Source organism: Cryptomeria japonica, chromosome 9 (assembly GCF_030272615.1).
Source record: "Cryptomeria japonica chromosome 9, Sugi_1.0, whole genome shotgun sequence".
Classification (NCBI taxonomy): Eukaryota; Viridiplantae; Streptophyta; class Pinopsida; order Cupressales; family Cupressaceae; genus Cryptomeria; species Cryptomeria japonica.
The window spans coordinates 379681983-379826161 of NC_081413.1; positions in this window are offsets into that span (position 1 = coordinate 379681983).

Sequence of the window (144179 nt, forward strand, 5' to 3'; positions counted from 1 at the left end):
CATAAGACTCTAGAATAAATCCATCTTTGGGAATATCTTTGAGGCTAAAGGTAAAGTCCAGGAAGACCTTAAAAAAATATAGGCCCAAATTCAGAAGGATGGTTTCAGTACTGTGTCCATTGTTGATGAAAATGAGACTCTCAAAAAATACCATGATATCATTGCTAAAGAGGAAACTTTCTGGAAGCAGAGATCAAGATTCATTTGGCTTAAGGAAGGAGATAGGAATACTAGATTCTTTCATATGTCAACGATCAAGCATAAAGCAGCTAATAGGATAACCAAACTAATGGTGGATAATGGGGAGTTGGTAAAGGAGGAAGAAATAAGGAATGAAGCTAAAAGGTATTTCTCAGAACTGCTCAAGAGGGATCATAGATTGGATGCTGAAGCTCAAACTTCTTTCCTTCATAACATCCCTTGTCTCATTGATGATCAAATGAATGTCTCCCTCTCTTCCATTCCTTCGATCTTGGAAATCAAAAATGTTGTTTTTTCCTTCAATGGTAACAAAGCACCTAGCCCAGATGGTTTCCCTGTGTTCTTTTTTCAAGATTTTTTGGGATATTGTCAGGAAAGATGTTTCCAATGGGGTCAAAGAATTTTTTGGGGCTAGAAAACTTTTGAAAGAAATCAAAGGTACTTTCATTGCCCTCATCCCCAAAACCCAAGGTGCTGACTCTATGGACAAGTTTAGACCTATTAGTCTTTGCAATTCTTTTTATAAGATTATCTCCAAGGTTCTTACTACTAGAATTCTATCTGTCCTTCCTGCTTTGATTAATAACTAGCAAAATAGTTTTGTCCCTAGAAGACAAATTCTTGACTCTATTATAACTGTCCATGAGAATATTCATTCTCTTGTTAGAGATAAGAAGTAGGGTCTCATCCTCAAGCTTGATCTCTCCAAAGTCTATGACAGGGTTGACTGGCCTTTTCTTGTGAAGGTTCTTATGGATTTTGGTTTCTCCACTAGAGTTATTGACCTCCTCAGCCAGCTTATCACCTCTACTTCTTTTGTTGTTCTTGTCAATGGCTCCCCATCCCCCTTCTTCCAAGATTCTAGAGGACTAAGGCAAGGAGATCCCATATCCCCCATCCTCTTCAACATTATGGTAGAATGTTTTGGAAGGTCAATGGAAAATATGGTTTTGCAAGACTCCTTTAAGGGACTCCAACCTTCTTCTGCTGACCTCATTTGTTCCCACTAATAGTTTGTCGATGACACTATTATCATGGGGGAATCTAGTATCTCTAAAGCTAAAATCTTGAAGAGTACTCTTTGTAAGTTTGCCTCGGCTTCTAGTCAACTTATTAACTGGGTCAAAGGAAAAGTTTTTTTCATCAATACTCCTGAGAGAAGACAACAAAGAATTAGCAGAATCTTGGATTGTAGGATTGCTGATCTTCCTGCAACCTATCTTGGTCTCCCCATGGGCATTGCACCTCCTGATCCTTTTTGGAGCTCTCTAGTGGATAAATTTCATAAAAAACTAGTTGGTTGGAAAGGAGCCCTTTTAAGTCAGACTGGAAAGCTCCAACTATTGAAAGCTTCTCTTCAAAGTATACCAATTTATGTCGTAAGTCTTTTCAGAATTCCAGTTAAGTATGCTGACGCAATCGAGAAAATTCAAAGAAAATTCCTATGGTCTAGGGTTGAGGACAAGAAAAGAATGTCTCTGGTGGTTTGGGATCAGGTTTGTAGACCAAAAAGTAAAGGAGGTCTGGGCCTGAGGAGAATTCGAACCTTAAATGAAGCTCTCCTATCTAAACAGGTTTGGAGAATTTTCCATTTAGACACTGAATGGTGTAAAATCTGGCGAAGTAAGTACTCTCTTCTATCCTCCTCTCTTTCTTCTTTTATCAATTCGAAATTCAGTATTAATGGATCCAACATATGGAATCATGCCTCTAAGTGCAAAGAAAACATTACTAAAGGAGCGATTTGGAAAGTAGGAAATGGTAGGAAAGTTAAATTCTGGGAGGACCCCTGGCTTTTTGATAAACCCTTGACTGAAATCAATGAATGGGCCCTCCATGCTCCCTCTTGTATTAGAACTTTTGGCTCCTTAGTTACTGAGTACTGGTCTGGTAACAAATGGTAGAACATTGAAAGTATCCACCCTAGCCTTTCTGAGCTCAATATCCATCTGTCTTTGGCCTGATTGAATAAAGAGGAAGACTCCCTTATTTGGAAACATGAACCCAAAGGTACTTTGACTATTTCCTCTATGTATTGTGTCCTTTCCCCCACCCCTCCTCGTAATCCTTACTAGTCTAAAGCTTGGACTAAGGGTCTTACCCCCAAAATCAATTTTTTCTACTGGACCATCCTTCAAAATAAGATCTTGACCCTAGACAACCTAAAGGGAAGAGGCTTTGCCTTCCCTAATAAATGTGCTTTGTGTCTTTAGAAGGAAGAGTCTGTGGACCACCTGGCCATCCATTGTTCCTATTCTACCTCAGTCTGGGAAAGATTTATTAAAAGTAGTATTGATTGGGTGTTTCCTAACACTATTAGTGAACTATTTTCCTCTTGGAATTTTCAATGGACTAACTCCTTTTTGAGATCTCTGTGGCAGCTATCTCTTCCTCACATTCTGTGGGGACTATGGAAAGAAAGAAACAATCGTATCTTCAGGGACTTATCCCTCAATCAGGATATTGTGTTCCAGAAAATCCAATGGGCAATTGTGGAAAATATTGGGATCATTGAGGGTCCCTGTTTCTCAAACAACCCCCTGGAATAAAAAATTTTAAGCTCATGGAATTTTAAGATTGTTGACAGTTCTGACCCCAACCAAAAAAAAAGACTCGAAGCTAGATGGAAAACCCCCCCTTATGGTTGGTTCAAAGTTAATTTTGATGGTGCTGCAAAAGGTAACCCGAGCCCTGCAGGTTGTGGAGCTATTCTTAGAGATGATAAAGGAATTTGCAAGAAAATGGTTGTTGTCCCAATTGGAAGCCAAACAAACCATAAAGCTGATGCAATGGTAGCTCTCCAAGGTATTCTCCTTGCTAAAAAATGGGATTTCCCCTACCTATGGATTGAAGGGGATTCAAACAATATCATTAAATGTCTTAAGGGGACCTCAAATCCCTCATGGTCGATCAACAATATCATTAAAGTCGCTAAAGACCTTATCAACACTTTTAAAAAATGTTACATAGCCCACATCTATCGTGAGGCCAATGGCTCTGCTGACTGGGCTGGCAACGTGGTAGTTAATAAAGATGAAATGATTACGTGGACGGAAGAACAAGGACTCCCTGAAAATGTCAAACTAATCAATTTTAAGGACCAATATAGAAGCACTCCAAAGATTTTTGATGGACAAAATAATAATGAAAAGGACTAATTGGAGTACTTCGAGTTATTATAATAATGAGAGCCTCATTTATTATAATACTTATTTCATCACTTCCCATGCTTTCTGGGTAAATTTGATAGTTTCGATAAGCTTTTTGGCTAAATCATTCTACAAGTTTCAAAATTTGGCTCTGAACAGCGAAAAAATGGGTGGTAACAAGCAGCAATATGAACCAAGCAGCTACAAAGAATGGAAACAAAAGGATGAGGTCTAGAGTATCCTGCAGAAGGGTGGTTTTTCAAAATTCATGAAGAGACTCCACAGACAGGATGGCATGGTTACCATTTTTTTCTGCAAAAAATGGAGAAAGGGTATGCTGAAAATGGGGGACCAGACTGTTGAAATTGATGAAGACCTTATTGCCCAAGCCACGGGCCTCAAAAAGGAAGGATGCAACTTCTATAGAGACAGGAAAGTCAGTAAGGAGGACATTGATAGATATCCGAAAACCAAGAAGGAGAAAAAATGCCTAGTGAAGTTAAGTAAAACTTACTACCCACCTAGGGATTTTGCTAAACCCTAGCGGGAGGTCCTCTTTGTTTTAATGCACTACATTACATTAGATGGTAGGTTTACAAAATTTTATGGTTACCATTTCATCTTGTTGAATCATTTTAGGCGTGATGAGAAGGTTAATTTTCCTTATTTTCTGCTTTTCTCGATGAATGCCACTATTAAGGCCTACAAAGAGAACCCTATGGGGGACACTGCCATGCATGAAGGCTTAATGGTCCTTATTTACGACCATCTCAAGGCCAATCAAATTTCCCACATGAAGCCCTCTATAGAGTTTGAGGAGGATGGGTCTGACTCTGCCTTTTCAGTGGATGAGGAGTCTAACAGTGACCCATCGAGTGATTCTGAGGAGACCATGGACGTTTCGGATTATGAAATTGGAAAGAAGAGGAAACACATTAAAACTAGACCTTGTTCTTCTAAGGGTAAAAAACCTAAAGGCAAAATCCTATAGATTAGCCTTTCCTCAGAGGAGGAGGTCTCTGAAGACTCAGAGAAGGAGAACCCTCAAGGGTCGTTGAAAAAGAAAACTAAAATTCACACCCAGACTAGAAATAAGCACAAGAGGAAGGAGGAAAATGTAAAGGAGCTTGAGGTTTATAAGTAGGAAAGGACCTCAGAAGCCAAACAAAACCCGAAGAAGGTGACCATGGGTGAGGCTCTTAGGGTTGAAGACACAACTACTATTCAAGATACCCCAAAAAAGGAACAGGATATCCATAGTAAGGTTGATCCTCCCCCTAACCCTCGTCCAAAGGGTATGCAAGGTTTCATGGATACTATGGAGTGGCTTATAACTGGTTACAAGAAAGCTGTGGATGACAACCAAAAACTCAGTAATAGAATTCAAAGTTTGTAAACCATCAACACTGGGGAAGGGAAGACCATGGCTGGTTACATAGAGGACCTGAAAAATACCATTGCAAAAGCTGAAAATATAAGAGACTCCTTCAACCCCAGATTTGAGAAAATAGAGAAAGATTTGTTGGAAAGGAAAAATATTGTTGATGCTAATGATCAAACTATCTCGAATACTACTAGTAAAGTCAGCAAATAGAGGAGTGCCTGAAGAGTATTGTTGAACAGAGTTTAAGCATCCTTAAGATTTCTGCTAGTAACACTAATATTCTCATCAGCAAACTGGACGAAGAGAAGGAGATCCTAGATATTGACCTAGACACTAAAGGTACAGGGAATGCTCAAAGACCCAAAAATCGAACTAGAGGCAAAAAGAAAGAAAAGAAACCTAACAAGGACTTGGAAGATCTCAAAGTTGTTGGGGCCACCTATGACCAGCTGGTGAAGAAGGTAGAGGACCTGCTGAAGACTATAGTTGTGTAGCGCTTTCCTTGTTTCTTTGTTGTTTTATCTTTGTTGTCTTTTTGGTTAGCTGGATTTTTTGCCAGTCGTTTTGTAAGTGGTTCTTAAGCTCTAGACATTTTATTGTCTTATCTTAATCTCCTTTGTTAAAGGTTTTGGGTCTTGAAAACCTATTTTTCTAAATTAATCAGAACATAAAGAGGCATTTGCTTGTGAATATAAATACATGAGAGGAATACATCCTCCAATTTGTACACATCACATCTACACTAATGATATAAAGTCCGTGAGACAAGGATTGAAGGCCAAATCAATCCATCTTTGAGGGATTTTGTTAAAATTGAAATAGAAAAACCACTACAAGTAGGGTTTATCTACCCAATTTATGATAGTCAATGGGTTTCACTATTGGTTATTGAGCCTAAAAATAATGGGTAGTAGTTTGTTTGTGTTTATTATAGGGAGTTGAACAAGGCCACTAAAAAGGATGGTTTTAGTGGCTATAATCAAATACAAGTGGCTCCTGAGGATCAAGATAAGATAACATTTCCATGTCCTTGGGGAACATTTGCATATAGAGTCCTACCATTTGGACTATGTAGTGCACCTACCACTTTTCAAAGAGTTGTTTTAGCCATTTTTGTTAACTTAACTACTTCATGTGTAGAATTTTATATGGATGTTTTCATGGAGCATAAGAAAACATATGATGAGGCATTAGAAACTTGAAGCAAATTTTTACAAAGATGCAAAGATAATTGGTTATCTCTTAATCCTAAAAAATGTTCTCTCATAATGATGGAAGGGATTGTGTTAGGACACCATATCTCCAAGGAAGGCATTAAAGTAGATCCAAAAGAGGTGGAAGTCATCCAACAAATTGAGGTTCCAAAAACTCAAACTAATGTTAGAATTTTTCTTGGACATGTAGGTTACTATAGAAGATTCATTAAGGGATTCCATAGAATTGTTGAACCATTATTTACAATGCTAAAAAAGGATTTAGAATTTTTGTGGACAAATGATTGTCAAAAATCATTTGAAACTATAAAACATGCTTTGACTACCTCACTAATAATCAAGGGACCTGTTTGGGCAGAACCATTTCATATACATGTAGATGCATCCAATTTTGCTATTGAAACGATCTTGGGACAAAAAGATGAGAATGGAGCAATGCATGCTATATAACATTAGTAAGAATTTGAGTCCAATTGAGAGAAATTATATAACAACTGAAAAGGAATTTTTAGCTATTATGTATGCAATAAACAAATTTAGGCATTATATTATTGGATATAAAAAAATTATTCACATAAATCATGCAACCATTCATTGTTTGATAAATAAAGCTATTGTAGGAGGTTGAATAATAATATGGTTGTTAGTTTTGCAAGAATTTGATATAACTATTGTGAATAAACCAGGGAAGGATAATGTTGTAGTTGATTTCCTCTCAAGAATGGTTTTGTAGGGAAATAATGAACCAACGAATGATACTTTTCTAGATGAACACTTGTTTTCTATTTCGGTATAGTCACCTTGGTTTGTTGATATTGCAAATTATCTTGTAATAAGGAAGTGCCCAAATCATTTCAATCCTAAGCAAAATAAAAGATTAATTTGTGAAAGCTCTAGATTTTAATGGATTGATGGTCTTTTGTTTAAAATGTACCCTGATCATGTTTTTCATCGATGTGTACAAGAAATTGATGTTTATGACATTGTTCACACATGTCATAATGAACCCAAATGAGGACATTATTTAGTTATCAGAACAATCTATAAGATCCTAGGAGCAGGCTACTTTTGGCCTTCCATGACTAGAGATGTTTCATTTTATGTAAAGCATTGTGATGAATGCCAATGCATGGGGAGACTGACAACAACAATGGAGATTCCACTTCAACCGCTGATAGTCTTGAAACCAAATGTTTGAAAAATGGGGAATTGACTTTGTGGGACCTATTGATCCTCCTTCCAGAGGATATCACTACATTTTGGTTTTTTACAGATTATGTGACAAAGTGGATTGTAGTGAAGGCATTGCCAGTAGCAAGAGAAGATAAAGTTGTTGACTTTCTATATAAGCACATTCTGTAGAGATTTGGCACACCTGGGGAGATAGTATCTAATCAAGAACTGTAGTTCATGTCTTCTATGATGGAGGCTTTCATGCACAAGTACAAAATGACACACCGAAAGTCTTGACCATATCACCCATAGGAAAATGGTCAAGTTAAAGTCACCAACTATGAATTGGAAAATATAATAACAAAGATGGTCTCACTAAGGAAATCAAATTGGTCAGATAGATTGGATGAGATAGTATGGGCATATAATACAACCCGGAAAACTACCACAAGATTTTCTCCATATGAATTGGTGCATGTGAAAACTCCTGTTATGCCAATTGAATTTGAATTAAGAACATTGAGAACAACATGGGAATTTGGATTTGATCTGTCCAAAGTAGAGAAGGCCAAAATTTTGTAGTTAAATAGATTGGATGAAATAATAATGGAAGCTCTGCAACATACAAAATTAATTCAAAGTCAGAGGAAGTTATGGCATGACAAACATATTGTCTGTAGAGAGTTCAAAAAGGGAGACTGGGCACTATTATTTATTTATTGGTTCCAATAATTTTAAGGGAAATTTCATACAAGATGGTCGGGCCCTTACAAAATTAGTCAAGTTTATGATAATGATGCAATTCAGTTAGTTCCTATTGATGGTGAAAGAAGAGCTATGCTATTTAATTGTCATCATCTCAAGTTATATCACAAACCAACATCTAAAGAAGAATTTATTTCTAAACTATAATCTAGGATTGAACACTTCATCATGGAGGATATTTCTTCTATGATGAGATCCATTTCTAAATGATTCTAGTAAAAAGACAAAATAAAGGAGATAAATTGAAAACCAAAAATGATGGTTTATCACCCCAAAGAAAAAAAAAAAGACATAGAGAAAGATTGAAAACCAGAAATGGCAGTCTACCTCAAGGGTGAATTGAAAACTAGAAATGGTGATTCATACCTAAGGGAAAAGTTGAAAACCAAAAATGGTGGCTTTTCCTGGATCAACTACAGTTTTCTTTTGATGACTCCTAATGGCTCTTAATTTTCCAAAAATAAGTCTTTTGCTAGAACATTGCTCCCTTTTCTCTTGATAGTTCTTGATGTTGAAATTTTTGAAGAATGTTTAATTATTTAATGTTTACTTGGTCCATGCAGAAAAAAGTTGGATTAACTCCTTATCAACTTGTCAGTTTTACTGATAAATTGATATTCTTGATGACTCTTGATCAATATGATGTTTTTATTTAGTAGAAAAATAATCAATTATGCATGATGGCTCCTGATCAGTATGCATTAAATGTTAAAAGGTAAACATTTATCATAGGTATTATTTTTAAAATATTACTTTCTAATTTTGAGGATATAAAAGTAGGAAATAGTAGATTTTGATTATATGAAGTTTCCGCTAGCATTTTAACCATATTAATATTAATAGTTAAAAAGTATTAGATGGAGAGATAAGGGATGAGTTGGAATGACATCATTTATCATTTAAAATTCTACAAAGTAATGATTATGGTGATTAACATACATATTAGAGCTACTGCCAACTCAAAAAATCTTGAAGTAAAGTACAACATAATGGTGGGCGGATCGTGCAAAATAAGTATGAAATTAATGAAAAATGTGTGTAATTAATACACATCTTGAACATATCTTTTATCTTTCACAAAATATTTTTCATTCTATGTTTTGTGAGATGAAGCTAATTTGCAGAGGTTGAAGCAAAAAAATTTCAGTAAAGAAAAAATGGGAAACAAAAGAATTACTGAGCTAGAAAATTTTAGTTTAGACCCAAAAAACTGAAAGATTGTTAGAGCAAGTGGGTTGGTTGACTTTTGTTAAAATTTATGAAGGGTTTACACCAAAAATTGTACAGGAATATGTGGAAAATGTTCATGTTAATGTTACCAGAGTAGGAGGGGAGATAATTGAAGTAACATCCAAACTTATAAGTGAACTCTCAAGAATTCTTGCTGAAGAGGAATTGATAAACAAAGGCCATACTAGTTTTGATTAAGTGATCAATTTATTCCATGAAGGAATAAGAAGTGGTCTGAGTTGCGTATACACAAAGGTACTACTTAAGGGGTGAATAGAAGCATCTTGGAGGAGCCATGTAAAACAACAGTACTCTGGCTTATGAAAATTTTCACCTACAAAGGGCAATATGGTACGGTGTTAGGCCCAAGAATGCAACTCCTAATCCATTTGAGGTATGCAAACACTAGGCTAGAAGGTTGAGTTAATCTTCCTTCTTTCATGTTTTCACATATTTCTTCTATGATAGCTAGGGTAAAAGAAAAAGATGGTCACATAAAATACCCTGGTTTAATTCATCTTATTATAAAACATCATTTATTAAAGAAGGAATTAGGGAAAGAACAATAGTTGAAAATTTTGTTCTCACCTATTAGAAAGGTAAAGAAGGGGCCCATGTTGAAAAGATTGAAAATAGAAAAAATAACCCTCAAGTAAGAAAACAAAAAGAGAAGATAAGGGGACATAAATCATGAAAGAGGGTCCATCAAAGAAAAATTGAAAAATAGAAAGTGAAGAGTCCCAATCCTCTAGAGTTACTTGTAGCTCTACCAAAAAAATTAGTAGGGAAGAAACTAGAGAAGAATCTAACACTCCTTCTGACACCCATAGGGTTCCTCATGACCCCTCCATTGCATAACCTAATGAGCTTGATTCTCGTTCAAAACCCTCCCGCCATACTTTTTGTTGATAATGTTTCCCCTGTGTCAACTCAACCTAATTAGCTAAGTGTTGATAATGTTCCATTAAAAGAATAAGAGATTGAGAAATTTTCTAAACCATCCTCGTCCAAAATAATTACTATTGATAATGAATCTTCAGATGACGCTGAAATTCAGCAGTCTCCTCATTCTTCCACACCCTTGGGAGCCAATACTGAAATGTTGGAAGCCTCTAAAGATTTTGAGGTTATTCAAACCCATTTATCTCCTCCCCATGATTTTGAAACCCAACTACCACCTTCTCCACCTAAATTTGTTAGAAGGGAAGGAGAAGAGATACTGGTTGAAGAAGAAATTCCCCATGGTATAAATAAAGGAAGAGTAGAAGAAGATGAAGAATTGGTCAAAACAATGATGGTGTCCCGTGTTGAAACAGAGCTTTCTGAATCTCATAAGAAAATGAATTTCTTGGAAGAAATTCTGAATCGAAAAGATGAAGAAATAAGAAGTATCACTTTGAAAATGGAGGAAACACATAAAGTTGTAGCTAGAAGAGAGCAAAATTGAAAAAAAAAATAGAAGAAATAGAGGAAGCATTGAATTAGGCCACTACTCAAGTACTGCAAGGTAATGAGGAGATAAGAAATTTAAAAGAATAGTTGGCAATAAAAGAACATCAAATAAGGGATTAAAAACTACCAGCTTCTGCCCAAGGGACCTCACTTCCTCTGGAGATTTCTCGACTCTTCAAAAAACTTAAACAAGAAAATTATGAGAGGAATCAAAAGCTACTAGCTCCTACTCAGGGAAAGTCAACCTCTTTTGCAATTCCTTGGGAACTTTCTCTGCTCATTGAAAAACTTAAAACAATAAAATGTTGAGTTGATAAATCAATTGGAAGAAATAAAGGACCACAAAAATAAGGCAATTCAACGAGTAGAGCAAGTTGCAGAGCTTTCATCAGCTTTACTAGTAATGAGAAAACCTTCTAGGTTGTACTCTCTATCTCTTCGTGAAATATTCCTTCAATGGAAAATCAATTAGTTGGTTTTAGACAAGAAGGTGGATTATGAGGATGATGATGATTTTCTTGGGGATTTCTATAGAATTCGCCCTCTTTATTAGAATCTAATATGTAAATTATTCCTACATGGATTTATTTTGGGTCATTATTACCAGTCTTTTCTAAACATTTATGTTGGGGATGTTCAAGTTAGAGAATTTGTGTCTCTGTTGTAGAATCAGGTAGAATGGGAGGACAGGTTGAACCAGTACAGAGGTCAATAAAACAAATTAGGCCTCCCAATTAGAGATGAGACACCAAACTCCTCAACTTTTAGGTCAAAGTTAATCTCCATTGCACAACTTTAGTAGGTACAACCCACTTATAGTAGGAATTTGACTGCTAGTATAAGAGCATTCTGAGATGTTCAAAATCAACTACCCTATCATGCATTGCAGGCATCCAGAACCAGGTATAATACAATTCTAGTTCCATTAAGAAGGAGGGAACCTATTTCCCCTATAAACATTACCTAGAGTCTTAATAGGGTAAGGTCAGTCATATGGATTATGGAGGAGTGGGATATAAAATGGGTTGGAATGAAATTTAGACCTCCATTGATCCTCATGCATGTGCTACACTTGGATGCACCAAAAATTTTATAGGGCCAGATTTAAAATAATGGACAGAGGATGTAGAGAAATGGAATGGATTTAAAATAATGAACAGAGGATGTAGAGAAATGGAATGGATATGTATCCCCTCAGAAATATTAGCAGTACAATTGCAATCATCTAGATCTAATCTTATGGATTGAAAGGAAAAACATAAATATACCAGATCAACCATGTGGACATGGTTCAAGATAGGAGGGGGAGAAATGATGAGTACATCATCATGAAACTTTTAATCATACTTTATATATAATCTTTTAATGTTTTATGGACTAATATGCCTAGCGACATACTTAAATGCATGCATGTTTACTCTTTTCTGCTATTATATGCTGCTTGTTAGGGAAACTATTAGAAATAAGTATCTTTTGATTAATTGTTTTACTTTATGCTTGTATGCATGAATGAATGGTTAAATGATTGGAATAGTATCAATATGTTTTGTTTTATCTTCATAAATGCATTCTTGAATGTGTTTTAAGTTAACAAGCAGGCTAGTCCAGTTCGGTTGCCATGAAGTTGATGATAACCTTTGATCGTTCCAGATAGAAGATCCCATTGATCTTCTATCCATGTATTTTCTCAGTTGTCTTTGAGAACTTTAACTTCTCTATGGATTTATTTAATTTTATGTTGGCTTCTTCAGTTTAGTTTTGTAATCATTATTTTTCTTTAAGTGGGTAACCTTAGTTTGAATTTGAATAAAGGATATGTATAAATATCCCCTCACTTTCTTCAAGAAAGATAGTTAGAAATAGACAACAATTTGATAAGATAGCTAGCAGTAGAGTCTCATATTTTTGTAACCTATTTTACTTCCTTTTGAAAATATATTTCAATGAAATTTAAAATTTGATCTAAGAATTCATGTGTTTCGGATCTCACTAGAGGAAGAGTAGGGCCCACTCGATCGAAGGAAGGTGATCCTTGCATTATTTCTTTTTCATTTTTAGTTCTATGCATTAAAGTTGATTTCATTATGTTCAGTTTACATGATGGAAAATTATGAGTAACTAAATCTGATTACAGAAGTTTTAGTTATCCATTCCTCATGCAGATGATGTTTTGGTAGGTGAATGTTAAGAAGTTTTAGTTTTAATCTTTGTTTAATTCCTTTTCAATAAATGCATTATGTTTTCGCAATAGTTATTTAGATGATGAATTTGGAATTAAGAAAAGAGAAAAAACATTGTAAAATTATCTCATGGAATTTAGTTGCTTTCATGTTTGTTAGATTAGATTTCATTTCCGGGTGAACTCACAATACTGGTTCCCACTTTTTGACCAACTTTGACACTTAGATGAACATTTTGCAAAAAACCTTCACTTTCCAACACCTATAACTTTTAAATCAATGAGAATTTGAAGATGATGTAAACTAGTGATTTGTAACATCCTTTTTGTAGATTCTAAATATATTTTTTTCAAATTTTTTTGAATAAAATTTTATTGATTTTTCCATCTCCCTCAAAAGTAGTTTTTTACAGGAAACAACATTTTTTAAGAGTGATGTGGATCCCGAAACGTATAAATTTTTTTCTATAAATGATAAAAACTTATCTCTTTTAAATTTTGGTTTGTAACATCAATACCCAGGGCATGCAGTTGGTTTGATAGTGATATGTTGAATATTTTTTATTTTATTAAGTTTTGAAGTCCGACTAATTATAATTTAGATATAGGTGTACGTTTGAACACATAACTTGCTCTATATATATCAAAATTAAGTTTTATTTTTTTTGTTAGAAAGAAGACATCAATACCTAGGGCATAGATATTTTGCAGAATTTTTTTGAATTAGTTTGCTATTTTTCCCAATGCATTGAACAAAGAAGTTCATGTTCGGTGAAAAACCTACATTCATAAAAAATAAAATAAAAATATATTAATAAACTTAAATATATTAAAAATTATACTATTTGGAAAGCTTATAATACAGACTAAATTCTCAAAAAATCAAAACTTCTAAATGAATTTGTTTGACCCCTCAAAAGCTAATGTAAAATTAGTTTTTTATCAGCATTTGATAGATGCAAAGGAGACTCCATTGCAAGTATGATTTAGAAGTAGAGAGGTTCTATCCAAGAAATTTTGATTTAAGAGCCTTTGATCTAACTCTCTTCAATTAATTACTTCAAATGGGACCTCTTAAAGCTTAAATAATTATATTTTCCAAAAAATGTATGATTTCAGCAAAAATCAGGATGTACCAAAAAGTGGGAACCAGCTTTGTGAGTTCACCCTTCCTGCACTCATAATATAGGTTTCATTTCTTGCAAACATAAAATAGCTTCATTTCTCAACCTTTAATGATAGATTTTAATTCATAGGAAATTAGAAGTTATTCAAGTTTTTCATTAGATAATTCCATGGTTAAATCTTAACTTTGTTCAATTCGAACTCTTGATGTCAAATCTAAATCCTTCCTAGGATAGTTCAATTTTGTTAATTTATGTTTGAAAAGTGTCTTTTAGACTTAAAACTTAGATGCAAGAGAGAGCTCCCAACATCTCCTGATAGCTCTTGAAGGAGAATGATCCAACCAAAGTCACTATTTTACAATGCAAAACCCCCAAAACTAAATATCCCCTTATCACAGATAGCTTTTAGACACACTACGGTTTGATAATAAAAAGAATTTAAATGGTGCAAGTTGTGACATCAATGACCTTGGCCACCAATATTGAGTTAAATTATGCTTCTTTGAGATAGGAAATTTGGTCTTAAAAGAGAATTAAAGGAATCTAGTAGAGAGAGAGGCCAGTTAAATTTGAACCTAACAGGTTGGGTCCATGTATCATTACAATAGCTTACGGAAATGACACTTATCAATTGCCTACCACAAAAGGTGAATCATTACCTAATCCTATAGATAGTATATACATCAATAATTTTTACACTTGAGTCTCACTAAATCCTAGGAAAGAATTTTAAAAAGTGAAAAATGTCAAAAAGGATAAAAAAATTATAAAAATAAAAAAAACTAGTCACCTAGATGAAAACCTGGTAAATAGGTGTCTTGTGTGATATAAAAAAAAAGGAAATAGAAAAAACAAGTAAAGACATAATTCACCCTATTGTGAAAACCTAGCAAATAGGTACCATGTGTAAAGGGTTACAACTTCACCATATATTAGCATTCTACCAACCCAACTATCAAACCATTTGCCATTCTCCATAATAAACCTTGTTGACATACCTCTCATGGTTTGAGCTTCAATGGTATTCAATGTCATTATCTGCTATTTATAATAAGTCAACCTATCACTCCATTCATGCACTACATGGTCCTAGGCCTAACTAGGGGCAAAATCCTAAATCATTATCTAAAGAAAAATCATAAAAATCAAATGAATTCCTGAAAAAATAATTAAAAAAATCATAAAAATCAAATGAAGGCCTGAAAAATACTAAAAAGCATAAAATATCGCAAAGAAAGACCTTAAAAACAAATAATAGATCAAGAAAATTTAAAGCAATAAACTATCCCTCGCCAAGATAAACAATCAGACATGTAGCAAGTCAAAACATCAAGTCAACCAAATCAAGCAACGATAGGAAACCAATCAATCAAGTCTGCAATCAAATAGATATCATATCAATCAAATAAATCCCTATCTATCACCTATCCTCTATCAATTGGTATTACACAAGGAAGGGTACACTTGAAAAGACATATCAATTTTATACAAGGTGTAGACACCTAAAATTTCCTTAGCCTTATTAAATAAATATTTAATTTATTTAATTATTTTACCCCAAGCCTTCTATTAATTAAAATTTTATTTATTTATTTAAATTATCCATTCACTAAAATAAAATAAATATTTTATTTATTTAATTGGTCCCACCTCTTCTATTAATTAAATAAATTTGTATTTATTTGATTAATTCATTAGCTTTTTCCCTCCATGACACTTGTCATTTATTCTCTTAATATACCTTTAACCACCTCTCTAATATTTTCCTATTTCCTATACCTACCCTCTAATCTGAGCTGACCCTTTATCCCTCCACCTCTCAATCCTAGCCCTCCATTTCTAGTGCGCTCTCTATTAAAAAGACCTCTTCCTCTCTCCTTCCATAGGGAATTCAAGCATAAGCACCTACACTCTATCGAATTGCATACACAACCACAATTTGTTCTCTATTAAGATCTTGTACAAAAAAAATCTAAGAGAAACCACAATACATCAAACAAGACCAATGGAGATGGGAAAAAAATCGAGATCAAACCCTAAGAACATGTGAAGGTATAATCTTTCTATTTTGTTGTTTGCATGATTTTTGGTTCTTCATTGGTGTATGTTGGATTCATTGTAGAACTAGGTTTATGTGGTTAAATCAATTAGGTTTTACAATATTTCAGTTTCCAATACCATATATATTTTAGCATACTCAATGGGACACTAGTCCCTATTTTCTAACACTTTAGTGTTGTTTAAGTGATTGTAGGTTTGTTGATCCAAAATTTGCAATGATTTTTAGATTTTGTCGCATCTGCGGTTTGATCATCATGTTTGTGGGTTTGTCTAATTTGTTAGTATTCTAATGCATTTTTGTAGGTTTTTGGCACGTCTACGATCTGCTTTGTCATGTTTAAGGGTTTTTTTAAATTAAGTTTTTTTTTGCAAGTTCTATTTCTAGCGCATTTGTGGTCATTTTTGATGCGTTTTTGCATGTTTTATGTGCATCTATGGCACTTTCTACCATATTTTTGGTCATTCTTAGTGCATTTTTTGTTAGATCCTAGCACATATCTAGGGTTTCTTATTGTCATTCTATGGGTCTCTAGTTTTTAGGACATTTTGTCTTAGTGTGTGTGTAATCGGTTCTACCATGTTTTTGTCAGATTTTTTCATGTCTGCAATTGTTTTAGTCGCATTTTTGGTTTAGTCAATTTTTTGAGTTGCAGGTTGTTGGCACATTTTTGTCAGGTTTGTCGTGTGTATGGCTTTTCCTATCGCATTTAGGGTTTAGTTATTTCTATGTTTTTTCTAGCTTCTGATTTGTCTGTGTTTTGTAGGTTTTTCATTGATGAAGGAGAATGTTGTACTGGCTATCAGTTGTCATTGATATCAACATACTTCTGTTGACTTGTTCTCTTGTTGCTCTGGTATTCTAGTATAGAAACCTAAATTTGACTAATTTAATTAATCAAATTTATTTATCTTGAGCACCTTTAAGTAAATAATTACGCATTATTTAATTAATTTGTGTTCCCTTCTTCTAGCTAATTAATCTTATTAATTGCACTATAGTCCCCCTTTAATTAATTATTTGACAATCATAAATCAATTAATTAGTTGAATTTGAACCCTTCTTCTATTAAATAAGTCAAATGCAATTTGATTTATTTAATCTATGTTGACTTTTTCCTCTCAAATCCTCTCATAAAATTAATTAATTAAATTAATTAATTCTTTTTCCCCACGTGTCTCCTAACTTTAACCCCTATCTAACCCTTCCCTTAGCCTAACCCACCTAGCTAACCAAGGGATCTAGTTAACCTTATCCCTTATCTCTCACCATATGTGTGCACATTCCTAAAATATCTCAAAATTCCTTAAAATATCCCAAATTTCCTAATTTGGGGAATGACTTTGAATTTGGGAAACATTTTCTAAAATTTGGAAAAATGTCCCAAATTTCCTCAAACATGGGAATGACATGATTTTTCAATATCTTTTGGAATAGATCCTTCCAATTTGGGTGGCTTACTCCCAACTAGCCATGCATTCTCAGGGACACATGTCATTCCTCCCGATGACACATGTCCTTCTTAATGACACGTGTCATTCTTCCTCATGACACTTGTCCTTCTTAGGGACACATGTCTCATTCTCATTGCCATGCCCTTCCATCTTCCATTCAATCCTATTTAAACCCTCCATTTTCCTTCACAAACCATCCACTTTCATTTTTCATACACTAATAATGCGCAAATGCTGACTCACTTTTTTGCATAAACATATCCATTTAGCATACAATTTTGTATCACATCTTGCATTCACTATCATGGAGCAAAATCAAGTATTTGTCATATAGCAAGCACACATCAAATTAGGGGACTGTCAAATCGAAGGAGGAAAATGGAGTTTGCATTTTCTTTGTTCTCAAACATCCTAGTCTTGAGTGTGGTTGAGATATGTGTTTTTCATTTGTTTAGTTTATCTTTTCAATAGTTTATATTCACATTTTTCAACATACATTTTTGGCACGCCCAGTGGGACTCACTTCATGAGTCCAATCTAATGTTTTATGTTGTTTTAGTGTGTGTTTTGATAGATTTTTCATACTTGCAAGCAAAAATGCGACAATATAGGTGGATTTCTACCTCGACGAAGGTCTATTTTAACAAAATTTTGGTTTACAAAATGGCACAATTGACTGGAAAAATAACGAGAATGTGTTCTCACCATCTTGGGTAGGTATAATTTTCAAATTTTATGTGTCGGGTTTTTCTTTGTTTGCAATTTAATTTTACCACTAAAATAGTGGGAATGTGGGTAGAAATAGTGGGATTACATTTGTAAAAAAATTCCTCTTTAGAAACAGTGAGATTGCATTTGTAAAATAATTCCTCTTTAGAAATAATGAGATTTCATTTGTAAAAATATTTTCCTCTTTAGAAATAGTGGGATTGTATTTGTAAAATAAAATTCCTCTTTAAAAACAACATGATTGCATTTGTAAAAAAACATCCTCTTTAAAAATAACGAGATTGCATTTGTAAAAAATTTCCTCTTTAGAAACAATGGGATTGCATTTGTAAAAAAAATTGCCTCTTTAGAAATAGTGGGATTGCATTTATTAAAAAAAAACTCCTCTTTAGAAACAATGGGATTGCATTTGTAAAAAAAATTTCCTCTTTAGAAACAACGAAATTGCATTTATAAAAAAAATCCTCTTTAGAAACAACAGAATTGCATTTGTAAAAAAATTTCCTCTTTAGAAACACAGAGATTGCATTTGAAAAAAAATTCCTCTTTAGAAACAACGGGATTGCATTTGAAAAAAAAATTCCTCCATAGAAATAGTGGGATTGCATTTTTTCTCTTTAGAAATTGCGGGAATGCACTATAAAAACTACGAGAATGAACTGTAAAAACCATGGGAATGGTGGTAGAAAAGGCGAGAATGACTTAAGAAATAGCGGGATTGCTTTTTTTTTCTGGGTTTATTGTGTTCTGAAAAAATATTTTACCAATTAAATAGCGGGATTTCTTCTAAAGTGGTGGGATTTCTCTGTGAAATGGCGGGATCCCTCTGTTTCTTATTTTTTGTCATTTTCCCAAATTAAAATTTTAACAGTTTGTTTCTAACCTGCTAATGTGTGTTGTTTGATTGTATTTTTGCTAACATTTGTGCAGGTATATCATTTGTTGAAGACCCCAATGATTGAAACACTAACTTGTTTGTTGCAGGACCGCCAAAGAGGGGTGTAGTTGCCAAAAATGTTTTCGGTTAAAATGAATCTTGTGATTTCTTGTAGTTAGAAAAAATTTCAATTTCATAAAAGAATAAACCTTTGTCTTTTGTGTTTGGCACACTTATGCATGTAGAGTGGTCCTACTGTTAACACAAACTATCCTCTCCCTTGTCTCTCGTGGTCCTTAGTGCAAGAGAAAAGTGTTAATGCCACTTGATCTTTACTCTTTAGGTAGAAGGGCCTGCCTCCCGAGTAGGCTATAGGGGTAGGTGAGAGGGAATGACCCAAGTGGTACTCTTTCGGTCTGCTATATAAATATTTATGATTTTTGTGAAAACCATAATCAATTGGTGTTATTGTGTTATACCAATGGTTTTGCTCAGTATCTACATGCAAATACCTTCATGATCTTGACAAAAGTCAAAATCCCCTGGTGCTTGTTCGATAGACACGTAAAAACCTATGTTCTACAAGTTGGGATATCTCTTAAATGAGCTAGCCATCACATGTATAACCACCAACGTACCCCAAATGTTCCTCCACTATGAACAAATTTTTTGTAGCAGCCCCAATCCTTCTATTTGTTGACTTAGGCGTTGTGATACATGCATGTTAAAGAAACCCCCCATGTAACCTTCAACTTGAGATAGTAAATTTATCAAGATCTTCGGGTCCTTAGAAATTCAAAGCTTAGTATGCCCTAGAAGTGTATGTCATGGAGTGGATCCAGTGCTACCAAGATTCTATCTATCCAATTGAATGTGATATTTTGGGCAAAAGGACTCAACAAGTATTGTCCTTTGCTAGCTTAGGAAGTACATGATTGTTAATGCATTTATCATACTTGCATGCTTGGCATGTTTTTTTTGTGACAATATTTTTCCAAAGAACAAGTCAAAAATGAGTCATTTGAAGTCCAAAATTGTTGTCCATCAAAGTTCCAAACTTCCATCTTCATGATCCTTAACCTAGTCCTAGAGTAGTCACTATTATTATCCAAATTTGCATCATCATAATCATCATTTTTCATCCACTGTCATTACCACCAGACTCACGTCGTCATTACCTTCTTCCTAAGTCAGTCAATCCAAACATCAAACTTCATCGTCTTTCCAAATTCTTCAAAGTCAGTCCTTATCCTAGTTTGATCTTGTCATTATCCTATTTTGAGATTTAGTCTATCAAGCATTTTCATCTTTCATCTATCCAACTCATCAACTAATCATCATGCTACAATTTTATTATGATGTTGTTGTCACTCAAATTGCACTCGTAATGCACAAGTTGAAAGCTCAAGCAACTTGGTGACACATGGGATAATTCTCAGGCCTGTGGGTTGCCTATAGTGAGAATTAACCTCTAGATGAAGGGCTGGTTCCCTGTGAATAACTCTAAATCTTTACCAAGAAAAGGGATAGGAAAACTTAAAATGAAACTAGAAAGACTTTTCAAATGCTAAACCAAAGTGAAGCATCAATAAGATATCTCAAAATTACAGAAATACACTCCTAAAAGCACCAATCTACACAAATAGACTTCTAGTTCATAGCACATAAATATTTCATGCAAAGGATTTAAACTTCAAGAAATTGAAAGGAAACAAAACTTTCAGAATCAACCAAATGAACCAACTTATCACAATGCACAACCTATGACTTACAAATGAGACAGAAAATTTAAAGGTTATCTAGGCAATAACACAATAAACTTGCTCTCAATCACAAATAAAAAAATGAACTCCAAAATATAAGGCATAAGTTGATAATTTTTATTCAAAATTCTGTCATAAAACTCCATATGACCTACAAGAATGAATTCTCTGCTAAAACTAGCAAGAGAACGATCAAGAACTAGTGAAGAAAGATAATTTTTTTTCACTTTATACAAAAACCTTCCAAAAGGTAGAGGAAAGATAACTCCAGAATGACTGAAGATGAACTCCCACTTGAAAATATCTTTTCTGAAAACTGATCCTCACGTAGAAATAAAGGCCACCAAAATAGGCTCCAAAAAATGCAAAAAGAACTCATGCAAACTTTCTCTCAAGCTGGGTAATTCATTTCAAATTCTTAGTCAGCTAAAGCTTAACCCATGTGGCGCTCAAAATCAAGCCTTATCACCTCAAGATCATGAGAAAAAATCATGCAGACTTTCTCTCAAGCTCAAATCAGACCTCAAACTACCTGATGACTTATCTTCTCATTTCATGCCGAGTTCACTTGGACGCTACTGGTTACTGGCCATTTGACTTAACCACTTGCATTAACTGCCAGGACATGACAGATTAACATTCAACCACCGAGATTGCTGACAACTTGTCGCTATGTCGTAGGGATTAACATTCAGGTGCCTTTTCATTGCGGTATAGCGATAGCCCTCAGATCATCAGGAACCTATTCGGTCTTTAAACCTATGCTTTTTCTTTTAAAATGGGCCCACTTTTGAGTCACTCGTCTGCATACCCTTGCTACATGTTACAATCTAACAAGTCTGTGGCCACCACCTGGGCTCCACCTAAACTACCACATCATCAGTCGGTCAGTCGCAGCGATAACTGGACATGCAACTTTTCCTTGCGCCTTAGCGACAGTCGCCGGATCTTGGTGATCACTGTTGATCTTCCTTGATCTGCTTGACCTTAACTTCTCTGAGCAGCTCTCTCTTATGCTACAGTGTCAATACATGTCAACCACTGGTTCACTCATGAGATCTGCCTGTCTCACCACTTGGACCTGCCACTGGACTTGGTCTACCTTGGTTCTTCATCTACTCTTTATCACGTGGCACATCTTGACTCGTTCCGAGCCCACCTGGACGACCACCTCAACTTCCACATCGCCAGTCGCTAAGTCGCAGGGGATAACCAATGAGCATCTTCATCTTGCAGTATAGCGATGATTGTTGATCTGCCCTCAAACTGCTCGACCCTTAGCACCTAAGCCGCTCACCTTTTCTGCATGTGCTTAGTCGCCAAGTCACGGGGGTAACTGGTGAGATTATTTCTATCACGGTATAGCGACCACCATTAGATCTCTCCCATCACCATTAGATCTTCCTTGATCTGCATGCCCATTAACCCTGACTAGTCTACTCCCTTCTACTGCGTGTCAGCATGTGGTACCCTCTAGTTCGCTCATGAGATCCGCCTGGACCGCCACGTCGCTTTTGGTTCTGTTGGATATCATTCTTTCGGCCAAACTACTCCATCGACCAGCCGTTTACAAGTCTCATCGAACCTACAGTTTCATTGATGCCTTTATCTTATCAGCAGGACCAGTTCTGATTTCTTCGATATACCCTATGTCAATGGAACTAAGCCTTCGGTGAAACCTTTTAGAGATTCATCGTGGCCACGGTCTACTCGATATCGATGGAAAAAATGCTTTCGGTGAAACCTTTGGTGACATGCCACCCGTTCCATCGCATCATCATCGTTGAACCTTCCATATCTTCATCCATTCATGCCACGCCACTAGCCACTAGACCGCCACCTCACTAGTTGCTAAGTCGCGATGATATCTGACGAGCATCTAACCATCATGACAACCGTTGGATCACTGTGATCTACGTCTGATCTGTGCGACTTGCTCGACCTTTACGATCCTCCCGCTAGCCGGTCACAAAATTTGGATGCCTTGAGATGCGCGCGCATGTGGAGGGGCCACCACTTCCTTAATCGTCCACTTGCCAAAAGCCCGTAAGCTTTGGCACTATAGTTACATGTGTTCTTATATTTAAATGTGATAAACTCCCTCTACACTGCCAATGTGGGATAAATGCTTTACACATCCCCAACTATTGCCTATGTCCTACACCTGAGTGTTTGTCTTGAAACCTTTTGAGGCTTGGCTTTGTTAATATTTCATCATGCAGTAGGGAGGATTTGGCAAGGGTTATGTTGGTTTCATGCTTGGCAATAATGCATTTGTTTGAAAGTTTTGATAAGCCACACCATTTCATCTACAATGGAGCATAAACATCTCTGTGATCTACAACATCCTGAGCTCAACCCTCGTGGGAGCCATATTTTAACCCACGTGTTGTCTTACTCTTCCTGTATCTGTACATGAAGAAAACAAGTTAGACAAAAATAGTACATTTCTAATTTCTCATTCATGATTTGACCTTTTCAAAATGAATTATTGAAAGGCTTCATTAGGGCACTAAATTTGGCATGTGCAAAAATTGGTAACATTTTTGGTGACCTCTCAGGGGTGTTTGCCTACTAAACACTATAGACTAGTCATGGCTTATCCATTGGGCATATGGAGTCATCTCAGCCCTCTCTCCAAATGGAACTTCTTGAAATTCAGCTGCTCCATAGCATGACAACAAAACAAAAATAGGAAAACTAGGAAAAATTATCGATGGAAATGATGCTTTCGGTGAAACGTTTAGTGACATGCCACCTGTCCTGTCATGTCATCACCACTGGACCTTCCATATCTTTGTCCATCCATGCCACATCACCAGCCACTGGACCGCCACCTCACTAGTCACTAAGTTGCCATGATATCTGGCAAGTATCTAACCATCATGACATAGCAACTGCCATTGGATCACCGCGATCTGCATCCAATCTACATGACTTGCTCGACCTTTAGCCTCTTCCCGCTAGCCGATCACAAAATTTGGATGCCTTGAGATGCGTGCACATGTAGGGGGCCCACCACTTCCTTAATCAGCCACTTGCCAAAAGCCCGTAAGCTTTGACACTATAGTTACATGTGTTCTTATATTTAAATGCGATAAACTCCCTCTGCACTGCCAATGTGGGATAAATGCTTTACGCATCCCCAGCTATTGCCTGTGTTCTACACCTGACCTTTGTCTTGAAACCTTCTATGCCTTGGCTTTATTGCTATTTCATCATGCAGTAGGGAGGATTTGGCAATATTTATGTTGGTTTAACGCTTGATAATAATGCATTTGTTTGAAAGTTTTGATAAGCCACACCATTTCATCTACAATGGAGCATAAATATCTCTGTGATCTATAGCATCTTGAGCTCAACCCTCATGGGAGCCACATTTTAACCCACATGCTATCTTACTCTTCTTGTATATGCACATGAAGTAAACAAGTTAGACAAAAACAGTGCATTTCTGATTTCTCATTCATGATTTGACATTTTCAAAATGAATGAATGAAAGGCTTCATTAGGGCACTAAATTTGGCATGTGCAAAATTTGGTAACATTTTTAGCGACCTGTCAAGGGTGTTTTCCTACTAAACACTATAGACCAGTCATGGCTTATCCATTGGTCTTATGGAGTCATCTCAGCCCTCTCTCCAAATGGAACTTCTTGAAATTCAGCCGCTCTGTAGCATGACAGCAAAACAAAAAGAGGGAAAGTAGGAAAAAACAAGTGGTGCTACCTAAAATAAAAACCACAAAACTATGCATGAGCACTTATTGAAACTCAGAATAGCAAAAACAAAAAACAAAATGTGCATCAACACTTATTAACCTAAATGAAATATCAAAGGCAAGCTTTGAGACGAATCCCATTAACTGGGATTGGAAGGGCTTCACCATTCAACTTTGAAAGATGAAAAGCATTATGTTGCTTTTTCTCAGTAATGATGTACGGACCATCCCATATGGCATCAAATTTAGTATGCTTTCCAAGCTTACTCTTTAATTCATCCCCCTTCAAAACCAAATCTCCCTCATTGAAAACTTTTAGAGTTGCCTTCTTGTTGAAAGTATTCTTCATCTAAGCTTGATGATTTTCAATAGTCAACAATGCTTGCTTTCTTACCTCCTCCAACTCCATTAGTTCTGCCAACCTAACTTGCATGGGTTCTTATTGCAACATTTCTAGCTCTCTAATCAGAGTTAGTGTAGGCATTTCAACTAAAATTGGGAGTCTTTCCTCTTTACCATAAATGAGGACATAGGGAGATATACCTGTAGCTCTCTTAGGGGTGATTTTATCAGCCCATAATGCATGCTTTAGCTGAGTGTGCCAAGTTCTCTGATTATCTTCTATTGTCCTCTTGATTATCCTAATCAAGTTCTTATTAGTAGACCCAGCTTTTCCATTACCCTTAGGGTAATAATTGGATGAAGTACTCAAAAAATGTTGTTCTGGACAGCTCAATCAGTAATCTTAAATCCTACAAAATCTAATGCATTGTCTGAAATAATAGAATCAGGAATACCAAACCTTGCTACTAAGTCTTGATAAAAGTTTAGGACTGCACTTTCATTTGCCTCCTTCAAGGGTACAACTTTAGTCCACTTGGTAAAGTAATTAGTGGTTGTCAAGATCCATTTATGCCCAAAACTTGAAGGTGGATTGATGACTCTGAAAAAATCAAGACCTCACTTCATGAATGGTTGTTCAATTTGAATAGGTTGCAGGGGTAAAGCTGCCATCTTCTATTTGCCTACAAATACTACACAATTCTTACATTTCCTTACCTAAGTATATGCATCTTTATGCAAATCAAGCCAAAAATATCCTGCCCTCATGATCTTTAATGCTGTATTCTATGGTGCAAAGTGACCACTAGCTGGTCCACTATGGAATTCTTCTAATATTCTGTCAGTTTCATCTAAATTTAGGCATCTTAAGAATACACCATTAAAATCTTTTCTAAACAAAATTTCATCCAAAATTATATAAGGGGTAGCTTGAAGTCTATAGTATCTTCATTTAGAATGCCTGTAGGACACTCACTAGTCTGAAGAAAATGCATCATTTCTTGCACCCAACTTGTAGGAGGTGTTGCTACAACAATTGGCTCATTATCTTCATGAACTAGGACAACTTCTTGATTCTCTTGTTCATTGTTTTATGTGTGATCAACAAGTTATTCACATAGTCCCTTACCTCTAATTAGCTTCGTTACCTTGATATTGACATCATACTCCATCACTTTAGTGATTCAACCAATTCTTTTGTCATTAAGATCTCTATTCAACAAAAAATCTTTAAACTAGGATGAGCAACCATTAGGTGAATTTTGTTATTTGAAAGCATGTGTCTAAATTTCTTTAGACTTCTAATGACTACTAATGCGTGTTTATCAACAAAAGAATAATTTTGTTTGTACCCTTCTAGCCCTTGGCTGAAGAATGCTATTGGCTGCTCCAATCCCTCATCATTCTATTGAATCAACATAGCTAAAATAGTATCAAAAGTACCAAAAGCATATAATATAAAATCCTTTGTAAAGTTTGGATTAATCAAAGTAGGAATTAATGCTATGGTAGTCTTAATTTCTTCAAAATTATTCTTAGCTTCTTTGGACCAATTGAAAGTAAGATTTTTCTTAAGCATTCTAGCAATGGCTTCATAAGAAATGCTATATTGGGGATGAATCTCCTTACAAAATTGATTCTGCCTATAAAGCTTTGAAGGCCTTTCTTATGTGCAGGTAAAGGCAAAGCTAAAATAACACTTACTCTCTCTGAATCTATGGTTATTCCATGTTTGGAGATAATATAGCCCAACAACTTACCCTTATGTACAGCAAAAATGCACTTTTTGGGATTTAAAGATACTCCATATTCTCTACACCTTTCAAAAATCTTCCTTAAATGAGAAAAGTGCTCTTTCACATGCTTTGAAAAAAAGGTTACGTCATCAAGATAAACCAAAACAAATTTATTTATCAGACCTTGGAAGGCCATATCCATTGCCCTCTGAAAGGTTGCTCTTGCATTAGACAAACCAAAAGTCATTTTCCTATATGCCATTGTTCCCCATTTTGTAGTAAAGGCAGTTTTAAATTGGTCATCCTCTTTTACCAGAACCTGATTATAACCAGAATAACCATCAAGTAGTGAAAATCTATCTGAACCTGAAACTACTTGTAAGATTTGCTCCATTGAGGGCAGCGGGTAATGATCTTTTAGAGAAGCTCTATTAAGATCTCTAAAGTCTACACAAAGTCTAAGCTCACCATTCTTCTTTCTTACGGGAACCAAATTTGAAACCGAAGATGTATGTTTTATAGGAAAGATGATATTACCTTAGACCAGCTTGTTTAGTTCTGTCTTCATGAGATGCTTGAGTTTTGGATTAAGGGGCCTTTGCTTTTGTCTCACAGGCTTGGCATCAACTTCCAACTCTATTGTGTGTTGGGCTAATGCGGGGTTAAATCCCTTCAAATCTTCATACTGCCATGCAAACACATCATTGAACTCTTGACAAAGCAAAAAACAAATTCTTGTTTCTCTTCAGTCGCACATACCTTTCCAAGCTTTATAACTTATCTTTGAAGATCTCAATAGGTTCGTAGTGCTCCTCTTTAACCAGCATGCTACTTTTTTCCTTTCTAACTTGATCATCAGTGTTAAAGATTGACTGAAGGGTTACCAATCCCTTTGGTAGCTTATTACTTTTCAATTGAAGAATCTGATTTTCATATTGCTTTACAAATTTATGCTGATTACCAGCTACAAATTCAGCCTCTTCAATAAGAAAATTAATAATTTGTTCATCTGAATCAAAGACTTGCCAATTGACACTATTATCTGGAATTGAAGGCCTAACAAATACTTTGACATATTGTTGTTTTTCATTATTTCTTACCTCATCTGGTATGTCAAATTGAGCACCCAAGGTAGCCAACTTATCTACTTCCTTATTCTGATTTCTAGGCACGGACAACAGATTGAAAGCATCAAATTCTTCAATTAAGTCCCATATCCCATGCTTATACATTTTAAGGACATCATTTTTAGTCACATTGACACCTCTTACTTGATTTACCACTAGCTCACTATCCCCAAATACTTGCAAACACTTTACATTTCTTTTTCTAGCCCATTCCAATCCATGTGCAAGTGACTCATATTCAGCTGTATTATTAGTACAGCTAAAAGAAAATCTAAAGGCTGAAAAGTATTTCTTACCTTCAAGAGAGATTAACATAACACCACCTCCGGAACCAACTTTGCTCCTCGAGCCATCAAAATAGAGTTTCCACAATTCATTGTTATCTTGTTCACCTTGTTGATTGGACAATTGATTGTCATCCTTTTCAAGATTAGGGACAACGAAACCTTCTTCATGGATCATGTAGACACCTAGTTCTAATTCTTCCATATCCTTGAATGGATCTTCTTCATCATTCTCTACTGCCCATTCATCTAATACTACATCAGGTATCCCTTCTATTGGGGTGTTTGGATCTGGGATATTAGGTTGTTCATTAGATTCTTGTATAGACAAATTTGCATTAACAACACTTGGGATGTATGGTTCTATATGATCATTAGCTAACAATTCTGATTTTATGGTCACTTTGGTACCATATCTTGTTCTGAAAAACATGTGTGACCAATCAGAAGACAAATACCCACCCAACTTGGCTATGAAATCTCTGGAAAAGCATAAAGCAAAGTAAGGTGGAAGATCTATGATGTAGACATCTTGTAGGATTGAGAAGTTTGGGCATGCATGCAATATGAGATCCAAATTTTTAATCACACCTATTGTGTTTACTACTGTCCCATCTAGATAGACTACTCCTTTTGAAAGAGGATCATATGTCAAACCTAGCTTATCAACTATCTTCTTTCATATGACAAAACTACTTGCACCTGAATCAATCATACAATTATGCACTAGGTGTTGACCTATGATTAAAGTCAGATAAAAAGGAAGGGGTTTAACCTTCTGAGTTTGTTTTTTTCCCTTCTTTTCTTGAGGGGAATTGGATAAGACTACTTTGGGTTGCTCATTAGGAAGCTCTTGTGACAAAGAGATGTTAGACAAGGCATTTTTAAGCAAATCCATTTTCCCTGGAAGAGCTAAGGAATCCCACATTGAGACACTGACATACACCTTTTTCAATTGATCCAAAATATTAAATGAACTTGTACTAACTTTTTGTTGTCCTCTTTTAACAACAACATCCTCTTGAACTTGTGTTGTATGTAATTGACCTCTTGGCTGATCCTTGTTGACCACTAGTTGCCCTTTTGGTAGGATTTGTGTATTTGGAGTGGGTTGAGGTCCAGGTGGTGCTTGTTGGCTTATAGAAGCCTGATTGATGCCTTTATTAGCTTGTTGTCCTATATCAATGGCTCTCTTTTTGGACCATGTATTGGCTGCAATAGAAGTGTAGGACTGATTCTGATCTTGTGGCTGATTTACTCCACAAAATTCTTCACCTTGCCAATTGACCAAGGTGACATTCAGGCCTTGTTTAGAATGAGAAACTTGTTGATCATGAGTTCCATGAGTATTATCTTCTAAGACAATGACATTATTTTGAACCATGAGTGCTTGATGTAGCATACCATTTGAACAAGTGGTCTGATTATGAGGTTGGTTGCAAGGATAACACCTATCATAATCTGATGTCATGTTGTTTTGAGCTGGGATGATATCTCTAGATGTGCTGTTAGTGTTAGGATTGTAAGGTATATTCGATCTTTGGTTATAATTTTGTGTTTGACCCTGAGGGTCAGCTTGATAAGGAGGCATGTTTTGCTAGTTGTTCTGATAAGGGGCTTGATAAGGCTTGGTGTTCTGGGAAACTTGCTTCTCAGTATTGGTCATTTTGTTACCAAAGCCTTGGAACATGGTTTTCATTTCATTTTTAAACTCCTAAAACTCTTGATTTGGGAGTGTGACAATATTTGCTTGGGTTGCAACTTGATAATCTAGTGCTGGTAAAGGTGGGACAACGACTAGAGGAGGCTCTAAAAGAGGTACAATAAGCTGTATTTATGGAAATATGGGCATTGGGGGCCTAGGGGCTAGTTTACCAGCATGAATTTGGCAGTTTTTTGCTCTAATAGCAACATCAAATGCATTTAGTAGAGTATTTGCACCCATAGACTGAATCACGACTAAAATGTCACTATTAAGAGCCTTAATATAAGATAGAAATGCATGTGCAGGAGTCGGCGTTACCGTGATAGGGATTCTGCTCCAAGTCTTCTGGAAATGAAAATTGAAGTCAGTCATTTGCTCTTGAGGGGATCTCTTTATGGTACTCAGTAGTTCTAATAGTGACAAATGGTCAGATTTGTCCTCAAACTATGAATTTAATCTATCACCCAGCTGATCCCAAGTATCAATTGAGTTTACAAGTAATCCTCTGAATCACTGAAGTGCTTTCCCTTTAAATGAGGCAGCCAAGAGTCCGATTGCAACATTCTCTTGTGTGATATGATGCACACCACACAACAAAGCTATATCCCTTATATGTTCAATGAGAGTAGTCTGATCTTCTCCTATGAAAAAAGGTAGGCTTTTCAATGCTGCTATAGGAATATCATCATAATGAGTAAGATTCAAAGAACTGTCTTGATTGAAAGGTACAAAAGGCTGAGCTCTTGGCAGAGCCATTGGGATAATAGGTGGATTTACTTGTGCTATCTAGGTAATAGATAGTTGAATTAGAGTAGTTGCAAAAAGAGGATTTATGCGGGTGGCAAAATTAGGCTGAGAATTAGGAAGAGGTGAAGAATTAGACAGAAGATCAGAATCTGGAGTTTCTTGAAAAACTTCAACTGACAAACTTTCTAGAAACTCAAATACTGAATTTGTTGTTTTCTCTATCTTTTTTGTTGTCCTCGACCTTATCTGTGATGGTGGTAGCTCCATATGCTCAACCGGATCCTCGCTCTGTCTGGTTTGATACTTTTTTATATGCTATAAAATGTCACTGAATCTGCAAAGAAACCAAGAAAATGAGTCGCTAGGTATAAAAATTGTTGCCTCTGAAGGCTGGAATTGTTGCTCCTCACACCAAAAGCAGTAAGAGTGAATATTTGTTGAACTGAGATAGCTCAAATGTGTCCCACCGGGAGTGCCAAAAACTATTGTCACTCAAATTGCACCTGTAATGCACAAGTTGAAAGCTCAAGCAACTTGGTGACACATGGGATAATTCTCATGCCTATGGGTTGCCTATAGTGATTATTAACCTCTAGATGAAGGGCTAGTTCCTTGTGAATAACTCTAAATGCACAACCTGTAACTTACAAATGAAACAAAAAATTTAAAGGTTATCTAGGCAATAACACAATAAACTTGCTCTCAATCACAAATAAAAAAATGAACTCCAAAATATAAGGCATAAGTTGATAATTTTTATTCAGAATTCTGTCATAAAACTCCATATGACCTACAAGAATGAATGTTCTGCTAAAACTAGCAAGAGAACAATCAAGAACTAGTGAAGAAAGATAAAACTTTTTCACTTTATACAAAAACCTTTCAAAAGGTAGAGGAAAGATAACTCCAGAATGATTGAAGATGAACTCCCACTTGAAAATATCTTTTCTGAAAACTGATCCTCATGTAGAAATAAAAGCCACCAAAATAGGCTCCAAAACATGCAAAAAGAACTCATGCAAACTTTCTCTCAAGCTGGGTAATTCATTTCAAATTCTTAGTCAAATAAAGGTTGACCCATGTGGCGCTCAAAATCAAGCCTTATCACCTCAAGATCATGAGAAAAACTCATACAGACTTGCTCTCAAGCTCAAATTGGACCTCAAAATACCTGATGACTTCTCTTCTCGTTTCGCGCTGAGTTCACCTAGATGCTACCGGTTACTGGCCATTTGACTTAACCGCCTACATTAACTGCCACCACATGACAAATTAACATTCAACTGTCGGGAGTCCTGACGACTTGTCACTATGTCGCAGGGATTAACATTCAAGCACCTTTTTGTTACAGTATAGCGATAGCCCTCAGATCATTAGGATCTTGTTCCGTCTTTAAACCTCTGCTTTTTCTTTCAAAATGGGCCCACTTTTGAGTCACTCATCTGCAAACCCTTGCCACGTGTTACAATCTGACTTGTCTGTGGCCACCACCTAAGCCGCCATGTCATCAGTCACTAAGTCACAGTGATAACTGGGCATGCAACTTTTCCTTGCGCCTTAGCGACAGCTATTGGATCTTGGTGATCACCGTTGATCTTCCTTGATCTACTCGACCTTAACCTCTCTGAGCGGCTCTCTCTTATGCCATGATGTCACCACCTCAACTTCCACATTGCCAGCCACTAAGTCGTAGGTGATAACCAACGAGCATCTTCATCTTGTGGTATAGTGACGACCGTTGATCTGCCCTCAAACTGCTCGATCCTTAGCACCTGAGCCGCTCACCTTTTCGGCATGTGCTTAGTCACCAAGTTGTGGGGATAACTGGTGAGCTTCTTTCTATCGTGGTATAGCAACCGTTATTAGATCTCTCACATCACCGTTCGATCTTCCTTGATCTACATGCCTGTTAACCCCAGCTGATTTGCTCCCTTCTGTTGCATGTCAGTATGTGGCACCCCCTGGTTCGCTCATGAGATCCACTTGGACCACCACGTCACCTTTGGTTCTGTTGGATATCATTCTTTCAGCCAAACTAATCCATCGGCAAGTCATTTACAAGTCTCATCGAACCTTTAGTTTTATCGATGCCTTTATCTTATCGGTGGGACCAGTTCTAATTTCTTTGATATACCCTATGTTGATGGAACTGAGCCTTCGATGAAACCTTTTAGAGATTCATCGCGTCCAAGGTTTGTTTGATATTGATGGAAACAATGCTTTTGGTGAAACCTTTGGTGACATGCCACCTGTTCTGCTGCATCATCACCACTGGACCTTCCATATCTTTGTCCATTTGTGCCACATCACCAACCACTAGACCGCCATCTCACCAGTTGCTAAGTCGTGATGATAAATGGCGAGCATCTAACCATCGCGACATAGCGACAACCATTGGATCACCATGATCTACATCCGATTTGCACGACTTGCTCGACCTTTAGCCTCTTCCCGCTAGCCGGTCCCAAAATTTGGATGCCTTGAGATGTGTACACATGCGGAGGGCCCACCACTTCCTTAATCAACCACTTGCCAAAAGCTAGTAAGCTTTGACACTATAGTTACATGTGTTCTTATATTTAAATGCGATAAACTCCCTCTACACTGCCAATGTGGGATAAATGCTTTACACATCCCCAGCTATTGCCTGTGTTCTACACCTAAGCCTTTGTCTTGAAACCTTCTGAGCCTTGGCTTTGTCGCTATTTCATCACGCAGCAAGGAGGATTTGCCAAGAATTATGTTGGTTTCACACCTGGTAATAATGCATTTGTTTGAAAGTTTTGATAAGCCATGCCATTTCATCTGTAATGGAGCATAAATATCTCTATGATCTACAACATGCTGAGCTCAACCCTCCTGGGAGCCACATTTTAACCCACATGCTGTCTTACTCTTCCTGTATCTACACATGAAGCAAACAAGTTAGACAAAAATAGTGCATTTCTAATTTCTTGTTCATGATTTGACCTTTTCAAAATCAATGAATGAAAGGCTTCATTAGGGCACTAAATTTGGCATGTGCAAAATTTGGTAACAAATGTTTTACCATCCTTCATTTTCTTCCACTTCATCCCATTCTAATGATGATGAGAGTCTCATTGATCAAGATGAATATGAAATTGAAAACCCATGATACCCTCATCCTTAGCAAGCTTTTGCCAAGTGTCAGATACCAATATCCAACGTTTCATCCGGCTAGCCTACTATTCCTCCATATGCATCCACTCATAATCCTTATTATGCCTAACAAGGGAAATCCATTATATCTTCCACCCACAAATCCCTCATATATCACATCCACATATCCCTCATATGCAACACCCATGTCTCCATCTTCTCCCATGAGTTTATCCCAACCTCCATCTTTTCACAACAACACCACTACTTACATCCATAATCCAAATCCACCATCTCATTTTCCCTTAATCCATTACACAATTCACAATTCTAATCTCCATCCTATCTCAATCCTTCATCTAATAATAATCCTCCATCCTACCTCAAGCCTCCATCCATACCATCCACTTCATCCTATCTCCACACACCATCCTACCTAAATCCTCCATCTAATCCTAATCCTCCATCCTACCTCAATCCACCATCTAATCGTAATCCCCCATCTTACCTCAATCCTCTACCTAGTCCTAATCCCCCATCCTACCTCAATCCTCCATCCAATCTTAATCCTCCATCCTACCTCAATCCTCAATCTAATCCTAATCCCTCATCCTACCTCAATCCTCCATCTAATCCTAATCTCCCATCCTACATCAATCCTCCATCCACTTTTAATCCCCCATCCTACCTCAAGCCTCTATCCAATCGTAATCCTCCATTCTACCTCAAGTCTCCATCCAATCCTAATCTTCCATCCGCTTTTGATCCCCCATCTTACCTCAAGCCTCCATCCATACCATCCACTTCATCCTACCTTAATCCACCATCCTCCACTCCATCGTGCACCAAAACAACTTTGTCCACCCCATCCTACCTTAATACACCATCCTCCACTCCATCATGCATCAAAACAACTTTGTCCACCACATCCTACCTTAATCCATAATCCTTCACTCCATCATACACCAAAGAACCTTCATCCACCCCATCCTACCTTAATCCACCTTCTTTCACTCCATCTTATCTCAACCCACTCTCCATTCCCTCCTCCATTTCTACAACTTCCCTTCCACCTCCCACACTTATTATTCCTCACTCACCTCCTAACACCATCAAAACCATCTCATCCATTCAGACCATCCAATTACAATCCCCATCTCCTATTGCTACCATCATTCAAAATCAATCTCATGAATCTCCCATCCTTACTTCCACTCCATCTACCCAAATCAAAGAGCCTCCCATCCTTCCTTCCACTCCATCTACCCCAATCAAAGAGCCTCCCATCTTTCCTTCCACTCCATCTACCCTAGTTGAAGAACCTCCCATCCTTCCCTCACTTCATCTATCTGATGAATACTAAGAGGGGGGGGGGGTGAATTAGTATGCCAAAAATCTTTGCAATTAAACACTTTGCTAGACTAACAGTAAACCGGTAAAACAGTTTAGCAAACAAACCGGTTAGCACACATGCAAACTAAATAGCAAATAATGCATTCACCCACAGAAGCACAAACACCATAACAAAATAAATTTTGACGTGGAAACCCAAATGGGAAAAACCACTGTGAGATCAAACTCACAAGTAACTATTTGCAGAATAGGAACCAGACCGGTTAAGGTCATACAATGTTCTTTACCAGAATAGATCTTGTTAGGAATCTCAATCTCTATTAGGAGATAAGTCCGATTAAAGAATACCTTGCTAGAGGATTTTAGATCCACAGATGTGAACCACCTTGTTAGAGGATTTACAAAAGGCTTTTGGGCCTACCAGGTTAAGGGCTACAGACTTGTTGAAGATGTGAGTAATCAACAAGTGAGTGATCTAGCTAATAGCACAGATTGCTTGGTTAGATCCTTGATAGCTTGTTCCTAATGCATTCAAGCATTACTTCAGTCTTCTACACATTCATACTCTCTCTAACTCATCAACCACCTTAAACCCTCACAACAACATCAACAACAACCTAAAACCCTAGACATGATGTCCTTATAAAGGAATCTGATTTCATGTCAGTCCAATAGGATTACAATACAATTTCCTAGGTTCAATGCATCTAGACATATTCAGTAACACAACACAAAAAGCATCGTTAAAGTGTTGGCATCGTCAACCAATCGGTGGATGGTAACTCATCACAAATGCCGGTTGGTAACTCATCACAAAGTATTACCGGTTCATACAAAATACCGGTTCAAGCAAAATACCGGTTGCCAATTTGACAAAATGAAGACTGGAAATATGTGTTCTGTCACTTTGATCCTTCGTACCACTTGAGATCCTTGAACCGCTTGGGGTCAACATACCGCTTCATATCGGTAATCACTTTTTGCAAAACACCAATAGTCTAAGGACTATAATGTATCATACCGGTTGGAACATGTATTGGTTGAGCTTTAACTTATACATGCAAAAGTGATCTCAATGCAAGTGTGTGTCCATCAATGACAATCACAACATAATCATAAAAAATGCCAACAATCTCCCCCTTTGGCATTGATGGTGACACTTAGGAAATTTTGACATCTAAGTGTTTTACAACAATATGCAATAATCAAAATTACTCCCCCTAAGCATATACACTATCCCTTTTGCAGAAAATACAAAGTATACTACTTCTTAATAGAAATAACATGAAAGTATACATCAAAACATTCAAAATTTATACTTCTCCCCCTTTGCCAACAATGACAAAAATAATATTATAGACTAACCCTTGTTTCATTAAAAGAATAAGTGTTTATGATAGTAAAGAATAAAACTTGTCAAAAACGGATTTGAAGTCCTGCAAAAATTGTTTCATAGATCACCAAGACTCAAGTAGGGATGTTGCCACTTCTTTCTCTGTCTGCATCTGGGAGACCTGTTCTTCCATGGCATCTAGTGTGCTCAGCTCCTGAGTCACTGTTAAAGCATCCAGATTGAGATAATGTTTTTCAAGTATCTGCAGGCGTGGGAGTAGAACCAGTTGGAGTTCATGCAAATCTTGAGTCCGGTTGCTTATTTCCAACTCTATTTTGGCATTTTGAATGTGAAACCAGTGAATGGTTTGCCCATAAGTTGTAAAAGAGTCATATGGCAGCTTGAAGGTACTCATATACAACTGCAAGTCAATTTGAAGCTTTTGCTTCTGTGCAAGAACATCATCATAGAAGAGATGGGGTTGGCAAATCTTACTTAGTAGTAGATTTCCCTCATCTAGAGCATTCCTTATATCCTTCTGTGCTTTTTGCAATTCAGACCGGAGCTCATTAAGGTTCTTCACCAGGGCAATGTGTAATGCCCTGCTAGGAAACCCCAAAGGGTTTAAGTTAAAAACACTCAAATGGAGTGTAAATATTTTCTTTTTATAATAATAATTAAGAGCGTTAATAATAAGTCACAACATTAAGATAATTTGGAGTTATCTAAAGCTTAGATAACACAGCGGAAGACTAAACAAACCTAAGGAGTTTCCCAACGTGATTACGTAACCTTACACCTAACTCAACTCACGACAATTGATGCATTTAAGCTGGATATCTTAATTACGAGTTAATACTTAAGACATGGATATGTTATGTTCAATGAATTGACATCTTAGAATTTTAGGAAGCGTTCATCTATTTTCATTGGAGAGGGGGCTAACATGAGGATATTTACTCAATGCAATTTAAAACATAATTAGCTTAAGAATTCACCCATTAAGGTTTAAGTAGGTTTAACTTGACGAGTCCATCCATTTTAGATACAATGCGACTAATATAATGAAGTTCATTCATTTAGGTTTAAAAGTAACCAAACACAAATGAGATCATCCTTTATAGTTATGAGTAAGGCTAATGAGATGAAATTCATTCATTAAGAATTAAGTTGTAAATAATAAAATGAGGTTCCTTCATTTGGTCTTAAACATAACCAACTAATAAGTCATAGTTCATTTATAGAGGATAAAATGTAAATAGCCAAAGAGTTCTTTCATTGAAATTAAAATAATACTAAGAGATGGAGCTCAATTCACAAGGTGAAAATGTACTATAGCCACATGAGTTCATTCCTTTAATTAAAGTATAGTTAGCAAGATGATATTCATTCGTTCAGGATTAAAATTATAAGTACATAGCGACGATCATCCATTAGGATTAAAATATAACTAACTTAATGAGTTCACTCTTTTTAGTTTAAAATAAAGTTAATATGAAGAAATACATTTGCTATGGGTATGATATAAACAACTAAATGAGTACTCCCATTTTAGTTCAAATTATGTTGCAGATCATTTATTAAGGTTGTAATGAGGATAACCAATTTGAGTTCATCCAATTATAAAACTAATTTGGTGACGATTATTTGTTGAGAATAAAACGTAAATAACTAAATGAATTCATCCAATTTAGTGAAATATAGCTAACATGACGATGTTCATTTATTAAGATAATACGGTATGTAGTTGAATGAGGTTCATCCATTTGATTTCAACTTAGTTATTATGACATAATCCCAATATTTGTTACCCATTCAATAAGTTCAAATTTCAAGCTTTATAACCAGTTAACCCAATATCTGTAACCTAGCGAGTTTCTTTCCATGCTTACTTCTTTCTATTAACATTAACAAATTACTTTCCATAACCATATTTACAATCTTTTATGACCTTAATTACTACATTTAACAAGAGGACTATATTCATGCATTCAAGAAATAACTTCATTAAATTCCCATTATACACTTACAAAGTTCGTCCATACATGCTAGCACTAGGTATGAAACATGAGAGACAAAAAAAACATCACATAACACAGATATGATCTCGGAGTTCACCCATAGAGGGCTACATCTCCAGGTTTCAAGTGCAAGACCCCTCTGGCATTTAATATAGTTAGGATTACATAAGTTTCAAGTCTATTACACCTCTGCCGCTTAGGTGAATACAAATCACTATACAACAACCACCTCGGTCGATAATTACATAATGATCCCTTTTGAAGCGTATACGACTAAACACATCAAAAGAAAATACAAGGGTTTCTTAACTGTTGGTACCCTAAATAGAGACTTAACTGACTATGACCAGACACAAGAAACCAGATGATAGGGATCCAACAAACCTATCAAGGACATGCTATTATTATAGACATAGCGATTACAAAAAAAAAATCTTAAACCTTGCACAAGCATTAATGGGTAAACACAATCTTTTCTCATGTTGAATAAAGCATCTAAACAAGTTATTTAATCCTTAGATATGCATCAATGGCAAGTTGGTTTTACAACAATACTCTAGCCCCTTTTTAACAACACAAAAATTACCCAATTACTATAAAGAACATCTACATTAAAAGTAATTAAGGAAATGGAAAAATCATCTCCCAGCTAATTTAAGATTCCATTGCATACATTTTAAAACTAATTTCACCATTCGATTTACTCATTAGCATCTAAAAATGAGTCCCCATATTTACTAACTAAATGAAAATAAAATTAAATACAACATTTCAACAATTGTTAATTCAATGGAAATCATTGCTATATTGAATCCAACGATTAATATATAATTAATAATATATGCTAATTAGATTTTATCTATATTAGCATATATTTTAATTTATATATTTGTCCTCTTTTTTTTAAAATCATAACTTGCTTGAAATATAAATCTCAATTCACTTTAACAATACAAATATATTACTTATAATATATATTTTATTATTATTATAAATTCCTTTTTTTGTTAACATACAAACAAAACATCATATTTAAGTTTTAAAAATATATATAAAAAAAAATAACTAAAAGAAAAAAAAGGGCAGCCAAAACCATAGGGCGATGAAATCCCCAGGGCGGTCATGCCCTAGTCGAAGGAACTGCAGCCTCCACAGAGGACGTAGGCCCTCGGCCTCCACCAACAGTGGTGTCAGGGTTACTGTGGCCGCCGTGGGGTCGCAGGCCCTTCGGCCTCCACATAGTAGTGCCGAGGGTAGCTGTGGCCTCCACGGGGGACGCAGTCCCCTTCGGCCCCCACTGTGTGGAGCCGAGGTGTTGCGGACGACACCGTGGGGAGGGGCGGTTTGAGCTTTGACTCCCCCCCCCGAAAACCCCCAATTTAATTTTTTTTTTTTCATTTTTTTTTATAGTATGTAGTTTGTATTCCTAGTTTCGATTTAACTAATTCTCTCTTCTTCATTTTTTAAATAGGCATGAATGATAATGGCCAAGAACAATACATAAAACACCCATTATCCATTTGTTATAGTCACAGACATTTTTTCTTTTCCAGAATGTTAAGGGTTTAAAAAAAATAGAAGAAATTGATGAATAACCATCCAATCTAAACAAATATTTGGGCATAAGGCAGTTCATTTCTCACACAAAGATCCTACAATAAGCCACTCTTTAACAAATTTCTACTATGAAACTTACTCATGGACAATCAATGGAAGATTTGAAAACCATATTTACAAGAAGAGCATTCAAACCCCTTTTATTTTTAAATAAACATTTTAATCAAACTGGTGAGCAGATTCCTACCTCAATAAGCATTCCTGGAAGAATTTGAAGATGAGCCCCCCCAAATCTGCAGCTGTAGAAATCCATCCTTTTTCCCAAAGCTCCATCCCCATATTTTTTTTCTCTTTTTTTTTTTTTCCAAAAACTCCACACCCCCAAAAATATTTTTCAACCTAGGTTAAATGGGAACCAATTTCGACCTAATTTCTCATTTCGAAATTTAAGCCCTTTTTAAAATAAAAAGAAATGATAATTCTTTTCAACTATTAAATTAATTTAACTTGATTTTCTAATTAATATACTTCTCTCTTATTTAATCTTAGTTTTAATTTCCCAATATAAATTAAGCCAACATTTATATTTCGAACTATTGACAAGGGTAAAGTATTTAAATTAAATTAATTTCCAAAATCAATCTTTTACACTATATCAAACTTTACATATTAAAAATGATTTTCTTTAAATAATAAAATTTACCCTTTCATTCCCAAAATGCGAAAGTGGTTAAATTATTTCTATTTCCAAATGACTTTAAATCTTCTTTTTTAAAAAAATGCATAAACTAATTAAATTCGTTATTTAAAATTAACTATTAAACTAAACTCGCTACAAACATAAATAAAGCGCTCTTTTTGATAAATGACTAACCTCATGAAAGTAACCTATTTATTTTAATTTCTCAACTAATAATGCATAAATGAACACATTAATTCAAATTAAATACTTAAGCTTGCTACAAATATAATTAAGGTGATCTCTTAAATCAACGATTAATCATATAAAAGAAATCTATCTATTTTAATTTCTCAATTACTAATGCATAAATCAACACATCAAATTGAATTAAATACTTAGGATAAAATACTCCATTTACCACACGCAAGGCACACAAACCAAGAAAGTCCACCAATCACACGACACGCAACCCAAATGAAAAAGGGACCCTACGGACCACAGACGACGCTCACTTGATCATGGCTAAGGCAAGACGAGAGTTTTATGACCACCTAATCCGAATTCTAAGGATGAAGGAGGTATACTGCACCCTGCGAATCCCAATGGAGATGAACCTTGCACCTAGGCAGTATAGTACTTGCAATCTTCTACAACCATGAGTCATGGAAGCATACATATATATACATATTCAATGAAGGCGTTAGATCAAGATTTATATGAAGAATTAGGGAACAATTACATTTACACAAGAATCGATGCAATCGCACAATAATAGGTACACACAATATTCATATAGTCTAATCTACAACATTACATAACGGTAAATCCACCATTCAAGAATGCCACATAGGAAGTCAACCAAGGTCAAATGGGTTTTACAAGGCCAACTAGGGAAGGGGCATTACATTCTCCCCCCCTAGGCTCTGACTTACTCCTGGAAGTCGCAAGGCTATGCCAAAATCATACAATACGTATCAGCCCTGAAACTCAATTAACAATTCTCAATTTGCACAAACAAATATTTTGTCAACAATTAAAACATTATTTATAAATCCTCTACAAATGTCATTATCCATTAACATAATGCATCTAAAATCATACACTTCTTAAAATATTCTAGAATTTACACACAATCATAGTAGAGAAACGAGAATTTTTCCTTCCTTTCATTACACCAATTTAATGCATCACAAGATATAGACAACAGTTACCATAATCTCCTATCAAACATGACAAGAAAACATGCCATCAAGATCAAATTCTCTCACCCATACCTCTTTTAACAACAATTTATCGCATAGGACTAGCTTCAAAAATCAATTTCTACAACCAAGTTAACATTTCCATAACTAGGAGCAATCTAGATAACTCAATTGTTTACTCTTTCCAGACATACAAGAACCTTTCCAATGGCTATGTCCCATGACATAGTGACAAGTTAATACCATTTAATCCATGATTACACATAATAACCATCCACATAACTAGTTTGCACAACACAAAAGGCCACATGTGAGCATGTCTAATGCTCGGTCAAAGATAACATGCACGATAAGCATCTCTATGCCTGCTCTCAGAACAAATAACATGATCATCAATATCCAACATCTCACTCAAGGGCTTGATGGTGCTAGGGTACACCATAGCGGTGCTACCTTCCATACAAGACCCTCATGAATATCCCTTGTTGTGTAAGGTGTTTAGCCTCCAAGAGATAGTCACCACTCATAGGTAGTTAGTGGATCCTAGCTGTCTCACAGCCTCACATACCTCCATCCTCAAGGTTCCCTACATCTACTTCCTTGTATACACTCATCCAAGATCGTCTCCTACGTTCTTGGAGAGGAATTCACATTACAACATGAGACCAGCATATGAAAACAATAAGGATAAACCAGTTTAGCCACCAAACTATAGAAGTATAAAGATAATAATCGTCAATTCCAATAGTAAGGCAAGAAAATAATTCCGGAATTGCAACATCAAATCAAGTAAGAACAAGATTGCAAGATCATGGCTAAACCTTCAAGGGCAAAATAAAATAAATTGCTGGCCCACAAGGAAATAAATAAATAAATAATAAAAGAAATTCATAAGTGCACGTTACATCACTACATGACTAGCAGCTAGCCACCAACGAGGAAGGAAGGAACAATCATCTAGCTATCGCAGTAGCTCATCATGTGGCATGGCCTAGTCACACATCCGCATGGCATGGCAGTGTACATCTTGACATCACCCCGCATCACGTCATCACGCGACATGGCTCTACCCTATACCTATCGGCAGGCTGTATGGCAATGTCTACTACATCCCGCATCGTGTCTCAGCACGGCATGGCAATACTCCAAGCGGAAAGGGCACACAATGGATGTATTCCGCATGGCAGTGTACCTCACGGATAAGGCACACGCAGGTCACACCCCGCATAGCGATGTTCCTCTTAGGATACCCGCTGTAAGCCAGAGGTATACATGGCTAAGATCTACCCACAAGTCTACCAACACTCATCAATTGGCAACTCATGTGAAAAATAACATGCCTCTCATGAAGACAAGGCAAAAGATGCTCCAATAAAATCCATCATTATGCTCAAGAACGGTCATCTATATGCTCAAAATAAAGGATAGGAATTAGGCTGGCACACATGAACCTCATAAATCGATTCATCATAAGGGAAAGTATTGAGTACACCTATAATTCAGTTTCATTATATAACTATATTTTTCCTTGAGATAGGGAAGCTAAAGTCGCTTCGCATCGACATTACTCGTACATTGTTCATACTATTCAAGGAATGGTGACTTCTAATACTACCCCTTCACATACTGACTTATCAACAACCCGTGGGTTGGCACTCAGTAAGGGAACAAATATGCAATATCACATAAATAGTGTGGTTTCCCATACTCATAAGCAAACATATCCCCCATGGTTGATTACTTCACCATCCCATGGGCACACATAGCAAGTATGGGTTTCTTACAACACACAAGGAATAGCACCATTACTGGTTTAGTCACATTTACGGGGAATACTTTTCAAAACGCTATCATCTACTTAAGGGAAGTTTTAATTATGCTTTTCACATGAATCACTAAATAAAGTTTACTCTAGATACACGTTCTAAAATTCTTAACAATTCAAATTTACACAAGGAAATAACATCATTCTGATATCTTTCTCAAATTCCACTAAGCATTTTCATTCACATTACTAACTATGCAATTTTCTTTTCCAAAGCGAAAAAATTTCCTCTTTCAATTAGAAGCCAAAAGCAAACATACAATTTCATATGCGTTATAAAAATTCTTCTTAAATCACTGCATTCTTAATAGTATTTCAAAAACAACAAATCCTATAATTTAGGCAAGAGGAGGAAGAGAGTTGGAAAAATCATTTATATCCTACGAATACACAAGATCTACAAGATCACACTATATGCTCAGATATAAGTCTATCATTTTAGCTGCACGGTTTTCATTTCGCTATCTTTTAGGAGGGTGCCAAAACAACCTAACATGACATTTCCAATTATTGTTGTTGCAATATAATGTTCTAGTTTTTCCGAATCAAGAAATCTAGACAAACAATTTTTTTTGGTAATACAAGTCCTCTTGAGAACACTCACTATTCGTAATACAATACAATAATACCTCAAACCTAACATTGAAAATTCAAAATACGACAAGAAGGTAAATGAGGAGCTATCTACTAAATATTTCACATTAATGCATACAAATTAACAAGTCTTTCATTTGCCCTTTCTAAACACAATAAGACAATTATCCATATCCAAAGGCAGGCTAAATGGAGCGTTGCTAAAATAGGTCCTAAATCCAACTAGTTTGAATAATCACATAAACCAATATTTTGAGGAACACATTAATACACCCTTGAAGCTACTATAACATGTTCTCTTTTGGTACTCCTTTCACAACAAGAAATTTTCACAAAATCAACTATGCGCATATTATTGCATCTTACTTAAGATGGAATTTAATTATATTACTCCTACCAAGCACATGGAGAATCCTTAATGCAAACATACACTTTTTCTCTCAATAACCAATATTAACTTTCAAACCAAATCCCTTTCACAATCTAAAAACACATAGCGTTATAAGGCTCACACAAGGGCTCAAGAAATACCATCCTTTCTCTTGCAATAAGAATACTTAAATAAGAGATAATTACCAATATCAGAAACATTTTAATCTCTGGTGAGAGAGAGGAGGAAGGGTGATAGTCATTTAATTTACCACAAACTAAGCATTTAATTATTATTAATATTATTATTATTATTATTATTTTGCCATACTAGTCCTTCAAGTGGATAACACTAAGATAGATCATAACCATGACAAGCACATATCGAACTTTTAGATTCAATACAATACCAACCAACCTAGATGGATTAGTCAAAAGAGTAAAAAAAATCAAAGATGAAAGTACGTACGATTTCCTATCAGAATAAGAGAAGTTGTAGACCAAGACATTAATAAGCAGACAAAGCACCTATAATCATTCCAAAACACCCACATCAAGAAGGTGAAAACAAGGTGTGAACACACGCGTTACACACAAGTATGGTTTTCTCTTTCACACACACACAAGAAGGAGGACAAGCCTACAACATAAGGTAGACACACACACACCAACTAAGGGCATAAGCAAAATGAGAGATCCCAGTGTTGCAATATGGGCTCTGATACCAAGTGTAATGCCCCGCCAGGAAACCCCAAAGGATTTAAGTCAAAAACACTCAAATGGAGTGTAAATATTTTTTTTTTATAATAATAATTAAGAGTGTTAATAATAAGTCACAACATTAAGATAATTTGGAGTTATCTAAAGCTTAGATAACACAACGGAAGACTAAACGAACCTAAGGAGTTTCCCAACGTGATTACGTAACCTTACACCTAACTCAACTCACGACAATTGATTCATTTAAGATGGATATCTTAATTATGAGTTAATGCTTAAGACATGGATATGTTATGTTCAATGAATTGACATCTTAGAATTTTAGGAAGCGTTCATCTATTTTCATTGGAGAGGGGGCTAACATGAGGATATTTACTCAATGCAATTTAAAACATAATTAGCTTAAGAATTCACCCATTAAGGTTTAAGTAGGGTTAACTTGAGGAGTCCATCCATTTTAGATACAATGCGACTAATATAATGAAGTTCATTCATTTAGGTTTAAAAGTAACCAAACACAAATGAGATCATCCTTTATAGTTATAAGTAAGGCTAATGAGATGAAATTCATTCATTAAGAATTAAGTTGTAAATAATAAAATGAGGTTCCTTCATTTGGTCTTAAACATAACCAACTAATAAGTTGTAGTTCATTTATAGAGGATAAAATGAAAATAGCCAAAGAGTTCTTTCATTGAAGTTAAAATAATACTAAGAGATGGAGCTCAATTCACAAGGTGAAAATGTACTATAGCCACATGAGTTCATTCCTTTAATTAAAGTATAGTTAGCAAGATGATATTCATTCGTTCAGGATTAAAATTATAAGTACATAGCAACGATCATCCATTAGGATTAAAATATAACTAACTTAATGAGTTCACTCTTTTTAGTTTAAAATAAAGTTAATATGAAGAAATACATTTGCTATGGGTATGATGTAAACAACTAAATGAGTACTCCCATTTTAGTTCAAATTATGTTGCAGATCATTTATTAAGGTTGTAATGAGGATAACCAATTTGAGTTCATCCAATTATAAAACTAATCCGGTGAGGATTATTTGTTGAGAATAAAACGTAAATAACTAAATGAATTCATCCAATTTAGTGAAATATAGCTAACATGACGATGTTCATTGATTAAGATAATACGATATGTAGTTGAATGAGGTTCATCCATTTGATTTCAACTTAGATATTATGATGTAATCCTAATATTTGTTACCCATTCAATACATTCAAATTTCAAGCTTTATAACTAGTTAACCCAATATATGTAACCTAGCGAGTTTCTTTCCATGCTTACTTCTTTACGTTCACATTAACAAATTACTTTCCATAACCATATTTACAATCTTTTATGACCTTAATTACTACATTTAACAAGAGGACTATATTCATGCATTCAAGATATAACTTCATTAAATTCCCATTATACACTTACAAAGTTCGTCCATACATGCTAGCACTAGGTATGAAACATGAGAGACAAAAAAAAATCACATAACACAGATATGATCTCGGAGTTCACCCCTAGAGCTACATCTCCGAGTCTGCTCAACTGCAAGACCCCTCTGGCATTTAATATAGTTAGGATTACATAAGTTTCAAGTCTATTACACCTCTGCCGTTTAGGTGAACACATCAAAAGAAAATACAAGGGTTTCTTAATTGTCGGTACCCTAAATAGAGACTTCACCAACTATGACCAGACACAAGCAACCAGACGATAGGGATCCAACAAACCTATCAAGGACGTGCTATTATTATAGACATAGCGATTACAAAAAAAAAAATCTTAAACCTTGCACAAGCATTAACGGGTAAACACAGTCTTTTCTCATGTTGATTAAAGCATCTAAACAAGTTATTTAATCCTTAGATATACATCAATGGCAAGTTGGTTTTATAACAATACTCTAGCCCCTTTTTAACAACACAAAAATTACCCAATTACTATAAAGAACATCTACATTAAAAGTAATTAAGGAAATGGGAAAATCATCTCCCAGCTAATTTAAGATTCCATTGCATACATTTTAAAACTAATTTCACCATTCGATTTACTCATTAGCATCTAAAAATGAGTCCCCATATTTACTAACTAAATGAAAATAAAATTAAATACAACATTTCAACAATTGTTAATTCAATGGAAATCATTGCTATATTGAATCCAATGATTAATATATAATTAATAATATATGCTAATTAGATTTTATCTATATTAGCATAGATTTTAATTTATATATTTATCCTCTTTTTTTTAATATTCATAACTTGCTGGAAATATAAATCTCAATTCACTTTAACAATACAAATATATTACTTATAATATATTTTTTATTATTATTATAAATTCCTTTTTTTTTAACATACAAACAAAACATCATATTTAAGTTTTAACAATATATATATATATATATATATATATATATATATATATATATATATAAAATAACTAAAAGAAAAAAAAGGGCGGCCAAAACCCTAGGGCGGTGAAACCCCCAGGGCGGTCGTGCCCTAGCCGGAGGAACTACGGCCTCCACAGAGGACGCAAGCCCTCGGCCTCCACCAACAGTGGTGCCAGGCTTACTGCGGCCGCCGTGGGGTCGCAGGCCCTTCGGCCTCCACATATTGGTGTCGGGGGTAGCTGCGGCCTCCACAGGGGACGTAGTCCCCTTCAGCCCCCACTGTGTGGAGCTGAGGTGCTGCAGACGGCGCCGTGGGGAGGGGCAGGTTAAGCTTCGGCTCCCCCCTCGAAAACCCCCAATTTAATATTTTTTTTTTATAATATGTAGTTTGTATTCCCAGTTTCGATTTAACTAATTCTCTTTTTTTTTTTTAAATAGGCATGAACGATAATGGTCAAGAACAATACATAAAATGCCCATTATCCATTTGTTACAGTCATAGACATTTTTCTTTTCCAGAATGTTAAGGGTTTCAAAAAAAAAGAAGAAATTGATGAATAACCATCCAATCTAAACAAATATTTGGGCATAAGGCAGTTCATTTCTCACACAAAGATCCTACAATAAGCCACTCTTTAACAAATTTCTACTATGAAACTTACTCATGGACAATCGATGGAAGATTTTAAAACCATATTTACAAGAAGAGCATTCAAACCCCTTTTATTTTTAAATAAACATTTTAATCAAATTGGTGAGAAGATTCCTACCTCAATAAGCATTCCTGGAAGAATTTGAAGATGAGCCCCCCAAATCTATAGCTGTAGAAATCCATCCTTTTTCCCAAATCTCCATCCCCATATTTTTTTTCTCTCTTTTTTTTTTTTTTTTCCAAAAACTCCACACCCCCAAAAATATTTTTCAACCTAGGTTAAATGGGAACCAATTTTGACCTAATTTCTCATTTTGAAATTTAAGCCCTTTTTAAAATAAAAAGAAATGATAATTCTTTTCAACTATTAAATTAATTTAACTTGATTTTCTAATTAATATACTTCTCTCTTATTTAATCTTAGTTTTAATTTCCCAATATAAATTAAGCCAACATTTATATTTCGAACTATTGACAAGGGTAAAGTATTTAAATTAAATTAATTTCCAAAATCAATCTTTTACACTATATCAAACTTTACATATTAAAAATGATTTTCTTTAAATAATAAAATTTACCCTTTCATTCCCAAAATGCGAAAGTGGTTAAATTATTTCTATTTCCAAATGACTTTAAATCTTCCTTTTTTTTTTAAAACGCATAAACTAATTAAATTCGTTATTTAAAACTAACTATTAATCTAAACTCGCTACAAACATAAATAAAGCACTCTTTTTGATAAATGACTAACCTCATGAAAGTAACCTATTTATTTTAATTTCTCAACTAATAATGCGTAAATGAACACATTAATTCAAATTAAATACTTAAGCTTGCTACAAATATAATTAGGGTGATCTCTAAAATCAACGATTAATCATATAAAAGAAATCTATCTATTTTAATTTCTCAATTACTAATGCATAAATCAACACATTAAATTGAATTAAATACTTAGGATAAAATACTCCATTTACCACACGCAAGGCACGCAAACCAAGAAAGTCCACCAATCACACGACATGCAACCCAAACGAAAAAGGAACCCTACGGACCACACACGATGCTCACCTGATCATGGCTAAGGCAAGATGAGAGTTTTATGACCACCTAATCCGAATTCTAAGGATGAAGGAGGTATACTCCACCCTGCAAATCCCAATGGAGATGAACCTTGCACCTAGGCGGTATAGTACCTGCAATCTCCTGCAACCATGAGTCACGCAAGCATACATATATATACATATTCAATGAAGGCATTAGCTCGAGATTTATAACAAGAATTAGGGAACAATTACATTTACACAAGAATCGATGCAATTGCACAATAATAGGTACACACAATATTCATATAGTATAATCTACAACATTACATAACAATAAATCCACCATTCAAGAATGCCACATAGGAAGTCAACCAAGGTCAAACGAGTTTTACAAGGCCGACTAGGGTAGGGGCATTACACAATGTTGAGAGCCTTTTGATGCTCTTTCTTGGCATTTGCATCTTCTACCTCTTTTAAGCTCTGCACTTGATCATCCGCTACTGTGCATAGGAGCTTCAATTGGGCCAATGATGAGTCAGTACTGGGGAGGTTTGTGCCAGGTAACAAACCGATAAGAGTGTCCACCGTAGCTTGGATCACATCTTCCTCCTTCTTCCTCCTTAACACCTCAAGGAGCTCTTGAGAAACCTTAATGCTCTGTAGTAGCTCCATTTCGCTTGCAGACTGGAGGTCAATAGGATTGGTGAGGTCAGTTGGTTTGGCTTGACTACCGGTTGCCTTTGGAGTCTCCAGCTACATGCTCTTTGCCGCTTCTGCTTCCTTGTCTTCCTCTGCCTTCTTCTTCTTTGCTTCTTTTCTCTTTTCCTTTCCTTATCCTCCTCTGCCTTCTTCTTTTCTACTTCCTTTCTCTTCTCCTCTACCTTATCTTCCTCTTCCTTCTTCTTTTCTGCTTCCTTTCGCTTCTCCTCTTCCTTTCTCTTCTCCTCTCCTTTCTTTTCTTCTCTTCTTCTTTTCTCTTTTCTTCCTATTTCCGTTTCTCCTCATCTTCTTCCTTCTTCTTCTTGTCCTCTTCCTTTTTCTTCTTCTCCTCTTCATCCTTCTTCTTCTTCTCCTCTTCATCCTTCTTTTTCTTCTCCTCTTTTGCTTTCTTCTTCTTCGCTTGCCTCTTTGCTTCCTCCTTCTTGTCCTCAGTTTCCTTTTGCATTACTTCCTGTTTTGCCTACTTTTCCTATCCTGTTGCTTCCGATGGTGTACCCTGAGCAACATCCTCTCCATCCAGAGCATCGACATCAATAGTGTCTATGGGTTTAGTAACCAGTTTCCTTCATTGTCAAACACTTCATTTGGTTTAGTTATTGCTAGTTCTTGCTCAACCTCCCTATTGGCTTCAGCCACTCGATTCATCTTAAGAGCTTCTAGAGAAAGAGTGTGTGTATTCTTGAGCACTTCTTGACCCTTTCCTTCCAGTAACAAGAGTCTTCTTCTTCTCATGAAGAAGAGGCCTTTGTATTTATTCATAACTTCAAACAGCTCTGAATTTGATACATCAGGAAAATGTTCAACAAAAACTTTCTCTCTCATTTCCTGTTCTTTCTCTATGGCAATGTGCCATTTATTGTCTAAGGAATTATACAAAGAATCCGGTGTCTCAGATCTAATTTCTGAAGGTGACCGGTCATTAACACATAAATACTTAATGATTTCTTTTTCAACTGCTTCTTTTTCATCATCATTGAAATCATGAAAACAATCAATCAAATCATTTAGCACTTTTCTCCTAATGTTTTTGATAGTTCTTTGACAATGTGTCAAAGGTTTGTAGGAGATGTCAATATTTACTGGTGCCGATGATGCTGGTTCATTCTTTGTCTTTTTCTTTGCTTGTCTTGTCTTCTTGGGTTTTTCCTCAGACACAGTTTCTTCTGAGTCCGGTGAGGCATTCCTTGTCTTCCTCTTTCTCTCGAAGACTTTGGCAAGTGCCGCTACCGGTTTCTTCTTTGCAGTTGACCGCTTGGTCACTTTGGGACTGGCTGCAGTAATCGGTGTCGATGTTGAAGGCACTACCTTTCCTTTCTTGTTAGGGGATTCTTCAACCAGTGCAACCCTTTCCAGATAGATGCTAGTTCTTTTTGCCTTGGGATCTAGGGGTGAGGCAATTAGGATAGAGGCATACCCATCCAACATATCATATATCACCTCATAGCCCATAGGCTCCACTTCTTCCTGTCTGGGCTCAACGGCCTCCATTATGCATTGATCCACATTGATGATAAAGAAGATATCATCTTCATACTTCTTGACAATGTCACTGGATATCCTCATCCTTAGGCTCATCTTGCTTCTGAACTCATCAAAGTACCTATTCAGAACATCAGGATAACCGGTTCCAATTGCTTGAAGGCTTTCTTTGATCTTCTTGGTCCACAGACCACTGAATATCTCCCACTCCTGGGAAGTAACCTTGGAAATAAAAGAATAATCTGACCAGTAGCTGACCAAACTTGAACTTTAATTCATTATCCTGTTTGATTGATTTTAGATTCAATAGGAGTTGCCTTTGCATACTGGTGCAAAGGTCAAATGACGCATCTTCCTTGATCATCTGGTAAGCGGCATTTACTGCTGCAGCAGATACAGAGTTAATTCTACTTGCAGAGAATGTCCGGTATCCAATCACCATGCATGCATATTTCACAAGGTCATCCTTGATGGAATTAATAGTCATTCCTCGTGAGTCATTCACTGAACTGGTGAGCTTGGACATTTTCATCTTGCTGACCTTCCTAAGGGTTGGCACTTCCCCTGTATTGCAGAAATTGGTGATGGCATGAATAGCTTGTGGAGTGATATCATGTGTTCTCTCCAGGTACATCTTGTCACCATGAACTCTACTCAAAATGATTCTAATATGATCATCTGTGAAATCCTCAAGGAAGTAAACCGCATTGTGAAGTTTCTTCTTCTCCAAAATGCTATACTCTGGTTTGATCTTTTTATCCTTCCCATAGAATAGACCTAGTTGCGAATGGATCACAAGAGACCCTAGGTCTTTGATTTTGCAGTCTAAATAATCTGAAATCCCTTCCTCTACTATAACCCCAGCCGGTACTTGTGACAAAGCATTATATTTCAATTTTTTTTGAATGAAATCCACAGAATCGATAGTTGCACTAGAACTATCATGAGATGCGGAAGCCATGACAAAATAGAAAACTCAAGAAATACCTTTTGGAAATCAAGAATTTAGGGCTTTGAAAATTCCACTTCGTCGGTTGCAGAATCACCACTTTGCGTTCTTCTCTTGCTCATTTGTAATTTGCTTTTGAATCTCCTTCAAGGTTTCTAAATTTCTCTGAATCACAGTACAAATCACTTTTTCGTCGTTCTGCACTTGAAAACCTTCTTCGCTCAAAAAAATGATAGTGAGAAATGATTTGAAAATTCCTCTTAAACATATTCTTCACCTACTGTAATTAATGCTCCACCATTAGGGCGTAAACCCTAATTTTCCTTTTACCATTTCCAGTCTTCTGCCAAATGATAGGTATCGCATACCGGTTAAGGTCTTTTACCGGTGTAAACCGGGGGTTCAAAATATTTTGCCGTTTGCTCCCCCTAATCTTTTCTGATGCTTAGTTTGCCAGTTCTGATATTTCCACACTAGGTGCAGAAACCGGTTCTTCTTGTAACACCACTAGTTTCTTTTTCTAGGTTTTGTTCATATCTACTTGAACAGTGTCAATATCAATCTTTCCTTCCGGAGTGACCGGTATATCATCAGATATGTTCTTTCTTGATTTGCAGAATCTGGCAATGTGACCTGGTTTATTGCAATGATAGCAGACCATTCCAAGTGCTCTCCAAGGTCCATTATTCATGTTGACATTCTTCCTCCTGCATGTTGCAGTAGTGTGACCATGACCATGATAGACCATATAGTTTTCTCTCCATCCAGTTGCCACTTGATAGCCACCGCTTCTTGATTGATGATTGAAGGCATTAAACTGGTTGAGATTCTGGTTCACAAAAGGTTCAGGACCAACTCCTTGAGTCCTCTGAGGATATCTTCCAGTGTTGTTCATAACAGACCTGCATTCAGATGCTCTATGCCCAAAGTTGTTGCTTGCATAACAGTTACCATTGAATGTATAGGATCTAGGCTTATCACTTAGAAAATAAGGAAAATTATTGTAAGCCTTACTCCTACACACATTGGCAATATGTCCTTCTTTAAGAGAGTTAAAGCAAATAGGTTTAAACTTTTGCTTACCTTTATCCTTTGATGTCGGTTGTTTCTTTGATGCTCCAGCATTTGTACCAGAGGTCTCACCTTCCTTATGACCGGAATAACCAAGTCCACCAGTATTCTTGATAGGTTTGGTAGATTCAAGCTTTTGCTCTAGCTTAACAAAACTCTTGTTGAACTTAGCAAGTATTTCCTTTGACTCAGAGAGTTCTTTGGAAATAGCAGAATTTGTTTCCATCAGATTTGCATTCTCAGAGATGGCAATGTTCAGTTCTCCTTGCATGTTTCCCTTTTCCACTTTGCTCACATGGAGTTGAGCAGTTAGAGCACTGATCTCTTGCTTCAGCTTGGATTTTTCATGATCTTTGTCTTTGACCAGATCTTCATCTTTCCTCTGGTTCTTAAGCTCTTGGCACATTCAGATAGTCAATCCTTCCAATTCTTTTCTTAGGTTGGAATTGGATTCATTCAGCTTTTCTACTTCTTGAATTAGGGCTTCCATGTCTGCTTCATCATAAGAACTATTTTTAGATAGCTCCATCAGCTTTTCAGCATGCTCTCTCCTTTTTGCTTGAGAGGCCTTATATTTGACCATAAGATCATTATAGGCTTGCTCAGACTGAGTGAGCTGATGAGTAAGTTCCCTCAATGTGTATTCCCCCATATCTCTATCCAAGTGGTTAAACTTATAGAAAGGTTGGCTCTAATACCAATTGATGAATACTAAGAGGGGGGGTGAATTAGTATGCCAAAAATATTTGCACTTAAACACTTTGCTAGACTAACAGTAAACGGGTAAAACAGTTTAGTAGACAAACTGGTTAGCACACATGCAAACCAAATAGCAAATAATGCATTCACCCACAGAAGCACAAACACCATAACACAAGAGATTTTGATGTGGAAACCCAAATGGGAAAAACCATGGTGAGATGGAACTCACAAGTAACTATCTGCAGAATAGGAACCAGACCAGTTAAGGTCAGACCGGTTAAGGTCATACAATGTTCTTTACTAGAATAGATCCTGTTAGGAATCTCAATCTCTGTTAAGAGATAAGTCTGATTAAAGACTGCCTTGCTAGAGGATTTTAGATCCATAGATGTGAACCACCTTGTTAGAGGATTTACAAAAGGCTTTTGGGCCTACCCGGTTAAGGGCTACAGACTTGTCAAAGATGTGAGTAATCAACAAGTGAGTGATCTAGCTAATAGCATAGATTGCTTGGTTAGATCCTTTGATAGCTCATTCCTAATGCATTCCAGTATTACTTCAGTCTTCTACACATTCATACTCTCTCTAACTCATCAACCACCTTAAACCCTCACAACAACATCAAAAACAACCTAAAACCCTAGACATGATGTCCTTATAAAGGAATCTGATTTCATGTCAGTCCAATAGGATTACAATACAATTTCCTAGATTCAATGCATCTAGACATATTCAATAACATGACACAAAAAGCACCGTTAAAGTGTCGGCACCATCAAACAATCGGTGGATGGTAACTCATCACAAATGTCAGTTAGTAATTCATCACATAGTATTACCGGTTCATACAAAATACCAGTTCAAGCAAAATACTAGTTACCGGTTTGACAAAATGAAGAGTGGGAAATATGTGTTCTACCACTTTGATCCTTCATACTGCTTGAGATCCTCGAACCGCTTGGGGTCAACATACCGCTTCATATTGGTAATCACTTTTTGCAAAACACCAATAGTCTAAGGACTATAATGCATCATATCGGTTGGAACATGTACTAGTTGAGCTTTAACTTATACATACAAAAGTGATCTCAATGCAAGTTTGTTTCCATCAATGACAATCACAACATAATCATCAAAAATGCCAACACTATCCCAGTCAAAGAGCCTCCCATCCTTCTACTTTATCTACCCCAGTTGAAGAGCCTCCCATCCTTCCTTCCACTCCATCTACCCCAGTTAAAGAACCTCCCATCCTTCCATCCACTCCATTGACCCCAGTTTATGAATCTTCGATATCACCATCTGCACCAATCTTGTCATGCCAAGATCTTGTTCTAGAGCATGTTGATATATCCATTTATCCAAATCAAGATCCTACCATCTCATATACTCCATCTAAAGAGCCCTTATCATCCCCTCATCCAACTCAAGATCCTCTCATCCCATATACTCCACTTCTTGATCCTTTATTACATCTTATCCAAACTATCCCACCACCATCACTTTATCCCTTGGGTTCACTTACAACAGAAGAACACCTCATGTTCACCACCCATTCTTCTCCATCTAATAAAGGACTCACATCTTGTTACCCAAAGAACAAGTATCTTGTTTTAGATAAAATGCTAAAAAAAAAGAAATATCAAGGTAAAGGCTTAGGCCTACATGAGAAAGGTACTTTGGAGCCCATCCATGTCAAAGCACATCCAAGATTTCATGGTCTCTATTATATATCCCAGGCCAATTCATCCAAAAAATTTGGTACAACTAATGCAAAATCCAAGTTTTTTTCCAAACCTACCATCCCATCTTCCCATAGTTCCTCCAAACCATTTATTGTCATCCCCTCTCCTCCATCATATAAAGCCAAAAAAACCATTCATCTCCCACCTTCATCCTCTAAATCCATTTTGGGTTCCTATATCCCAAAGTCCATCATCACATATCTCCCACATGCTAAATACATTTTGGGCCCTTATATTCCAAAATCCTATCCTCCATCTTACCCTACTCATCCCCCCATACACAAATCCCATATTCCCATCACCTATTATAAACATAATTTTCCTTTAATTCCTATTCAGGATCAATAAAGGCACATATCCCCACATTCCACCCAAAATCCTACATCCATCACTCTATCCATATTCCCTCCATCGCCTACACCTTTGCAGACTTCTTCCAAGGCTACTAGTAGTAGTTTGGATGCCAAATCACAAATGCATAAAGCTAAATATCCACAACAATATAAAAAATTACCATGTCCACTCAAAAATACATGCTCAAATAAAGAAAGATGTAAAAAAGAAATGCAATAAATCCCAAAGGCCTCAAAGGCCCACAAAAGCAAAAGCAAAAGCAATATGGATCCCAAAGAAAAAAGAAGCAATGCATCAAAAAAAAATCTCCAACGACATCTAAAGTTTCTAGTCCACAAGCTAAACTTCCTTTCTCTCCATCTCCTAAATCTATTTTGGGTCCCTATTTCCCAAAGCTACCTATCATTACTCCTTTATCATATCCACATGCTCCCTCCATTTCTCCTCAACTCATCCCACATCCCCCACAACATGTGCCAATGTTCATCTTGACAACATCCCCCTATCACACTCACTCTCCCTCATTCCATTCAAACACTTTCCAACACCATATCCCTTACATCCCATATATCTCCCATCAAAGCCATCTAATCCATATCTTTGTATCATCCACTCATTCCTAATATAGTTGTACCAACATCCAGTGATTACTCCAAATAGGCTCCCATTACCTTGATATGAAACTTGATGCTTGAGTCCTCCATCCATCTCCCTTATCACCTATTCTCTAGATTCATTTATCCTCATCCATCTCCATCCATAAATTTCCTTCCCAAAAATCAGAAAATTGAAAAAAATTGAAAAATATCAAAAAAAAAAATCAAAAAAAGGAAAAAATTGAAGAAAAAAAAGTAAGGAGAAAAGTTTGTCCAATGGTAAAAACTTGGCAAACAGGTGCCTTGGACAAGCACCATGATGAAAACTTGGCAAACATGCATCATATGTAATTCCCTCCATCCATTTTCTCTCCACACTTGGGGGAAAGATCTTCTAACCATTTAGCCATTACCTCCTCCATCTCATCTACCTACCATACCCAATATATCCTATCCATTTCACTTCCCCCATCCTCCTTGGATCTTGATAAAAAGAAAAGGCCATCATGTATACATGGTTTGGACACATCTTGGCATCCATTTCTCCATCACAAGTTTTCTTCCATCATCCTTCCTATCCACACATCCTTCCTCCCATCCATATGATCTTTTCACATACCTTTCATAGTCCTTATCCACCCATCACCCTATCTTCCCTTCACTTCCCTCAACTTCCTATCATTCCTCCTATCATATCCCTACTAAGTTCCTCATTACACATGAGATATTCTAAAAGGGGCATCTTATCCCCTTGTGACATAGTCTTGGAGACCTTATCACACCCATTGTGTATTCACTAATCCATCTATTCACCAATCCTTATCTCCTAGTTCCTCCATCCCTTCAATATACTGATCCTCTCCCAATCCTCATCCCATAATCCTTCCATCTCCAAATCCTCTTTAGCCCATCCTCCATCATTTTGTCCCTCATCTTTTCCTCTCCCAATCCTCATCCCATAATGCTTCCATCTCCAAATCCTTTTCAGCCTATCCTACATCCTTTTGTCCCTCATCCTTTCCTCTCCCAGTCCTCATCCCATAATGCTTCCATCTCCAAATCCTTTTCTACCTATCCTCCATCCTTGTGTCCCTCATCCTTTCCTCTCCTAGTACTCATCCCATAATTTTTCCATCTCTAAATCCTTTTCAACCTATCCTCCATCCTTTTTTCCCTCATCCTTTCATCTCCTAGTCATATCCATAATGCTTCCATCTCCAAAGCCTTTTCATGCTATCCTCCATTTCTCAATCCTTCCCATCATATCATTCTATCACCTCTTACGTCCCTTGTCATTGGTATCTAGCTCTAGGGTACCCTCATGGAATCCAATTCATTCATACAATTAGTCCATCCGCTTCTCGCAATCCACCATTGCAAGCAAATCCTATCCATTTCCTTCAGCTATCTAAAAGAAAACACCAATCAAATCATCCAATCACATACATGGTCTTGTTCCTAGCCTTGTTGCAAGCCTTGATCACAATCCAATCATCATCATTGGGATGCATCCTTCCCAATTCTTTTGTTTTGTTGAGATATATGTTCCCACATCAATAACACCCCATCAATGATCAATCCATCATGGATTTTCATATTGATTGGGGCAACATTATGTTTGTCCTTGGGTCTTCATCCATCATCAATATCTCTTGTGCATCTTATAAATAGTATCTTGTACATTCAGTCATGTGTTTCCATCAAGGTCCACTTGTGCATATGTGTCCTTAGGTCATGTCCTTTGCATTAGTTGGTCGTGTGTCATCAAGATCATATCTCATCAGCTAGTTCTTCAATAATTATCTTTAAGCATCTCTGTCATCATGATCATATCAAGTTCCCTTTTGTCATCTAATCTCATTGATCCCTCATCCAATCATCAATCTACATAGGATGTATCCTTCCTCTAGTTAGATGAATATCAAATCCCATCCATCAGTCATCCTTTTTTGGCAAAAGATATTTGAGGCATTCATGTTGGCTTTAATTCTTTATTATCTTTGTTTATCTTTTTGAGCTCCTTTATTTTGTTTCCTCTTGGTCACCACGATCCTTTATATCATAGTGTGCTAGGAATAAAAAAACCAGGGGTGTGATCTTGTTTGTTTTTGTTTTGCTTGGTGTGTTTATTCCTGAAGTGTCCCTTGTTGTACCCTCATGAGGTCTCAATTATCTCATGTTACACTGGGGCATATCTCTTTTCTTGTGGTTTTTCTAGCATCATTTCCTACAAAGTTCTCTATAACTCTGTGTGCTGCTAGACTAACCTTTTTTGTGTTTGTTTTTGTTGAGTCAGTCCATGCATTGGTTGTGAAAATCACCTTGATTCCTCATACCCTAGTACAAAATATACAATGCTAAAGAAAAATAAGTTCTCTCTATAATAATAATCAATGTTAAAGATACTTGCGATCCATGATTCATTCACATTTGCATATGCATTGCATTCACATGGTTCTTTTTCTTTCATGATGTCACTTGAGAATGTGTACACGTTCTTCATCTTTCTAGCCTTCCTCCCTAGTCGCCATCTCGTCCAATGTACCAAAAGCACTCAACTGTGCAAATAAAATCTAAAAGGGCTCTAATTTGCTCTCAAATCTCTCCTATGCATAGTAAAAATGAATAGTAAATTTCCAAATTTGTTAATATAGGGCTTCCCAAAGCCCTATTTTCACCATTGTGGTCCCCTTGGGACCATTTTTCTTCTCATTTCTTCCTACGATCGCCTTTTTTAGTGTTGTTTTTGCTTGCGAAACCTATTTCTTACCCTTATTTCATCTATCTAAGGATTTTCCTTGCACCTTGTTCTTCTATTGCTGGTGTCTTTTGTCTTTTCACTAACACTATTCTAGCGCTATTGCAAAGAGGAGGAAAATGTAGACACCTAAATTTGACTAATTTAATTATCAAATTTAATTATCCTGTGTGTCTTTAATTAAATAGCTATGCATTATTTAATTAATTTGTGTTCCCTTCTTCTAGCTAATTAATCTTATTAATTACGCTATAGTCCCCCTTTAATTAGTTATTTGAAAACCATAAACCAATTAATTAGTTGAATTTTAACCCTTCTATTAAAATAAATCAAATGCAACTTGATTTATTTAATTCATGTTGACTTTTTCCTCTCAAATCCTCCCATAAAATGAATTAATTAAATTAATTAATTCTTTTTCCCCACATGTCTCCTAACTTTAACACCTATCTAACCCTTCCCCTAGCCTAACCCACCTAGCTAACCAAAAGATCTAGTCAACCTTATCCCTTAACCCTCACCATATGTGTGCACATTCCTAAAATATCTCAAAATTTCCTAAAATATCACATATATCCTAAAATTGGGGAATGACTTTGAATTTGGGGACAATTTCATAAAATTTTGGAAAATATCTCAAATTTCCTCAAACATGGGAATATCATGATTTGTCAATCTCTTTTAGAATAGAACCTTCTAATTTGGGTGGCTTACTCCCAAATGGGCATGTGTCCTTAGGAACACATGTCATTCCTTCTAATGACACATGTCCTTGTTAAGGACACATGCCATTCTCCTTCATAACACTTGCCCTTCTTAGGGACACATGTCTTATTCTCATGCCCTTACATCTCACCCCCAAGCCTATTTAAACCCCCCACCATCCACTTTTATTTTCATAAACTCATAATGCAGAAATGCTCACCCACTCTTTTGCATAAACACACCCATTTAACATAGAATTTTGTATCACATCTTTCATAGTTTTCCATCTTGCATTCACTATCATGGAGCACAATCAAGTATCTATCATATAACAAGAACACATAAAATCAAGGGACAATAAAATTGAAGGAGGAAAATGGAGTTTGCATTTTAATTACTTTTTTATCTTGTTTATCTACTTTTCTTTCTTTCCAAATGTCCTAGTCTTGAGTGTGGTTGTGATATGTGTTTGTCATTTGCTTAGTTTATCTTTTCAATAGTTTAAACCTAAAATTTGATTAATTTTATTGATTGAATTTAGTCATCCCAAGCACATTTAATTAAAGAATCTTATTATTTAATTAATTGACAATGTTTCCTTCTAGCTAATTAATATTATTAATTACACTATAGCCCCCTTTAATTAATTATTTCACAACCATAAATCAATTAGTTAATTAAATTTGACCCTATTCCTCTATTAAATGTTCAAGAATATTATACTGTGTTGACACAGGTACTTGAAATGGAGTAGGTGGAGTAGGAGGTGGAGCTCCAAGAATAGTCATACGAGCTCCAAGAAAATGGAGTTTGCATTTTAATTACTTTTTATTTTGTTTATCTACTTTTCTTTCTTCCTAAACGTCCTAGTTTTGAGTGTTGTTGAGATATGTGTCTGTCATTCGCTTAATTTATCTTTTCAATAGTTTACATTCATATTTTTCTGCATACATTTCTAGTACGCCTGGTGGGACTCCACTTCACAGGTCCAATCTAACATTTTTTTGTTGTTTCATTGTGCTTTTTGGAAAGAGTTTTAGTACTTACAAATAAAAATGTGCTAGGTTAAGTGGATTTTCACTTTGGGAGAGGTCTAATTTTTTGAAAATAAAGTTTTCAAAAATAGTGGGATTGATTGAAGAAATAGTAGGATTTCTTGGAGAAACAGCGGGAACGCATTTTGGTCATCCTAGGCACATATAATTTTTTGGCTTTCAAATTTTGCATTTCATTTTTGGGTTCGGTCCAAATTTTTGCTTATTAGAAATGGCGGGATTGATAGTTAAAATGGTGGGATTGACTTAGAAAATAGCGAGATTGATTGGTTGGATTTTCTCTGTTTTAGTGTTTTTTGTCAAATTGTTATTTACCAGAAAAATGATGAAATTGTAGGGTAGAATGGTAGTATTGCTAGATGTAACAATGAGATTGCTCTATGTTTTATCCTCTGTCATTTTCCATAATTGAATTTTTCTTAGTCTGTTAATAATTTGCTAATCTATCCTTGTTTATTGGTTTTAGTTGTTATTTGGTGCATGTTTAAAGATAAGAAGACCCTAAACATTTAAAACACTATCTTGTTTGTTGTAGGACCGCCAAAGAGGGGTTAAAATCATCAAAAATGTTTTCAAATAAAATAAATCATGTGTATTCTTGTAGTTAGAAAATATTTCAATTTCATAAAGGAATAAACCTCTATCTTTTGTGTTTGGCACACTTATGCATGTAGAGTGGTCCTACCATTAACACACACTATCCTCTACCTTGGCTTTCGTGGACCTGGGTGTAAGAGAAAAGTGTTAACAACACTCGCTTTTACTTTTTAAGTAGGAGGGCATGTATCCCATGTAGCCAATAAGGTTGGGTGAGAGAGAACGACCCAAGCAGTACTCTTTTGCTCCCCTATAAATATTCATGATTTTGGTGAAAGTCATAATCAACTGTTGTCGATGTGTTATGTCAATAGTTTCCCTTAGTATCTACATGCAAATACCTTTGTGGTCTTCATGAAAGTCAAAATCCCCTCGTTCTTGTTTGGGAGATGCGTAAAAACTTGTGTTCTATAGGCTAGGACATCTCTTAAATGAACTAGCCACCATATGTTAACCACTAGATTTACCTCTAAAGTACCTCCACTATGAGCCAAATTTTTATTAGTTGCCGAAATTCTTCTACTTGTTGACTCGGGTGTTGTGATACACACATACCAAAGAAACCCCTCATGTACCCTTCAACTTGAGATAGTAAATTTCTCAGGATTTTTGAATCCTTAGAAATTCAAAGCTTGGCATGCTAGAGAAGTGTGTGCCATGGAATGGATCCAATGCTGCTAAGCTTCTATCTATCCAACGGAATGAGGTATTCTGGACAAGGGGATTCAACAAGTAATGTCATTTGACTAGCATAGGAAATACATGACTGATAATACATTTATTTTACTTATATGATTGTTGTGTTTGGTGTAATTTATATATTTTGTCAAACAATCACCAAAAATATCAGAAATATCAAAATCTCCAGTCCAAAAATTTGTCATTTTCATTACATTCTCAGTCGAAAATGGTGGGATCGCCTTGTTTTTACCAGTCTTAGAGTGGTAGATTTCTTTGTCAAGTGTTCCCTAAGTCTTTTCTAAAATGATGAGATCACCTTATTTTTACCAGTCTTAGAGTGGTAGGATTGCTTTGTCAAGTATTCCTAGAGTCTTTTTTGAAACAACGGGATCACCTTGTTTTTACCAGTCTTAGAGTGACGGGATTGCTCTGTCAATTATTCCCCGAGTCTTTTATGAAACAATAGGATCACCTTGTTTTTACCAGTCTTAGAGTGGCAGGATTTCTCTGTCAAGTATTCCCCAATTCTTTTTTGAAATGGCGGGATTGCCTTGTTTTTACCAATCTTAGAGTGGTGGTATTGCTCTGTCAAGTATTCTCTGTAAGTCTTTTATGAAACAATGAGTTTGCCTTGTTTTTACCAGTTTTAGAGTGGCAATATTTCTCTGTCAAGTATTCCCTGAGTCCTTTCTGAAATGGTGGGATCACCTTGGTTTTACCAATCTTAGAGTGGTGGGATTTCTCTGTCAAGCATTCCTTGAGTCTTTTTTTAAATGGCGGGATTGCCTTGTTTTTACTAGTCTTAGAGTGGTGGTATTGCTTTATCAAGTATTCCCTGTAAGTCTTTTTTGATATAGTGCGATCATCTTGTTTTTACCATTCTTAGAGTGGCGAGATTGCTATGTTTTTTCCATATTAAAAATAGTGGGATTGCCTTTCTCAATTTTACCAGCAAGTTGAAATAGTGGGATTGCTCTATTTACAGTCTATCAGTCTTAGTAACCCCTAGATCGCATGTTGAAATGACGGGATCGCCTTGACAACTGGTGAGATTTCTTATTGTCTCGTTATGCTGCCTAACTATCCTTAGAATCTAGTCTTTAATTCTACTATCACAAGTCTACCCATTACCCAAACTCATTTTGTCTTTTAATGTTGTTACTATCAAACTCTTGACGTATTTCCTCATCTTGATTCTTAGTTGTCAAGTCATTATCTTAGTCATCATGTCAGTTTTGGGTCATTACTATTGTCAAATTGTATCCTTTTTTGGTTTTTATTATCATCATCTCATCATTATTGATGTAGGAGTATTCAGTGGTGTAAGTGCAATCCTACATCACCCAAAAAAATTTCCTTTTCTAGTTAGTTTTCTTTTAATGTTTTTTCTTTTCTAGATACTCATATGGGCGAATAAATGATCTCAAATTTCAGAATTGACAAGCTACTTTTTCTAGCCAACTGCCCAGAATAGAAGGTTTTTATTTGAAAGCAGATGGAGCCTAAAATTTGTGGGAAGCTTAAGGAAGGAAAAATAAGAACTTTGGTGAAAAAATCAGATTAAAATCATTAATGGTTTGAAAGTTATTCAAGTTTCGGTTTCCCGAAACATTGAAAATTTTTCTTCTAAGTAAAATGGTTTTGAATAGTCCCAAAAATGGCAAGAATCAGCAGAGTTGATTCTTAGCATATTCTTTTCCTAGAGAGATTTCTGACAGTTCAAACGGCATGTCAATCCGATTCCTGGAACAAATGTTTTGGCTGCCAGAAGTTGGACAATTTTTTAGAAAGTTTCCAATTTTTGAATCTAGCTAAGTTTTCAAATTTCCAATCTTATGTTTTGGCTTTTATTTGCCAAATTGTAATTTTGGCTCCAAGATGGAGAAAGGCTATTTAGGACTCATTGAGGAAGCTTGTGAATTTATTTTTGGAGTTGAGTTTTTGGGAGTTTAGTTCTAGGTTGGGAAATAACATTACAAGGGTTTTCCAGAAAACTCTGTAAGTTGTTGTATTGCATCCTGCGATGATTGATTCCTCTTATATGTAATTGCATGCATTGAATATAATTTTCAAATAATAAAATATATATTTTCTCTCTTTTGTTGTGTTTATCTATTCTTCAAGTTTTGCCCTCATCAAGTGGTATCAGAGTGGGTTGTTCCTGAGCGTGTGAACAGATCACCGAATGTGAGGCAATTCATACCAAGACTTGTGATTATAGGCTCATGTTCAAGATGCCTCCAAGAGTGATGCGTGGTGGCAAAAATGTTGGTGCCAAAAATGTCGGTGGTAGAAATGCTTTGGCAAACGAGGGTTTGAGAGACCTCTAGAGACAAATTGATGCATTGAAAGAAGAGTTGAAAAGAGGGTTTAATCCAAGGAGAGGAGAAAGTGATGATGAAGGAGAGGTTGAAGATGCATCCTCAAGTGAATCAAAAGGAGCAATAGATCAAGAGAAGGCTTGATTGTTGAGGGCCATTTCTTAGATTGGAAGAGACCCAAAATAGAAGTCTCTAATTATTCTATATTTCTCATCCCAAAAGAATTGATCGACTAGATAAATGAACTGGAGGAATATTTTGAATATGAGGAGATAGAAGACCCAGATCGGGTCAAGTTTGCAAAAATGACGTTGAAACATCATGGAAATATTTGGTGGAAAAAATTCCAGCTTGACATAAATCAAAGAGGAAAGGGAAAGATCACTAGACGGGATTGGATGGTTGATAAATTGAAGAAACAGTTCATTCCTATGGATTATGAGCTGGATTTGTTGAAGAAATTGTAAGGGTTGAAGCAAGGAAGAAAGTCAATGAAGGAGTAAGTATACAAAATAATTTTACAAGATAATTATCAGAACAAGTCATGTAGAGGCCAACAAGGAAAAGGTTGCTCATTATTTTAATGGGTTAAGGCTGAGTATTCAAGAGGAGCTAAGTCTGGTCAGAATGGATAATATTGAAGAAGCATATCAATTTGCTTTGAAGGTTGAAGAGAAGTTGAATAAGAGGTTTGAAGGTAAGCAAAAAGGGAAAGCTCAAGGTGGTGGAAGATCCTTTGGAAATCAAAATGAAGATCAGAAGAAAAATAATTATGTAAGTCCCAACCGGAATTAGAAGGGTGATAATTCCTATCGCCCACATGATTAGAATAATAGTGAACAAAGAGGAAGAGGAAGAGGAAGGCCTAGACAAGAGTCTGGGAGAGGAGGTTTTAGAGGAACATATTTACAGTGTGGTGAAGAAGGGCATAGAGCCTTTGAATGTCCACAATGTGAAGGAAGACATGTAGAAGAAATGAAGGTCATGCACGGGTTGTAAATGCAGATGAAGAAGCTTAGTTTGAACATTCAGATGATGCTAAAAGGGGGGATGCCCTAGTTATCAGAAGAACCCTGATGAATGAGGGAAAAGCACCAGATCAGAGGAAGAGTTTGTTTCACACTAGATGCAAATGTGAAAATGAGTGTTGTGATGTGATTATGGACAGTGGGAGCATTGACAATCTAGTGTCTGAAGGGATGGTTACAAAGTTGAAGCTGAAGAGGGAAAGACATCCATAGCCGTATCAGATAGTGTGGTTGTAGAATGACCACAAGGTTTTCGTCAATTAACAATGTCAAGTAAAATTCAAGATTGGAAGCTATTGTGATGAGGTATCTATGATATACCACCCATGGATGCATGTCACATGCTATTAGGGAGGCCATGGAAGTTCGAAAGGCATGTTGTACATGATGGTCGTGCGAATACCTATACCCTAACAAAGGATGGAATTTGCCATAAGCTGAAGCCACTGAAGGAGGTGGAAGAAAAGGTATGTAGTAATGCCAGAATATTTTTTGTTGATGGAAGAAAATTTTTAGAAGGCATGAAACATGAACCTGTGTGTTTTGCTTTAATTATGAGAGTGGATAAAGAAGATAGTGAAGAGGTTCTTGTAGAATTTTTTGGTTTGTTGAATGAGTTTCAAGATATTGTCTGATAATGTGCCTAAGGGTTTACCACCTATGAGGAAGATCAATCATCAAATTGACTTGATCCCTGGAGCTAGTTTGCCAAATAAGGCAGCCCATAGAATGACTCTAGTAGAAAATAAAGAGTTGAATCAACAGGTTCAAGAGTTGTTGAGAAAATAATTGATCCGAGAGAGCTTGAGTCCATGCGCAGTACCTATAGTACTAACACCAAAGAATAATGGAGAATGGAGGATGTGTACGGACTCCAGGGTCATAAACAAGATAGCACTGAAGCACAGATTCCCCTGCCAAGGATAAATGACCTTATTAGTGGCACGGAGTACTTCACAAAGATTGATTTGAAGAGTGGATATCATCATATCCAAATTAGAGAGGGGAATGAATGGAAGACCACCTTCAAAACCAAAGGAGGCCTGTATGAATGGTTAGTCATACCTTTTGGGCTAACCAATGCACCGAGCATATTCATGCAGCTCATGAATGAGGTATTGAAAGAAATTTTGGGTAAATTTGTTATTGTGTACCTCGATGATATTTTAATTTTCAGGAAGACATTGGAGGAGCACTTAATGCATATGTGTAGAGTTTTTGAGAAGATGAGAGAGGATAAATTGTTGATTAATTTGAAGAAGTGTAGTTTTGTGAAGGAGTTAGTGTACTTGGGGTTCATTATCTCACTAGAAGATCCCCTAAGGACTGTTATGGAGGTGAGATCTTTTCATGGTTTGCCTATTTTTTATATGAAGTTCATTAGAAACTTTAGTAGTATTTGTGCACCCTTGACTAGAACAATGAGAGGGGATAGGAAAGAATTTAGGTGGAGTATGGGGTTGGAAAATTGTTTTCATTTGTTGAAGAAGGTGATAAAGAAACCTATTTTAGCCCTTCTAGATTTCAATAAGGTGTTTTAGGTGAATTGTGATGTCAACGGTAATGCCATTGGAGCTGTTTTGAGCTAGGAAGGTAGACCCATTGCATATTTTCATGAAAAACTAAATGGTGCAAAGAAGAAATATTCTATTTATGATCAAGAATTAATATAATAGTTCAAGTATTAAAGAAATCGAGACACTATTTGTTGTTGAAGGAATTTGTTTTGTATATTGATCATCAACCATTGTAGTACCTGAATATTTAGGGAAAATTGAATCAAAGACACTTTAAATGGGTGGAGTTTTTGCAAAGTTGCACTTTTGTTTTGAAGCACAAAAGTGGGAGGTCTAACAAAGTTGCAGATGCCTTGAGTAGGAGGCATATTTTTCTGATAGAGATGCAGTTTGAGGTGGTTTGTTTCAATGAACTCAAGACATTGTATCTTGAGGATCCAGATTTTGTAGAGGCTTGGAAAGCTTGCAAGGAGCCTGTTACTTTAGACATGACAAGGTGGTTGGATTTGATAATCTAGGATGGTATGTTATTCAAGGGAAACCAGTTGTGCATTCCCAGGAGCTTCATGAGGGAAAATTTGATCAAAGAGAAGCACAATGGAGGAATGGCATAACACTTTGGTTGAGATAAGACCATATCAATCATTAAGGACCATTATTATTGGTCTCAGTTATTAGAATATGTGAAGAAATTTGTGAAGTTGTAGAGTATGTCAAAGGGATAAAGGATTAAGCTAGAATACAGGGTTGTATCAACCATTACCTATACCTGCGAGGCCATGGGAAGATATAAGTATAGATTTTATTCTTGGTTTACCAAGGACACGGAGAGGGAATGATTAAATTTTTGTGCTAGTTGATAGGTTTTTGAGCATGGCACATTTCATCCTATGCCAGAAGACCCATGATGTTGTCCACATTGCTGATTTTTTCCTTAGGGAGGTGGTAAGACTGCATGGTTTGCCAAAAAGTATTGTTTCATATCGTGATACCAAATTTGCTGGATACTTTTGGAGGACCTTGTGGAAGAAGTTGAAGACAAAATTTAAGTTCAGTTTTGCACACCATCCACAAACTGATGACAGACTGAAGTGGTGAACAAGAGTCTAGGTAACCTTCTAAGATGCTTAGTAGGAGACAAACCCAAGGGATGGGATCTGATCTTACCACAAGAAGAATTTTCTTACAACAATTTTGTCAATAGGAGCATAGGTAGATCACCATTCCAGATTTCATATGGAGGCAATCCAAGGACTGCTCCATAATTGAGGAAGATGGACCAAGGGACACATACAAGTGTCAAATCTGAAGACTTTGTCGAACACATCAGGAATATACATGAGAAGGTGAAGAAGCACATCAATGAGATGAATTTGTAGTATAAGGTGAAGGCAGATTAAAAAAGGAGGCATAAGGAGTTCCAGGTTGGTGAGGAGGTGATGGTCCATTTGAGGAAGGAGTGGGGACATACAATAAGCTGAAGATGAAGAAGTTTGGTCACTATAAATTTTGAAGAAGCGTAATTCTAAAAATGCATATGAAGTAGAGTTACCAGATGGAATCAAAATTTTTCCTGTGTTCAACGTTGTAGACTTAACATAATATCATGAAGGTAGCACATAGGAGAAGCCAACAATAGTACAATACAAAATTATTGCACCTACTTTAGAGATGGAGGAGATCGAAGCAATTTTGGATAGCTGTGTGGGGAGGAGTACCAGAAACAAGTTGTATGAGGAGTACCTAATTAAATGTAAGGGGAGACATGTTGAAGATTCTTGATGGTTGTCAAAGACAAAGTTGACCATTTGGGTTTTCCTCAACCACCTGAGACATGATGGGGTCACTACTCAATCTACCCCATGTGTCTAGTGCAGGAGCATCTGGTGGTGTAAGGGCAATCCTGCATCACCCAAAAATATTTCCTTTTCTAGTTAGTTTTCTTTTAACACGGGGGCTTCACTTAGTGAACTTGGGTTATATCACCTGTGTTCATGGCATACTAAAGAATCCCCCAATTTTCAAAAAATAATGCCCTAAACTCCTTTTTTTCCACCCCCTACCAATACACAACCTGAATTAAAAACCCCCCTATTTGCATAAAATATTGCATTTTTTCATAGCCCGAATTAAAAACCCCCCTATTTTCATTGATGGGTAATATATTGCACCCTCATTTTTAGGATATTAAATCCCCCAATATGAACTTGTGTGATATGATATTGCCTATTTAGTGAAGCCCCCATGTCTTTTAATGTTTTTGCATTTTTGGATACCCATTTGGGCGAATAAGTGATTCTAACTTTTAGAATTGACAAGCTGCTTTTTCTCGTCGATTGCCCAAATAAGTAGGTTTTTATTTGGAGGATGGAGTCCAAAATTTATAGGAAGCTTAAAGAAGGAAAAATAAGAATTTTGGCAAAATAATTAGATTAAAATCATTAATGGTTTGTAAGTTATTCAAGTTTTAGTTTTCCTGAAAAATTGAAAAAAAATTCTTCTGAGTCAAATGGTTTTGAATTGCGTTGAAAATGGAGGGAATTGGTAGAGTTGATTATGAGCATATTCTTTTCTCAGAGATTTTTCTGATGGTTCAAACGGTGCGTCAATCAGATTCCTGAATCAAAAGTTTTGGCTACCGGAAGTTGGATAATTTTTTGAAAAGTTTCCAATTTTTTAATCTGACTAATTTTTCAATTTTTCAATCTCATGTTTTGGCATTTTTCACCTAATGGTAATTTGATCATTTTAATTTTGGCTCCAAGATGGAGAAAGTCTATTTAGGACTCATTGAGGAAACTTGTGAGTTTAGTTCTAGGTTGGGAAGTAGCATTGTAAGGGTTTTTGAGAAAACTCTGTAAGTTGTTGTATTGTAGCCTGTGAGGATTGATTCCTCTTATATGTAATTGCATGTATTGAATATAATATTCAAATAATAAAATATAGATTTCCGATGTCTCTTTTGTTGTGTTTATCTTTTCTTCAGGTTGTTCCCTCATCAATTATCATACTTTGTTCCTAAAGTCAGGGATTGATTTTTCATCAGAATCAAGTCTTTTATCCAGCCATCAAATCACATAATTATCACATTCTTATCAAATAAAATTAAATAATATCATATCAAATCATATCAAACCACATCAAATCACATTGAATCAAATTCTTTCATCATCTTTGGTCTCATATCCAAAATTGCAAATCTACATCTCATTTTAGCAACTATCATTACTAGCTCTTTTGACTATATCAAGTTTAGAGCTTGGTCTACATCATTGTGGTATTCTTACATTGAGCTAGAGGTCTAGTCCACAATTCATCTTGTTGCTTTACTACATCCTCTTAAGTGACTCTTTAAAAGTTGCATCATTTAAATAGATTATCCATTTGCAATTTGAGTACCAAATCATTGCAGTCCATCATCTTGTCCATCCTTTTGTCGATCAACCAGTTAATCCAAATCTTTGACATCAAGTTTAGTTCATACTCATTACCACTCAGTCCTGGTCTAGACAAGAAATGGAACAACATTCCTCTCAGTCAGGAGTAGGGACATCGGATTTGCAAATGAATCCCGACTTGGGTACAAATCCTAGTTTACCAGAAAGTGTCCCTGTCAGTTTCGACCCACTTAATCTAGTAGTAATTAAAGAAACTATGGTTAATAAACTAGATGAGACTGATATTTCAGCTAATCCTCTTGATCAATTTCTTTCAAACTGATGCAGAGGTCGGCAGCAGTAGGGTGATAAACCCACATAGACACCTCTGGTCTTCTCTCTCTGGTTATGTTTCACACCTCAATGATGAAATCAACTTCTCACCACTAACTAGGTTGACACACACTCCTATCCATTTCCTAAACCTACCAAGATCTTCCACAATGCTCATATGAAACACAAGATAAGTATTGGTTTTTGAGGACTAGACAAGCCCACCGATATAGTTCTACAGGTACAAGTTTCACAGTTTTACCGATACCGGTTTCACAGACTTACCGGTACAGGTTCACCAGTTAGTAGCCCAATTTCACTATCCTTTGGGACTTTTCTCCAAATAACACCAAACAACACTTATCCAAATTTAGGTTTCAGACACCCTTTTGGGATCACTATCAGATTCGAAAAGATTGGATTTTCCACCCTATTCCTGCACTCTTCAACACCTACTTGGTTATAGGCCTAATTGATCAGGTTAGACCGGTCACACAAAAGAGGAAAGGAGAATGGGATCACAGGAAGGTTCCAACTTTTTGGGAAGTTTCTCCTATATTCAAATACCCAGTTTTAGCACTTCAACTCATCTTTTCATCACTGTTCATTGTCTATCCAGAGAACTCATCTAATCTAACATAAACCCTCAATCAGTTTAGAATAGGGCTTGGTGGCACTTTAACAACCAATTCCTCTAACCTCACCCCTCTGGAATCTTTAAATACACATCCCTAACTAGCATTCTACCCATGGCCATTGGATCCCAATGAGTAGACTGCAAGTTAGGGCCTTACTTGCATTATAACCCCTGAAAATGGAGGATTTCAACCTGCAGAAATTTAATGTTTGTAACTTCTACTAAACTCTACTTTGAGAGGTCAGACCTGGTGCATTAGAAAGGCATTTCATAGTTACTCCTAATCAAATCAAAACATCATAAATTCTCACAATCTGTACGAATTGTACGGAAAATCTCTGTATGGCGAAATCAAATTTATCTTATTCACTTCTCCACCAAACTTTACAAAACCCTCGACATGCCTCCCTATGGCTGACCACATATATATAAGCCTCTTCCAACATCCATAACCAACTTTTGAATAGTTAGGACCATTGGAGAAGTAGTTGTCATCCTACCGGCAACTTTGAAAAGTTGCTTGACAACAAATGCAACATTTTGCAATTTTGCAATTTTAGAACAACACTGGTTATTAACTACCTAGACCTTATGGAAACACAACCAAGGTCATTATTTACTCCAACACCTAAGACAACATCCTATACATACTAACTTTGACAAAATCCAAATTCCAAGCCTTCATGGCCTAATAGACCTCTAGGTTTATATGCTCACCTAAGAGATTATTGACCATACAAAATAGGTATTCAGTTACATCAAGGTTGATCATTGATCCAACCCATAGTTACAACATAAATGAACCTATAGACAACACCATGTGCTCGAAAATTAGCTGTGAAATGAAATGTGCTATGCACCACAAACCCAAACAATGCACAAATGGTTGATGAAATCATTGAATAACACAAACATCTAATCTTTGCTCATATGGTTGTGCAAGGTATGACCATTTTTTCTTCTGACACACCTATAACTTATAGTCTTAAAGAGCCACCTCAACAATAGATATCTTTACCTTGTCAGAACCACTTCAAGTTCAAGTTTTGGTAACACTACCACAACAAAATATCCTACATGCATCCATAGAACTGCCACCTTTAGATTCAACAACAAGACATTATCAACATTTTTACAATACTTCACTAGGTTTTATGCCATCTTCGACCTTAGGAAGAATCATCTACAATGCACCCACTAATATACCATCCACACAACTCACTACTTCAATACCCATGATTGCTCAAATGCCCATGAATTCTAGCATAGTGTACACGACTACTTTTGTTAGTCCATTCACAAGACCATTGAATTTATCATCCACACAAACACCACTTTGGACCACAGGTATGCCAGGTTATCCTTTATCATCTAGTACATAGGCCATGGCTAGAAGCATGAGTTATGTAGTATCAACATCATCTGTGCCTCCACCTATAATCTATGCCACAAATTATGAGCACACCTCAACATAAACCTTAAGTTATTATGCCACCTTTTGTCCCACAACCATGATTTAGTTACTGGTAGCCATCATCCTCATTATATACTCTTCCAAATGTTCATCAATTTCAAAGTGGTATTCCAGAGAATTCTCCATCATATAGTATACCACAACCAAGTGCATCTCAACCAAGGTATTTTCGAGGTAGTTATCTGCAAGGTAGTATTCCTCAAATTCAAAACCTCAAAATGTGTCATATCAACAACTTCCACCACAACAAAGTGTGTCTACTTATTCAAAAACACCTCAAATTAAACAACAACAATTGCCACAATATCAGCAACAACAAAATCTTTTTGTTCAACAAAATGTGCCAGTTTATCAAAATATAATAGGGTATCAATATTCATAACAACAACAAAACTATATGCGGCCATCTCAAATGGCATATCAAACACCACTTTATCAAGCAGCTTCACCATCCCCTAAATCATTTCCAATCAATATTGAATGAGAGGAAATGAAGGCAACTCTTAAAGCTTTACACGACATTACTTGTGAGAAAGTTTTCAAATTTGATGAACTTTATCCATATCCATTTGACAAGCCTATAACATCAATGCCATTCCCCAAACATTTTGAAATACCAAAATTTATAAAATATCAGGGGAAAGGTGATCCGCATCATCACATTAAGGAGTTTTACATGGCCTGCCAAGAAGCTGCATATTGTGATAATTATCTCTGTAGCATAGGAATTCGGAAATCATCAAAGCAAATAAATATACTAATCTAGCTCAATCACGCAAGCTCAAATGCAATGATCTATCCTAAACACACTCAATAAAGACATGAAAATGAAACATTCGAAACTAAAGACTATGCAAACCAAATGTAGATCTGAATGCTTCCTTCATGCGGCTCCATTGTTCTTCTTTCTTCTCCAAATAGCCTTTGTTTGTGGATCTCACCTTCAAGTGCATACACATGAGATGAAAGCAAGTAAATAAGATATTGGCGCAAGAGTACTTGAAGTGTGATTGATTCAATAATCTGATTAGTTTGACAAAGTGATTACAAATTCGATAATCTGATTATTCTCATTAGGGATCAGGGGACCTTGATTGAAGAAAATCATCCAATTTATAGATAAATTGGAGAAATGACAAGATTAGCATGAAAGATTCAAATGGAAATTCCAAATCAATATGACAAATTATGACAAATTATGCACTTTCTATGCAAAATTGATTGATTGATGATTTATGACAAGATTTTGAAATAGAAATAGACATTTAGGAATTTAGAAAATTAAGTTGGAAATAATGACTTGGAAATTAGGAAATTGATGAAAAATAGGTAAATTAATTAATAATTTCTCATTCATTAATTAATTTACAAAAATAGGAGGAATTAATTAGCCAATTAAATAAACATTTAATTGTGACAAGAAGACTTAGGATAAATAAATAAATTATTTAACCTAGAGGGAAAATGCCAAACAAGGTTAAATGAATAAATCATGAAACCCTAGAAGATGAATTAGAAATGCAAGGATGACAATTAGGTCTTGACAAAGGATAATTGACGTCGATTCGATTTAATCATGATTCTGACTTAATAAAAGACCAATGCTGATAAATGATGTGATTGATAAATGCGCCAATTCACGAGGGACAATGACTAATTGATCCAAATTGAGAAAGACGACGATCGATGACAAATCGATCGCAAAATGACAAAATTGACAAGAAGACAAGGATCGATGACAAAATAGATCACAAGACGACAAGATTGATGACAAATTGATCAAAAGACAAGAATTGATGACAAATCGATCACATGATGACAAGATTGATAAGAGGACAAAACCCTAATTAGGATTGACGATGTCCAAAATGATGACAAATGAATACGCACATAGATGTGACAGGATAAGATTGACCAAAATCATGACTGAAGATTGTTATCGACAAGACCAAATTCAAAAGCGAGACAACTGAAGAATGCAGAAGAAGGACTCGATGCTCGCAAATGATAAAGACCAAGTGCGTGACATAGGAGAAATGTTAATGCGATGCAAAAACCCTAAAATAAGGCAATGCGCAAATGTTAAAGTACGATTCCGCAAGCGTTGACCATTTTTAGGTTTCTACATTTTGCCCCTCTTTGAGACAATGCGATTTTAAGCGTTGTTTCAAAGAACAATAATGAAAATGCCCCAGACACTGACAATGACATATGCATGCCCCCTTGAGGAATTGGTCGGAAACATGCAGAAAAGAGGCCAATTGATCGATAAGAATGACAGAAGATGATAGGATCAAACGGACTGCCAAGATTGACGGAAGAAATGTTAGTAAGAAGAAAATAGGCAAAGGATAGTTAGAGACAAAGAAAAACTTGCTTTCAGTAATGCACTTTGTAGGTGAGAACCTTTATTTTAATATAGCAAAATGGATGCGTAGCATCATGGCATTGAAGGCCAGAGCTGAAATGCAACCCTTTTTGCAAAAGACAGACACATCACAGACAAACAGCAATCACAACAAAAAAGAAAGGGACCATGAACCATCCCGGTCACTCTAAATCACTCAGTGACATCATCGAGCAACATAGGAACATGATCGAAGATAAATCAATAAATGATAAGACTCGCCAATTCAAACAAGTCAAACAAACATCTTGATCTTCATTATCAAAAGTTGAAAGTGCTGATAGGACGATCATGCTGTCTAGTTTCAGGACATGTGGTACCCCGTCTAAGACAGGACACAGTCTGGTTTCGAGTATACCACACCCTGTATAAGACCCATGATAGTAGAGCCAAGGACAAATGATTTTGAGGTTGATTGATATGACAATTCGGATCGGGTTGAATGTCTGGTTTGAGTGAAAAGTTCATCTGTTTATGCATGATTTCATTAAAGCACAATGTTGATTGTGAGTCGTTGGATGTATGCTCAGTGATTAGTCTTATGCACCAAGGGGATATATTTTTGTTATGAGTGTTTTTCGAGTGTGTATAATTTTTTTTTGTGTTCATTTTTTTCAGGACTTTATTCGACTTTTTAGGGATTTTTTCAGGGCATTATTCGATTTTTAAAGATTTTTTCAGGACTTTATTTGATTTTTAAAGATTTTTTCAGGACATTTTTCAATTTTTTTTGAATTATTTCAGGACATTTTTCAATTTTTATGATTTTTTTCAAAACATTTTTCAATTTTTTTGTTTTTATTTCAGGACATTTTTCAATTTTTTTGTTTTTATTTCAGGATATTTTTCAATTTTTTCGTATTATTTCAGGACATTTTTCAATTCAAAAGTTCCAATGATTGATCATGACAAGGGGAACACACCCAATGCGCATCTGAAAGACATATATAGACCGGGACTAAAACATATTTACAAGAAACCGGAGTATGCAAGACAATGATGTTGACCAATAACAGGCCTGAAACAGAACATTGGGTCAAGACAAAGATGGACATGATAAACCGGCTGAGAGAAAGCATAGTTAGAAGTCATGACAGATGACAGAGCAATGATCTCATTACTCATGGTGCCTGATTGCCAAGTTTTCACCATGGTACTTGCCCAAAGCACCTGTTTGCCAGGTTTTCACTAGAGGGCGAATCATTTTTCTTTACTCTATTGCTCTTTTTTTCTTTGTTTTTCACTTTTTTTGTATTTTTTTGCTTTTTTGATTTTTTTTTTGTATTTTTTTAGGATCATACTTGAAGAAGTACTGATAGAAAATTATGCCCAGTACTTGCGAAGATGCATGCTATTGATAGGATCAGACAAAGGTTCACCTTCTGGAGTGGCAAGCTGATATGCCCCCGAGCCATAGGCTGTAGTCACTATGAAAGGCCCAACCCAATTAGGTTCAAACTTGCCTTTGATGATGTCAGTAGACTGTGCATTCCTGGGGTTTGCCTTTAAAACTAGATCTCCCACTTCGAAGTGTCGCCCTTTGACTTTCTTATTATAAGAGCGACGAAGACGGTTTTGATATGCTTGCAAATGTGTCAGGGCTGTCTGACGTTTCTCATCTAACATCTCAAGCTGATGCAGCCAATAGACTTTATGTGTCTCATCGTCAATCAGATGTTGCAAGGAAACACGCAAGGAAGGAATCTCCACCTCCAAAGTTAAAATGGCTTCCACACCATACACCAAGGAATAAGGTGTTGCGCCAGTAGGTGTGCGGATAGAAGTGCGATAGGCCCATAGTGCTGGATTCAACTGTACATGCCAATCTTGACCAGCGTCATTGACAACCTTTTTTAGGATCCTGATAATGGTTTTATTTGATGCTTCAGCTTGACCATTACCCTGTGGATAGTATGGACTGGAGAAATGGTGTTGGATATGAAACTTCTCACAGAGTTCTTTGACATCTTTATTCTTGAAGGGTAGACCATTATCTGTGACTATGGCAAGGGGAATCCCATATCGGCATATGATATAATTTAGCAAGAATTTTGAAATTTGGACACCAGTGATATAAGTCATGGGGATAGCTTCGATCCATTTTGTAAAATACTCTGTGGCTGTAATGATGAACTTATGGCCATTTGCAAATGTTGGGTGAATCTTGCCAATAAGATCCAATCCCCATTGAGAAAAGAGCCATGGAGAGATGACAGAATGAAGCTCTTGGGCTGGTGCATGAATGTAGTTTCCATGGATTTGGCATTTGTAGCACTTCTTAACAAAATCATGAACATCCTTTTCTAGAGTGGGCCAATAATACCCAGCATGAATCAACTTTTTGGCTAAGCTCAGACCATTGAAATGGCCCCCGCATATACCATCATGAACCTCGTGTAAAGCCATTTGTGCTTTGTCAGAATCCAAACACCTGAGGAGGGTATGGTCAAAGGAACGATGGTAAAGGGTGTCGGTGATGATGACATATTTGGCTGTCTGTCGGATGAAGGCTCGGTGTTGGTTAGCGGAAAGGTTAGGTGGTAAGGTTTGAGATTTCAAATATTGATATACGTCATTGTACCACAGGGAGTTGGGACCAACAAGAACGCACATCACATCCGCCATCGGAATGTCAAAAGAAGGAACTAGCAACTGTTCAACTAAAAATTCACATTTGTCCATATTGTGGTGCATATTCAACATGGAAGCAATCGTAGCCATCGCATCTGTCGACTTGTTTTGCATTCTTGGAACTTGATTGAAATGGATAGCCATGAATTTCATCTTGAAGAAGTCTACCATATGCTTATAGGGAATAAGCTTTTCATCTTTTGTTTCATAGTCATCATTCACTTGTCGGATGACTAATTGGGAATCTCCATAGACTTGCAAATGTGTGATATTCCAGTGGACGGCTACTCGGAGTCCTGTGACCAGTGCTTCATACTCTGCAATGTTATTGGTACAATGGAAAGTTATTTTGTAGGACTTGGGAATAGCATCACCTTGAGGGGTGACAAACAAGATGCCTGCTCTGGACCCGAACTTGGTATGGGACCCATCAAAGTATAACTTCCATTCATTAGAAGATGTAAGAGCAAAGACTGATTCATCTGGAAAATCAGTCAACATGGGATGATCATAATAAATAGGAGCCTCTGCAAGTTCATAAGCTATGACTTGTCCTTTTATTGCCTTTCGCTCCATGTACTCAATATCAAATTTGCTAAGGATCATAACCCACTTTGCCAGGCGACCCGTCAAAGCTGCTCTGCTAAGCAAGTATTTCAAGGGATCAATTTTTGTAACCAACAATGTTTGGTGATTTAACATATAATGTCGGAGCTTCTGTGTTGCAAATACCATTGCTAAGCATGCCCTTTCAATAGTTGAATAATTTAGCTCATAACCGACCAGTGTCCGGCTGATATAGTAAATAGCTCGCTCTTTGTCGTTCTCATCTTGTTGGGCTAAGAGAACTCCTAGTGCCATTTTAGTTGCAGAAATATACAATATAAAAGGCTTTCCTTCTATAGGAGGCATTAGAATAGGCGGGGACAACAAATAGTCTTTGAGAGCTTGAAAGGCTGATTGACATTGCTCAGTCCATTTAAAAGCGACACCTTTATGCAATAGATGCTAGAATGGATGACATTTGTCGGCCAATTGAGCAATGAAGTGGCGGATTGACTGTAGCTTTCCTTGCAGACTTCTTAATTGTCGGAGATTGGAAGGTGGAGGCATATCCATTATTGCTTTAACCTTGGCAGGGTCGACCTAAATGCCTCTGTGAGAAACAATGTATCCTAGTAATTTGCCAGCTGTGACACCAAAGACACACTTCTTGGGATTGAGTCTGAGCTTTTAGGTCGCCATTCGATCAAAGATTGGGCCCAGGATGGCAAGATGACTTGACAGATTTGCATAATAAGTCATCAACATAGTTCTCCATCAAAGTATGCATGAAATCATGGAAAATTGTCGTCATTGCTCTTTGATATGTTGCACCTGCATTTTTAAGACCGAAAGGCATCACATTCCAATAGTAGGTACCCCAAGCACATGTGAATGCCATTTTATGTTGATCTTCGGGAGCAATGCAAATTTGGTTATAGCCGGAGAAACCATCCATCAATGAGAGCATCTCATATCTGGCAGTCATGTCAACTATGATGTCGATATTTGGCAATGGAAAATCATCTTTAGGGCATGCTTTATTGAGATCCCTAAAATCCATGCAGATTCTGATGCCCCCAGTTACTTTGCTAACTGGTACCAAATTTGAAATCCAGTCTGCATAATCGATGGGTCTGATAAAGCCCACATCCAGTAGTTTTTTCAGTTCTACCTTGACCAAAAGAGCCACTTGGGGATGCATCTTTCTAAGTTTCTGTTTGACAAGCTTGGCATCTATTTTTAATGGCAAATGATGAAGGACTAATTCTAGATCGAGGCCAGACATATCTGCATAGGACCATGCAAAGCTGATCTTCTTCTCAAGAAAGAAATTGACAAAATCTATCTTTTCCTATTGTGATAGAGAAGAAGCAAAATGAATGACCTTAGGGTTGTCAGGTGTAACCAAATTGATTTCTTCGGTCATTTCCATGAGCAATGTTGATTTATCCTGAATTGATAGGGGTATGTCCACTCTTCCACCTTTGGGCGCCTCAGAGAGGTTTTCACCCGCAGGTACGTCTTTTATTTTTACTTTTGTGTGATCAGAGAGTGCCTTACGGTTTTCACTCAAAGACCTATTCTTTTGATTTTTTTCTTTTTCTTTTCTTTTTTCATTTTGATGACTGGAAGAGGGAGTTGACTCCCCAAAATATGCCATGGAATCTAGGTCAATAGCAAATCCTGCCTTATGATCACCTTGTGGTATGCCTTCCCGTAGTCCAAGGAATTCTGCAATTGCTTCGTCATTTTGAAAATAGTCCAATGTGATTGGTTCTTGTTGGTCATATTGGATAAGTTGGGGATAGATGAGGGGCATGTCATCATCGGTTTTTAGGAGAGAGAGGGCTGATATGGTAAAGATGTAAACATCTGTGGTATCACTGTCTGAACTACTTGTATCTGATTCGGAGCTTGGATCCCAGAATAACTCTTTCCAAGCATGAGGACATGTTTTAGGAAGAGGAGTGATTTCATGTTTTTCTTCCATAGGCAAATTATCAGGGTCAAGGAAAATATTGTAAAGGGCATAGGAGCTAGAAGAAAAGGAACTCCACTCCCATTCATTGGAATTAGTTTTGGGTCGGGTATCCTCAGGTGTTATTTCATCATCAGAGTCACGCCCTTTTTTACACGTGGTCACTTTGGTAGATGAGGATCCAATTCGCAACGGTACAAAACCTAACCCTAAAGTTGGAGGTCGCATCTTGGGTATAATAGGTTCGAGCCTTCCATTGTTGTTTAGGCCTAAGCCACTGCAGCCGTCATATCCTTTCTTTTGCAACATAGTGAATCCTTTATCGTACCGTTCTACTAGAAACCTCATAGGTGGGGTCTCAGTTGGATCTTTGTAAAGCCAATCTATGACATCATCATCTAAAGTTTCTTTGTCAAGTTCACCCCATCTTGTAAATGTAGTGGGAGGCTGATATTGAATAACGACCTTAGGTTCCTTTTGCAATAAATGTGGTTTGCCATATGATTTTAGAGATATTGGTAAATTCTCGATGAGGAATGTTTGATCCATTGAATATTCTCCACATCCTTGGTCCTGTATCTTCAATTTTCCTTTGATAGCATCTAACAATTCATTAGGATCCACATAACTATGTGGTTTGGCCTCTCTATTGACTGGGACTTGCTGTTGCGGAGAATCCTTTAGAGTAGCACAAAATTGAAATGGATTAGGATCTCCTGGAATTGTTATCTCGGTTCCATTGTAAGGATATTTTAAACATTGATGATAGGTGGATGGAACTGCTTTCATTGCATGGATCCACGGACGACCAAGAATCATATTGTAAGGGAGATCAAGGTCCAATACTTGCAAGAAAGTGTTTTCTGTCACGGGACTGACTCTGATAGGCAATGTAATTATCCCTTTGGATGGGTGCTCAGCATCATCATATGCTTTGATTGTTATTCTTTTGGAAGCATCAATGTCATTTTCTGTATAACCGAGGCCAATGACCACTCTCAAGGTACAAATATTAAGACCCGCTCCGCCATCTATCAAGACTCATTGGATTTTGCAATTATGGACAAAGACTTCTAGGTGCAAAGGGTCATTATGAGGGAGCTTATCAGGTGAGATATCATTATCAGAAAATGCGACATTTTGGGAAATAGCTAGATGTCCAATTCGGGCTTGGAACTGGTCAACATCAATGTCTGTCGGGACAGTGGACTCAATTAAATCTTTATCTAGGACTGCACGATGCATGGGGGACATTTTTAACAACTCAAGGATTGATATTTATGCAGGTGTCTTTCCTAGATGATCCAAGAGATTATACTGACTTACAGGAGTTGGCTTGGGAGGAGCTGTAGGAGCTCCTTTCAGGACTATTTTGGATCGACGAGTGGTGACTGCGCAAGAAGGATCTTGTCCCTTTATTCTTAGGGTGGCAACATACTCATTTGATGCTCGAAAACAATTTATGACATTGTTATAACCAGTATTTGCATAATTTGTTTTGGTAGAGTTTGAAGAAGATGCTTTACCCTTGTCATGATCAAGCAAAGGAGTTTTGAAAATAGTATGATCAGTGTTAGAGGTCGCATGGGGTGGATCTACCTCAAATACTCCTTGCTCTAACAAATCTTGAATCATATGTTTCAATTGAAAACATGATACGGTTTTATGTCCTTTGGACCGATGATACTCATAGTATGCATTATCATTCCACCAATGCGGTTTTACCACTGGTTCTGCCTTGATATCTGGTAGCTTAATAAATTTTTCTTGTATTAATTGCTTCATTACTGATTCAATAGGCTCTCCCAATGGTATAAATTGTCGAGGAGGCCCATCCCTCGATCAGAAAGGTTTGCGTTGTTGATTTTGTTGCTGACCTTGTTGTTGATTATACTGTTGAGTGTATTGTTGAGCATGCTGTTGGTATTGTGGTTGTTGAGTAACATTGCTCATTGGTGTTTGATTTTGTTCCATAGTTGACATATTAGGAACACTCAATTTCTTGATTGTGAATGGGGGTTGATTTGCATTCACCACTCTTGCATCAACAACACCATCATTAGTGACATTCTTATTTTTATACCAAAATTTGTTTCTGTCCCCTGAATTATTTGTGTTGTCACTGTCTTTAATGAGCTTGATAATTCCTTTAGCTACAAGAGCCATTTCAATGCTCATTCCTTTCTTAATGAGTTTCTCAATAGTACTGGGACTTTTCAATTTTAGTTCATACATCATTTATGGGACCAAATTTTGGATAAACAGATTCACTTGTTGTTCTTTAGGTATATCTAGGGAAGAACGACTATACAAGCTTCGCCATCATTGCAAGAAAGTCACTAATGGTTCACCTTGCTTTTGCTTGGTGTTGCATAAATCTGACATGGTCACGTCACTGTCGATGTTGAACGTGAAATGAGATAAAAACTTTTGAGCCAATTCCAACCAAGTCTTTATATTTCCTGGCAGATGTGAATACCAATCCATGGCTTGTCCCGTGAGACTTCGTGCAAATAAGCGAATTAAATATGTTTCCTCATAACTCACTTCAGTACATGCCGCGAAAAATGCTTGAATGTGTTCTTTTGGATTGCCATTCCCTTTATATTTCTCAAAATTAGGTGCCTCAAAATGCTTAGGGAATGGAGGCATGTATACACTCTTGTCAAATGGATTAGGACATAAATCTTGATCTGTATACAACTTCTTTGTTCCTTTAGTTTCTAATGCATCAACTTGTCGTTGCAACTTCTCAAGTTGTTGCGCAATTGTATCAGATTTTGGAGGTCCATCATTAATCTCAGTGGGTACTCTTTGTCGATACATCGTATTTCCGATCAGTTGTTGATACTCTGAAATGGCCATTTTTGGTGTCTCTGGCATATAATGCTCTTGGTACATCTCTTGTTGTTGTGGTTGTGCCATGCCTTGATATTGACCTTGTTGCTGTGCTTCTTGGAGCCTAGGTTGATATTGCAATTGAGTATGTTGTTGATATTGCATAGGCGCCAATTGCGGTTGTGAAGTATGATAGCTTGTTTGTCTTGGCACATATTGAGGCACATGTTGTTGTTGATGTTGACGAACCGGCATGTGTTGACTTTGTGCCAATTGTTGTCACGGTGTATATCCCATCATTTGTAAAAAACTTTGTTTAGATGGTTTTTGTTGTTTCTCCTTAAGATGGGGTATAGCACTTGCATTAACTTGTTGTGTTGTTTGTCCAATCCATTGTGATGGTTGTAAGTTTGCATTAACTTTTAATGGTGCCGAAGGCACTGCAATTTGTTGTCGAATGTGAAATTGTTGTTGTTGCACATTGCTTGTTTGCACATTCGATTGTACCTTTTGTGTATTACTCAATTGTTGCAACAATTGTTGTTGGTGCAAACCACTATCCATAGTTCTTTGTGTCGCCATTATCGAAGGATCTGTCACAATAGTGTTTGGCAAATATATTGAGCTTAATGGAATATACGAACTTTGTTGCATCGTGGAATTGTTTTGGACATTGGTGATATCAGGCATCCCAGTCGTGAAGCTTTCTTGCATTTTAGATTTTGATCCAATTTTATGCATATAAGGAACTACTTCTTGTTGAGGGATAGTTGTCAATATTTGCGTGGTCTTTATTTGATCTTGTGTTACAGGTGTTGTTTTGAATAATGGGTTATTTATTGTCTCAAATGGTGACTTTTGAGGAATAGTTACTGTCAATGCCTTTGCAGTACGTTTACTCATCAAGGTAGATTGAGTTGCTTGTTGTGCATTTTCTTCATTTGGATGCGGAGAGAAACTTAACAGCTCACCACCTTGTTGTTTTTGCACATTGATTTGCTCACTTGAGGAGGTCACATTACTCATCATGTTAAGATACTTTTGTGGGAACATCTTAAAGACCTTGCTCAAGAACTTATCCATCTTTTTTGTCAACTTTGGATTTTGAAGGAACATGTCAACATCATCAGAAGCATTAGAATCTGATGAAGAATCTGGTTGGACATTTGGATTCGTTTCTTGGTGAATGCCTTGATCTGAACCAAATCCTTGTGAGAGGGTTTGTTATTCATACAATGTTTGTATTTCATGTTGCAAGTTTGGTTGATTCCAATCGAAAGGTGCATTTCCTCTTGGAGTTGGTGGAACACTCCCATGTCCCGGTTTCATAGGTACAAACACTGGTTCATATAATGGAGGTGGTCCAAGTTGAACCATTCCATATGGTGGTAGTGATGTGTTTGATGAACCTTCAATTTGTACTGTTTGACTAGTTTGAAATTGTGAATTTGATATGTTGTCAATGGGTTGATAAGTTGGTTCACCCATGTTTTTAGATTTTGATCTTGTTTCAACAGGCATGTCACTTATGCAAATGCAATATTTTGGAAATTTTAAAAGATAATGTATGATATGCAACTAAATGCAAACTAAATAAATGAAAATGCAATCTATGGCAAGAGTGCAATCTATGTTTTTGGTTGTTTTTGAAGATTTTGACAAACTTTTGAAATGCAAATCTAAAAGAGACCTTTAGGAAATTGAAAGTATGTCTAGACCTCAAAGGACAAAAGGACCAAGTGACAAAAGGACAAAATGACAAAGTCTCCCCTATATGCTTGGATACTAAGCTAGGTTTGACCAAATGACAATAATGACAAAAGGAAAAAAGGTTTGATAAGGTCTAGACCATCCTAACAATGACTTAGGGTTTATCAAAGATTTGGATTACTCAAGTATGCCAAAACCTAGTTTTGGCACTATATGCAAAGGGACAATTACTATGCAAATGACCCTAATATGATATGATAATGACCTAAGCTTAATGAAGAGACCTAGGGTATGCAAATGCAAATGTATGACAATGTCAACCTAAAGTTGAATTATGAAATGGTATTACTCTAATGCAAGAGGACATATGCAAATGAATGACCCTTATTGATATGCGAAAGGAGTATGACCTAGGTTAAACCTAACCTTGGTAGTTGAAAATGAACTTGCAAAATGCAAACCTAGGATGCACCTAAATCTAAGTGACATGAATGTTGAGACAAGACTTTGAAAAATGTTTGACAACCATGTTTGAAGATGTTTTGAACTTTGTTGGATGAAATGCTCTTGTGTTTAACCTTGTTTTGAATCAATTTGTCTTGTTTTTGAAATGAGATGCAATTAAAATTTTGACAAGCAAAGAAGACAAGATACTTCAACTTAGACTCAAGACAATCATGCTCATTCACACATTTCTTATGGTAGGCAAGGACATTAGGTACTTGAGAGGTAGACTCATTATGAGATTCAAGGAGAATACATAGATGCTTGACCCCACAGGCTCCCCTCCACAGCACTCACTTCTCAAGGTAGCCAAGCATCAGTCCCCATGGAAATCTCCCCATGGCGAACTTAGTATCTCTTCCAAGTATCCAAACTTGTCCTTCTCAAGCAACTAGAAGGGTTTTTGGCTTCTAAAAACAAGGTGTTTAGTAAGGATTTCTGTTAAGTGTTACTCCTTGATGTCACACAAGCATGATTGAGACATTAAGCCCACCAAGATACCAAACAAATGTAGTCGCGCAAGCACGATTTAGACCATGAGGTCCTACTTAGATGTTGATATGAGAAAGAGTTCAAGGGTCATCACTGTAGCGTCCTAAAATTGCGACACTTGCAATTTCGACTGCATTTGGGTCTTCACGATGGTGATGCAATGTTAAACCTGAATGCAGACCCCGAAACCTGCTTGTGACACCAAAAACTGCATTTTTTTGCACTTTGGCATGATCCCTCCTTGCACCCTGCTGTCCCGGGAGGTGGGACCATGGTGCCCAATGCCCTGGTCCTTCAGGACTAGGGCGCCCAGTGCCCTGGTCCCCCAGGACCATGGCGCCCAGTGCCCTGGTCCCTGGCCCTATTTTGGGCCCGGTCTCTTTTGGGCATCGGGTCTTTAAGTTTGCAATTCGGGAAATAATGTTTCCTGGTCGGCCTAAGGTCGGGAAAATCAGTCTATCAACCCTAATTGACAAGTATATAAACTACATTTCCCCTCTCAAAAAGGAGAAGGGCATATATGTGAGCAAGGCGCGAAAGCGATATTCAAACATTCAAACATTCAAGCATTCAAGCATTCCTTCAAGCAATTGAGCATTCTAAGTCTCCATTCAAGGCTAAGTGTTGCATTCAAGACAAGGATTCAACCATTGAAGAGGAGATCACCTACAACATACAACATACTACATACATTACACCTTCGCATGTAAGAATACAAACATTCTTACAACAAGGTATCAGTACTTGTTTACATTACAAACATTTACATTTACAGCATTCTCATTTCTTGGTTAATTCCAAAACCGGGGTTTGACCTAAAGGAAAACCCCTAATCCCTAACCCCCCAATCGTCCTCTCTTTTCTATGTGTAGGTTGTAGGTACGCGGCTGTAATTGAAGATCTGGAATCCTTGTGCAGAGACGAACAGATCCCCCTTCATTTCGCGGATTTTTCGGAGGACTGTGTGCACACCGAGCGCCATCGTCCCGTCAACTTTCGCTCAAATTTGTAGAACAACACCGTCTCAAAATTTTACTGCTAATTCCAGGTCCGCAGCTTCATCCCATATCCTTAGCTCTATTTACAAGCGAATCTTTCGTGCTTCTACATGCATTCCTAGTTCAATCATTCTATCTATATTCTTTACAAAAGAGGGTATCCTTGATGTCTTAACCCTTGAAACTCATTTAGAATCCAATCCTGCATTGTGTGGGATTGGATCTTGTGGGTTTCAACCCCTCTTTTGAATGTAAAGTCTCCCCTAAGTGAAAACCATCAACCCTAGTGACCTCCCTTCTCTCTCCTTGGAGTTGGGGAGGGGAGAACAACTAGGGTTCGATTTTTCCACTTTACATTTTGGTGAACCCGATGTGAACATCCTCATTCTGATTATTCATGGTTAGATCTGAAAAATTTGCTTCCTTAATTACATTTCCATGTTTGATCTTTTGCAAATTTTAGAGGTTGATTGCATAAAAAACCCCAAAATTTTCTTTTTAGTAATTAAGCTTGTGAAATGTTTAATTGTTAAATGCTTGTTTCAGATCTATCCCTCTATTGCAAATTGTCAATTCATATTTTTGCTTTAATTCTAAAAATTAAGTGGTTAAGTGTCAAAACCCTAATTTTTAAAACCTTCTTGGTTCAACCTTTGACTGATAATTTCACTAATCAAAACACCTCCAAATCAGTTGTAACTTTGGATTCCGCAACAAAATCACAATATCTCTCATCCCTAAAAATTTGGAAAAAAGTTGCGAGGACCGTGTGCACCCCGAGCGCCGTCATCCCCGAAATTTTTTCCAAAATTTTGGGAGCTAGATCTTACTGTATTTTTCTGCTAAAATCCAGAATTTTGGCTGATTTTATCAATTATAGCACTTTCAAAATTAAAGTCAAAGTTGGTCTAGTGATTGCTTGGATTAAGGATTATAATCATTCAAAAATTGTTGAAATTGAAATTCATGTCAAAATTGTGTTTCTTACTGTCTTAAATCTGAAAAGTGTGTTGGTATTCATTTGAAATTTCAGTGCTTTATTCAAATTCTTGCAGTTTGTGACTTTTGAAATTGAGTGTTTAATTGCATCAACTTTGATTTCCGCTTTCAAATTTGAATTTTATATGAAATTGAGTCAACTTTTAAATTTCAAAACCTGCATTGCTTTCAGTAGTCCCTCTAAAATCATAAAATTCAAAATTTTAGTTTCCCCCCTCTTTTTCAAAATTCAAATTTTACATTTTTCAACAATCTTGGTAGGGTTCAATTTTGAGATTGCAACTTTAATTTGGCCTATCTACAGATCATAAAATCACTCAATTTTTTCAGATTAGCTTTAAAATCATCATAACTTTCATCCCTGAAAATTTTGGAAAAAGTTGCGAGGACCGTGTGCACTCCGTTCGCCACGGTCCCTGACATTTTTTCCGAAATTTCGGGAGATTGTCCTGATTGTATTTAACTGCTTAAATCTAGGAGATTGGCTAATTTTATTGAAATTTTCTACCTCTAAAATTCAAAATCTTCTCTCTCTCTTTAGTGCATGAGTTTTACAACAATAAGCCCTACTTACACTATTCCCGTTAGACGAAGCCTTAGAATTAAGTCCTTCCAAGGTTTAATTACTGAGGAGATGGAACCTAATTTGAATGGCCTTTTTAAAGAGGACATGGGTAATTCCTCTAATCCTCTTAATGATGAAGAAGCTCTCCATGAGGTTTCTGTAGAACAACTTTCAAAATTGGATAACCAATTTGATGATTTTCGACAATGGATGTCTCAAGAATACCCTGATAGTCAAGCTCTTTCATTAATTGAGGGTCTAAAACATATGGTTCAAAATGATAAGAATGGAATTGATATTTTGTGTGGTATTGCACACATTGTGGATTCGAATGTGATGCCTATGAAGAGTTGTGCCAAAACTTTAGGTTATACACAACCTCCTACTCAAGTTAATCATTCTATTCCTTTGACGACTTCTATTGCTAGTATACCTACTTTTACATCAAACATAATGACTACTTCAATACAAGACATTCCTCCTATGATCACCAGTCATGGGGGCAATCCCTCTTCTTCAATTAACCCTCTTCCTTCATTCAATCCAACTTCTTCACTCATTCCTTCAATGAGTGTTCCTATTATATCTCCACAAGTGAACATGACACAAGGGGGAAATTCATTTAACCATTCCATACCTCCTTGTAGTATTCCTCCTTTCCAATCATCTCCTATGACTAACTATCATAGTGTCCCACCACCATACTCTCTACCTTCTTTCAATAACATAATACCTCCATCACAATCTAACACGTCTAATATGAACTCTTCGACTGAAGCGACCATTAACAATCTTGCACAAACTGTCTCTTCTTTACAGCAACAAATTGCCTCTATGAATCAATCTAAGATTAGTGTGCCCACATTTGATGTTGCGAGCCCACTTTCTCTTGACATTGTTCGAGCTATTCCCCCTAAACATGTTGAAATTCCGCATCTGGAGCTTTATAATGGTAAGGGTGATCCTCTAACACATGTTAAGACCTTTCAAACAATATGTACCGATTTTGCTTATGACCAAAGGTTGCTTGCAAAACTGTTTACTAGAACATTAAGAGATAAAGCCCTACAATGGTATTGCTCGTTGCCTTCTTATTCTATTACTTCTTTCAAACAACTTGCAAATGCTTTTATTCAACAATTTCAAAACAATATAAGTCCTAAAGTTACTTTGATTGATTTAATGCATTGTAAACAAGGTGTTAAAGAAAAAGTGACTGATTTCATTGGTAGATATAAGCATTTGTATGCTCAGATTTCTTTTCCAGTACCTAACAATGATATTCAAAGAATCTTTATTTCTAATTTACAAAAAGATATTAGAGACAAACTTCTGTTTTCTGAGTTTACATCTTTCCAACAGTTGTGCGCAACTTTGCACAATTATCAACTGACTATGAGTCAAATGGAACAAGCAAATCCTATGGCTCCGAGTGATAAGGGTGATAGTAGTCAACAACCATTTGGAAAGTTTAAACCGAACAGAGAGTCAATTAAATTCAATGAAAACATCATCAACAACAATGTGAATGTAGCATCAGGTGTGCCTCCTATTTCTAAGTTTTTCAAGAAAGAAAGAAAGTTTACTCCTTTGAATGAATCATTGCATAGTATTATGAATAAGTTATTGGAACAAAATGTGCTTACTCATCTGTAGCTCCTCCTAACCAAAATCTTAAGATTTTTACTGATCCATTACCTTCTCATACCTCTAATATGATTGATACTAATGATTCCTCTGTCTCACCTGATGATCTTGTGTCTATGACTCCGAATGTGATTAACTTTGTAGAGCAGCAGAAAATCCGTAAAGAACCTTCCATCACCTTTGATTCCAGTGAAACTATCAGGGCACCTGATGGTCCTTTATATATAGTTGCAAAAATCAAGAATACACCTTGTCGTGGAGTGCTTATTGATCCTTCTTGTATGGTTAATATCATTACTGAAGAATTTCTTTTTACTTTGCAATTAAATCAAGTGATCTATGATGAAACAAATGTGGTTGTGAAACTATTTGATGCATTTTCTTCTCCTCCAATTGGTTCTATTATATTACCTATTGAGGTCCATAACAAATCCCTTAATGTGAGCTTTGCTATTATTCCATCATCCGAACAATTTCGTGTGAAGCTAGGCTATCCTTGGCTATCTTCCATGAAAGCTATTGCTTCTCCCATTCACAAGTGTTTGAAATTTCCCCATAATGGTGAAGTCGTTACTATCAATCATAGTCTCTTTAAACCAGGTGAAAGAACTTCTAGCGTTCCTATTGATTATTTTTGGTCTAAACAATTCCAATCTCTTCCACCATGGAGTGATCATCTTTTCAAATCTTATCAAAAGTGGAAAAAAGATATGATCCTATCTCTAAGTGAACCTAGAACACCCAAACTTGATATTCCTATCATTCTTGAGAAGGAAGTTCTTCCTTTGAAAGATAAAACTAATGTCTTTCCTCAAGAAGATTCCCAACCCATCCCTATGAATGTGACTATGCCTGTATCTAATAAACTTCCTAAAAGTAGAACTATACCTCCTCGTCATGATGGACTTGGTCTCCTTCCTAAACCAAATATTCCTCCCTTATATGGAGCAGTTCCTCCTCCTTCCTCTTATAGAGAAAAGAGACCTTCTTCTTCTCCTATTGTTCAACCTAAGAGACCACAACCTAAACACCCAAGTGATAAGGATGAGAACATTCCTCCTCCTCAATCTTCTCAACTTCCTACTAAGACTAGACGAAATCGTTCTACACGTGAACGCCAATGAAAGCGTCGTCTTAGAGCTCAGGCAGCTGCTTCTCAAACTTTGCAATCCCCAAAAACACCTTCAGCCAGTATTATTCCATTTTCTCCTCAGCCAAAAATTGAGCCAAAATCTCCTAAACATAAGATGCATGATGGTCTTGATCCTGTGCGAGTTAAAGATCCTATTTTTATAAATCTTGATGATGATATAGATGAAAATGTTATTCATGATGAAAATGTTACTCCTATTCATTCTGATAGTGAATACGAATATGTTGATGTTGATAACCATTTATCTAACGAATTTTCTAAAGAACTTATCCTAGCTCCTAGACAAGAACAACGTGGCTTGGAACATGAACATAGCCCTTGTTTGGATCTTGTGATAGCTCCATCTGCTGTGTTGGATGTTCCTCCTCTAGCATGTTTCCTGCCTTCCCGAAATATTGATCAGCAAGATCGGGGGGTAGATGACGTGCTAGACTAGTTTCATTAGCATAGCAGACTCTCTCCTCCTCTCTTGATATCTTTTGTTACTTCTTCTATGTGTTATTCTTATTCTTCTATTTGTTGTCCTTAGTGTTGTCTACTTGAGGACGATGCAAAGCATTGAGATCTCTTTTGGTCTCTCTCATGTTGACTCAAAAGACACATGTGTTCCCTTCTTCTAGGTGACCTTCCTTGATTGGGGAATGAAGAACAATTATGCATACATACATATGATATACATGAATTATCATATAGCATACTGACCCCGAGGAAAGCGAAGTCACCTTGTGCTTTGTGTTTTGTGTCTATTATCCTTGGGCTTATCTCACACTTGGGGGCTAAATCCTTGTGGGAACGTGCTCCTTTCTCATTTCTTATATGTATCACTACCTTAAAGAAATCACCCCCGATGAGGCGTGTGCGATCGCTTTAACGTAGGGGGGCATACATCCCGTTCATATCTTTTCAAGATACTTGAAAATTTCTTGACAAATTTAGCTTTGCCTTGAAAATTTTTGATATCTTTCTTGCATGACTCATAGTGAGGGAACCTTACTACTGACAGTCATGGTTCTCCCTCATGATCTTCCCTTTTACTTTGTCAATCGAAGTCGTAAGATCCTTAGTCCATTGGGGGCTTGGTGTATCTTGCCTCCTTGACGTGGTGAAAGTTTTTCAATGTTGTTTCCTTGTACTTTACCGGAAGTATTGGCGTACGCTTATACTCCCGCTAAAGTGGGGGCTAAATGTAGCATCCTAAAATTGTGACACTTGCAATTTTGACTGTATTTGGGTCTTCACGATGGCGATGCAACGTTAAACCTGAATGGAGACCCGGAAACCTGCTTGTGACACCAAAAACTGCATTTTTCTGCACTTTGGCATGATCCCTCCTTGCACCCTGCTGTCCCGGGAGGTGGGACCATGGTACCCAGTGCCCTGGTCCCCCAGGACCATGGCGCCCAACGCCCTGGTCCCTGGCCCTATTTTGGGCCCGGTCTCTTTTGGACATCGGGTCTTTAAGTTTGCAATTCGGGAAATAATGTTTCCTGGTCGGCCTAAGGTCTGGAAAATCAGTCTATCAACCCTAATTGACAAGTATATAAACTACATTTCCCCTCTCAAAAAGGAGAAGGGCATATATGTGAGCAAGGTGTGAAAGCGATATTCAAACATTCAAACATTCAAGCATTCAAGCATTCCTTCAAGCAATTGAGCATTCTAAGTCTCCATTCAAGGCTAAGTGTTGCATTCAAGACAAGGATTCAACCATTGAAGAGGAGATCACCTACAACATACAACATACTACATACATTACACCTTCGTATGTAAGAATACAAACATTCTTACAACAAGGTATCAGTACTTGTTTACATTACAAACATTTACATTTACAGCATTCTCATTTCTTGGTTAATTCCAAAACCGGGGTTTGACCTAAAGGAAAACCCCTAATCCCTAACCCCCCAATCGTCCTCTCTTTTCTATGTGTAGGTTGTAGGTACACGGCTGTAATTGAAGATCTGGAATCCTTGTGCAGAGACGAACAGATCCCCCTTCGTTTCGCGGATTTTTCGGAGGACCGTGTGCACGCCGGGCGCCATCGTCCCGTCAACTTTCGCTCAAATTTGCAGAACAGCACCGTCTCAACATTTTACTGCTAATTCCAGGTCTGCAGCTTCATCCCATATCCTTAGCTCTGTTTACAAGTGAATCTTTCGTGCTTCTACATGCATTCCTAGTTCAATCATTCTATCTATATTCTTTACAAAAGAGGGTATCCTTGATGTCTTAACCCTTGAAACTCATTTAGAATCCAATCCTGCATTGTGTGGGATTGGATCTTATGCGTTTCAACCCCTCTTTTGAATGTAAAGTCTCCCCTAAGTGAAAACCATCAACCCTAGTGACCTCCCTTCTCTCTCCTTGGAGTTGGGGAGGGGAGAACAACTAGGGTTCGATTTTTCTGCTTTACATTCACTTCCCAAGTAACTACAATTCCCATGTAACCCTTCCTTCAAAGCTTTCGCTCATCAGGTATTTGTTTATAGTGAGTTAGAATGCCAAGGTATTCTAGTTGTACTCACTTTGGGTCATTCCCTTCTCATGATTATCACTTTCTTGCAAAAGCAAATGGTCGAGAAGGCAGGCCCTCTAAAGGTGACACACAATCAAAACAATGAGCATGGTATCGAGGATCTGGATTTCTGAGCACCCTAAGAAGGATGAGAGCATACTCTCCTACTCTAATGTCAAGCTCAACAATCAAAGCAAACATACATTCATTCCAACCTATTTAGAAATCATACTAGGTGCCTAAAATATTAATTGCAAACACAAAGTTTAGTTGTAATCCAAGGCAACCTGCAAAACCCAAGTCAAAAGTTTGATACATTTAGTCTTTGACTATCGAATCTACATAAAATGTGTTAGTAGTTTTCATTTTTTGTCTTTGCCATGCGTATGCCAAGGTGCTACACAAAGAATCAGTACCAAAAACCAAAAAGCAGAAAACAGAATGCAAAACAAACAATTTTCAAGTAAAACATTGCATTTTTACCTTTGTTTTTGGACTTTACACAGGTACAGAACTCATGACACAGGTGCAGAACTCATGACACAGGCATAGAATGTCTTTAACACAAGCGCAGAATGCTTAACACATGTGCAAGTTGTCTTACACAGGTGCAGAAGATCCCAGAAAACCCTGCATTACCCTGTTTTTGGGTTTTTTGGCCTACAAATCAACTCAAAAGGACTCAAAAGCATGGTTAAATAATTAGTTCACGTCAGGTTCATGAATTAATGTAGCATAGGAATTCAGAAATAATCAAAGCAAATCAATATACTAATCTAGCTCAATCACGCAAGCTCAAATGCAATGATCTATCCTAAACACACTCAATAAAGACATGAAAATGAAACATTCAAAACTAAAGACTATGCAAACCAAATGTAGATCTGAATGCTTCCTTCATGCGACTCCATTGTTCTTCTTTCTTCTCCAAATAGCCTTTGTTTGTGGATCTCACCTTCAAGTGCATACACATGAGATGAAAGCAAGTAAATAAGATATTGGCGCAAGAGTACTCGAAGTGTGATTGATTCAATAATCTGATTAGTTTGACAAAGTGATTACAAATTCGATAATCTGATTATTCTCATTAGGGATCAGGGGACCTTGATTGAAGAAAATCATCCAATTTATAGATAAATTGGAGAAATGACAAGATTAGCATGAAAGATTCAAATGGAAATTGCAAATCAATATGACAAATTATGACAAATTATGCACTTTCTATGCAAAATTGATTGATTGATGATTTATGACAATTTATGACAAATTGCTATGCAAGGATTTATGACAAGATTTTGAAATAGAAATAGACATTTAGGAATTTAGAAAATTAAGTTGGAAATAATGACTTGGAAATTAGGAAATTGATGAAAAATAGGTAAATTAATTAATAATTTCTCATTCATTAATTAATTTACAAAAATAGGAGGAATTAATTAGCCAATTAAATAAACATTTAATTGTGACAAGAAGACTTAGGATAAATAAATAAATTATTTAACCTAGAGGGAAAATGCCAAACAAGGTTAAATGAATAAATCATGAAACCCTAGAAGATGAATTAGAAATGCAAGGATGACAATTAGGTCTTGACAAAGGATAATTGACGTCGATTTGATTTAATCATGATTCTGACTTAATAAAAGACCAATGCTAATAAATGATGTGATTGATAAATGTGCCAATTGACGAGGGACAATGACTAATTGATCCAAATTGAGAAAGACGACGATCGATGACAAATCGATCGCAAAATGAAAAAATTGACAAGAAGACAAGGATCGATGACAAAATAGATCACAAGACGACAAGATTGATGACAAATTGATCAAAAGACAAGAATTGATGACAAATCGATCGCATGATGACAAGATTGATAAGAGGACAAAACCCTAATTAGGATTGACGATGTCCAAAATGGTGACAAATGAATACGCACATAGATGTGACAGGATAAGATTGACCAAAATCATGACTGAAGATTGTTATCGACAAGACCAAATTCGAAAGCGAGACAACTGAAGAATGCAGAAGAAGGACTCGATGCTCGCAAATGATAAAGACCAAGTGCGTGACATAGGAGAAATGTTAATGCAATGCAAAAACCCTAAAATAAGGCAATGCGCAAATGTTAAAGTACGATTCCGCAAGTGTTGACCATTTTTAGGTGTCTACAATCTCCTATGACTCTTTCCCAAACTTCTTAGTGATTCATCCCTAGAATTATTTTCCAAGTTACCATTTGGTGTCATCACTACATTTGCAGACTTATCAGAGTGATATGTGGCTCACTATCATTATAATGTGGAAAAAGACATCTCCATTCTTGATCTTTGTCAAGATAAATAGAAAGATGGTGAGATTCTTTTGGACTATATCCAAAGATGGAGAGCCCTTGCGGGTCATCTCCTTTGTACAATACCTGATACTCAATTGGTTCTGATATTCATCAGTAATCTACATCCAAAGCTTGCATATCATATTTTCTTAAATTATGTAGATAAATTCAAAGATATCATGACCAAAGGACCATCAATAGAACAAGCCTTGATTGATGAGGGAGTCATCAAGCTTTACAAAGAATCTTTTGATAAATCAAGTGGTTATAGACAAATATATTCAAACAAAAACAAGAACATTGTAGGAGATGGCGTTACTAATTCTAGAATAGTTCAAATGGTTGTGGCTGCTAAACCACCACCTACACAAGCATACTCTAATCAATAGTCATATACTAATTCATCATCAACACTACATATCAATCCACTACCTTAGGCTTATCACACTCCTTAAATTTTGACATCAAATGTGCAAACCAATCAACCAATGCCATCACTATTTCTCAAGCTCCTCCTTGACAAACAACTTATAATGATTTGCAATGTCAATTTACATGCATGGGGAACCCCTAGATGTGATCTTAAAATATATGGACCAACACAATATGGTCGTATATCTAGAAACAATACCATTTGATGAGTCCAAACCCAAGCCTAATTGGTATAAGGAAAATGAATACTACGATTATCACCATGTCAAAGGTCGCGTGACAAACAAATGCATGAAACTCAAACATCTAGTCCAAGATCCCATTGATGAAGGAAAGATTGATGTTAACCCTACCACAAGAAAGTCACCCAATGCAAATTTAGGTATGTATAAATATGCTCTTCCCAAGCATCAAGGAGAAACTAGTACATCCAATGCTAATAAGAGTCATGCCACCAATATTATCAATTACAACAAGGTTCCATTTAATTATGGTCCTACAATAGGTTGTATTACTCAAGCACAGAAACATGTTAATATGATTTGAGTCAAGGGAGTTAATACCCAATGTGTTGCAACCACTAGAAGAGCTCGCATGACTATTCTTGGAGCTCCACCTCCTACTCCACCTACTCCATCTCAAGTGCCTATGTCAACACAGTATAATTTTCTTGAACATTTAATAGAGGAATAGGGTCAAGTTTAATTAACTAATTGATTTATGGTTGTCAAATAATTAATTAAAGGGGGGCTATAGCATAATTAATAAGACTAATTAGTTAGAAGGAAACATTGTCAATTAATTAAATAATATGTAATTCTTTAATTAAATGTGCTTGGGATGACTAACTTCAATTAATCAAATTTTAGGTGTAAACTATTGAAAAGATAGACTAAGCAAATGACAAACACAATTCTCAACTACACTCAAGACTAGGACATTTGGGAAGAAAGAAAAGTAGATAAACAAGATAAAAAAGTAATTAAAATGTAAACTCCATTTTCCTCCTTCGATTTGATTGTCCCCTAATTTGATGTGTGTTTTCTATATAATAGATACTTGATTATGCTCCATGATAGTGAATGCAAGATGGAAAACTATGCAAGATATGATACAAAATTCAATGCTAAATGGACATGTTTATGCAAAAGAGTGAGTGAGAATTTTTGCATTATGAGGGTATGAAAAATAAAAGTGGATGGTTTGTGAAGGAAAATGGGGGGTTTAAATAGGCTTGAATGGGAGATGGAAGGGCATGAGAATGAGACATGTTTCCCTAAGAAGGACCACCCATATTGGAAGGTTTTATTCCAAAAGAGATTGAAAAATCATGTCATTCCCATGTTTAAGGAAATTTGGGATATTTTCCAAAATTTTAGGAGATGTTTCCTAAATTCAAAGTCATTCCCCAAATTTTAGTAAATTTGGGATATTTTAAGGAATTTTGAGATATTTTAGGAATGTGCACACATATGGTGAGGGTTAAGGGATAAGGTTGACTAGATCCTTTGATTAGCTAAGTCGGTTAGGCTAGGGGAAGGGTTAGATTGGGGTTAAAGTTAGGAGACATGTGTGGAAAAAGAATTAATTAATTTTATGGGAGGATTTGAGAGGAAAAATTCAACATGAATTAAATAAATCAAATTGCATTTGATTTATTTAATAGAAGGGTTCAAATTCAATTAATTAATTGATTTATGGTTATCAAATAAATAATTAAAGGTGGACGATAGTGTAATTATTAAGATTAATTAGCTAGAAGAAGGGAACAAAAATTAATTAAATAATGTGTAATTATTTAATTAAAGGCGCTCGGAATAACTAAATTCAATTAATTAAATTAGTCAAATTTATGTGTCTACATCTAGTGATTCTATCTATCATCTTTTGTTCTGCATTGCTTCGTAGTTGCAAACATGGGTTTGTGGATTGGGTAGTATATTTATAAATATCAGATGCACCTATATTCCAGATTTCACATGATTTGGATCCCCAAAAGCTGAGATGTTTGGTCTAGCAATTTAGTTTGTCAATTGTCTAGTTCCCTTGGAACAAAACAATTGGTTTTGGCATCCACGTTTCTTTAATTAAGTGATTTTAATCTTGCAATTTTGGGACATGGTTAAACATTGTGGATAATTGGCATATCCTAGTTGGCTTTAATTTTTGTTATATCTTTGGCTGACCTATGGAAGTTAAAAGTGTGATGCATTTTGTAATAGTGTGTAAGGAATGTATGGCTGACTTGATATATGGATTGGTATATATCAACAATTAGTATTAGAGCTTTGGTCCCTTTTTTTAAGCTTAACCGCTTAAGGGAGATCTTGTCGATTGAACGTAGATGGCTCTTGAGTTAAGTGCAGAATAAATTCTTATCGATGGAGAGTTATAGAATTCTCCTGAAACTCTTGAGACCAAAAATTTAAATGAAAAAATCAAGGAAGCAAATGAGTGCATCAGAAAGTTGAGAGATCAAATCAAGAAATTCAAAGAAAGATATAAAGAGGTTATCAAGGAATTGAAGCAAGAAAATAAATCAATTATCAGTTTGAAGGTACAACTTGAAGAAAGAAAGAAAGAAAAGAAAAATTGGATTTCTTAATGAAACAAAAGACTAAAGAATGTGCAAGATTGGAACAAGAAGTTGTAACCCTAAGATTTGAAGACAAATTCAAGGAAAGTGATAAGAAACTTGATGAAATGACGGCTACACAGAACTTTTTGGAAGATAAAAGTTGATTAGGTTTTGAAGTTGGTGAATGTTCAAATCAGAGAATTCAAGATAAAGAAAGATGAAGAAGATTGATTCTAAACAACACATTGAAGAAACAAACAAAGGCAGGTGGCCCCAAAATCTAAAAATCCTCACAAGGAAACCTCTAGTCAGACAACCTAATGCTCAAAGGTACTCCTCTTTTAATGGTTATTGTTTCTCCTATAATAAATTTGGACATAAAGCTTTAGAATGTACAAGCAAAGTGAATTAGAATGTTCAGTGTTTTGCATGCAAGAAATTTGGTCATAAGGCTAGTAATTGTAGAAATCAAATTTTGGATGGAAGAAATAGATTCTTTTATGGTCATTTTTAGATATACAATGATTTTGCGCATAAGGCTAATAAATGTAAATCTATAATAACTACAAGGAACTCATAATAGAGGAATATCAAATGTTTCAGTTGCAATAAAGTTGGACACATTGCTTAAGTATGTTGAAGTAGAAATATGAAGAAAGACAATTTGGTTTGAAAGTATGAGGCAGTAAGGAAGATTGATGTTGAAGAAGTAAGGAATGAAATGAAATAATTTGGAGGAAGAAGGAAGTAGATTTGATAGAAAATGTTACTACATCCAACTTCGGTCCAGAAATCTATTTCTAGAAATTAGTCTGGAAGCTTTGGCTTAGGGGGAGCTGTAATGAAGATATTTTTTTTCCTACCAAAGAAGTTGACACTGTTGTCACAACAAGCTGATACGTTAAATGCGATGATGCATTTAAACTCTTGGTGAAGATTGTGGTAGAAAATATTGTTGTGTGGTCTATTGTGATGGTTTGAAAGGTCATTGTTCATAGGCATAATGTTTTAGCAGCTTTTAGGTGAAATGACAATTTTGGCAGTAAAACCCTAGGTTTTTCAACAAAGTATTTAATGCGATTTCTTGATCATTTTTGTATCGATGATTCGACAGTTTGAAGAGCGAAAAGAAGTATTCAAGAGAAATTAGCTTTGCAAAGGTATTTATAATCTTTATCTCATGGATTCCAACAAATTTGTTAGTCATGATGATGAATCTCGACCTGGGTTTAATGAATTCATGAATGAATTGATAAGAGACATTTTTGGTTGGTGCATTTTCATCATTACTAGCCAGAGTGGTATGTCTTGAAGATATTTATAATGTTTTTGATGTGAAAATTGAGGCATATGACAATGTAAAAATCAAGAACTCAAAGACTCTCTTTCTAGGGAAATTTGCATTCAATTGGCAAATTAGGGCACAAGAGTTTGGACATCTAGAGTGAATTTATAATGCTAATTGATGAAGAGGTGGTCAAGATTGTACTTAGACAAATTCACGATGATTATATTTGGTTAGATAGATCCTATGAAGGAAGTTGTGAATGAGGTTACTAATCTTTGTTTAGAAGGAACCATACCTATGAAGTAATTAATAGGGAACAAAGAGGTTGAAGCATTCATAGGTGTAATTAGATATCAAAGATCTTTGCAAATTGACATCATTTCAAACCCTTTGGTCAAATATGTTGCAATGGGCATCACAATAAGATTTATTTTTGGAGTAGAGAAGGTTCCACTTTGGCTATTGTTTTGTATGTTTCTCATTAAATGGATAAGGCATGAATTATGATTTGTGCGAATTACTGAGATAACAAGTATTAAGTTGATAAAGATGATGGTTATCCCTTTTAATTTGGATCATTGATTGTATATATAGCTTTCTAATTTTTAAATTTATTACCATTGAAGGAGAATGTTGCTTAGAATGTGAGTCTACCAGTTGGAAAGAAGATAAAGAGATACCTAGACAATCTGAATGACAGAGACAATGCATGCAAAGATTACTATCATGAACTCTAGAAGAGCATAATTCTGAGACAAGATCTTGGAAAGATGTGTTGAGAAATAAAAAGATACCATTTCTTTCTTGGTAAATACTTATCATTTCTTTATGGAAGTTTTGTTGCTCTTGAAGGTCCGGTTATCAAGATTTGGATATGAAATTAGTGAAGAGGAATGTGTAATGTATGCAAATGAACTTCTTAGGCTTGAAGTAGATTTCACTGAAGATCAGTTGTTAAGAAGAGAAATACAGTAAGAAAAGATAAGGCTGAAATTATAAACATTGATGATGTTGAGAATATTAACGTTGATGTTAAGTAGAAAGAGATAGTTGTAGTGGAAGAATTGGTCCAAGAAAAAGCTCCTAGTTCTCTTGATGAAAATCCTTTTGAGGTTGACAAAATTTTGAAGTTTCTTGAGGAACCTAGTGGAGTTAAGAAAATTAGAGATGCATGGTTATGGAAACCATCATATGATCAGAATAGAATTGAAGAAGCTTTGTTATCTATTTTCTCTAGAATAATATAGCTATCAATTCAATAGAGAGTTTTCTCCTGGAAGAATTGTTTGAACAACTATTTGAGAAATTAGCCCTTAAAGCCTTTGAAAAAGGTAAACCAAATCTTGAAGATGAAGTGCAGAGAGTGATGAGAAGAAAGTGTGTTGTTTCACAAAAGAAGTCGATTGAATGCATAAAGGATATGAGGAAGTGCATAAGTACAATTGTCATTGTTTACAAGTATTTCACTAGGTGGCCTACTACTACAGCAAATGACAAGGCAAAGATTGACTCCCATGAATCCTAGATGAACAACTTAGCTGAGTCCTTCAATATTTTTAATGACAAGGATGGTGCATTAAGAAAGAAGATTAACTCTGTATCATTAGAATTATCCTTAGTATAAAGATAGAGAGATGACTTTTGCAGAAAGTTCTGGATGGTTAAAGAAAATATTGAAACTAGAATGGATCATTACAATCATTTGTTGGAAGATGTAGAGAAGGAATAGTTGAACCTAATGGTACCAGATGATTTGATTAGTACCACTGACCTACTTGTGCAATGAAATTGTCAGTGCATGGCATTGACATCTTCTCTAGTTCTTGGAATTCTCTTCTCTTGAAACTCAAAGAAAAATACAAGGAGATATTCTCGTAGAAAGGTAACTGAAATTTTTGAAGATGTGCATAAGTGTCTTTTTTTCTTTTCTTTGTTCTTGATGGAAAAGGGGGAGAGATTAATGAAGATGATATGATGAGATAATAAGGATAATAAGAAGATAAAAAAAATTGCTAATGGGGAGTGACTGTAGAAAATGAATCCTTAATTTGAAGTATATATTTATTTTCTTTTATGTTTCCATCAATAACAAAGGGGGAGATTGTTGGATTTTTGTCATTTATGAAGGAGAATATTGTGTTGGCTACTAGTTGTCATTGATGTCAACATACTTTTGTTGACTTGTTCTATTGCTGAGCTCTGATATTTTGGTGATTTTGTCTATCATCTTTTTTTCTGCATTTTTTTGTAGTTTCAGATATAGGTTTGTGGTTTGCATAGTACATGCATAGATATCAGATGCACCTTTTTTCCAGATTTCATGTGTTTTGGATCTTTGGAAGGTGAGATGTTTGGTCCATCAATTCAATCTATCAGTTGCCCTATTCCTTCATAATAGAATAGATAGTTTTTGTTGGCATTGCATGAAGATTGCATTGATGAAGTATAATATTGTCATTGATGTCAATAGTAGCCAATAATTGAGTTGTATTGCAACTGGTAATGATGCAGTAACAAAACTGGTAATGATGTAGTAAAGAAACCGGTAATGAAGCAATGAAGGCAATCAGTATTATTATTGAAGCAGAGAGATCAACCGATAACCCTAACTAGTTGATAAGCAGAACCCTAACCGATGGAGCTTGGAGAATCGTTTGTGATGATCTATGACCGACTGATGATTGGAGATGAAGATGCCATGTAAGCATGATGCACGTGATGAGTTTCAAAGTGGATTTGGCGCATAGAGATAACCGTTTATCTTGGGAATGATCAAATACATAGAATGAAGTGAAAAATGCGTGATGAGCTACAGGATCCAATGTGCAGTGATCTAGGAGTAGTTGAAGTTGTCTAAAACAATGTGTAGTTGATTTCTATGTAATCTAACGGCCAAGATTGAAATGATATATTTGTAATCTTTATGAGATTTGTAGGTTTTGTGTTGTTTTATTGACCTATTGTATTTTCTTATAAGATAGATGATTTGTTTCAATGTTGTGTTTGAAAATTTGGATAAGTGTGGTAGTGTTTGTTGCCGAACCAGGAGGTGTATCAGCAAAATATTGTGAAGGCAGATAGGAGCAGAAAAGGATCTGATTAAGCAAGGAAGTGCTATTACCATATTAGCAAAAAATTTGTTGTTCTCTAACCATTACAATAGTTAAATCCCTTAACCGAGTAAGCTTTAACAAGCTTGTTGTTGAAATCCTCTAGCCAGGTGATCTTTTAGCTTGGATTTGAAATCCTCCACCGAGGTTACCTCTAACACGGTATTACCTTTAACATGGTATTGTACTCAATCCCTTAACCGGGTGGTCCTTAACCAGATCTGTTCTTAACAGGACATTATTGTATAAGATTCTAATAAGGCTTGGCTCCTAACAGAGTGAACTTCAGAAAGGTTCAGAATACTTGTGGGCATTCATCCCCATCATGGCTTTTCCCATTTGGGTTTCCATGTGAAAAATAATTGTGTCAAGTGGTGAATGATTTTGTGGATGTGTTTTGATATGGTTGATATGTTTAGATGACCAAAAATGATCTGAAATGTTCTATTACTGATATTTATGAAGTCACTTAATGTTTTGGTTAAATGATCAGTAATGTTCTATTATTGATATTTATTTGAGTTTCAGATCTATTGCATTGTATCTTTGATGTTTTGGTCAACCGGTAAAGTTTGACAGTGCAGTTGCAATTTTTGATATAGTGACTAAACCGGTTAGTTTATTGATTGGTTTCTGAGTTGAAATTTTGTTTGGTTAAAGTTTAGTTTATTTTCCATCTACTGATTCACCCCTCTCTCTCAGTAGTTGACCAGATCCTTATAGTTTCATCATATTATCAATTGGTATCAGAGCTATCCAGGTCCTCTTTAGTTTAAGCCTAATATCTTGAGGAAAAGATCTACGAGAACATGATGAAGAAAGAAGTTTTGAAGTTCAATAGGGAAAACTACAAAATCTGGAGTGATAGGATGAAGATCTATATCAAGAGCTTGGGAAGTCAATATTGGGAACATGTTGTTACTAAATATAACTTGCCTAGTGGGATTCTGACAGATGATCAAAAGAAGGAGCAACAGGAGAACAATCAATCATTGGAGGCCATCATCAATTCCTTGTCCAATTTAGAATATGTTGATGTTCATGGATTGGAGACTGCATATGAAGTATGGAAGAAACTAGAAGATATCTATAGTGGTGATGAGCATGTTAAGATTGCCAAGGAAGAGAGTCTTAAAGGAAAATTTGATGATATGCGGATGGTTGAAGGATAAAACATTCAATAGTATGGTCAGAGGATCAAGGAGTTAGTCAGAGAAATCAAAAGTGTTGGAGGTACAGTGCAGGATGCCACTATGGTTAGCAAGGTGTTAAGAACCCTTCTACCGGTCTATGCTATCTGAGTTGCAGCCATTCAGGAACTCAAATCTATTGATAAAACAAAGGTAACTCTTGACTCTTATCATTGGTAAATTAACTGCATTTGAATAAAATGGTTTTGATGGAAGTGTTCAGAGATCAAAATCTGCATTTAGAGCCTTAGTTTCAACCCCACCGGTAAGGAAAAGTAGAGAAGTAAGTTGCAGTCACGAGTCTAGATCAACCAGAGAGGTAGATGATGAAGATAGTCATTTTTCTTGAGGCATTGTTGGCCAAGTGGTTACCTAGAGGTACTGGTAAGTATAGAGGTAAATAACCTTTGAAGTGTTTTGCATGTAACCGGATTGGACATATTGCTACTAACTTTCCAAATGGAGATAATGAGAAAAATTGTGAGAAGTATAGGAAGTATAAAGGCAAAGGTAAAAGAAATTGTCTCATTGCAGTGGATGGAGGAATTACAGATGAAGAATCTAAGGAAGATGAAAATGAGGACATTGTCTTTATTGCTATTAAAGAAGAGATATCAGATCAGAAGGCATTGCTCTCTCACATGGATAGTTTAGATGAATAGATTATAGATAGTGGTTGTTCACACCACATGACTGGTGACCAGAGTAAGTTTCTTACTTTAAGGGAATTTGATGGAGGTGTTGTGAGATTTGGGAATGACTCACCTTGCATGGTGAAAGGGAAAGGATCCATCTCCCTGAATGGTAAAAGTAGTGTAGATCATGTCTACTGGGTTGAAGGTCTGAAACACAATCTTTTGAGTGTTGCTCAACTCAATGACAAAGGTTACCCACTGGAATTCAAGAGGAGTCTGCAAGATTTATGGAAGGAAAGGTGAATTGATTGCAGTTGGCAAATAGACCAGAGGTAACTTATTTCATTTAAACTTTAAAGTCAACATTTGTTTAATTGCAAAAGTAGAAGATAGTTGGCTTTGGCATCAGAGATTATGTCATGTAAATTTTGATAACATTGTAAGAGTCAATAAGTCCAAATTAGTAAGAGGTTTTCTACAGTTGGACAAATCGGTGAATGCTTTGTGAAAGGAATGTCGATTAGGGAAAATGACATCCTCAACCTTCAAGAGCAAATCTTTCTCAGCAGAACATTTGCTAGATTTGGTTCATACTGACCTTTGTGGACCAATGAGGACTAGGAGTATTCAAGGTGATCGGTACTTCATGATATTTACCAATGATTACTCAAGGATGATGTGGGTCACATTCTTGAAAGACAAGATAGAAGCATTTAGCAAGTTTAAGGCATTCAGAGCCTTAGTTGAAAATGAAAGTGCAAGAAAGCTTAAGTGCTTAAGAACTGATCAAGGTGGTGAATTTACTTCAAAGGAATTCACTAGATACTATGAAAACAATGGAATTAAGAGGCAACTTTCTGCACCTAGGACACCACAGCAGAATGGTATTACAGAAAGGAACAATCGGTCAGTAGTTGAAATTGCTAGGACTATTGTATTCAAGGAGGTGTAGCTAAGACATTCTGGAGAGAAGCTATCAGCACAACTATTTACACAATGAACCAGAAACTGGTTAAAAGAGGTAAGGACAAAACTCCCTATGAGTACTGGTATGGTAGATCACCAAATGTCAGTTACTTCAAAAATTTTGGTAGCAGATGTTTTATCAAAAGAAGTGATTATATTGGTAAGTTTGATGCCAAGAGTGATGAAGACATATTTCTTAGTTACTCCACCAAGAGAAAAGATTACAAGTGTTACAACAACTAGACTAAGAAGATCATTGAAAGTGTAAATGTTCGAGTAGATGAGTTTCTTGAAAGTTTAGGTGAAACCAGCAAGGAGAAGGAAGAAGAAGAACCTTACACACTATTTTTGGAAATGGAACTAGTAAATCCAGGAGTTGGTGAACTAGACAGAGAAGCCCCAGTTCAACTAGAACATGAAGGTCCAGTAGAAGATGAAGAAAGTGAAGAAGAAGAAGAACTTGAAAAAACAAGATCATGTTATTCCAAGGTATGTTAGACTCAATCATAGGCCCGATTAGATTATTGGAGACAAGAATGTAGGTGTATTAACTAGAAGAGGGATAAGAGAGAACTCTTGTATGATTTCCACCATTGAGCCTAGAATAGAAAAAGAATCCTTTGTAGATGAAGACTGGATAAGGCAATGGAAGAAGAACTTGACTAGATAGAGAAGAAAAATACTTGGTCATTGGTACCCATACCGAAGAACAAGAATGTAATAGGTACAAAATGGGTATTCAGAAATAAACTGAATGAAGATAGAGTAGTGGTCAGGAATAAAGCCAGACTGCTATGCAAAGGATATGCACAAGAAGAAGGTGAAGACTATTGTGAGACATTTGCACCAGTTGCAACATTGGAAAGATTAAGGACTCTGCTTGCATTTGCAACATACAAAGGATTCAAATTATATCAGATGGATGTTAAGTCAACATTTCCAATTGGAATATTTGAAGAGGAAGTCTACATTGAACAACCAGATGGTTATTCTTTAACTATAGAAAAGGATATGGTGTGCAAATTACATAAGGCATTATATGGATTGAAGCAAGCACCAAGAGCATGGTATGAAAGATTGCACTCTCACTTAGTGAAGATAGGTTTTCAAAGAACCAGTGAAGACAGTAACATCTCAAGACTAAAGGAGATAAGATACTGGTAAGTGAGGTACTTGTGGATGATATCATTTTTGGAGGAAACGATGATATGTGTCATGATTTTTCTAATGAAATGAAGAATGAGTTTGAGATGTCACTGGTAGGTGAGATAAAAAAATTCATAGGTTTGCAATTATAACAAATGAAGGAAGGTATTTTTATCACACAGTCCAAATATGTGAAAGAAGTGTTGAAGACTTTTGGAATGGGAGACTGTAAACCAATTGGAACAAAAATGGTTATAGGTTGTAAATTGTCTAAGGAAGATGACTCTGCATTAGTTGATGAAAAGGAGTACATGTCCATGATAGGTAAACTACATTATGTTGTTCACAACAGATCAAACATTGCTCATGTAGTAGGATTGGTTGCCAGATTTTAGAAAAGTCCAAAGGAGACACACATGGTTGCAACCAAAAGAATTTTCAGATTCTTGAAAGGCACAATTGATTATGGATTATGATATCCATATGCAGGAGACTATGATTTAAAAGTCTATACAGATATAGATTGGGAAGGCAATGTTGATGGCAGGAAGAGTACAACCAGAGGAGAATTTTTTCTTGGAAGCATACTAGTGTCTTGGAGCAACAAGAAACATAGTTGCATCTCCCAATCAATAGTAGAAGCTGAATATGTTGGAGCTTACATGAATTGTACATAGGAAATCTGGACGAAACACATTTTGGAAGGTTTCAAGTTGCAGATATCAGAACCGGTAAGAATTTTATGTGATAACTTAACAAGTACTATAAACATTTCTAAGAACCCGGAGTTTCATGCTAGGACAAAGCATATTGAGCTGAAGTATCATTTCCTAAGAGAGAAAGTGCAAAGTAAATATGTGTCACTGTAGCATGTATCTACTAAAGAACAACTAGCAGATATATTTACTAAACCTCTACCTAAGGATGCATTTGAGTATCATAGGGGTAAGTTAGGGGTTGTACCCCTACATGAAGTCAATTAAGTAGATGTGGAAGACATCAATCCTAGAGCTTATTGAAAACCTTGAAGCAAGATTGGTGTAGAGTGGAGCTACTCCACAGGGGGAGCAACTAGTTGCAGATCGGTGAAGTATGGATGAGAACCTGTATGGTTTACCTTCACTTTGGCATTGTTGACAAAGGGGGAGAAGAACTGTATATGATTGATAGCCAGTTACCAGTTGAAGACATGAAGATACAGTTGAAGGAGAATATATGGGAAAAATGTAAACCAGGATTCCCAATACCCGTGTATATGCTTTACTCTCAATCATCACAATTAATGGGTATTGATATTTGTATTTCCATCAATGCCAAAGGGGGAGAATGTTGGCATTGCATGAAGATTGCATTGATGAAGTATAGTGTTATCATTGATGTCAATAGTAACCGGTAATGGAGTTGTATTGCAACTGGTAATGATGCAGTAAAGCAACATGCAATGATGTAGTAAAGCAATTGGTAATGAAGAAATGAAGGCAACTTATATTATTATTGAAGCAGAGAGATCAATTGGCAACCCTAACTAGTTGATAAGCAGAACCCTAACCGATGGAGCTTGGAGAATCGATTGTGATGATCTATAATCGATTGATAATCAGAGATGAAGATGCCACATAAGCATAATGCATGTGATGAGTTTCAAAGTGGATTTGGCGCATAGAGATAACCATTTATCTTCAGAATAATAAAATGCATAGCATCAAGTGAAAAACACATGATGAGTTACAAGATCCAATGTGCGGTGATCCAAGAGCAATTGAAGTTGTCTATAACAATGTGTAGTTGATTGCTATGTAATCTAATGGTCAAGATTGAACCGATATGTTTGTAATCTCTATGAGATTTGTAGCTTTTCTGTTGTGTTACCGACCTATTGTATTTTCTTATAAGGTCTATGATTTGTTTCAATGTTGTGTTGGCAAATTTGGTTGTGTGGTAGTGATTGTTGTCAAACTAGGAGGTGTGTCCGCAGAATGTTGTGAAGGCAAATAGGAGTAGAAAAGGACCCGATTAAGCAAGGAAGTGCTATTACCATATCAGCAAAGAACTTGTTGTTCTCTAACCATTACAATAGTTAAATCCATTGACCGGGTAAGCTTTAATAGGATTGTAGTTGAAACCCTCTAACCAGGTAATCCATTAGCTTGGATTTGAAATCCTCCACCGAGGTTACCTCTAACAAGGTATTACCTTTAACAGAGTATTGTACTCAATCCCTTAACTGAGTGGTCCTTAACTAGATCTATTCTTAACAGGACATTATTGTATAAGCTTCTAACAAGGCTAGGCCCCTAACAGGGCAGACTTCAAAAGAGTTCAGAATACTTGTGGGTATTCATCCCCACCGTGGTTTTTCCCATTTGGGTTTCCACGTGAATTTCATTGTGTCAAGTGGTGAATGATTTTGTGGATGTGTTTTGATATGGTTGATATGTTTAGATGACCAGAAATGATCTGAATTATGCTATTAATATTATTTATGAAGTGGTTTAATGTTTTGGTTAAATGGTATTTGAGTTTCATATCTGTTGCATTGTATCTTTGATGTTTTGGTCAACCGGTAAATTTTGACAATGCAGTTGTAGTTTTTGATGCAGTGACTAAACCGGTTAGTTTAGTGATTGGTTTCTGAGTTGAAAGTTTGTTTGGTGAAAGTTTAGTTTATTTTCCATCTATCGATTCACCCCCCCTCTCAGTAGTTGAATGGATCCTTATAGTTTTATCATATTATCAGTTTTGACATCTGCATTTCTTTAATTAAGTGATTTTAATCTTGTGGTTTTGGGATATGGTTAAACATTGTGGATAACGTGCATATCTTAGTTGGCTTTAATTTTTGTTATATCTTTGGACAACCTACGAAATTAAAATTTGGGATGTATTTTGTAATAACATGTAAGGCATATATATATATATATATATAGAGAGAGAGAGAGAGAGAGAGAGTACATTTTGAAGTCAATCTATTGAGGTTAATTTGAACTATAATCCATGCATATGTAAGATGCAACCTTAGCAATTCATTTTGATTATTCTCTTGGATAGTGAGTCCTCTTGATAGTGAGACCCCTTTTTGGTAGTGAGACTTAGGCAATAAGCCTTGTAGTGAGAACTTGTTATATTCTATAACTAGTTATATTATATTGAGAGTTAACCCTCTTTGTGGTTTTTCCCTATTGCGTTTCTACGCAAAAAATTGGTGTTCTCTTGTATGTGTTGTTGTGGATGATATCATTATTTTGTTGTTTACTTAATCACTCATTTTATTTGATTGAAATAAATCTTCAAAGTAGTAATAGAAAGATTGGCTTAAGAGTTTTAGGGAATACTGATTCACCCCCCCTCTTAGTATCACAATTGTTCAACAAGGTTGGTCGAAGATTGAAGCACACAAACTTGGTTGTAGAAGGTCTCTTTGATTATGATTTATATTCTAATCCTTTTTGGTTGTAGGTTGGGGTATTTTGAAAACTACTAACATATTTGTGCTTGCAAGGTAATATAGGAGAGTCCTTGACTTTTTAGTAGATTAGAAAACACTTCCATTGGTGCTTTACAAAGAACAACCTATTTGAAGTGTTTGGGGCACTTGCCCAATTTGTTGTAGAACCCTAGGTGTTTAATAAAAGTATCATCTCCCCTCACCTTCACAAATCTTGGGTCTAAGAGAACTCATTGAGAATCAATTTTATTTTTAGAGAGCTTACCTTGGTAGGAACAAGTACTCACCCCAAGAGCAACTCAAGCAATACTTTCCTCTAGTCCACTATATTGTGACTAGAAACCTTAGTAGTGGCCCACCCTATTTTTGACCAAATATTGCAATAGCTTCAATGGAAGGGCATAGCTAGTTTTTCCCTCAAGACACTCACCATATGGATCCCTTGAGATGAGACAAAAATCCCTATCTTAGAATAAGATAAGTATAACAATTTGAGGAGAGGGTGATTGGGTCATCCTTCCATTCTTGGATGCCCCTACCCATCCTCTCTCAAAATTACAAAATAGTGTACAAACCCCTTAAGGTATCCCTACATTTGAGTCAACGGAGATTCCAAGATGTGGGCTAGATTTACTACCATGAGAACTTGACTTTAGGCTAGGAATTGTTTGAAGTGTATTCATTTGTGCTAAAGACCCATGGAAATGGGATTTTTGTTCCCTATAGAACATACACATTGTGCTCACATTTGGACAAAAGCACTTCCAGATATTGTGTCTTCTTGCCACAAAAACATCAACATTTAGATCTGGTCATATTTCACAACTTCAAAACTTTAGACAAACTTGAGGAAACATTTTTTTTATTAGAAATGTGTCTATGGAATTTCTAGCCATGTGTACACTGTATGATCATTATGGTCACGTATGTGTTCACTTCCAATACATTTCTGAGACATTCTATTGTGTTTTTGTAACTTTCTGGCGCGTATATAGACAAAATTAAGAATAACATTATAGACTAATAAAATACATTTTTGGATATTATTACCATATTTATGCAACATTCTAACACATATTTGAGAAATCATAGTGTATTTGGACAAGATTGAAATCAACATTGCAATTGTGAAATCGTTCTTTTGGACTTTGAAATTGCATATTTGACTCATCTTGATGAGTTTGTGGTTTCTAATATTCAAATATCTTCTAAGGATGATTCTATATGATTGTATTTATTCAACCATCTTCTATTCATAGCCTTGCATTCACCACTAGACATTTTTAAAACTTCCATTTACAATTTTCCACTAGAGTCAATAGTTGTTTTGTAGTCCTTATCATTATCTTACAAACACATTATAGACATCACTAAGTGGTTCTCGCATCAAATTTCTCATCTTGTGTACCATTTTATCATCTTGACTAAAGGTCAACTTACGTATAGGAATTTTTCATCTCGAGTACCATTTTAGCATCTTGACTTAAGGTCAACTTTCATATAGGAATTTGTCATCTCCATTCTAGATTATTGACTTAAGACAACTCTATATTCTCTTTCCTCTTCCATAACTATCTTATATTTTCATAGTCACATCTTACTATCTATTCTTCCACATTTCAATTTAGCCAAGGTGTATTCATGGTTGAAACCCGGTCCCAAAGGTCTATAAAACAAGCCAAAGAAGCTCAAGGATCTCAAAATATGGATTCATGTGTATTTGATGATAAATTTTTATAATCCATGACCTTATGATAATCAACATAAGGAAGAAGATTTTGATAATGAGTCCTTTACATTGAAAAAATTCAAGATCACATGTCCAATACAATATTTAACAAGTTTCTTGACTCGGTTTTGAAGTTAGACCCACAAAGGTATTTATATAGGTTAATTGAAGATGGAGCAAGACTACCCCATGACTATGATGTTGCACAAATCTCAAAAACGAGTCTAAATCAATCAAATGGTAGCAATGGTGGACATAGATGTGAGTGTACCATGCCCAAGTCACCTTCATCCCTCTTTCAAAAACCCAACCTAATGCATATTCTCATGTCGCTTATGCTAGACAAACCTATGAACAACCTCGTGCACATACCTTTCAATTCCAAAGGAATACAAATGCTTATGCCCAACAACAAGATGATACTGAAGGTCCTAATCATGATAATGCATATGCTTGAAGACCACAAGTTATATTTGATGGCCATACCCAAGAGAACACTTACAATACCAATTATACACATGGTCATGATACACATACTTGCCCAAGGCCTAGTACACCTCATAAAAATTGCATGTTATGTGGCTCATACAACAATTACATCCATCCACCACCTAAAGACATTTATGACCACTATCATCCTTACATGCAATACGTCCCTCCCCCTCCCACTGGTTCAGGCATAGGGATAGTGCAAAGAAACAAGGTGCCACCTAATAATGATTTGTAACAACAAATTAGGGAGTTGCAACAACAAATGGAAAGTATGTGAACACCCACAAAGAATTACATGACTCAGGACATTTGTACATATCCTTTTGATAAAACCATACCTATGCCACCTTTTCCTCCTCACTTTGTGGTACCTAAATTTGATAAATATAAATAAAAAGGAGACCCAAAGGCACATATTAGAAAATTTTGCATGGCTTAGATAAAGGTAGCCCAAGAGGACTCTTATTGGATGATGTTATTCCCACAAAGTTAAGGTGGACAAGTCATTAAGTGGTTTTTGAAGTTACCACCAGGAATAAAGTCATGGAGTGAATTGGTAGAAGCATTTATAGTAAAAAATTCATACAACATTGAATGTGAAGTTTCACTGACAATATTATGCAACAACAAATATCAAATTGTTGAATCTTTTGCTTATTTTTGTAAAGATGGAGAGTCTTAACTAGTAGTTGCCCTTGTCACATTCTACAAAAGCAAATGGTTTAGATGTCTACTAAAAAATGAGAATATTGTTCACATTAAAATCCCCGGGCAAGTTTGCGGCCGGAGTATCTTCTTTTCCCTCTCATCTTTCTAGCAGTGCGTGGCATGCCAGATAATTGTCATCTCGACATTGCCCCAGCGGTCTGTGTTTTGCATTTGAGGATTGGAGTTGTGAAATGATGATAAATGGAGATGTTTTGTGGACTGGGCCTTTTTATGGGACCCACCTTGTAGCACAAGTGGGAAAGGGACACCTGGCACCTTCATGTTGGTGGATGCATTTCTGTTTGAAGAGGTTTTTCACAAGAGGTCTCCTGTCCTACTGTGTTTTCTTCTGCGGTTAGCAAAATCTTTCCTGCTTGGGTCGGTATGAAGATCATCACAGCTAAGAACCAAAGCTTCAAGGCCATTTTGCTAGGTGTGACCTCATAGATTGACATGGCTTGGTTTTCTGTTCAGGGGTTGTTATGCATGTTTGGTGTATTTTGGAGTTGTTAGCAAAGCCGCAGGCTCTATTAATGTTTGTTTTTTCCCTATTGTATGGGTTCAGAACTTTTAAAGAAAAACAATTAAAGATCTTAGATAATTTGAGCTGTTATAGTTTCTCAAGAGGAAAGTAAATCAATATTGTGCCTGCGGCCTTTGTGATTACCTCTTTTGGATGCTTAAATAAGACTATCTATGTGTTTTTCTTGTATTCTTGATGACTTTAGAGATATCTATCTAATAATCTGTTGATTAAACTATGTTCTGCACTTGTTATCTGGTGGATGCATGATATATGTTTCTTTATGTTTTTCAGAGGAATCTTAATTGTATCTTAATTTATGTTATGTTCGGGCATGTAGATTATTGAATGGGCTTTAAAACCATGTGTTCCCTGGTTTTATATGCTATCTGCTTTTTATGAAATGTTCTAGTGCATTGCCTCAATAGCATAGATCAATTCATTTTAAGTTTCCTTCTTTTCCCTTTTCCCAGACCCCGAAGGAAGAGTTGGCTTCTCAATCTGGAGGTTATTTAGTGAATCCCGCATAGTAGGTCCCCATCACTAAATTTCCCATAAGGCTGTTTGTTTCCAAAGTAAAATTTAGAGTCAACAGTTCTTTTTCTGGCACACCCAATGGGACATCAAGTTCAAATATAATTCTGAGCTAGTTTATGAGTCATAGGCCTGTCACCAGGAGTCAGACAACTTTAAATCCTCACCTTCTCTTTCAACCTCTGGTGACCATTCATTCAACTGCATCTTCATCCTCACAGAGCTTTCCCACTTTCCTTGCAGTCACCCACACAACAATGACACACATTCCTCCTTGAAATTTCATGACCTGGGATAACGGGAGCCCTCTCATTCCCCCAACTCCACCCGTGGTCTAGGGAGCTATCCCTGTAGCCACCCTAAAAGTCATACCCAAGTTCACTTGAGAATTTCATAAAACACCTGGGGAGCATTTACAAGATGTAGCCACTATTTGCACTATCCATGGAATTACCGAACAGAATGTGGCCTTAAGATTGCTCATAGAATCTTTCAAAGGAAGAACTTTGGATTGGTTCAGATCATTGGGCCCTAACACTATAGGAGATTGAGATCAGCTAGGAGACTATTTTTTCTAGAGGTTCAACGATAAGGTAGACAGTTCATCTTTGATACACCAATTGATCACAATAAAGAGGGCCCCTCAGGAAGCACTATTTGATTTCAATCTAAGGTTTCAACAGACCTGGCAAAGGATACCTTTGTTTTCTCGCCCCCTGATGGATATGGATTTCGTATTTTACTTAAAAGCTTTCAATTCCAACATATCAGTGGTGATCCAGTCCCTAGGAGGCAATACGCTCCTGCAAGTATTAGACATAGCGGTCCAAGTGAAAAATAACCTAATCGATGTCAGGAAGCCGCTCCCAGTATATTTGCTCCACAGTCTATATATTCATATCCTGCTCCCCCGCCATCCTCTTTGGCTATCGAGGTTAGTGATATGAAGAACCTCCTGAGATCCTTCTCCAATGAGATTGTCAATCTAAAGAGAGCCCAGGTCTCACCCACCAAGCCTCCCTTCCAACAAAGTTTCCAAGGGAATCGACCTCCATACCAACATAACCAACATACAAATCACCGTACTGACAAACCTTCCCAGCTAAATGGCCAGATAGTCCCAGTCCCAAATCAATTGCAAACTATCTATTCAGCCATTGGTAAAGAGCTAACCGTGGGTCAAAATAACCTGGTGGATGACACCAATTCCTAGTGCTTTCTGTGTAATAATTCTCATGCCCTGAGAAATTTCCCAAGAGATAACTTGTAGTAGAAGGTCGCATAACAAAGAAGCCTATGCATGACGTCGGACAAATCTGTGTATACAGCTTTGGGTATGGATAATGCAGCTTTTGTCACTCAAATGCAAGGAATGTCATTGCAACAAGAACCAGAGATTGCCCTAGATCATGCACTTTTCTTGTGGATGGAGGATGAGGATGTCGTGCTCACCAAAAATGCACCCACTTCAAAGGATGGAGCCCCCTTCATATAGTTAGAGTATAACCTCTTCTCTAAAAGGCATTTCACTAGGGAGAATGTCGACACCTCAAAAGGAACACCCGCGAACAAGTCTCCTGAATGACTAGTCATCAGCTCTGCCTATGCAAGAAAAGAGTTCGTCCCCTATAAGACGAAGGAGCCAAAAATTACCACACCTCAAATAGTAGACGTGGTGGAAAAACTGAAGAAAGCTCTGACTCATGTCTCTCTATGGGACCTTCTAAGTATTCCTAAGCAAAAGAATTGGCTGAAAGAGGCCCTGTCTAATGGTGAAAAAGATGGTAGTGGGAGCATCCCCGAATCTCCATAAAATAATGAAATGGGTTTCCAACCCGCAGCAAGCAAGTCACACACTCCGGTCATACTGACTAATCAGGTCCTGCCCCCTAAGGTTCAACTAGAAGGTAAGCCTAAACCAAACCCATTTTACCTTACCCTTATAGTTGGGAACAAACTATTACATAATTCTATGATAGATTCTAGAGCTAGCACCACTGTCATGCCTAAGAAAATCGCCGAGATATTGAACATCGGGTATGAACCTTTGAACAGGCAGGTTATGCAGCTAGACGAGAACAAGGTCTAGACTGTAGGTCTTATTAAAAGCCTTCCTCTGGCATGTCCTAGTGTCATGGTGTCCCAAGAAGTAGTGGTCATCGACATCCCTCCTATTTTGGGCTTTGTCTTTCCCGAGACTTCACTACTAAAATAGGAGGCTATTTGTCCTTAGATTGGTCCCATCTCATCCTCTGCACCCAACACAATGCCAAGCTAAAAATCCTCTCAGAACCCCTCCATGCTAAGAATGTAGCTAACTAGGCCATGATTAATTTTGATCCTACCCACACTCTATATCAAATGAGGAAAGAAAAGTGGTAGAGCTCTTAGAAGATGAAGAAGTGACTGGGGAAATTCCACCTGAGCAGGAAGTTTTCCTAAATGAATTCATAGATTCCAATCCCTTTTCTAGCTACCACGCCACCAACCTAGGTACTTATTGCATTTTCTATGAAAACCAGATCATCCCAAAGCTTACTAAATAACCGTTATCTAAAGAGAAGTTATCTTTGACATTGTGGACCCTGCACTTCAACGGTGCAAAATGCAAGATGGGCTCCAAAGCTGGAATATGTTTCACACCTCCCTCAGGCGAACAAATCTTAAAGCCTTTCTATTTACAATTCACATGTTCTAACAATGAAGCAGAATATGAGGGACTGATCCAAGGCCTGAGCCTGGCAGAAAGGATGGGCATTAAAAAATTGAAGGTCATGGGAGACTCTGAGATGGTTGTCCATCAAGTTCGGGGAATATCCAGTGCCAAAACATGGGATCTAATAGAGAGTTTCAATGCTTTCAATATTGTAAGCATCCCCCAGAAAATAAATGTCATTGCTTACCAGATGGCCGTGATCGGATCACATTTTGACCCTGCCACAGACTTACTCACCAGTCCCCAAGTAGTCCGTGTAGTCGTCCATCTGGCTATTCTTGATAATGATACTCACTGGCAAGTTTTTGAGAGTGATGAGAAGATTGCTTTATTCATCCAAAAATTAGGAGGATTTGTAGACCAGTTGCAACCCAAGGTGAAAGAAGCCTATGGAGATTAGATCATCCAGCTGAAATCCAACAAGCTCCCAAACGATTTGATCACTTTGGAGAACCTATTTGACCACAATGATGCTAAGAATGACAAGTGGTAGATCATGGCCAACAAAGGGGATTATGCTAAAATGTCGGTAGGAAGTGGGAGAGTTCTCAAGTTAGGAAAATGTGTTTCCCATGAAGACCAAAAGAGATTGGCCCAATACTATGATGAATATGAAGGTGTCTTGGCTTGTTCTTACGATGATTTAAAAGGATATGATCCTAGCATCATCCGGCATACCATTGAGCTCGCGGATGGAGCTAAGTCAGTCCGATATAAGCAAAGGTTGGTCAACCCAAAAATTGAGTCTCTCATGGCTCATGAGTTGAAGAAGCTGATCGAATCAAGGATTGTTTACCCCATAAAACATAGCACATGGGTATCAAATCTAGTGATCGTAAGGAAAAAGAATGGAGATATCCAACTCTGTGTAGATTTTTGAGATCTGAATCTAGTGTCTCTAAAAGATCACTACCCTTTTCCATTAATGGAGCAATTACTAACCATGGTGGCGGGGTCGGAAATGTTCTCGATGCTCAATGGTTTCTCGAGGTACAACCAGGTACTAGTAAAACCAGAAGACCAATACAAGACAACATTCACCACCAAATGGGGAGCGTTCGCATACCAAAAGATGCCTTTTGGGTTGTTAAATACTGGAGTGACTTTTCAAAGAGCCATGGATTTGGCTTTCAAATAACTCATTAACAGGATCATTTTGATATACTTAGATGACCTGATTGTATTTTCCAAACACCAAGAAGATCATCTTGAGCTAGTGTTCCAAAAATGTCTTGAATTTAGGATTTCCCTAAACCCAAAGAAGTGCATCTTTGGTGTCCCTCAAGGCAAGTTACTTGGGCATATAGTATGAAAAGAAGGTGTTTCCATTGACCCAGACAAAGTCAAAGCCATAAAAAACCTCCCCCTTCTAGTCAACAAAAAAGGAGTCCAGTCTTTTTTAGGCAAAGTTAACTTTGTTATTCATTTCATTTCAGACTTTCTCGGAATTATAAGACCCATCACCCTAATGCTAAAAAAGGATATACATTTCAAATGGACTCTTGAAGCCAAAAGAGCCTTTGATAAAATCAAAGATGCTATATGTTCAGCCCCTTTGTTGTCCAACCCAGATATGTCAAAGGACTTGATAATGTATGTCTTCTTTGGCCAGTATAGCATCACCATGGTCCTAACCCAGAAAGATGCTAAAAAAGGTGGTGAACATCCCATAGCTTTCCATTCAAAGACCCTCAAAGAGTATGAGGCCAAATACAACTTTGTTGAAAAACAGGCCTTAGGCGCAGTGAAAGGACTGAAGAAATTCAGGCATTTCATCACCTGTAATAAAACTACGGTGTATGTAGCTCTTCCTATGGTGCGGGAATACATTATGGAGGGTGACATCACTGAAAAAAGGGCAAATTGGATCACCAAGATCCTAGAATATGATGTTGACGTCAAGCCAACAAAGCTCGTTCACAGGAGGGGCCTTTGCGAATGTATAGTTCAGGGATGCAAACCCCATGAATATGAAATTACTACGAAGGAGGCTTTTATGTAATCACCTGATGATCCACAAGCCTGCTAGATTGAGGCCAGGAAGCAATTCATGAAGACCGATATTTTTCCTGAGGATCTCCCTCCTGAAAAGAGAAGGTTTTACAGGCTCCAAAATATCAGCTTCTGTTTGATAGACGGAGTACTCTTCAAGAGAAATTTTGATGGAATCCTACTCTGCTATGTAGGTCGGAGCCAAGAAGATAAAATACTACATGAATTCCACTATAACTCCTCGGGAGGCCATTTCTCTGCACCTACAACTGCTATCAAAATTACCCAAGCCGGATATTTTTGGCCTTCTATGTTCAAGGACACACACAATTTGGTAAAGGAATGCAAAGAGTGCTAGTATTATACTAGCAGGAGTAAAAGAGTTGCAATGCCCCTCACGCTCATGTCAGTAGAAGAGCCTTTCACCCAGTGGGGTCTTGATTTCATTGGAATGATCAATCCGTGGATCCTGACCACCACTGATTATTTCACAAGATGGTTTGAAGACGTTCCTTTGAGGAACTCATCAGAAAGTGAAGTTCTGGCTTTCCTAGAAGACCTGGCATGCCGACACGGTTCTCCCAAAACCATCATATTAGACAATGCGCACACATTCACCGACTCACGAATTACCCAATTTGCCCTCGACAAAGATATCTATATTAAAACCTCTTCTAATTACTATCCTCAGGGGAATGGACTTGCTGAGTCTATTAACAAGAACTTGATCAGACTTATTAAAAGAATAGGTTCTAAATATAAGAGGGAGTGGCACCATCATTTGAGAAGCGCGTTATGGGCAGACCACATAACACCTAAACAAATCTTTAAAAATTCCCCATATAAGCTGGTATATAGAAAAGATGCACTTTTCCCCACGTCTCTAGAGATCCCAACCCTACAACTACTAAAGTCCATGGAAGTGGCAAAGAACGGCCCTATGGTCGTAATATTAATGGATATTATGGAGCTAGAAGAGGCAAGGGAGATAGCCTTTGCGGCTCTCCAAGACAGGCAGGAAACCATCAAAAGGTGGTTTGACAATAAAAAGAGCTCCAATCTGGTTTTTTAGCCCTGGGGACCTCATGTTGAAATACAATGAAAGGTCGGCGAAGCCCGACTAGCATGCCAAGTTCAATTGCATGTGGGAAGGGCCTTTCTGCTTTATAAATTGCAAAGGTTTCAACACATTCAAACTCAAAGACATGAATGGAGACCCCCTCTGGATTCCGGTTAATGGTTTCCACCTCAAACCATTTCACTAAGCCTTCTCTTCTCGTTTAGTGTATATATTGTGAATAGTTATTTTGAGTGCCTAAGTTATTTCATTTAATCCCCATGCTAGTGTCAAAGTAAAATAATTTGCAAAGAATTCGAAAGTTGAGCAAAGAAAAAGAAAGTTCATTATATTAAACATTTTGGTATTTCTATTACAATTAGAGAAGTAGGCTCTTGGCCCCCTTTTTTACAAAATGATGAAGCAAAAGTCAAGTAGTGGCAGATCATCACTGGTTCATGATCTTCTGCATCCTAGTATTTGTCCATGAAGAGGTCTAATTCCTTGCCATCATCAGAAGAGTCCTCTCCTTCTAACCACTCAGGATCAGAATCGCTTCTAGGCTCCCCAGGCAGGAAAACAACAACCAGGTTCAGTCATTGATGTGGTGTCAAAATCTAAGGGAATATATAGTCCCTGAATTCAATATACCATTCGATATCTTCAAGGATGAGGACTATCAGATTGATACACAAAAGGAATTCTACAGCAAGCTTGGCGTGATACCGCTGGGAAGATGATGTCATTGTTTTAATCCCACCAACGAGCGGATGCCAAGCTACTTACTCATTATGAGTGACAAACCTTTCCAGGTCAGATGGTAGCGAGATCCCTTAGAAAGGGACATGATATGCAATCACATCCTCCAGTCTACCTAAGTAGTTTGGGAAAAAGAGAGCCCTGGTCAGCTATGAAGCTAGCAGCCCCGACTGACCACAATCTAGCAGTGAAGCTATAAAAGGCGAGAAGATGTCTGTATTCACGTGGGATTGGTCCGCATTATCAATAAAGTCCTCCCCTAGCACCCACTTAATGGTAGAAATCATCAAAGGATTCTTTCTCCACATCATCAACTGCAATCTCCGATCAGAGATATTCCCTAAGAAAGCAACTTGTGCTTTGTTGCTGACAAGCCTAACTAGAGTATCCATGGCTGTAGGAACTTCGTCATTGAAGCTTACACTGTACATAAGGAATGTCTGAAAAGACATATTTATAGCAAAATTGTAGCTAGAGATGACGAATGTTTGAGGTGCCAACCTTCCCAAACTCCAATGCTCCTGTCACATTTCTACTAATTCGCATCAAGCGAATGAGCCTGGATTTAGAGTTGGCAATGTCCTTCCAGGTACCTCGAAGAAGGATTCGATACAAACGAATGGCACACATATGTAAAGGTACATCGTGATTTAAATCTCAACCTCTACAAGACTATCTCAACTTGTGCAATCTTCACTGCCTGCTGATTCTCTCGATTAAAGAAAAGATTTGTCCGAACATTCTTTTTCCCTCAAAGTGGACTCGAGCAACGACGGGTTAACTAAATGCAATAGTGGGAAGCGGAAATGGCAGCGCTCATCCTCCTCAAGATTTTTATTGCAGCTGCAAAATGAGCTGGCACACGTATAGGCGGGCGCTTGCCATTAAACATTCGCTTTTGCAAAAATCTAGGTGTGCAGTGCATTTAAGAGTGAAGTTACTCCCTCTTCTTCATTTCATCATCTTTTCGTAACCTAAGTGTTTTTATCCCTTAGATTATTGAAAGGTTTGATAGAAGGAAAGTCATAACCTGCAATGGAGGTCAAAGCAACACCTTCAGGTTCTGTCCATGGAGGTTTCTATGTGGACATCTTCGGAGAACTCTCATATTCTTCACATGCCATTCCCCCAAAGGCAAAGTATCCAAGAACGAAGATCAAGACCAAAACAACCACTCGAAATGCTTCTGTTGTTCTGGACTCTTTGGAGAATGTTTTTTGGCTTGAGGTTCATAAGAAACCTAATAGCCTCAAAGAGGCCACATGCAGCAGAATGCTCAATCATAAAATAGAGCCTCAATCCATGGCAGTTCATTTCTGGAATAGTGGTGCCCCCCAATTCGTGGTTCCCATGGTTCCATATTGCCCTAAGCTCATAGTGGCTTGCACTGATGTTTTTAACCCTGCCACCTACTCTATCAATGGCTCCCTCTTGAAGGTGGTGATATCTCTAGAGGCTGTTAGAGACATGATGTGCTGCCCTATTTTTGAAGGGAGGGAGGTTTTCTCAGAAAGTTCAATGGAGGAATTCTGGGGCACTAGGAGAGACGCATTGACTTTCTATCACAACACACTCAATCGGAGTCTGTCTTCCACACTTTCAAAGTTTCCCCTATCATATAGCGACCTGAGATAGGAAGACCTTAAGGACATTTATTCTACTCTTGCATGGCTATGCGGTTATGATAATGACCGGGATATTACAGCAGCAATGATGAGATTTCTCTTTAAGTGCGGGAAACAAAGGGAACTGTTTCATTTTGACTTCTCAATCACTATGGCTAGGGCCATAGTTAAGAAATTATCATAATTCCAACAGTTGCGGTGTTTCAAGTTTTCTTTGGTTCTAGTCCATCTGCTAGTGCACCAAAATGAGGCTTTCTTCAGCCTGTTCATGCGGTTGGCTATTTGTGATGAGTCAGGAAATAGAATGTTGGTGTCTGCTTGGACACCCCTCTTGCTAGCCTCTTACAATGCATATCAGTTTTCAGACTTCTTCTTGACTCCCACGCTCAAAAATCTTGGTTCAATCCCCAATGAACCATTAGCCCGCTTCTCCTAGGTTTAGATGAATTGGATGCAAAATGAGCATCCCCTTGCAATTGGTTCATAGGTCACGACTTTTCCTTCATCTGAGTGCATGGGTTCTTTGAAGAGCCATTCCTTTTTCCTACCTATGTTACCGAGTGAACCCTAGATCTCAAAATCGCACGATAGTTAGTGAGAATTGAAAGGGCTATTGGATCAGGAAATCATGATACCTCCATCACTGAAGATCACAAGGCTATTGGCCCAATCACTCTAGTACGGAGGAACATTGCAGAGGAGGTCTTGACATATAAGATGGCACAACTCAATCTGGTAGTTATTGATGACTCCTGGAGTTATGACCCTGATGGTTGCCTTAGCAAGAGAAAGAATGTTGTAAAGCATGAACCTTGAAACTCATGGGAAGAGCATACAAACCCCTAGGTTGATGACCCAAGTGTGTATGTGGGCTCTGATGATTTTCCTATTTTAAGAGGCCCCCCATGGTTGAGTTTTTATTCACCCCTGAAAAGATTCAATCTCACAAAGCCTATTCCCCAGGTGATGCTAGAAAGTATGAAAAATTTAGCCTGGCCCAGCAAAAAGAGGAAAGACTTTTGGGTCTACTGGCAAGAGGTGAGTCAGCCTAGAGCCAACATTGTAAATACCCCTTTGGATGAGTAGATCGAGCATGAATGGTGTCCGTTGAATAAATTTAGTGATGAGATAGGTGACAGCTCCTCAAGTAGGGACTCATCCCTTGAGGTGGCCTTGTAGAAAAGGGTAGAGGTTATAAATGTTGAAGGGAAAGATCCAAAGCCTCAAATTTTCCTTCCTTTAGATAGTTCAGCTCATAGGCCCCATTCCTAGACGAGTAAAAGGCGGTCCAAGAAGCAGTCGCATGACTCCCCACCGAAGAAAAGGCAACATTCTAGTGTAGTAAGGAGGAGTCCACCTTCTCAAATCCCAAAGATGACTTTAGATCTTCAACCATCGGTACCTTCCACGACTCAGGTGCATCCTCCTTTATCCTTGTCTCCTGCTCAGTTGGTTTCTTCAGGTGTCTCCATCGCCACAATTCAAGCCCCAGTTCCTACTGCCCTCACCTTAGCCCCTGCTGGGACACCAATTGAACCCTAAAATGTATTCCCATAGGCCTCCATTCCTTTCCTGGTCTCTACTTTTAACCTCACAACTTTTCCCACGCAGATGTCTGAAGCAACCTCCATGTCGCATAGGCTAGGTTTTGGAAAGTCTCCTCCTCTGGTTATTGGAATAGAGTCCACAAGCCCTTTTCCATCATGACCTCCCCCCTTCATTCCATTATTTTCCCCGTTTGCCCTAGCTCATCCCATCCAAACTACTTTCACTGGGCCTATTTCACAGTTTCCCTTCGTGGTCCCCCCTGGTGCAACTTTTACAGGTCAGGTTATTGACAACCCAAATGATTTCCAACAACAAGTTGCTTATTCCAAGACTACTCACCTTGGTGAGATGGGAAAGTGAAAAGAAAAGGAAGGCACCCGTCCAACCCATCCTCATCTACAGACGCATTTCATTGAGGATAAAGATTGCCTTTTCTTTGCAAATCTTTTCCCCAAAGTTGACAAGCCAGAGTCTTAGATGAAACCAAATGACTACACATTACATGCTATCGGTGTTAGCCTTCAAAGTGCCATAGCCTCAGACAAGGTAGAAATGATGGAGGAAACCTCGAAAGCTATATCTTTGGATTTCATCAAAAAGAGCCCCTGTCTGGAAAAGATCCAAGCGGAAAATGCCAATCTTCGAGAATCCTTGACCTAATAAAGAAAAGAAGATAAGGCTCAGAGCTCAGAAATCAATCACCTGCAAAGTTTGCTAGCCCAAGCCAATTCGGAAAAAGGGAAGCTGCAGTCAGCCTTTAACAATGTAAGATCTTAGTTGAAGGGCCAGGAGGTGATGAGGAATGTGGCTCTGAAGGAGCTGCAAGAGAAGGACTCAGAGATTCAGCAATTAAAGGTTGCTTCTAGAGATGCTACTCAGGTGCAAGTGTAGCTGCGTGAAGAGATTCACTTGAAGGAGGATTACACCCAACAGCTGAGTGAGGCTCAAGTGTTGTTGTCCAAGGAAAAGATAAGGTTTGAGGCAAAGCTGAAAGCAAAAGAGGAAAGCATCGGGCAATCTGAGAAGCGCCTTCTAGAGGTGGAGGCTCTCTTAAGACATGAACAAGATCGAACATCACAGCTTCAACAGATGGTGCAAGATAGAAAGGTCAGAATTCTCACCCTAGAGAATCAAATGATTATTGAACTGAACAAATACGGGGAGCTGCAACAAGAAGTGATGACAAAAGGTGAGGAAGTCTCGTGACTCCTAAGCATTCTACCCTCGGTGCAGGTGGCTCAGGACTTTTCGGTAATTCTAGTAGAATTGTATGTTTCACACTGGGAGAAAATTAAGCAATATGGCCCCTCACTTCAGCCTATGTTGAGATTCATTCAAGAAGCACAATCTCTTTGTGCAGAAGCGGAAGCTCTAGTAAATAGTTCGATGGTTGTTTTGGCTCCCAAGATCCCTATGGCTCAGGTTTTGATCCAAATGTTGTATGCAACTCAAGATGATGAACTAAGAGAGAAGGGTATTGCTGATCACAAGCAACCGATCAAAAGGATGAATGTTTTCATCAATCACCACAAAATGGTCATGCATGTATCAGCTGCATAGGAGCCATTACAAATCTCTATCCCAGACATCAAGCAACGTATAGAAAGGTTTGTTTTGTTGGGCTTGCCTTCCCCTTTCTTTGCTGATGGTTCTGTATTAGGGGTTGAACAATTGTCAAATCAAATTGAACACCTTCAATAGGATAGGTCTTTCATCCAGAACTTGAGTGACCCTGCCTCAGTTGAGGACATAGAGCATCTTCTACATCCCCTTGCCTAGCTTTACGCTCTTTTAAAGTTGGTCCATGATGAACCCATAGACTTGTCATTCAGTGAGGTCATCTGCTTGGATCAACACTATCATAATCTAGATCCGCAAGCATTACCTTCTGAGGCGGATTGGTTGTTATTGTAGCAGGTCTTTGACCTGCTCCATCCTATCTTAACATGAAGTCTGGTCTCCGAACCAACAATTTTGGGTTCCTGTATTTTGTAGGTGGAATTCTCCCTGTTAGTCACCAAGAAATGTTCACATTAAAATCCCCGAGGCAAGTTTGTGGCCTGAGTATCTTCTTTTCCCTCTCAGCTTTCCAGCAGTGTATGGTGTGCCGAACAATTGTTAGCTCGGCGTTGCCCCAGCAGTCTATGTTTTATGTTTGAGGATTGGAGTAGCACGATGATGACAAATGGAGAATTTTTGCTGGCTGGGCCTTTTTTAGGGCCTACCTTGTAGCACAAGTGGGAAAGGGACACCTGGCACCTTCATGCTGGCAGATGCATTTCTGTTTGAAAAGGATTTTCAGAAGAGGTCTCCTTGATTGCCACATTTTCTTTTGTGGTTAGTAAAATATTTTCTGTTTGGACTAGTATGAAGATCCTCGCAGGCAAGAACCAAAGCTTCGAGGCTATTTTGTTGGGTGTGACCTCGCAGAATGACACGCCTTGGTTTTTCAATTTAGGGGCGGTTATGCATGTTTGGCATATTTTGGAGTTGTTAGCAGAGTCATGGGCTCTATTAATGCTTGTTTTTTCCCTCTTGTAGGGGTTTATAACTTTTAAACAAAAACAATTAAGGATCTTAGATAATTTGAGTTGTTATAGTTTCTCAAGAGGAAGGTAAATCAAGATTGTGCCTGTAGCCTTCATGATTACCTCTTTTGGATGCTTAAATAGGCTTTTCTGTGTGTTTTTCTTGTATTCTTGATGAATTTAGAGATATCTATCTAATACTCTACTGATTAAACTATATTCCGCACTTGTTATTTGGTGGATGCATGATATATGTTTCTTTATGTTTTTTCAGAGGAATCTTAATTGTATCTTAATTTTTGTTCTATTCAGGCATGTAGATTGTTGAATGGGCTTTAAAACCAAGTGTTTCCTGGTTTTATAGGCTATCTTCTTTTTATGAAATGTTCTGGCACATCGCCTCAATAGCATAGATCATTTTATTTTAAGTTTCCGTCTTTTCCCTTTTCCCAGACCCCCAAGGAAGAGTTAGCTTCTCAATCTGGAGGTTATTTAGTGAATCCCGCACAGTTGATCCCCCATCACTAAATTTTCCATAAGGCTATTTGTTTCCAAAGTAAAATTTAGAGTCAACAGATATGACCTTCATAAAGCATGTTTATTCTTGTTACAAGAAGTTATTGAGAAAGGTCTATTTATTGAGAAGGTCCTTATTGAGCAAGGCATTGTCAATATATTTAAAGAAAACAAGGATGAAGCTAACATAAATAAAAAACCCTAATTCTGGAACAAGAACAAGAACACCATGAATGATGGGGTTGTTGATGCAAAAATTTTCAAACCAGTGGTAATTTTTCTCAGTGCTAGCTCATCTAATAAACAAGTTAATACCCAAAGGGAACCGAGACCTCCAAGGAAGTACACACCTTTAGTAGAACCAATTGAATCTATATTGAAGAGACTTGTTGCCAATAAGCACATCATATTACTCGACAATCAACCATTTGAACCAAGGGTAAAACCTTCATGGTGGAATGACAATGAATTTTATGAATATCACAAGAGCAAGGGTCATAAGACTAGTAATTACCATAAATTGAAGAATCTCATTCAAGACCTCATTGATAATGGTCCAATCAAATTTGAGGTTCGCTCTTCCAATGAAGAAAAAGTGATGTTTAAGGATCTATTTTTAAAATATGATAAGGGAAATGCCCCTAGAACAGACTACAATGCCAATTACACTAAGCGGCCTATGACTACACCACCAATCATATCACTGAAGTGGACAATCATATGTCTACCATAACCATAAAAGGGAAAGCCCTTGAATGTAAAGTCACTACTCAATGGGGGAAAGTTACTCTACAAAATGTCACATATAAAATGACTTCATCATCCAACAACCAATATGACATTGTAGAACAATTGGGAAAGACACCTGCTCTCATTTCAATCCTTGAACTCTTACACATTTCTGTTTCACACAAATAAATCTTGGACAAAACCTTACAAGAGATATCTATCCCTACCAATCTAAATGTGGACCAGTTTAAGGTCATGCATGGACACCTTTCTACCCCTCATTGTCTCACATTTACTGAAGAAGATGCATATCCAGAACAAACACACAATGCACCACTTCACATCAAAGCTTTCCTCCATATGTACCATATAAAATAGTCTTGATAGATGGAGGAGTAGGTCTCAATATTTGCACTTTAAAAGTTATCTTAGCATTAGAATTATCTGAAAATGTGAGAAGAATAACACTATAAAAGTATATGATGATGAAGAATGCTCATCCAAAGGAAGAATCACTCTACCTCTTCAAGTGGGGCTAGTAGTGAAAGATGTAGTTTGCTAAGTCCTTTATCTAGATCTCACATACAACATACTTTTGGGACATCCATGGATACATGCAATGAAATCAGTGCCTTCAACTCATTTCAAGGTGATCCAAATCCATATTTTTATTATAACAACATTCAACCAAGGCTTGAGACAATAATCCCTATAAATTGGGAAGATAATCCATCTTCAACATACATTGATCTTAAAAGAATAAAAGTTTCCACCTCAAAGCAAGAAGAGATCAAAGGTAAAATCAAGGACAAATGAATGGGAGAGTACAACCTCAATCAAACCATGTACCTAAGGAAATTAATGAACTCTCCTAAAGATTATGATAGACCACACCTATCAAAGAAGATACCAATAATAATCATAAAATCGGATCCCACCACTTTCACAAAATGGGGCAAAATGGAGGAAGAAGATCTTTACAAGATGATCTTTAAACAACTAGAGGAATAGCCTAATCAAGACCACATCAAAATACCAGTTGAAAATTATGGAAAAGGCTTTAAGTTCTTGCAAAAGAAAGAAATTTTGGAACCACTACAATCTGAGTTGGTACCAAAAAAGTAGAGGACAAATGGACTTGGTTTCACTCCCTTGTGATTAAGTGGTGTTAAATCCCTAGTAGTACTATAGATTTATTATCCCACTTAGACTAAGGACAAACATGAGAAATATCATTGTTCAATAGACTCAAATGAGTGGGAATGAGGGTTTGATAAATCATCTAGTGATTATGAGCTTGAAGAAACTTTTAGAGAACCTAGTGAACCTACAATAGAAGAAAAATTTAGAGAGCTATTCAATTTGGTCAAGCATGATCAGATAAAATAAATAGTGGTGAAGTGTGGATAAATTTTTTTTTGGATCCTAAACCCTCTACATGTTGAGGCTCTAGGTCAAAACTATGAAAAGTGAGAACTCTCGTTACTGTGTATCCTTCTAGTGATGTCAATTTAGCTTCCCCTACGATCAAGATTGATGAAGAGAGTACTAGTGATGATCTTCATGACTCCATTGACATAAATGAAGATTCATGTCTTTACCCTCACCCCTAGTGACTTTGAACATATTGATGGTGTTTCCCTTGCTCACCCCCAACTCATATATTTGGACCAACAAGGACATCCACAATTTGACGCATTCTAAAATGATGAGTCCTTTGTTTATTACCTTGGCTTAAAAGATGATCTACCTCTTGGGGATCATAAAGTAGGATACACCATTGAACTCAAATGTATGGAATGCTTTAGAGAGGGTGCCAAACCTTCCAATCACAAAAATATTAAAATAAAAACAAATGATGGGTCTTCTAGTGAAAACCACAAAACAACACTTTTAGATCCCAAAAAAGTAAATAGAAAGGATGCATCTAATAGTGAAAACCTCCATAAGGCACCAAAGGATGGAATTTTTGACACCCTCCCCTAACATCTTATCAAGAAAATTCATCTATGTTGATAGAGGAAACAATATAAACAAATCTTGGGACAACAGAGGAATAGCACAATATATCTTGCAAAGTCATTAATAGAACAAGAACGACCCAATTTCATCAAATTCTTCACGGATCAAAAAATCAATCTTACATAGTCTTAAAAAAATATGTTGGGATTGGATCCCAACCTTTTCATGCACCATTTAACATTAACACAAGGAGAAAAACCCATCAAACAAAAGTTGAGAAAGATGCATCTGCAGGTGGTGAAGGATGAACTTGAGAAATTGTCGGATGTTGGTTTCATCAAAATTATTGATTACCCTAAATGGATTTCAAGCCTTGTACTCGTGGGAAAATCAGATGTTCATATCAGGATATTTAGAGACTTCCAATATATCAACAAAGCTTCTCCCAAAGATGACTTATCATTGCTAAACATTGATTTATTTGTTGATCTCACAACAAGGCATGCAATTTTGTCCCTTATGGATAGATTCTTTGGATATAATTAAATCAGAATAGCACCTAAAGCTCAACACAAAACTACTTTTACATGTCCTTGGGGTACTTCTTGTTGGAACGACATGCACTTTGGATTGAAGAACACAAGTGCCACATATCGAAGAGTTATGACAATAATTTCACGACATCATGCATGTTTTAATGGAGGATTATGTGGATAACCTCTTGGGTAAGTCAATCACTAGAGACGATCATTTAAACGTCCTTACTATAGTATTTGATCATTTGAAAAAATACAAGGTCAGATTGAATCCCAAGATCAATGATTGGCAAGCCGTGGAAGAAGTTTGTTAACAAATCTAAGGCAATGGAAAGTCGACAAGAAGATCTATAGCTCAGATTGAACTGCATTGCCCTAACACAAGTTCCAAGATGATTGTGCAAGTTTTGAGGCAGGGTAAAACATTTTTTAGATCGTAAGATATAATGAACCTGGACAAGATTGAAGATATGATGGCTATGATTGATCATGGGAAATGTGATCAAGGAGATTAAGCGGTTAGATGATTGTTTATAAATAAGGAACTATTGATAAACAGTGGATGCGGGCAAGTGTATGCATAGGGATGCTACATAGTGATCACCGAGCACAGAAGCTTGAAGACCTGTTGGAATAACAGAGTATTGATGCCCAATAGATAGACAAGAATAGTTCTATGTCTAGATTGTGTTGAACAAATAAGAATCTGCTTTAGCATTTTAGATGTAAAGTTGCAGATAGATTGTATTACTGATAGCTTGTGAAAGTAATAGGAAATCTCTTAACTGAGTGGACTTAATAGTCTTATAAGTAAATCCTCTGACAAGGTGACATTCTAAATGAGTGTTTGAAATCCTTTGACAAGGTCACTTCTAACAAAGTGAAGATCCTAACAGATCTGAGGGAAATCCCTTAACCGGATCACATCTAGCAATGTGTTTGTAATCTTTAACAGGATTGGCTTTTAACCGAGCATACTCTAGAAGAGTATATTTCTTAGTGGGTCTGAAATCCCACAGTGGTTTTTCCCTATTTGGGTTTCCACGTTAAATCTGGTGTTATGAGGTTTATATTGTTCATATGCTTTTGAGTTTGCATGTTTGACAATTTTTATTCTATGACTGATATATGTTACCAAGGTTGAATCTGATGTTTTCATTGATGATTAAGTTTGTATGATTCACCCCCCCTCTCATCTTGTTGGCTATCAGATCTGTACTTATATTAAGTATCAGAACTATGAAATGCGTCTAGAAAATGCAATTGTTAAACAGACAAAGGAAATAAAAACATGTCACTACAACTACTCGAATTTCATCATAGTCAGTCAAAAAATTTAGTTTTCCCTCAAGCTATCTACAAGCTCAATATGAAGGAAAAGTTCTTAATCCTAGATTACTAGAACCAACCATAGAAAACGTTTGGGATACATCTCTAGGGAAAATGAGAGCTACAACAACAAAAGAAAGACAACGGGGAAAGATGAAAATGGCTAGAGGTAATGGGAATGGATATAGATCTAGAGATTCATATGGGAACATTCAAAACTTTAAAGTTGAAACTCCTCCATTAGTAAATTTTGACAAATTTGATGAGGTAGAAAATATGAGGAGTATTGATACCATAAGAGCTTGTGTAACCAATGATTTGTCTGCCAGTACAAGCATTCATCTATATAATATAATACACCAAATATTGAATTCTATATATTACAAGAGTTGCTAAACGAGTATGGGATAGATTAGATGATTCCTATAAAAATGATCTTATTCAAAGAGGAATAGATTAGGTATGTTCTCAATTAATTAGGATGCTTGTTGGCATAATAGATACAATAGAAAGGATGACCTACAATAGATTCATATTAAACAAACGTAAAGATCTATCTTTATTCAAATAATACTTTGAAGAATAGTATGAAAATTTCTACTAGTTGGGAAAGAAACAAAACCAAGTATACTACCTTCATCAAAAGCTTCAAAAAGATAGGAGAATATTATCACAAAAGAGCTCAAAAATTTAGTTCATGAACAAATTGAAATGAAGGAACTTACTCTCCCTCAAGTTGTTCAATTTATGACATAAATTAATGAACAATAAAGTAAGAAGGGAGAAATAAATGGAAAGGGTAAAACCATTAATACCCCCCTTTGTATGCAAATAGATCACTTCAGGTTTGCAATTCATAGAACCTAAAATTCAAAAAGAAGAAATGTACAGATAGATCATGTGAAGGTTGTTCAAGAAAGCAAGGTATTTAAAAGAGAAAATATTTTCTTAGCAAAGAGGTTATTTTCACAAAAGGTACAAAATTAAAAGAAAATCCAAATGGAATCCAACTTTTACATTTGTAAAAGGGAACATTATGCTAATAAATTTCCAAAAAGACACAAGGCCAAGAACAAAGTTAAAAACAAAATTCTTAAGGAAGATGGATTGGACAATCTAGATGAATATGAATATATCAATGATTATGCCTCTAATCCCGAGGATATAATTGTTGTCACAAAGGATTTCACCTGCGATGCTAAACTAAAAGCTCAACAATCCTGTGAAACATGGGAATACTTTCAAGCTTGTGGGTAAGCCTATCATGAAAGTAGACCTTCGGAGATCAGGTTAGCTTCATGTTTTATGAATCTGTTTGCGAAAAAGGATAGAAGGAATAGTGAAATTAAACTATCCTACGAGGTGATGCACCAAATATTGTCCCTGAAACCTGCAAACCTACTTAACTCACAAAAACCTTCAACAAATAACTCTAAAAGTTTCACAACTCAACATAACATGTGATGTATAAATATTTCTTAGAAAGGGCTGAATTTAATTCTTGCTTGAAAGAAACCGATAGGCTATCATAAGTACTTCAAGATATTAAAACCAATTAACACAATCTCAAACCTACATTCACCATGTATCTCCTTACCCTAAAATATGACTGAATGAGACAAAGTAGAGGATATAAATCACAAAAAATCATCAAATCATTCATTCATTAGATAACACAAGAAGTACCAAGAAGGAATCTGCTGCTATTTTATTGAAAATCAAGGAATCTGTTGTTACAAAACTCAAAAAATGAGCTACCAAATTTGTCCTTAAGCATGAAAGAGTTTGAAAAATTCCACAATCATGCTGAGGAAAAAGGGAAAAAAAGAACCCCGTATAATGAAGAGAGGAGAAAATTATATAGAAGTGAACTAAACTCTGAACTGAAAGTCTACATGAGGAAACCCTTGGGTGAATTTGCCCAAAATAGCATGCCAAGCACATGTGAAACTCTGTCAAAAATAGCCTGTGTCGCTAAAAACAACCCCTATACTAAAACCACATGCATGAAGACCCCTATTATGTTGATATAGAACTACCACTCTGCCTAAAATAGTCCACAAAAAGCATCCTGCAGAAACTTGCATACCATACTTGTCAAATATAGCACTGAGAGAAAGAAAACCCCCTCTACTTAAAATTTGCATGATATCTGCTAAAAATAGCTCCCTGAAAAAAGAAAAACATCCCCTTCTAAAAACACATGATGAGCTATATTTCCTTCTTTTTATCTTTTCAAATAATCTTATTTTAACTTTTATTTAAAAATAATTAATTATTTTCTTTTAATAAAAGCTAAAATAAGTTTATTTATTCTTTTTTTTTTTTGCTTTTATATTTTAATATAATTCTATTAAGATTTTCACTAAAATAAATCTTAATAGGATTATATTAATTATAAATGAGAAATATAGCAAAATAAATAAAAGATTTTTATTAAAGCTTTTTTGACCGCTTATATAAAGGTTACAAAACATAACCTAGGTCTATGACTTAGGAAGTCATGACCATAGGCTTTAAAAGATATGTGAACTTGTTTCTAAAACAAATAAAGATAAAACCCCCAAATTTTAGGGCATTTGGACAAAAAGAAGGTTGAACCCTAAAAATCACCCTATTATCATTTTGCATCTTTGCATGCTTGAACAAACCTCCTCTGCTGACATGCATGTTGCTGGATTTTTGAGCTGGGCCTTTGAACAAGGGCATGAACTAGGGTTTTTAAAGCTTGAACTAGAAGTTTTACATGATGTTAAAACACGGTATGCATCCTTTACTTCTGTTCCTGTCATTTATGGATTTTTTTGGAGACTTAACTCTTTGCTCAGATTTAAGACATGAATCTCGAGGTTTCCTTGATTTAAAATACTTCTATACTAGTTTGTACCTATTATGATAGTTTGTTCCTTCTCTATGACTTTGAACTTTTATCTTGACAGTGAAGATCCACCATGGTGACTGTTTAGGGCCTTGTCCTTAATTGTTGTAAATTTTATGTAAAGATAGTATTGTATTCTCTATATTTGACAAGAATGAACTTCGGAGATGATTTTTTGCCCTTTGTGATACTATCTTCATAGCTCTATCCTTTGAGAACATGCTTTGAGACTACCAATCTTTGTGATTTTAGCTCCTCTTTAATCTAATCACTGTGCTTATCGAGAGGCATCACTATATCTTTGTATGAATATACTGTACATGTTCAAAGTTTGCTGCTATTATGGCTATGAGAGCATTCATTGCACCACGAATTAAGATTTTGGTGATTGGAGGACTTCCATAACATGTAGCAAGCCCTCCCCTTTCAATTATTTAACTTTCTTTGAGTTTGTTCATTGAACTCACTGTATCTTTTATATTTATAGCAGTCTCTAGGGTTTTGGGTCTCTGTTCTATTTTATCCCTTTATAGATCTGTGCTTTTCTCTTCGTTGCTTTTCATATTACCATGGCATCTTATGATACTTGGACTACTGTGAACCTCCAAATTACCCTTTGTGCTTCAATAATGGATTATATATCTCTACTTCATACCATCTTTGTTTCTATCTTTATGGCTTAATGCACTTTCTTTTCAACATTTCTCATTACTGTGGTATTGTTCATGAATTCTGACTTCAAAAGTTGCTAATGTTTGCTGCTATAAATCTATACTTTCATATATAAATGCAATATTGATGATTGCCTCAAATAATATCATAGTATTTCTTATGGAAGTTCCTTGTTACTTTTCTAAGTGCTCTTGACTCCTTTCATTTTCTTTGTGACCTTCTCTTTTTTCATGATCACTATACTTTTTTTCTTAACGTTACTATAACTGCAACAATGCTCTATGATTCCTTGGTCTTGACCTAGGCTCACTATCTTCATGGTTTTTGATGTCTTTACTCTTAATAGTCTTGTGGCTATGACTTATATGTCATGATGTTATGTACCTTGTACCTATTTATCATACAATAATAAAATAAAGCTTTGGAACAAGCTCTTTTATAATTCATAATATTGTAAAATCTTTCATGACTAATTGATGATGATGATTCCTTATTCCACTGCTGCTCTGAAATCTTTGAGTGACTGCAATCTCAGTTATGACTATGCTCATGATTGTCCTCTTATTATTGAATTATAGCTCTGCCCTTATTGTATTTAGCATGACTGAGTGTAGACCTTTTATGATTTTTTGACCGTCTTGAATGATTGAAGTTGAATTGGACTGCTCATCTTGTTGTAGTTTGTGACTTTACAATTAGGATTGTATGTACAACCCATGACTGTATTTTGACTGAGGCTCTTGAATTGTGTAAGGTTATGACTGCCATTCCTTTGTGAGAAGCCCTTGATCAATTTATTGATACCTTTAACACATTGAGGTTGATTCTATACTTGTTATGCATGGATAATAATTCTCATTATATATTGTGACCATTTTCTTATTAGACTGTTATGAATCAACTTTGTATGTAGGTCTTTGGCCTAGTTACTGACTATAGCATGACTGTTAATTAAACTTGCAAAAAATAGTGATTGATTAAGACCTCTTTAAAAGATGTCTTGGATCTATTTATACTCTTAACAGTTGAACATGACTATCATAGTCTTTATTATCTATTATTAGCCTTTATTTCTTACTCAAGCAAAACTACTTTTAATTGTGATTTGTGACTGTTCAACATCTTTTGGTTTGTTGTCATCTTATTTTTCTAGCATGTCTTCAAATATTGACATTTATATGGTACTACTCTTGTTCGCCATTTGATCATTAGTTGTTATTAAAATGTTGCTCTCTCTGTGATTGTTCTATGGTCAACCAAATAGTTATATGTTCTTGTGACAATGAAATCTCTTTTGATAATAAAGAAAATGATGTTCCAATAGTTGTAACTGTTATTTACCCTTTGCTTCATGTGGTTTACATAATTGCTTCAACCCTTAGTTTTGGCCTTTATTGGTTGATTATGACTTTTAGCTGTTATTCTTCCTCATATTTATATCTTGATTGTATGCCTGTCATTTGGGAGATACTACTTAATTAGCCCTTATTGTATTTGCCACTGTAAAGATTTTTCTTGACTGCAAAATCACATGCTTTCAATGTGTTCTCGATAGTTGAGCTCATTCCATAAACTTAATTATAACAATTCTCCTTTGAACTCTTGATATTGACTGTCTCAAATGTCTGAATATGCTCTGCCTATGTCAATATTTTGACGTGTGTCTTTCATTATGCTTTGATAGCTCATTGTATAACATTGTATCTTGAGTCTTGTGATTCCAAGATATTGTTGTGAGCTCTTGTGATTGTTGCTACTGTGTTTAGACAGAGTTGTATTTTGACAAAAATACTATCATCTTGGCTTTTTTTTAGACTATTGTGTAAAAATAATTTTTTGTTTCTCAATACTATGTTGACAATGGGCTCTTGTCATGACTATTATGATTGTATTTTCTGGATCAGAGAAACCACATTCTAGACCTTTGAAAACTCATTGGCTTTGATCATTATTTTGTACTATCCTATGATCATGGTTATCTTTTTTCACATACCTTACTAGAACACCTTGTGACTGTCACTTTATGTCTTTCTATGCATATTGATTTTGTATGTTAAACTTTGAATACCTCTGGAGCTGCTAGAATATACTGTTGTTTGCCAACTTATATGATGCACTGGCTTGTCTTTAAGCCCCAACTCCTTGTCTCATATCTTTCCATATTGAACTTCTTATCAAGGGTTTTAGGATCTATGATGATGACTCTTTCATTGCAGTAATGGCTTTGCACTTGTAGCATTGTATAACTTTGTCTTCAAAACCACTCCTTAGGTCTGAGACTGCATTTGATGATAGAAAGATATTTCAATAACCTTACCCTTCTTTGAAGTCTACTTAAACCCCTACTGTTGTCTTGTTTAGATAATCTTTCTAGACTAGTCTAAAGACTATATTTTTTCTCCCTTCTATCAGGATCAGGTCTACTCATATTTCCTTATGGTTGCAACATCACCATGATTTGAAGCCCTTTGAAAACTCACTAGATTTGTTTTGATTTGTAGAAGGCTTAATGGTTATTATCTAATGCTTTTAACAATGCATTTGAGACTGTCTTTATCACTCTGTGGACAAGAAACATTGCCTTGACTGCACATTGATCATTATCGTTCCTTTTATACAATTTGACACTAATTATTAATACTTCACTATCTCTACAACTTTATGATCAGGTTCTGCAATGATTTTCTCACATGCATGTCTGTGATTTGCCTTCTAAGTGGATTTCTACCCTTTTTTGGCACCCTTTCGAATTGGTGAAGGGTTCTCAAAATCCGTGAACTAGGTTTTCATGATATTTTCTGGGTTTTTTATTTCTTTCTTTTTCTAATTTTTGTGAATAATTTAGAAACATTTTTATTTGTGTTTTTAAGAAATGACTAAAACACTATCATTGTATCATGACTGAATACGATATGCTATAATGACTGTCTCTTGATGACTGTACCCTCCTTTTGTCTTGATGTCGATGGTAGATTGTAGAATGAAAAACATGATGGCTCTAAGACCTAATATCTTCATCATGATCTATCTTATATCACTAATGTCATTGTTTTATACCTTGCATTGTAACATCCTAGCAATGACTACGGTGTTTTTATGTTGTTCATGCTTTAGTACTTGAAATATCTTGAGGATTTGTTTGTAACAATGCAATGACAACTTGCTGCCCTGAAGTTCATTGTTCCATTCCTCATTAACACCTCCATTTCCCATATGCTCTACTACTATGTCTACAACTATCCTAATGATGTAGTCTTGTACTGTGCTAGGGTTCCCTCATTGTGATTGATTACTCTTGAAGCAAATATATGCATTCACTTTTTAATGTTTCTTTCTACGACAGTTATAATCAATGAATTGGTTCTCATAAATCCAATAGATGCTTTGATTATAATCATATAGATGAACATGTTTCTCTAAGGTGCTTTTATAATTTGCAACTTTTAAGAGAGTTGCTTTGTATATTCTCTTTGATTTGTCCATGTCAAAGCATAAACCTTATGATTGTGTGATGCCATACTTGCTCCCTGATACACCAAGCTGATAAAATTCTTTTCACTGCCTTATATACTATTTTCCCTTGAAAGTTGAGGTATTCCTAAATTGTCAATGGTCAGTGAGCGTACTTTTGAAACCTAATCTTTGTCAATTCTAAAATTACTGTGTATGGTTCATTATCACTATTTTTTCAATCATATCAATGATTTGTACTGTTTATTATATCTTGTAAAATATTTTTACTCATGAGACTATAACTGTCTTAGCACATATAGGACCATTGATGCTTGTATGAACCTCATAACAGTGATATGACCTAATTCTTAATGACTGTCACTTCACTATTTGAAGGATGTTTCACTGCTCCTTTGATCTCTTGATACTTACAAACCCTCTTTAATGACATTGTACTAAATATTGCAATAATGTATTGCTATGAGTGTCTGCAAGTTGTGATTTCTCTTTAGACGTAACAACTGTACCACACCTAATTGGGTTGTTTCTGAGATCACCTGCTTGTAGGTCGTTTATTATGATATGTTATCTTTTGATCTTTATGTTGTCACCTTATGATACATGACCTTTATTCATGTGATGGCCCTAACCTGTTGTTTTTCATTGGATGCCATGATGTTTATTGTTGTATGTAATGCCACTAAATGATAGTTGTTACTGTCATGAGTGACAATATATAGGACCGTGAATGTGATTGTACCCCATGTCTGACAACTGATTAGTGTCACCCCATGAGTGATGACATGTATGCTGAGCTCAACCCTTGTGGGAGCCCATTTTAGCCTACATACATGATATTTATCAAATTAAAACCTACATCTGCACATGGAACAAACAAGTTAGATAAAACATGATACTTGATGTTTTCTCATGGCACCTTCTTTCTGCACTGATTCTCTTCTCTCCTGAATCTGATATCTTGATAGTTGTAGACATATATTTTGGTATCTCTATGTAGATACATTGTATATTTTATTGAGTTTGAGCATGATAGTATGATCCTCATTTCTCTAATCATCACTTTTTTAAATCTCTTGCAGGTATTGATGGACTAGGAGCGGAAGGAGCTAAAAATGGATGAGTGGGTGAAGATTAACCACTTCTTCAAGCTTGGGCTTGTCATTCTAGGCAATGACAGGTCACCCTTGTGTCATCTCATTCTTCTATTTATATAGTTTGTCTACATAGCTATATGAGAATGTATGCCTATAGCTTAGTTGGCTATTCCCACGTCTTGTGTGGGAAACTTTACACATTCTTGTAAATAAAAGAGCTATTTCTATGCAATATTTTTGTTGGCATTTCTTGAAAATTACTTGCATGATGAAATAACTTCAACTTTGAAATCATAATGTACAAACATGAAGAATTTGTTAAAAAAAAAAATTGTACCTTTCTTCATAATTCAATGCATAAGGCCTCAATAGGTCACCAAAATTTAACTGTAGTGAAATTTTAGGTAACATTATAGCGACCTCTCAAGGATGTTTTCCTTCTAAACAAAATATAGACTAGTAGCCTAGTGTATCCATAGGGCATAGAGTCAAATTTGTCCTTCCAATTTTGAAAACTTCTTGAAATTTGTAAACCCTCTCATGTAGCTCAACATTTCAAACCAAAATAGCAGCGAAACAAACTGAAAACAAACATCCATAACTCTATTTAAGACAAAGTCAAAGAACATGTGCATCTTGTGCACTTATGAAAAACTGAACTGAAATTGGAATGTTCTTGGGGCACTTATTGAAATCTGTAATTGAAATATAAACCTATTCTACCCTACCCTAACCAGCATGGTAGGTGGTAAAACAAAACCATTCATAGGCTCTGAAAAATAACATCCTTTTTCTCCCAGTTTGGAATGAGTTAGATGCACTTGAATAACTGGGAGAAGATGTAGAATGAGAAGAAACTCTACCAATTCTAAAAACTTTTCCAAAAGAAGATAAGGAAGCTCTTGGATCGAATGTGAAAACAATATATGTTGCTCCTCAGTTACGATCTCAAATTGAAGTGTAGGAATGAAAATGGAATCATTACTAACCTTTGTTTCAGAGAGATACTTGATGGGGCATCCTCTTGATATGCCCATATTTGAACTTCCCTTTTTGACTTCTCTTGATCTTTTAATTTCTTCTTCTAATTATGCTACTTCTATAGCAATTTTCCTCTCGAACTTCTTCAGCAACCTTGCCCTTTATCTGATCATGTTGAGGAACCTTAACCTGCTTGTTGTCTGGAAACACCACATACTGAGCGATTGAACTTAAACAACATTCCTCCAAGTCTTCTAGGAATGAGTCCTCTTCAGGATCTTTCATGTCAAGCTTCTTGATCTGTTTGTTGATGCTTTCATTCACATCACAACTTACAACATCATCATATTTATGCTTTTCAAAATTTGAAATTAGGTTTGGACTATTACCTTTAGGAGCATATTATTGTGATGCACTTAGCTTTTCTTGATGAAGTATTTATGTGATGCTATTATCTTTATCTTTCAATATAAGGTTGCCTTCCTCCTCCTAAGAAATGTGCATCTTGTTCAGCTGATGCATCTGCCTTTCTTGTTTAGACAACTCAACAAGTATATCAATCTGATCTTTATATTCTACAATTGTTTCTTGCTTCTTACTTGGGTGTTCTGATTGAATCTCTTCAGAATATGATTACTTGACCTCTATCTTTGAAACAAATTTTCAAGATCATCCCAAAATGCATCCTCTTCTCTATTATTTATGCTTTTCTATACAAGAGGATTAGGATTTACCTTATCTTGAGGATGTAAAACATCAACTTCTTGAACCTTTTCTTATTATTGTGAAGTTGTTGAAGGTTGGAGCAAAATCGCAGCTACTTCTTTGTCTTCAATGTAGGAAGGTAAGTCTTCAATCAAAACTATGAAAATATGTGTTTGATCAGCTTCTTCTTCCTTTTCATCTTGCCCTTTTGGTTGACATACAACTTGATCATCTTCAATGAAACTAGAAAGATCATTAAGGAAGCCTTATCCTAAAGAGCCTTTTCTTGTTCCATCTTTCTTTTTTGTAACTAATAATGCTCTATAGCTAAATACAATGGATTTATATTCACGAGCTGATCTGAGATGCGAGCTAGGGCTAATTGGACCTCTAACTCTCGTACCTTGGCACACAACAGTCTAATAGTTTTTTCTCTTGCATCAATTTCTTCCTTGGTAGTAGTAGTAGAGCTTTGTACCTTGTCAACAAATATATCAAACTCCCTCTTTACATCTTCTTCCAGCATTTTCATTTGTTCAAGTTTAACAACAAGTTGTCCTTCTTTAGCAGTAAGCTCATTTGTAAAATGTTCTTCATAATATATATTTTGTGCCCTCAACTTTTGCTCATAATGATGGGCTTGATCAACCAACTCTTTTTCTTGCAACTCTTGCTGCTCACTGAGTTTATTTTGAATTTCACTAAGATGATTAGTGAAACCCAGCATCATATTTTTGATATCATTCATCTCCATTTCATTAGAGGACTGGGACTGATATTGAATATAAGAAGACCGATATGGAGGTTGAGCAAAGGTAAGTGGGTAAATTTACTGAACATGTTGGTTTACTGATGAAATATGGTTTCTTTGATTAAAATCAGCACTGTGGTTGTATGGAAATGGCCAATAAGAAACATTCTCATGATACAAAGGGTAATAAGATGTATTTCCATATGAAGAAACCATCATCAACCTTCATGCAAGTTATAATGTTATGAAACTATCATAAATGAGTACATACCAGCACTTGGTCCTCTTGATACCAGTAGATCTGAACCTTGAGTCGCCAGGTGTGTGTGTGGCTCTCGCCTCCAAATGCTATAATTCTGATTTACACTCCAAAAATCAGAATTATGTGGAAAATATTTGAACTGAAACAGTTCAAAGTGTCCCACCAAGAGTGCCAAAAAATTGTTGTCATGAAGGATTGCACCCATGATGCTAAACTAAAAGCTCAACAATCTTGTGAAATATGTGAATACTATCAAGCCTATTGGTAAGCCTATCGTGAAAGTAGACCTCTGAAGATTAGTCTGACTTCCTATTTGATGAATTTGTTTGAGAAAAAGAATAGAAGTAATACTGAAATTAAACTATCCTACGAGGTGATGCACCAAATATTGTTCCTAAGACTTACAACCTACTTAGCTCACAAAAACCTTCAACAAATAACCTTGAAAGTTTCACAACTCAACTGAACATGTGATGCATAAATATTTCTTAGAAAGGGTTGAATTTAATGCTTGCTTGAAAGAAACCTATAAGTTGTCAGAACTTCAAGCTATTAAAACCAA